At 48.0% G+C, this 135,800-nt stretch overlaps 5 protein-coding genes and 2 long non-coding RNA genes across 21 annotated transcripts; 3 read left to right on the top strand and 4 right to left on the bottom strand.

Annotated features, from left to right (window-relative positions):
• Positions 1 to 1,181: 1,181 nt before the first annotated feature.
• XG (Xg glycoprotein (Xg blood group)) lies at positions 1,182 to 31,186 on the top strand. Of its 6 annotated transcripts, XM_032475302.1 has the most exons (13): positions 1,182 to 1,319; positions 1,820 to 1,967; positions 11,421 to 11,462; positions 13,224 to 13,247; positions 14,444 to 14,509; positions 16,485 to 16,547; positions 19,256 to 19,318; positions 20,210 to 20,266; positions 20,399 to 20,467; positions 22,773 to 22,814; positions 23,728 to 23,763; positions 26,060 to 26,176; positions 29,631 to 31,186. In XM_032475302.1, the coding sequence occupies exons 2-13, from the start codon at positions 1,907 to 1,909 to the stop codon at positions 29,645 to 29,647; spliced, it is 657 nt and encodes a 218-aa protein (XP_032331193.1). In that variant the 5' UTR covers positions 1,182 to 1,319; positions 1,820 to 1,906; the 3' UTR covers positions 29,648 to 31,186. The 6 variants fall into 6 exon arrangements, with proteins under 6 accessions (XP_032331193.1, XP_014417663.2, XP_032331195.1 ...); XM_032475301.1 differs by lacking the exon at positions 1,182 to 1,319 and having other exon boundaries at positions 1,480 to 1,967; XM_014562177.2 differs by lacking the exons at positions 1,182 to 1,319; positions 26,060 to 26,176 and having other exon boundaries at positions 1,473 to 1,967.
• Positions 6,718 to 8,927, bottom strand: LOC116662063. The gene is made up of 2 exons (XR_004318043.1): positions 8,448 to 8,927; positions 6,718 to 6,985 (listed from the first exon to the last, which is right to left on the bottom strand). It is a non-coding gene; the product is annotated as an uncharacterized LOC116662063 (long non-coding RNA).
• A 10,859-nt stretch (positions 31,187 to 42,045) lies between the features above and the next one.
• On the top strand, positions 42,046 to 88,618 carry GYG2 (glycogenin 2). Of its 7 annotated transcripts, none has more exons than XM_032475527.1 (12): positions 42,046 to 42,387; positions 42,548 to 42,681; positions 47,282 to 47,423; positions 52,289 to 52,463; positions 53,477 to 53,639; positions 55,084 to 55,210; positions 56,531 to 56,753; positions 58,545 to 58,751; positions 65,033 to 65,140; positions 65,922 to 66,029; positions 68,624 to 68,789; positions 88,488 to 88,618. In XM_032475527.1, exons 2-11 carry the CDS (start codon positions 42,675 to 42,677, stop codon positions 68,783 to 68,785), a joined length of 1,422 nt encoding a protein of 473 aa, XP_032331418.1. In that variant the 5' UTR covers positions 42,046 to 42,387; positions 42,548 to 42,674; the 3' UTR covers positions 68,786 to 68,789; positions 88,488 to 88,618. The 7 variants fall into 7 exon arrangements, with proteins under 7 accessions (XP_032331418.1, XP_032331419.1, XP_032331417.1 ...); XM_032475528.1 differs by lacking the exon at positions 88,488 to 88,618 and adding an exon at positions 82,852 to 82,986; XM_032475526.1 differs by lacking the exon at positions 88,488 to 88,618 and adding an exon at positions 69,683 to 70,525.
• ARSD (arylsulfatase D) lies at positions 79,409 to 96,203 on the bottom strand. Of its 3 annotated transcripts, none has more exons than XM_032475523.1 (10): positions 95,467 to 96,198; positions 93,924 to 94,073; positions 90,880 to 91,001; positions 88,557 to 88,679; positions 86,370 to 86,793; positions 85,994 to 86,130; positions 84,888 to 85,022; positions 82,932 to 83,094; positions 81,419 to 81,540; positions 79,409 to 79,953 (listed from the first exon to the last, which is right to left on the bottom strand). In XM_032475523.1, exons 1-10 carry the CDS (start codon positions 95,508 to 95,510, stop codon positions 79,607 to 79,609), a joined length of 1,767 nt encoding a protein of 588 aa, XP_032331414.1. In that variant the 5' UTR covers positions 95,511 to 96,198; the 3' UTR covers positions 79,409 to 79,606. The 3 variants fall into 3 exon arrangements, with proteins under 3 accessions (XP_032331414.1, XP_014420653.2, XP_032331415.1); XM_032475524.1 differs by lacking the exon at positions 79,409 to 79,953 and adding an exon at positions 79,963 to 80,541 and having other exon boundaries at positions 95,467 to 96,203; XM_014565167.2 differs by lacking the exons at positions 90,880 to 91,001; positions 95,467 to 96,198.
• A 1,346-nt stretch (positions 96,204 to 97,549) lies between these two features.
• On the bottom strand, positions 97,550 to 119,375 carry ARSL (arylsulfatase L). The gene is made up of 13 exons (XM_032475522.1): positions 119,146 to 119,375; positions 115,270 to 115,356; positions 115,047 to 115,172; positions 114,441 to 114,483; positions 113,728 to 113,877; positions 113,008 to 113,129; positions 111,013 to 111,135; positions 108,711 to 109,143; positions 107,147 to 107,283; positions 104,202 to 104,336; positions 102,512 to 102,674; positions 100,283 to 100,404; positions 97,550 to 97,991 (listed from the first exon to the last, which is right to left on the bottom strand). The coding sequence occupies exons 4-13, from the start codon at positions 114,461 to 114,463 to the stop codon at positions 97,633 to 97,635; spliced, it is 1,767 nt and encodes a 588-aa protein (XP_032331413.1). The 5' UTR covers positions 114,464 to 114,483; positions 115,047 to 115,172; positions 115,270 to 115,356; positions 119,146 to 119,375; the 3' UTR covers positions 97,550 to 97,632.
• On the bottom strand, positions 105,559 to 107,098 carry LOC116662155. Its single transcript, XR_004318137.1, has 2 exons — positions 106,978 to 107,098; positions 105,559 to 106,164 (listed from the first exon to the last, which is right to left on the bottom strand). It is a non-coding gene; the product is annotated as an uncharacterized LOC116662155 (long non-coding RNA).
• A 6,137-nt stretch (positions 119,376 to 125,512) lies between the features above and the next one.
• Positions 125,513 to 134,402, top strand: LOC102515633 (arylsulfatase F). Of its 2 annotated transcripts, XM_032474766.1 has the most exons (7): positions 125,513 to 125,663; positions 126,559 to 126,643; positions 126,889 to 126,939; positions 128,555 to 128,704; positions 130,340 to 130,461; positions 130,742 to 130,864; positions 133,975 to 134,402. In XM_032474766.1, exons 2-7 carry the CDS (start codon positions 126,630 to 126,632, stop codon positions 134,400 to 134,402), a joined length of 888 nt encoding a protein of 295 aa, XP_032330657.1. In that variant the 5' UTR covers positions 125,513 to 125,663; positions 126,559 to 126,629. The 2 variants fall into 2 exon arrangements, with proteins under 2 accessions (XP_032330657.1, XP_032330658.1); XM_032474767.1 differs by lacking the exon at positions 126,889 to 126,939.
• The last annotated feature ends 1,398 nt before the right edge of the window (positions 134,403 to 135,800 follow it).

Below are 135,800 nucleotides of genomic sequence, written 5' to 3'. Positions count from 1 at the left end.
CCTGCAGAACAGAGCTGTCTGTGGAGCACAGAGAAGGGCCAAAATCAAGCCCCTACTGTCATTTAATCCTCACAGGACGCAGCCCAAAGCGTGACTCAGGAGCTGAGACATGCCCGCCCAGAGGGCCCTCCTCCCCTCCCCTTCCCTCCAGCAAATCTGCACCTCCCCCTTCAAGGCCTGACTCACACGCGATGTGGGGCCCCCGAAGCACGGCCACTGACTTGAGTTATCGCCCTTTTATGACACTTTCAGGTGTTTTCTGCTTGTCACAGTTCTGTCTTCGTTTTGATGGGAACCTTGAGTCTTGTGGCCACAGCTGGTGTCCCTTCTGGACACCCTGGCTCACGGCCGCCAGGCATCAGAGACAGTGACCCCACAGATAGGAGGTGGTTTGTATACGGCCCTCTCTGTGCCTCAGTTGCGGGCGGCATTAGTCTGATGGCTCCTAGAATACATAATGCAGACGGGGCGGCTTCAACAGCAGGCATTGCCTCTCCTTTTCCTGGAGGCTGTAATCTGAGGTCAGGGTGTGAGCAGGGCTGGTGTCTCCTGAGCCCTCTCCCCTTGGTGTGTGGACGGCCGTCTCCTCCCTGTGTCTTCATGTGGTGTAGGAGGTCTCTAGGGTCTCTTGTTATAAGGACGCCAATCCCATCATGGTGTCCCCACCCTCATGGCCTCCCCTGACCCTACTCACCTGCCAAAGTCGTTCCCTCCAGACACCATCCCATTGCAGGTCAGGGCTTCCACGTATGAATTGTGGATGGCGGGGCAGTAACACGCAGTCCACACCAATTGTCAGTGTGCACAGCACTCCCGACAGTTGACCCCGCCATGGCCCTGGGTTCCTCCTCCCTTCCCGGTGTCTTTGCCCTCCTGTCCTCCCTCAGTCGCCACTGCTCATCGTCTTCTCCTGTTTCTTTCCCACACAGCCTTTAAAACTAGCTTTGGGGCTCCACCGTCTCCAGACACCTTTACAGTAAGGGCTGGGTGTCCCCCTCCCCCGCCTCTGTATGCGTTGTCTACACATGACAATGACCTGATTCCAATGCCCAGCGTCCCCTCCTCTTTGTAAACAACTTTTCCTTCCGTGTGGCCGCACAGCTGGCGTCTGGCCTGCACCTGGCTCAGAACACGATGCATCGGGTGTTTGTTGAGTGAATGCACAAACTCCTCCGACATCCCACACTCGGTGGGAGGCGGAGACCCTGGCATTCACGAGTCGGGTGCGTCCAAGGGCCTGCTTCTGACGCGGCTCAGGTGGGAGGGCCACGTGACACGCCCTTCCCCGCCGTGGACTCACGGTTCCACCACCTACAAAGGTAAGTGGGGTCCAGGGATGACTGGGTGAAAGATACAGGGTCGAAGGCGGAGCTGAAACGCGGGTCTCCGCGCCGATGCCTGCGTTGGCGCAGCGCTGGGCCCGGCGCCGCCCCGCGGGAGGGGGCCCGGGAAGCCCGAACCCGGGCCGCGCCTCCTCTGGCCTCGGGGCGCCGCCCACGCCCGCGGGGACCGGAGCTGCCGGGCGAGCGGGCCGGCTTCCCGCAGCCGGGACGCCGCAAGGCGCGCGGTGGGGGGGGGGTGGGGGGCGCGCTGGCCCCGTCACCTGGGTGCTCACTGGCCGGCCGGCCCCCCGGCTTGCTGCGCAGCGAGCAGGCACTCGCCCCACGGGGCGCCGGCTGCGGGCTTGGGCCCCGAGCGCCCGGCCCACTGGATGCCGGCCAAGCGAGGGACTGCACGTTGAGTCACACTTCCCGCCCGGGACGGCAGGACTCAGCACATCCCTCAGTGCGTCCTTCCTTCTGTCTTTCCGTCTGTCCAGGGCGCGGTGGCCGGGCCTCGCTGCCCACTGGACGGCGGGATCCCCCCCACCCCCTCAGCCCCAGGTTCGTGTGTCCGGGAACCAAGGATGGAGAGCTGGCGGGGCCTCTTCTGTCTCGCGTGCCTGTGTTTGCTGACGCCCGCGCGAGGTAAGGGACGCTTTGCTCCGGGACGGTGCGAGTTTGCACCGGGTCACTTGGGAAAACGGCCGTAGCTGGTGGCACCTGTAGCGAAAGGAGACGGAGGAGGCTGGCTGGGAGGGGCTGAGAAGGCACAGGGGTCTGTTCCGGGCCTGGGAATTGAACCCAGATGCGGAGGATGTGGGCTCAGAGCGCTTGGAAGCCAGCGGCTCTCTGGTTTGGCTCCCGGGATGCGCCACGCACGGAAAAAGTGACCCGTGTTCCTGGCGCGCTGGGGTGTTTAATAAAAAGCCATGTTTCCTATTTAAAAGATCGGTTCTGATGACAACGCAGGTGGCCGTGGACTTGGTTGGGTGGGACGGTTCACCCAAGATTGGGTTTGCTGGCAAGGCAGCCCCCGCCCGTGCAGACGGTTAAACGTTTCTCATGAATGTCACCCTCGGGGGTGGCTAATTAAAAAAGCATCTGAACTGTTTACGCCCAAACTTCCATGCAGCCTCTTTCCCCGGATGTCAGGACTCTGGTTTGCTGGGGAAGCAGGGGAAGGAGGAGGAGGCTGGGGAGGGACCTTGTCGAGAAACTGTGATTAACCCGTGAAGTGTAAGATTTAACTGCAATCGGAGAAGCAACCTTGATGCTTTTAGTTTTTTTTGTTTTTTTTTCAATTGACTTGGGTGATTTTAATATTCAAATTCCAAGGGATGGGAGACCGGGTGGGGTTTAAGAGCGAGATGTGCTGGAGATTAGGGTATGAGAAGATTTTGTTTGGATGTCAGTCTTGTAGTATTTCCTGTTTGTCCAGATTATGGATAAGGAGCTGGTTCTTCAGGGGCAGATGTGGGTTTGTTTTTTTGTTTTAAAGGATATCTTTCATTAATTTTCTTTTGGGGGGGGTGAGGTAATTAGGTTTATGTATTCATTTTTAATGGTAGGACTAGGCATTGAACCCAGGACCTCGTGTATGCTAAGCACATGCCCTACCACTAAAAAAATTGGAGTACAGTCCATTTACAATGTGTTCATTCCTGGTGCACAGCACAGGGGCGGATGTGGTTTTGTGACAGGTCCTGGGCTCTGGGGGTCTTCCCTGACACCCTTCTGTTCACCCTCATCCTCTGTGCGTCTTACCGGATGCGGGTCACGCAGAAACGCACCCAGGAGCTCCCTGTGAGTCCCTGAACTCACCCCAGGGCTGAAGGAAGAGGGCAGAGCTCTGTTCTTATACCCACGTGCCCAGCTGCCAAACTGGCAAAACACGTCTGAGTAATGACCGTGGGCTCACCTCCTGCCTCCGGCAGCCCAGCCCCCTACGATGCACGGTCCAGTTGATCCTTTGGGAATGATCGGATGTCCTTCAGCAAGATATGTGGTTCATCGCACGTCCGTGGGAAACGCCACAGTGGATTTTTTTTTTTAAATTGAAGTACAGTCAATGACAATGTGTCCATTTCTGGTGTACAGGACAGTGTTGTGGATTTAAGTGACGTTTTTCTCACGAGAGAAGAAGATGGAGGAACCGGCATTGGCTGAACCTGGCCAAGTCCTTTGCAGGATGTTTGGGGTTTTGATGGACGTGCCTTAACGGCAGCGTCACTTCTGCTCGGCGGGTACGATCTGGGTTGATTCTCACACAGCCCTGGCATGGGGGTGCCGTAGCTGAGGGTCAGTCATTTCCTTGAGGTCATAATGATGGTGAAACAAGAGGGCGGGGTAGGTCTGAAGAGGAACAAGAAAGTATGCGAGGTCTGGGTCAGGGTGATTCGGCGTACATCAGTTGTGCAGGGAACAGCCGGGTGGGCCTTGAGTCCCGGGTAATTGGTTAAACGCACAGACAGCTCCCTCCCCACAAGGCCCCGCCCCCCCTTATCTGTAGGACTGAGCAGACCCACGAGGTCCCAGACACACTCCATGAGGCTGTCGAGATGCTTGTTACCAAGGCTTCAGAAAAACAGACTCCCGTCACGTAACTTGTCTGCCTAACGATCAAATTGTGCGTAGAACATAAAATAACAACAGTGAGCTTAGATTCCTGATGCACGGGCTTTGACAATCGGGCGGTTTCAACTTCCCACAGTGTGGCGGTGGCGGTGGTCTGTTCTGTGGGTCCCCACCCAAGTGATGCTCCTCACCCAGCAGGTCCAGAAGAAGTGACACCCCCTGGGTAGAGATGCTGCAGCCAGCCTGGCTCCACGTGGGGACCAGTTTGTCCCCCAGGGGACACTTGGCCGTGTCTGGAGTCACTGGGAGGTGGGGGGCGGTCGGGGGTTGCTTTTGTCAAATGGTTGGAGACCAGGGGAAGCGCTCAAAGTTCTGTGATGCACGGGAGGCCCTATGCAGCAAAGAGTCACCCAACCCCAAATGCTAATTCTGCTGAGGTCGGAAATCCTGCCTTAGCATGAGGGACTATCTGTATCTGTATATCTGTCTGTGTGTCTTTGTAGGTATGTGTGTAATTATTATCTGTCCTCTACTTATGTATCTATATATCTACCTATCTATCTATTCATTCTATCTATCTATCTATCTATCTATCTATCTATCTATCTATCTATCTATCCATCTATCTATCTATCCATCTATCCATCCATCCATCCATCCATCCATCCCATGGGCTTATAAACGCAGGCAGGATTTAACCTGTGGTCTTGAGCCAGAATCCGTCCTTCTCCGGGAAACCTCCGTCTTTGCTTTAAAGGCCTTCAACAGATCAGACCAGGCCCACCCATGTTATCCGGGACAATCTGCTTTATCGGCAGTCCACAGATTGTGGATGTTAATCCCATCAATGAACTACCATCACAGTGACCTCTAGACTTGTGTTTGACTGAACTGGACCTTGTGGCCCCATAGAGGGGGCACATAAAATTCACCATCCGGTACGATTTCATGTTTCCACTTCGATTGCCTGAGAGACAATTCTAAGGAGGGGTCCAGGCGCACGCCTGTGTGTCCTCAGAAGTATGTCCACGCTTGCTGCGGTCGTGGGACCGGGTGGCAGAGCCAGCACTATTAAATGTTTCTGCTGCCCCAGGTCCCCTAGTACCGCAAGTTGCCCCCTGGAAGGGGTTGCCTTTGCGGTCTTCCTTGGAGCAAATCATTCTCAAGATAAAAAAAAAAAAAAAAAGATATCACCCAAAGCACACTCTCCTAGAATTAGATGAACGCCTTATGAGTTTTCTATAAATGGTTTCCTCCAACTGTTCTTTGTTTGTCATCCTTGGCACGGCAATAACACACGACATAGAGGAAATGTGGCAACACCAGGGAGGTGGCTGGGAACGTTGGATGGGCGTCAGGATTACCGGGTGGAGGGGGCACAAATGCAGAGTCCCAAGCCCCTGTGTCTTCTAGGGCTCCAGGTGAAGACTAACAGCAAAGTCGCCATCTTCAGGGGTCTCTCGGGAAGCAGCTCCCTCCTGCGGCCATCCGCGTCCCACCTGAGAGGGGGGTTTCCTTCCAAAAGAGAGCAGAGCTGTCCCCATCCTAAGGCCAGCGCACAGGGGGCTGTTGAAGGAGCTGGCGGGGCTGGGACATTCCATAGACAGAGAGGAATTACCTTCTCTTGAGGCTTGCGGGGTGGATCGGAAGCCAGCCCAACTGGAATTGAGTTGGAATATCTGGGGACTTCATCCACAGACGTCAATTGTCACATCCAGCCTCTCTCCTGCCTGTGGGAAGCAGCCTGGGGGTCTTCGTAACCAAAGCTATGGTTCTCTAGGGGGGTGAGGACCTCCTGGACCCTTGGGGGTGGGAGGGCTGGGTCAACCGGAGGGTGCAAGAAGGAAGGCTCCCCACCCCCCAGGAGTAAGGATGTTTTTCTGTTCCCACCATGAACATCTAAAGTGGGGCCCCCAGCCCAGCAGCATGGACATACCCCTGGGGCCGGAGAGAAATGCCGTCTAGCCCCACGCAGACCTGCAGACCTGATCTCTGCAGGTGGCCAGATTCCGGGCTGCTCTGAATGCCCTTGAGGGTCTGAAAGGCACTGAGGCAGGGGTTCTGAGGCTGGAGGGGAAGGCGTGCTGTGGACCCAAAACGCTGGGAGTGGCCTGTCTTTAAGCAACCCTGCCCTAAGGTGGTCCTTCCCACCCGCGCCTCCCAGGTGACTGTCTCTGCTCCTCTCCGCTCCACCCGGCTGTCTGGCGGTGCCTCCAAGATGGCTGAGCATCTCCTAAGGGACTGCTGGACACACGTCGCTCTGGGAAGGCTGTTTAGGACACACCATGCAGCAACGCCTCATCAGAAGGTCTGCAGCATTTTTCTCAAGTCTTGCATTTTCTGGAAGATGATCAGTCCTTACTCCTTTGTGGCCAAATACGTCTCCTCTTGGGGACTTTGCTGGTGCAGAGGGCTTCCACGTGCGACGCACTCAAAGGGCCCTTGAGAGGCCAGGACCCAGGACAACTGGTTGACCTTCCGGGGCACAGCTCCTAGGCTGCCAGGGGCTGAGGTCAAGGAGGAGTCGTGGAGAGTGTCCGTGGTCAGTCAAGTGCCTGGATATTTCCGTCAAGCTGTGCAGCCCGAGAACCCAGCTCTCCGTGAGAACATTTGTCGTCCTGGAGCAAAGCAGCAGGAGGACTGGAGGCTGGGATGGGTTTCATCACAGAGGTTCCAGGAGGAGGAGGTCGGACCCCGCCGGCAAGACACCAGGACCCACCGGGAACACATCCCCGACTCGGGCAGACCCCTCCTTTTCTGCTTCGTCAACCCGGACTGCTGGCCCAGACTCTCACCGTCCTGGGCGAGAGCCATTATAATATGCTTTCCAAGCAGATTTACTTTTTTTTAAACAGCGAAGGCACAGTGTCCAAGGTGGGGGGGGAACCTTACGATTTGCCTGAAGGAAGCTCGGGGTTGCTCCCTGGGCGTCCCTGCTCCAGCCGTGTGAAATCCGCCTGTGGAACCCCTCAAGGGCCAGACGGTTCTATTGATGCGGGAGAAACGGATGTGGGGCGTGAGGACGGCCGTGGCTCGGGTCTCGGTCGTGCCTCTGGGACGTTCCCCACCAAGTGTGGGTCCTTGGCTTCCTGCAGGAAAGAATTCAAGAGCGAGCCACTGTTGAGTAAAAGGTAGATTTATCTAGAGAGATGCACACTGCATGGAGTGTTAGGCAAGAGAAAGGCCACAAGAAGTCAGAGTTGGGGGCTCAGGTTAAACAAAAGTAGGTGCACCCTCCATAGACAGAGTGCGGCCGTCTCCGAAGACGGGGGAGCGAGACAGGCAGCCAGGCGTGGTGCTGTCAGTTTTTATGAGCTCGGTAGCTTCACACGCCTACAGATGGGACCATTCCCACTGCCCTGGGGTTCCCAGGAACTGGGCCACCGTCCACCCCACTCCGACCTTCTGTGCTTAGCCCTGGGGCTGTCATGGCGCCTGCGGGCACGCGATTGACCACACTGCTACAATGAGCGTGCCACGAAGCTCCAGATCTCGTAGACGTCAACCCTCCTGCCATCTCCATCCTCAAGGCCAACGGGAGTTGAACCTTTGACCATTTTGGTGTTAAACTGCTGTCATTCGTTGAATGGCTGTGCTCTGGCCGCCTTCCCTCCGGTCTCACTCCCACCTGTTGGTGGCTCGCAAAGTGGCTTCATCTATGACAGGGGACCCCGGAAGGGCTGGTTTAAATTAGCCCACACGTCAGGGGACGCCCGCAAAATCCGACGGAAAGAAGTGAGGAACGCTCGTCTCCAAGGGTCCCTTCAGGAGGTACAAGGACAACAGTTGGAATAATAAACTCTTAAGACCCTGTCTGCCTTGCGTATCCCCCGGTGGACCCGCTCCCCGGTAATTAGCTGCAGCGGCTGTAAATTCTGGCAGCAGCTGTAATTGGACCCAGGGCTTCCGACAGCCAGCAGGGTTTTCTTCCTCCCTCTCCACCTCCTCTCAGGGCTTGCCTGGGGCGGATTTCCTCCTTAGATGGAGGTAGATAATTCAGTGGGGGCTTGGGGTACATCCTGATTCGGGGAGGCTGTTGACCTGGCACCACAGCCCCGCTGTTTGCTTTGCAGAAACGCCGTTTGTCCCACTGACTTGGGGGGTTTCGGAAGTTCAGGGACGCAAACCAAAATCCGAAACATCTTAGCGTCTTGCAGGGGTAGCGCTGGACTAGGGAGGGGTCTGGTTACTAGACACAATAGAAGCGTTCCGCCAAGTGCCACTCAGGTGGTTTCCTCTTAAAATCCCCGCCCCCACCAAATGTCGCTTGTTTTTGGAGGGTAGGGGGTCTTGGGTACCGTGCCAAGACCTCGCTCCCACCAGCACGAGTCATTTCCAGCCCCCGCCTCTGGGATCTCAGCCATGGGGGACCATCATTGCGATCTGGAACACACACACACACACACACACACACACACACACACACACACACACACACACACACACACGAGGCTGCTTTCTCCGCGGTGTTTATCCGTAAGTAAACCCCAGAACATGCGGGTTTGGTTAAGAGCCGCTGAGCCAGCGAAACAAAGCAGATCAGAAACAGACCTTGTGTTCCCAGCCCCGTCTCGGGCCCTGGGTGGAAAATGAAGCTGATGGACGTGATTGCCCCGGGCGCACCCTTCCCGTGTCTCCCCCACATGGAGCCCGCTGAGTCTGCATCTCCCTCCGAGGGATGTCCCCCGCGGCGCGGCTACAACTTGAGGGGTGTTACCGGTGGGGCTGCGGCGTAAGCCACACCGGGCGGGACCTTGGCTGCAGCCCGTCCCGGAGAGCAGAGGGTGCCTGATGCAGTCCTGCCGGGCCTGCGGGACTGAGTCCTTTCTGTGCCCTGGGCCGCCCGCCCGCCTGCCCGACTGCTGGCTGGGTGCTGAGTGAGTCACAGGCACGAGGCTCCCTGGTGCCACACCCACAGCCAGCAGGGGCGGCTGCCTCCACCGGCCTCCTCGTGCACCAGCCGCGTCCTCTCTAGAGGGAACGAGGCGGCTGGAAACAGGCTGGTGGTTGGTTTTGGGGGGCTTGGCTATTTCCAAGGCCAGGGGTGGGGGCGCCCGGGGTCCCCGCTGCCTGGCAGGCTGGTGTCAGGGCTCCTGCATCCCCAGAGGCGGCCCCCAGCCCTTTGGGAGAAGGCCCGGGTGCCGCCCAGCTGTTGTGCAACAGGTCGGGCGGGGACAGAGCCCAGGGGCCTTGCTCAGCGCCGGGCAGCCCGGCTTACAGGTCGGGGGAGACGCCTACGTGCTGGTTTATGGACGGGGAAGCGCCCTGCTGTCGAGAGTTACTTGTACGCTGTCAAGGGCGGATGGAATGCAGATTCCGGAGCTGCCTGTGTAGCCGAGGGTCCGGGGGAAGCTGGGTGTGTGCCGGAGGGAGGGTCAGACACACCCTCGCCGGCTGCCCTGGAAGGAATGTGTTTTATGAATCCCGTAAGGCTTCTTGTCTCCCCCTCGCCCCTGGACCATGACCCGGAGCAGAAAGGGGCCAGATTGTTCCCGAAAGAGGAACCGGCAGGGGCTGGAGGGACGCAGACGCTGGCAGAGACCGAGGGCTCTGAGGGAGGTGGGAGCTCCCCGTGTTAGAAAAGGCTCTCTGGGATTTAGTCTGGGGATGCACTGAGCCCTGGCCTCCAGTCCAGACCGTGCGGCTGCCCATGGGGGCACGCTGGCCTCAGATCCCCCCTCTCCAGTGTGTGGGGTTGGGGGGCGGGTACTGGCTTCTGGGGATGGACAGGCTCCCAGCCCAACTTACCTTGGCAACCAGCCCCAGATGCTGCCTACATGATTTCTCAGCAGGGGACGTGCCTGGGGCTTCCCTGACCCCGCGCTGGATGGGTCAAAACTATGTCCAGGGCAGGTGCAACCCAGGTGAACACCTGGAGGAGACGCAGGGTCTAGGGACTGCCATGTGTGGCCACTTTTGGTAATGTTGATTCTTCCAAACCGAGACCTCAAGGTATCTTTCCATTTCTTTGTGTCATCTTCAATTTCCTTCCTCAATGTTTTAGTTTTCAGAGCATAGGTGACCTCCTTGGTTAAGTTTATTTCTAGGTATTTTGTTGTTTTTGATGCAATGGAAATGTTTATGCCAGTTATAAAATTCTGGTGTTTGAAGTGGTTAAAAAAAAAAAAACTGAATGAAGGGCCACAAATGGCTAAATATCCTTCTTTCTTGACGGACCTCAGGGGTTTTCAGATCTGGTTTGAGAGGCAGGGAAGGTGGGGTGGGGGCCAGGGCAGGGGGACGGGGGTGCATGTGGGGAAAACGCACTTAAATATGCAGGAGAGGAAGTGACTGCAGCCCTCCCACCCTTGGCTCCTTAAAAAGACTTTTTTTTTTTTTTGGAGATAAAATTCTCGTGCAAGAGTCACCATGTTAATCCTTTGAAAGAAAGTGAACAGTTCAGAGATTTTTTTTTTTTTAGCACATTCACCCTGTTGTGCAATCATCACCACTCTTGAATTCCAGAACAGTGTCATTACCCCCAAAAGCCCTTCAGCACTGGGGGGAGGGAGGTGGGGCTGTTCTGCAATGTTTGTGAAAGGCTTGCTTGAGGGGGCATGTCGCAGCCAGTGAGGGGCAGCGTGCAGCTGGGCCTCAGTTCAACTTTTATCGAGTAAGGAAAATATCCCCATTTCGAGCCGTGCGACTGTGAGCTTACCACATTCCCTGAGGTCATTCACTAAGCTGAAAATGAGGGTCAGGTTGTGTCCCGGCAAGTAAACTGAGTAAATCTGTATCTTCAAAAATGCTCACATGCTGCCGCCTCCAGGCAGACCTCCAGGTCTGCTCCCACAGGAAGTGGAACGGCCCACTGCCTTGTGGTCTCGGCTGCACCCTGTGCCCACCTGCAGGGATAGCCACACGTCTTTCTCCCCTAAAGGTCCAGGGGGCAGGGCTCACGACGGTCACGGTCACACCCCCAGCACCCAACAGTGTGCCTGTTACGGAGTCGTAATTCATAACGTTTGCACAGCAAGTACCATGTGATATCACTTCTAGGTGGAATCTGAAAATAAATTAGGAGTTTGGGATTAGCAGAGACACACTACGGTATATAAAATACATAAACAGCAAGGTTCTCCTGTGCAGCACAGGGAACTCTATTCAATATCCTGTAAGAACCTATAATGGAAAAGAATCTGGAAAAGAAAATGCACATGTATGTATTCAGTCAAAACTGAATCACTTTGCTGTACACCTGACGCTACCACAACGTTGTAAATTAACTCTACTTCAATCAAAAAAAAAAAAAATAAAAAAGAAAGACAAGGGTGCCACGGTGTTCCTTCAGATGCGTCTTTGGTGAGGCGGCACCAGCCTACCGGGAAAGCCACGGCGTGGGTTTGACAAAGCCACGGGGAGGTGGAGGGGGGTGGACTTTGACCTTCCGTGGAGCTCAGGGCGGTGGGATTGACCTTTGCCCTGAGGGGGGATGTCTGCACAGACCAGCCAAAGAGGAGGCGGGCACCCGGCGCCCTGCCCGTCCCATCTCGGTGTGACCCATGCCTTGTGTCTTCCCCACAGGTCAAGGCGACTTTGATTTGGCTGACGCCCTCGATGACCCTGGTGAGTGCCAGTATTTCGAGGGAAAACGCTATGTTTTTTGCAGCCTGAGTCAGCTGTGCGGTTTACAAGGTAGGGGTTGGGGTGGGGCCAGGATTGAGAATTCTAGGCATTAAAAATTTTGTTTTCACACATCACAGGCACAGAGAGGCGAATGTTTTTTCCACCCGAAAGGCTCTTTAGGACGCCTTGAGCGTGGGGCCGGTCTAACGTCCTGGCAGGTTTGAGCTCCCCGAGCCCGTGGGCAGGGTGCACTTGGGTGCACGCTGAGTTCCCTCCATGGGGCTCTTAGCTGGCTCCGTCCTCCGCCACGCCCGGCGGTGATCACCCGAGCAAGCCCTCCTGCAGGGCGGGCCGCACCCTCCGGTCACCTTCACTCATGGGGCACTGGTGCCTTGAATGGACAACGTGACCCCTCTTTCCACCTGTGTGTGGCCACCACCCTCGGGGTCGGCTTGACCTCCTCGCAGCCAGAAAGCCGAATACACGTCTGCTGGACCCAGGAGGACGGTCCAGATTCAGGCGCACAGGGGAGCTGGGAGGCAGAGGTGTTGGGGCCTGGGGGTTCCAAGGGCAGGGGAGCAGAGTCAGGGGGAGGCAGGAGGCAATGGGCGTGTCAGGTGGGCACAGGGGGACTGGGGCTTCTTTTGGAAAGAAAGATTGCTGCCTGTGTCTTCAGAGACAGATCAGTGGCTTCTGGTGTCCAGTCCAAGCCCTGGTCATTGGCGCAGATCAACCCCTCCATCAGCCTCGCCCCTCCTAGGAAGATGCTTGGGGGAATTAAAAGGATGAATTCAAACATATATGTGTTTATAGGGGTGTTATTCACAGTTGCCAGAAGGTAGAAGCCACCCAAATGATAAAAAGAATGCGGTCCATCCATACAGGGGAATATTACTTAGCCAGGAAAAGGGAGTGATGCTCTGACACAGGCGACAGTCTGGATGGACCTCGAAAATGTGATGCTCTAGAGGACAGGGCTTTCTGCAGAGAGGTGGGATCCCGTCCACTGTGCCCACGGGCAGTTCTAACCTCCATCACCTTTGCCAAGCTCTGCCGCTCTGAGCATCTTCCAAAAATCTCTCTGTCTTGCTGCCCCGTCTCTGCCCACCCACACCTGACACCCAGATTGTGCACCTGACTCCCCGTCCACGAGTGCTGACCTCGTGGTATGGGAGTCACCCGGGAGGCTGCGAATGTCCCCATATACACACTGCCCGGCACCAACAGGCTCTCCGCAAACGTGTGTCGAATGCATAAGCACGTGCGTGAAAGACACCGGGAGAAGCATGGCTCTGGAGGCGGGAGGCCTCCCTTCCCGTTTTCCTCCACGTGTCCTACGTCTGCCGTGCGGGCTCGCAGCCGCCCTGCAGGTGCGTGTGGTACCAGGTGTGCGCCCACCTGCCCTGGACGCTCTGGGCGAAGACCGCCTTCCCGCAGGGGTCCGAAATCTCGCTCCTTCGTCTCCTGCGAGATTTTGCGGAAACTCACTTCCTAATGAGCTGGGAGGACCCCCGTCATGGAAGCTTTGCTCCCCACCCGCCCCTCTGACCCCCAGCCTCTGCACGGATGCAGGGAAGACCGATAGGCATGCGTGTGAAGTGAGCTTTATTCCCCCCACCATGAATACAGAGTGGAGTTTGTGTTCGTATCACCGTTCGTGGTTTCCATTTTTTTTTTTTATGAGGGTGTTTATAATTCTTTCTTTGAGCTGCACATAAATCCTCGACGTTTCTTGACTGTCTGATCTCTCTTTGCCCACAGAGCCCACCAAGAAGCCAAGCTCAGGTGAGTGACTACCTACCTGCCTGCACAGAAGTCAGGCTGCACCTTGGAGCTGGTGTATTTTTGGGTTTTATTTGGGGGGGAGGACTAATTAAGTTTATTTATTTTTAAATGGAGGGACTGGGGATGGAACCCAGGACCTGCTGCGTGCTAAGCACACACTCACTGAGCTAGGCCCTCCCCCCAGGGAGCTGGTGTATTTGAAGGCACGCCTGAGGGTGTTTTATAGGCTCATGGACTGTGGGAGGAGGGGGTGAAGTTTCAAGCAAACAGGAGTCACTGGGGGAATGCAAATCAAAATCGCAGTGAGACAGCATTCCTCCTCCTCGGATGGCTAGCATCAAAATACAAAGGGCCACAAATACGTAAGGTAACCTTTGTCGGCAAAGGTGCGTGGGGACACCGGAACCCTGGGGGGGGGGTTGCCGGCGGGCGTGGAAAATGGTGCGGCCTCTGCAGAAACCCATCTGACAGCGCCTCAGAAACTCCGTATGGAATTTCTGTAGGACTGAGTCGTTCCGCCCCCGGGTGGCGATCCCAAAGAATGGAAACCAAGGATTCCAATGGGAACACACAGATGGAGGCTGACGGTGTATAATCCCTCGCAAGTCCAGGAGAGACAAAAACAAAAGATAAAATAAACTCGATTAAATGAAAAAGCCAACCTGATTAACGAAACAGAGACCAGGAAAGAAAATTAAAAAAAAAAAAAAAAAGGGAAACGTTTAAATAGTAGGAACCGTGTACCGTTCATTCCTGTGGAAGTAAAATTATTGCACGACTCTAAGAAGACAGAGTTAGATCAAGCCATTTAAAATCAGCTTTATGCCGTTAAACAAGGTGAGAGGAAATGGGAAAAGACGCGTGAAGCGAATCTTAACCAGAGGAAGGTGGTATCACCTAGTAACGTTACAAAAAGTAGCCTTGAAGGAAAAAAAAAGAAAAAGAAAAAGAAAAAAACAGTTGTGTGTGTGTCTCTGTGTGGTTTTTTCTTTCCGTTCTAAATGCTGAGATTTTGTTTCTAACCGCCGAAGTAATTTTTTTTTAAACCTGGTCGATGGTAATCCCCAATGCCCTGAGCAACAGCGGTGAGTAAGATATAAGCTCTATAATCACCTGCTGTTCTTGTTTTACAGGCTGCTTCTGAGGGAGGGACGTTTTTCTCTTCCAAACACGCAGTCTCATTTGTACCCCGACAGGTATCTACCCAAAGCCGAAGCCCCCATACCCACCACGGCCTGCGAGTCCCGACCACCACGGGGGAGGTAAGAACGTTCACTGCTTTCAGAACGGGTTTGATGAAACGTGTCTCTCTTTTTTTCTTTCTTTCATTTTTTTTTTTTTTAACTAGTTTTCATCCAGCTGCTTTGGCTAGAAGCACCAGGTCACCCTCTAGGGAGGGTGGGGTTTGCATCAACATGACTTACTGTGATTTGTCCTTCGGAGGAGGAGGAAATATGGGCCAATAGCCCGGAAACTCCTCAGCAATTCAGGAACTGAAAAAAAAAAAAAAAAGCTAAAATGTGACCATGGAGATGGGGACCTGGAAAGCCGGAAAAGTTGAGGGCGTGGGGAAGCTCCATGGAAGGTTCTAGGCATTGGGAAGGGTGGAAACTCATCTCCTCGTGGGGAGGGAGGTGGTCAGTCAAAGTAAGAAGTCAGGTTCGATGAAGCGTTGCCTAATTGCAAAGCAACTCATGGCACTAACTGAGTTAGTTAAAGGCTGGCTAAGTGACTACCATCCTTTAAGACCATCTTTTAAATCTGCAACTCCCAATTTATCCCCTGTCCCCCCGCCCCGGTAACCATAAGTTTGTTTTCTATGTCTGTGAGTCTGTTTCTGTTTTGTAAATAAGTTCATTTGTGTCATTTTAAAAAAAGATTCCACATAGGAGTGATCTCATATGATATTTCTCGTTCTCTGTCTGACTTACTTCACTTAGTCTGAAAATCTTCAGGTCCATCCATGTTGCTGCAAATGGCATGATTTTGTTCTTTTTTATGGCTGTGTAGTATTCCATTGTGTAAATACACACCTTCTTTATCCAGTCAACTGTGGATGGACATTTAGGCTGCTTCCACGTCTTGGCTGTTGTAAATAGTGATGCCATGAACATTGGGGTGCATGTGTTTGTAGAATGATTCCTAACATGCAGATGACCTAATTCTGCCCTTTGCTTCTTAAGAAAAAGAAAAGCTCTTTTTTTCTTCCAAGTTTAACATCCCAGCTCCATCAATTTCCTTCTTATAAAAATTCCTCCCAGCCCTTTCCACAAAGCCTTGTTCGACAGAGCGTTGCTCTTCTGCAAGGTGCTGGCGGACATCGCTCATGGGACGGACTTCTTGCTACCGTCTATTTGGGAAACACCGGGTTAAATGTGCTTCCACGGGCTCCTGTAAAATGAGTCACCAGAACCAGGTTGACTCATCCATCCCGGGGCCTGTGGGGGGCAAATCTCAGGCTTGGGAGGTGTCCTCCTGTGACTCACAACTCCCGGGGCCAACACATTCTTTTCTCTTCTTTTTTTTTTTTTTTTTTTTCTTTTTAATCGAAGGACTAGGGATTGAACCCGGGACCTCGTGGAAGCTAAGCACACACTCCACCCCTGAGTTGTGCCTCCCCCCACACCCCTTCCCTGATGCATCCTGAACCAGAGGAACGTTGCTTTCCGGCGTTTGTTTTCAAGCTTTGCTAAAACCCAGCCGTGAGATGGCGGTCCTGATTATGGATTTATATTTGATACGCTTTATGCAGCTCTTGGTATCAGCATAAGCCACAAGAGGGAAAAAAAAATTCACCCAAATGAACCCCTTTTGTGCTTTAAAGGGGATGGTCAGTAGAGTGGAAATATACACACGCAGAGCGGAAAGCGGGACGCACCATCAGCAACGTGAGATGCTTTTGTCCTCATATCGGGGACGGACTTTCGCCAACCGTCTGACCTTTGCGATAACCCCACACAGGGGGACGTTCCCAGCTCAGTATCTGCCGCCTTCGTTCCAGGAACCCGTGAGCTTTTTGCTCCCAGAACCAGGGGAGGAGGTCCCGGGTGCCGAGATCAAAGCGGGTTTTTAAAGCTTGGTGCTTGGAGAGGTTAAAGACCTTTTGAGGGCTCTGCCCGGCAAATGTGAACCAGCCGGATTGTCACCTTGTATTCCGGTCTTTCTGCGTGGGTGGCCGGTTCGTCCCTGGAAGGTGCCATGGCTTTCCTAAAACCACCTTGCTGTTTTCAACAACAGGTATCTACCCACCGCCGAAGCCGCCGCCTCGCCCGCAGCCTGGCACTTACGACAACAGCGGAGGTGAGAGTCGTGAGTGTGGGGGTCGACGGTGGATGCCACCCGTGTTCCAGGTTCTCGTCCCGCCCCAGAAAGAATTCAGAGACAAGACGTAGTGGTTTAAAAAACAGAGAAAAAGTAAAGTGAGGATTTATTAAAGGACGGATGGTTCACCCTCGAGGGGAGAGCGGGCAGGCTCAGGTGAGCGGCTGCCCTGAGTTACTTTGGCAAGTTGGTTACACAGGGTGTAAAAATGAATGGGCGGTAGGTTCATTGGGGAGGGAAGGGTGTGGGGTCCTATTCCCTGATTTTCATCCCAGCCGCACCTTCCCGAAGGGAGGAAGGATTTTTGTCCTTATTTAGTCTGGATAGGACTGTGGTGAATGGGAGCTTGTAATCTGCAAGGCTAATTTTGTTGAAATGAGGGCATAATGAGCAAAAGGTTACATTCGGACACTGGAAGTTCCTGCCTTTTCTCACCTTTCTTTGTTGGTCTCCAGGCCACTCGTCACCCTAAAATGTGTGACCCCTTATGAGCCCAGAGGTTCCTGCTTTTCTCTCTCTGCCCAGGGACCCCTGCTGCTCACATGATGTGTGGTTTCCTGCGTTTGGCCGGTGCCCTTCCTGTCTGCCCAGTTCCTGCCGTGTGGCCCGCGTTCCCCTTTCTCTGCTCATGTGTAGCCATCCACCTGCTCTGACAGTGGGACACAGTCCGGAAGCCTCGGGAGGGGAGCAGCGGACCCGTCTTGGAATTCTGTCCTCGACGGTGAAGTGCTGTTTGCGTTTGAACCACACGGAGATTCTTTAAGGAAAGTGTCCACCTGCTCCCCGCCGGCAGCTGGCGGGGGTACTCTGACGGAGGACACCTTTTGTTTCCTTTTGGCTTCTTCCCCGGGTTGCAAAAATGCAACGTGCTCCAGAGACATTTCGCCTCATTGTGACAAGGTCCCCCCTCGGATCCCGCAGGGGCCCCGAGTCTCTGGCCCTCAACACCGGCTTTCAAAGGGCAGCGGGATGTTTGGGCTCTGAGCAGTAAGAATTGGGGCTCAGGCTTTGCAAATCGGGGCTGGCGGGTGACGGAGGCAGCTTTGGCCGGGTGAAGTCGGACCGTCTTCCCTCCCAGGTGCATGTTTGGGGCCATCTCTTTGGCTCTGGGGAGGACACACATAGACTTCTCGAAGCTGGCGGCCCCAGGCTCCTTCCTCTGGGAGCAACAGCCTCCCCTTTGAATTCGCTTGCACAGCCAGGTGTACGGCACCCAGACACCCCGCACCTCGGCTTGTACCCAGCAGATGGGCCCACCCCAGCCCCTAAAGGCCCTGAGGTTTATTCTGATTCTAAAATACAGACCTCCCCCCACCCCCGACGCCCTGGACCCCAGCGAGCAAGCAGCCCAGGCTGCACAGTGCCATGCCCCATCGCCAGACTCCACGTGGACACGACCCCCGAATAGGCTCTGAACATCGGGCGCTCAGAAGAGTTTTAGAAACGGTAGTGCCAAAACTCACAAGTCAACTTTGCCGACACGTTGCACATTAAATTTGATTCCAGTTTGGAAAAAAAAAAAATCTTAAGACTCTGCTCATGCAGAAAATTCTGCACGGAGGGAACCAGGAAGCATATCCAGGTTTTCCCCAAACGGGAGCTCGAGGGCGACCTCGTGGTCTGTCCCACGTGTGTGTTTTGCCAAAAGCACCCAGTGATGAATTCAGTTCTGGCGTCGTCTACCCAGAGACAGCGTCAGACCCCAGCGGTTGAGGGCTCCCCGTCCTGCGAGACTCTCCCCACTTCAGTCCCAAGTCCCAGAGTGTCACCTGTGCTCCCGACCGGCCGACCGGCTATAGACGGGACTTCCCCGTGACAGTCCTCCGGTTTGGTTACCTTGTTAGAACAGGCTCACGGGACTCAGACAAAGCCTGACGTTTACCAGTTTAGGACGTGATAAAGGGCGGAGATGAACAGACAGATGGAGAGACACCCAGGTGGGATCTGGGAGGACCCCAAGCGCAGGAACCCTGTCCGCCTGGAGTTAGAGAAGTTCTCCAATCCGGAAGCCCTGCAAACCCCACCCTTCTGCGTTTCCACGGACACTGCTTCCTTGCAACGGCCTGAGTGATGAACTCGTGGGCCGCTGGGGATTGCCCTCAACCTCCAGCCTGTCTCCCCGCCCCAGAGCACCGGGCTGAGGCTGCAAGTTGCAGCTCTCCAGTCGCCATTTGAGGGTGCCTCTTTGTAAACGTGCATGAGGCAAAGGGTGTGGAAGTCGCGGGTGGGGGGACCCAGAGAAGAGGGTCCATAGGAGACCTGCAGGAAGCACCCCACCTCTTCCCAGGATGCAGAGACAGGAGGGATTCCCGAGCTGTGCCCCACCCCCCACTCCAAGCTATCCCAGGACTCAGTGCTGCCCCTGGGGCCTGGGGTTCCGAGGGATGAAGGACTCTCTGCAGTCAGCAGCTCCTCGTAAACTTTCCGATCAGAAGGCGTCTGTCTCACCGGTGGTCCCTCCCCGGCTGATGGGTTTCCTGTACGCTCTGTCTACAAGCGAGAGTCCTGGCCACAAGGACCCCTGGCTTTGGGTCCCCAGGCCCCCAACCCCGACCCCACCGGGGTCCCGGAGAGGGTCCTGCCAGCTCTCCAGCTCTCTGGAAGCTGCCCCGGAGCCCCCATCACAGGCTCGGTTGTAAAGAAGGCTCTCCAGGGCGCCGTGTGATGGTCCTGTGCTCCGCCCCCAGGTTTCCTGAGTGACAAGGACCTCGATGACGGCCGGTACCCGCCCCGGCCCAGGCAGCCCGCAGGTGCGTGGGGGCCTCTGTGAACTGACTGGGGGGGGTGGCGGCGTGGGCCGAGGACGTGCCGCATCTCCACGTGTCTCTGTTAAAATGTAATGCTCTCTATGGCACAGCTGACGTGTAACACCGTGTGAGTGTGACGGGCTCCGTGTGCTGATCTGATACGCTTGTCTGTTGCAGTGCGGTCACCGCTGTGGCCTGAGCCAACCCCGGCCTTTGTCACAGCGTTTCCATTTCTTGCTTGCTCTCTCTCTCTTTTTTTTTTTTTTTTGTGGCAGAGACGATTAAAGATCTATTTTCCTCTATATACCTTTATATTCATGTATATGTATGTACGTGTGTATGTCTTTATATACTTACATGTCTCTATATGTGTATGTTTGTATCTCTACACATACATATAGGTACATATACAATTTCTATGTAAAATTTCCCCTGTAACTGGGCTGTGACCAGCTGCACAGCATCTGCCTTATATAAATGCATACAATCTTTCTCATATAAATGCACGGAATCCCACATGAATGCACAGAATATTTCCTATATAAATGCACAGAATATTCCCTGTATAAATGCACAGAATGTTCCCTATATAAATGCACTAGAATATTTCCTATATAAAAAAGTGCCTAGAATCTTTCCTATATAAATGCACTAAATCTCTCCTATATAAATGCACAGAATGTTTCCTGTTTAAAAAAAATGCAGAGAATCTTTGTTATATAAATGTACACTCTGTCCTTTGAGCAGTTTCCCCTGTGGTCCCCAATCTTTGCCACCCTACGGGGCTCTCTTTGGGGTGAGTCTTGGACCAGGCTTTGGTGCCATTGCCAGCGCTCCAGGCGGACGCCTGCTGGAGCCCAGACTCGGTGGCTGAACCCACGTTCTGTCCTGCAGGAGGAGGAGGCGGTGGCGGCTACTACCCACCTCACGACGGCTACGGAGACACACACGGTAAACCCAGCGCTGGGGTGGGGCTGGGGTGGCACTTTTCGGGGTTCCCACTTCTGTTCCGCATCGCATCTTCTTCGCGGGGTCTTGGGTGTTGGCAGTCTCTCTGCGGGCTCTTCTGCACCGTCTGTGCAGACAGACCTCCGCTTGGCGTCGTCCTGCTCCCCGGGAGCCCAGGTGCGGCCACCACACCCCTGTGTCCAGGTAAAGAGAAGCAGAGCAACAGCCTACGAGGCTCACAAGGGGGGCAACATCCAGCGAACGGGGCATTCTTTGTTACGCTCGCGGACGATGCCAAGAAAGAACGGAGCAGTGGGCAGGCGCCTTGTCTAGAGTCAGGTTCCCCCCGAGCGATCGGTTGATTTTTTTTTTTAACCAATTTTTTAAATTGATTTTTTTATTGAAGTATAGTTGGTTTACGGTGTTGCGTTGGTTTGATCGATGTGGCTCTTGAAGTCTTCAGACGGCCTCTGGTTCTGTAAGGGGCGATTTGGCGGCAAGACGTCACAGCTGGGAGAACGAAACGCCTTGGATGGATGTCCCTAAGTCGGATACGGCTGACGTGACGTTCCGTCTTGCGATGTTTGTCTATGTCGTGGGGTGACCCCCGCAGGAGGTGCAGCGAGCATCCATCACCACACAGTTACAACTGTTATTTTTTTTCCCCTTTTGTGAGGAGGATTTTTAAGATCTGTCCTGCTTAGCAACTTTCAAATATGCAACCTCAGTGCTGTAATCTGTACCTCCACCTGCTGTAAGTCTCGGTCTGGGCTGTTTCTTTCCTTCTCTGCCGGATTCCTAAGGCAGAAAGAACGAACTGTCCCAGCCGTGCCCCGGGGAGCCCTGAGTGTTTCTGCACGGTTTCCCGGGAAACGGGTCAGGGCTGGAATCACGCGGTGCCATTTCTTGGGGACCTGTCCCCCGTCCGAATGATCTTGTATCCTGAGAGGGTAATAACGCTTCTGCAGAACATCCTAGTATGCACAGCAGGTGACGGCCACCACCTGCCACTCGGGGTGCACAGCAGAGGGTGGGGGCGGGGGGCACGCGTACGTTCACGGCAGGCTCTGGAAGAGACCGTCAGCTCCCGCCCGCGTCCACGCCGCCGTCCGCCGGCCCCGAGCCGGGCGAGGCTGTGAGTCCGCTCTGAGCCAAGCCCCGAGGTTCTGGGACCCGCACCCAGCCTCTCCCTGCAGGTGGTGGAGCGTGTTTCCTTTCTTAAGAAAAACGCAGAAGGGCCGGCCGGGGAGGGCGTGCCCCACGTCTGTCTTCCCTCCTCGCATTGTGGGGGAACGGCTTTGCTCATCCTTTTCAGAACTGGCTTTTGATCAGCAGGTTTCTCTAATACCCACCGTGTGCGTCACCTCGGGTGCGATAGCAAACAGCACGACGGGGCGGCTTACACGTCACACTTTTATTCCTCCCGGTCCTGGAGGCTGAAATCTGAGGTCAAGGTGTTAGCAGGGCTGGGGTCCCCTTGGGGTGTGGACGGCCGTCTCCTCCCTGTGTCCTCCCATGGGCAGTCCCTCTGTGTGTGTCTGGGTCCTCATCTCCTCTCCTTATAAGGACCCCAGTCCTATGAGATCAGGACCCACCCTAGTGACCTCATTTTACCTCCATCCCCTCTTTAAAGACCCCCATCTCCAAATCAGCCCCAGTTGTGAGGTCCTGGGGGTCAGGACTCCAACCTATGAATTTTGGGGGGTGGACACAATCCAGCCCCTAACACCAGCCCTAGTCCACTCGGAAGAGGCCGCTTATTAAAGGACCCCTTAATAGTGAAACAGCACCCACATCCACTCTTCCACCACAGAACGAACCACATTAACACCAAGGATTTTGTCTGCATCTTAATTCTGTCTTTAAAAATTCCTCTCTGACTGTATGTAGAATAGATAAACAGCAAGGTCCTACTGTACAGCACAGGGAACTATACTCAATATGTCGCAATAACCTATAGTGAAAACAATATATATGTACACATATATGTATAACTGAATTGCTCTGTTGCACATCTGAAATTAATACAGCATTGTCAATCAACTATACTTCAATTTAAAAAAAAAAAGGTTGCTCTCTGGAGACAAGGGAGAGTAGAGAAGCCTCCTTTAGTTTTTTATGAGCTGAGATGACTGACGCCCGTGTTTCTGACGGGGGCCGCGTCCCTGGCCTCGGGGGCCGGGTTGTCCTGGATGGCAGCGGAAAGGGACTTGAATGTATCTCCCAGGCTTCGGGTACCTGCACCCGGCCAGCCTCCGATGCATGCGTTAGCAGAACCCACTGGTTTTGCACTTCGGGCTCCGTCCCCGCCTCTGTGTGGTCAGAGGACGGACGCCCTGAGTGAGCGTGTGCCGCCCCCTGGCTTGGGGAGAAGCAGGTGGGGCGTTGGCAGGTTTTCACAGCCTCTGGCTTCCGGGATGCTGGCTTTCCTGTTGGGGCTTCCTTTGGAGACGTCCCTGAGATTTCCCGACTGTTACCTTCCGTATCCTGTGTCCTTTCTGTCCTGCAGGAGGAGGGAGATACAGACCCCGCTCCCATGGGAGTAATTATGGTAAAGGAGTTATGTCTTAAAAGCTGCATGCGGGGAAATTCTCCTCCTAAAGATCTAACAGCCCGCGTGGGCTGCTGCTGCGAAACCTGTCCTCTCGGGGTCCTGCACAGAACCTCCCCTGACCGCCTGGCTCTCTAATGTGTCCTCCCTTGGTCACTGAAGCTGGGGAAGGTGTTTTGCATGCGATGCAAATTGAAATCCTTTCAAGAAACGAAGACCTGCTTACATGTGCTATTACATGTGTGCACATGCGTGCATCCAAGCACGTGTGTGTGCCTGCGTGTAGACATGGCTGTGTGCAAACATGTGTGTGCATGTTTGTGTGTGTGACCATGCGTTCACGTGTGCACGCATGTGGCTGTGTGTGCATGCATGGCAGCGTGTGGGTTCGCACATACACGTGCCTTCTGTGTGCACGCGTGTGCATGCATGTGTCAGCAGATATGTGTGTATGTATGCACACGGCTCTTGTGTGTTCACGTGTATGCGTGTGAAGGTGCATGTGCACGTGTGTGCAGAGGTGTGTGTGCCTGTGGTCGCATGGGCATGGTGCACGAGGTGCCTGCAGGCACGTCCGCATGTCTGCGCTGTGTGCGTGTGTGTATGAGGGCATGTGCTTGTGTGTGGCACATGTGTGTGCTTACGTGCATATTCCCTGACCCCCTGAAATGACAGCCACACACCCCCTGGCCTTCATTGCCCCGTCCCACTCCTGACCCTTCGATGCAGCCTGCATGCCCCCCTCCCAGTCCTGTCCTGCCCCACTTCCCCACCGGGAGGTCAGCTCCAGGAGAGCAGACGCTTGGGTCCTCCTGTGGCCACGCCCCCGGCATCTCCACGGTGCCCTGCAGCAGACAATCACCCAATAAGCTCTTCCGAATAAATGACTGACTGTGTGTTCCTCCCCTTCCAGGTGGAGACGGCTCTTCCACATATGGGAACCCTCAAGGTAAGGGACAGGCGCGGCCCGCCCGACCTCTCCCAGGGCACCTCCTGTTTGTCTGTTTGTCAGGAGGCTCCTGGACGCACAAGTCTGCCCTTCAGGGTGGCGCTGGTTCCGTGTGGGCTCAGAGACGGGGAGGCGAGGACCGTGCTCAGCCTGGAAGATGCCTCAGGGCTTGGGGAGCAGGGCTGGGGTTCTTGAACCTGCCTCTGTGGCACCCCTGGTGCCCCTTTCATGGACCACTGCTGACAGAAGCCAAGACAGAGAGGGAAGAGGAGGTTAAGAAGCCCCCAGGGCACTGCTGGCCCCGTCACAGGTCAAACAATGGACGGTGGCGTCTGGAAGGTAGACTTTCTCCGTGTGTCACTGGGAGGATGGGGTCCAGCCTCTCGGCAATTTGGCATTTACATGGAGGATGACAGTAACTCTGCCCAGCTGACCACAAGGCTTTCAGGAGCCGTCAGTGCTGTCAGGAGGAGAAAGGGATTGTGGAGGCTTTCCAGCCCTGACAGCCGGTACCCATCCAGAGCCTCAGTATTGGTATTTTCTGCTGAACAGGTGTTGTTGGAAAGTCCAGGATGCTTCTCTGCTCTTGGGCGGAAGGTGGGGCAGCAGGGGTGCATCCAAGGCAAGAATCCAGATCTGATGCACGGTTTCCGGGGTCCTGCGGCAGGGTGGGAGGACTCTTCCTAGACTGGGGTCGGGTGGAGGTGGGTAAGGCTGTTTCTGGAGGAGATAATCTCCAAGTCATGGTCTAAAGGATGAGTGGGAGGTGGCCAGGAGAGGAGAGGGAGGGTCTATGCTAGGTCAGGTTGAGTACGCTCCCGGGAACACCAGGAATTTGTGGGGCCAGGGTGTGGAGCTGTGATGGGGAGAGGGGACAACCCTGGAGTTGGGCCAGGTGAGCCCCATGAACATATCTGTACTTTATACGTGCTCGTGGGAAAGGATTTGCTCCTATTTCTACTGTGTGAAGCATGGATCCGAGGGCTAGCTAAGGGTCTGGGAGATCAGCTTTAAGACACATTTAGTTCCCAGACTGGAGAGGATGCTGAGCTAAATCAGGGTGTTGGCACTGGAGGTAGGAAGAAGAGGTCAGCTTGGAGGACAATTTGAAGGTTTGCATTGATGAGAGGTACTGTATCTGTATGGGATGGTTGAAAGGATACAGGTGTATCAGTCCCCAGTGATGCGTAACAAAAGAGCCCAAAGTGTAGTGACTGAAAACCACCACCATTGATGATGATGATGGTGATGGTTATGAGTATGATTACATGATTCAGGAACTGGGCGAAAACCAGCCCACCTCAGTCCAAGAGGCCAGGTGAATTTTTGTTCACCAGGCAGCCAGGCAGGGTACCCAAAGAAGGAGGAGAATGATGCCTGGGGTAGGAACCAGCACAGCTCACATCTTCTGTGTTCTGTTGGCCAGAGCTCCCACTCTGAGGGTGAAGACCTGGGCCCCAGCTCCCAGTGGGGAAATGCCACCAACTCACATGGTAGAGGAGGTGGACGCGGGGCGGGGAGCCCTAGAGAGCAGGGTCCTGCAGGGGACAGGGTGAGACTGCGTGGCCAGAGGAGGGACAGATCCCTGGGGTCCATGGTAACGCTCTTCCAACCAATGTGGGAGCCGTGTTCACGGCATGGCCTTTTATCCATCATCTACAATCCGCCAGCTACTTGGTCCGATTTGATGTGCCACATGGATGCTTATTTTATTTTATTTTGTTTAATTGAATTTAATTTTTTAAGGCTCATCATCTTTTTCTTTTTTAATGGCAGGATATGGTTGGTTTCATGGATGCTTATTTTAAACGGAAGCAATGATTTGTTCTTTGGGAGAGCGTTGGTTTTTGTCACAGTTCCCCACCTTCGATCTTTGCAAAGCTTTGTGCTGGTCTTCCCTCAAGGCATTGATGTCCAGTCTGTGCTTAAGTCCAGAGCCCCAGTGTCCTTTAAGGGCAGAGCTACGGGGGCACTTTCTGGTTAAACTTTATTTTTTTGCATGAATAAACAATCTACATCCAAAAAGACACACAGTCATTTGACTCAACAAATAAATAAAAAACTATAGAAAGTGCCTTTTTCTGTGCAAAGGCATTGGATATTCTAGGTGGATAAGATGTGGTCATGAGCGCCACTGGGGTGACAGCAGAATCACTTCCTCAGGCTCTTTGTGAGAATTCAATCATTTTCCTGTGAATATAGGGCAAGGGATGTGATGGCAGAGTTATTTAAAATAAACGGTGCTCCTGCTGGCCGTATTAGTCTCAGACCATCTTGCTTTTCTTGACCCCTGCAGGTAACATGGTAGCGAAAATCGTGTCTCCTATCGTGTCCGTGGTGGTGGTCACGCTGGTGGGGGCAGCGGCCAGCTACTTCCGGCAGAACCGGGGGAGGAATTGTTTCAGGACAAATGGCAAGTTTCACTCCCGATTTTTTCTCCCCAGGCATAAAGCCTGATCAAAATACGAATACATATAACAAAACAGAAACACACAGATCTAGAGGACAGACTAGTTGGTGACCAGTGGGGAGAGGGAAGGGGGGAGGGGCAGGGGAGGGGGAGGGGCGTCAGAGAGACAAACTACTATGTATAAAAGAAATAAGCTACAAGGACAGTATTGTCCAGCACAGGGAGTAGAACCAATATTTTATAACAACCTTGAGTAGAGTTTAATCTACAAAAATGTTGAACCACTATGTTCTGCACCTGAAACTAATATGACATTATAAATCAACTATATGCCAATAAAAATTAAAAAAAAAAGTAAAAGCAGCAACAAAAACATCTTACCTCCAATAAACACATGGACACATCTTCACATGAGTCCTATCTACGAACTTTGTTCTTAAAATGAAAATTGCTTCATTTTATTGAGAATTTATTTCTTTTCAGAAAGTCCTCAAAGTAGAGCCTTTTTAAACATTATAAAGCCATTAGTGACGATTTCAGTCTTACCTAAATGATGGTTTTTAAGATCTCTTCTTGTGATAAGTTTGTTTCTATTGCAGTGGAGTTGCTGTGCGATATCATATAAGTCACAGGGGTACTATATAGTGATTCGCCATTTTTACAGATTATATTGCATTTATAGTTATTGTAAAATGTGGGCTGTATTATGTTGCAAAATTTTTTGGACAATATGCAGGTTAATTTCTTTCACTGATGATTAAAGGCTAAATATTGTTGAATACAACCTGTCAAAACGTTTATGCAAAATGCATCCTTTGATTTCGTGAGTAAAGGGTCTTTTTTGTTTGTTTTAGTTTGATAAGGCAACGGGCTTTTAAAATATTATGAATAGTTCAGAGAAGTGTGTCTGTTACGCATGATGCGTCCGTCTGAGCCGTGTTCAGGTAGCACACTCAGTAAATAAGATATTTTGAATGGAAGGGAAACACTATCTGGCGTCTTTTGCCGGCAATGTTTTATCGAGTTAAGTCCAAGATAGACAAAATGACCCTCCCATTGTAAGGGGATTTTAAGCTGGATGTTACCACTGACCCATGGGGGACTTGAGGGAAACCAGTGAATGCGTTTTAACAGAGATTTAGCCTTTCATCACTTTTAAAAGCGGTTTTCTTATCTGTAAGATTTGGTTTTACTGCTAGAGACCCTACGATAACTAACTCAGGACTAACGTGGATGTTAGTTAGTGTTTGAAGGATTCAGCTGGCGGGGCACGGCTTTGCCTGCTTCTGCTTTGTGTTCAGTGGAATTTTAATCACGAGCGAGTCGGGAAAGATATTTGGGTTGAACCTGCAATTTTTGCTCCCCTCTCCCAAAAGGGAATGACAGCAGGGCTAAATCGGAAATCTTTCTGTTGAATTTCAGGCTGTGCACAGACCCCAGGGAAATGGGAGGGTGGCTGGGGGTGCTGGCGCTTTCTGCTTCAACTTTGGGTCCAAGCTCCTGGGTATGAAGAACTAGGCACCCAGGTAGCAGAGATCCTGGGTGCTGGTTCATGACCCCCCTGAGGACATGTCTGAAGGGCGGGTGAGGACAGAGAGGGAGACTTAACTGCAGAAACAAGAGCCCAAATGTTAACTCGGGGGTCTCTGAAAATTTGGTCCTGAGACTACCCACGTCTCAATCTGTCTGGGGCTTGCCACGGACGGGTGGGGGGGTGGGGGTTCCATTCCCGTGAAGGAAGCTAGGAAACAGAAGTCTATTTCAATAGCATTTTTGGAGGATTTGGACAACTTCAGAAATCCCCAGACCTGCCCGTGGCCTCCCCCTGCTGGAGGACGGGTGGTACTGACGGGCCCCTTGGCCGGGGGCCGCCTCAGTCTCCACCCGTCACACCCCACCCGGCGTGTTCGCAGGGAAGCCAGGTGGACGAAAAGCAGCCTCAGTCTCCGGGCGACACGCCTCATCGTTGCGGAGACGCTGCACTAACCTCGCTTGCGCCTTCGGCCCGAGCCTGTAAGCGCGTGTGGACCCGGGAGCTCGGGGCAGAGAGGTCAGGACAGTGAGGCATTCCAGGCACAAATGTAAGGGGGTGGGGGTGGGGGGGCCCAGTGAGCAGAGTCATCAAGATAAGTGCTATTTTAGTGCAATATTAAAAAAATAATAATAAGTTGGCCAACTACAGCCTGCAGACCTGCTGATTGTTCATGTCAATAAAGTTTTATTGGATCCAGGGGCCGGGTTCAGGGTGCGGTGCGTGAGGCATCGTATCCAAACGCAAGCCTGGATCCTGCCTTCCTGTCACATCTTGGTATTGTGGTCCTAGTGGACTTTTTCCATCATTTATTTTGATGGGTTTTTAAAATGCTGTCTTAACACGTTATTAGGCATTTTGACTTCTAAGTTTTATGGAGCCTGCTGGAATTTTGTGCCCACTCACTTCAGCCTATTCAAATTTACAAAGGAGGTGGAGTTTTTTGTTTTTTGTTTGTTTTTAATGTGGATCGTGCGCTTCCCGTTTATCTGAGCTGGACGTCCTTTTATTGTTAAACCCGTGCCCTGAGTTGACGCTCTCCCCTGTCCTTTGCGGGACTAAATACCCCGCCTACTTTCTCAGTTCTGCTTTAGCCGTAACTCCACCAGGTCTTCCCAGGACCGAATTTGGCTGCCCTTCCTTTAAAGTGTACACACTTGGGAAGTTAGGGGTGCAGACGTGCTGGGACACCCCTGGGGCACCCGTCCCAAGGGGGGAGCAGGATGGATCCAGGGTCTGCATGGTCTGGCGGGTTGCAGTATCTGTAAACAGCATGTAAGGACTCTGAGCATGTGGCCTGAAGTGTCCTCTAAGACGGGTCCGGGACATCACCTCTTTCTTGAAGGATGATGGGCATGTGCACTGACCAGCTGTGCGGGAACACGGTGCAGTGCACATCCTGTGCAGCTGTACACAGCCCTGCCCCAGAACACGTGCACCTTGTAGAGACAGAGTGATGGGGACGGGGCCCCCAAGATGGCAACAGACATGGACTCCTTCAAGGGGACTGGGTGAACAGTTTTGCCTTTATCTTCTCAAATAATAGCGCTCACTTGGGTGGTTACAAGGGCGAATGAGATCACGTCCCCACAGAGGGGTTCCTTTAAATATCAGTTGTGACCAAAAAAGATAAAGCGACTCAATTCATTTAAAATGTTCAAAACAATGTTCCCTTAACAAATGGAAAACAGTTTAAAAAAAAAAAAAGAAAGATAATAGTGCATTAAGATCTATCCACAGAGTTTCTCCCCCAGCTATGACATCTGTTTTTTTTTAACACCTTTATGGGGGTGCGGTCCCTGTACAGTAAACTACACGCATTTCAGATGTACGATTTGATGAATTTTGATAGATCTAGACACCCACAGAAGCACCGCCACAATCAAGGTCCCGCTGTGACATCTCGCTACCGATCTTCCCTTGCAGAACCAGAGACCGTCTGAGGTCTTCGAGACCCATGGGTCGCTTTGGGGACATCCCTGTGCAGACAAGAACCCCGATCGTCGCTCCCGTGGCAAGTTCCTTTCATTCTCGGTGTTACTCGCTGCCCTCAGAGTTTTCTGTCCTGTTTGAAACAGTTGTGCTGCCTAACGAAAAAAAAAATCCCTGATTCCTTGGACATATTGATGAAGAGACGTTAGTCCACTGGACCTTGGGTCATGAAAAGGTTCCTTGCTCTGTTGGTTCCATCATGAATCCGGACAGAGAGGTGCTGACGCTGGTCTGAGCACCCAGACAATCTCATGGTGCAACCACAGGCAAGGGTGGGACCCCCTTGTCATTTTCACAAAGCTTGATGTCAACAGAATGGCCGGGGGTCTGCTCCTAAAAGATTGAGCATTCTGCTGGGATTTCCAATGAGTTCGGGTGAGAAGCTTGGCCGGTGGTAAGTTCTTCAAGTTACGTCAGAACTCCGGGTGCGTTCAGCACGGCCGGTGAGGCGGGAGCCAACGGTTTCCTGACACCAACGGCAGAATCTGAATGTCTCTTGGTGTTCCCACGTGCTCGCACAGAAAAACTGTTATTTCCTGCACAAGATGAGGCTGGGTTTTTCTGGAATTTTAAGTGCAAAATCGCTGATGTGGAAACTGTCTTGGGAAGGCGGGGCTTGGGGTACTTTTTCCTGCGAAATCATATAGTTTCAATGTATTTATTTTTTTGGAGGCCGTGGGGAGAGAGCGATGTGCAGGCGTTGACCCTTTCCTATAAGTTTTGGTCTTTGCTCCTCTGTGGGTACCGGTTGTCAAGGCGAGGGTGGTTCGTTCCTTGGCGCACACTTTCCTTTTTACTCATTTCCTCAAACATCTAAAAAGTATACCAGCTTTTTGCTTCTGTTTAAGTCACACTTTCGGGGAGAGGATAAATGCATGGTTTGGGCAGATGAGTGTCATTTGATTCAACTCAGGTTCATGCTAATAAAACTCTTAGACTTTCAGTATCAGAACCAAAAAGGAAGACGTTCCTTGGGGTCTGGAAGCCTTAAAGAGGATGCACGGAAACCCCAGGGATTGCACGCCTTGTGGGCTGCGAGCTAGGTCTCTGGAGAAAAGAGCTGGAAGCAGTAAGTACTTGAAAGAACTCCCCCCAAATCAGAAAGAACCTAAGAATAATCGTCTCAATGAGACCTCTCGGAACGGCGTGCCTCCCGTCCTGGATTCACGCAGATTGGAGGCACTTGAGGAAGGCCGGTGGTTCCCTGCTTCGAAGCGGACCTGCTACCGCGGTTCCCAACCCTTGTCAAGCCTTCTCGTGCGTGAGGCTTCCAAACTCCCCGTTTCCCGTGCGCAAGTTTCAGCGGGCGTGTAAGTTCACTCTTGCTAAAAAGTGTGTGTGTCCGTGTGTGTATGCACACCGCACACATGGAGTCACACACACGTACGCCTACACGGGATTCCAGCATCTTTAAAGGTAACTCCGTGCATTGCCTGTAACGGTCACAGACAACTTTTCGTCATTTAAAATACACGTAGGGGAAAAAAAAATCGGCTTTGGTGGCTGTGTTCTGTTTTCTATCTCCGGCACGTGAAACTGTGGGACGGGACTAACAGGGTCTTTTAAAAACCACGGTGCTACGTCGCTTGGTGTGCACCCGAGAAATCTCTTTCTAAGCGCCGTTGTGCGTCCCTTGGGTGATGTTGCCTAAGGTGGTCCAGGCCCGGTTCCAACGGACACAGAGGGTGTTTGAGAGGCAGCAGGGCATCTGTCACCAGCCAGAGGAAGAAATGTTCTCCTCTGTGCCGTGCAGAACAGGATGGGGTATGAACGTACAAAGAAAATCTAGTTAGGGGGGCAGGGTGGACGTGAGCCCGATGACCAGAGGTAAGAGCGGTTAGCGTTCAACCCAGTTGAAATACGAGTACGTGAATAATGACCCCTTCGGAAGCCTCTCTTTAAGGCGTCGCCAGGACCGCCTGGGGGGCATTCTTCCCAAGCTGCAAAAAGAGAAACCTCATCATTAGCTGCAGTCTCCCTTGCTGTCGAAAGAGAGCACTGTGGACGGTGCTTGGCACTTGCCGCCTCCTCCTGGGAGTCCTGGATGTGTCTGGGGGTCAGTGTGTGGATATCCTCATGTTCCTACAGACACTTAAAAAGAACACCCTTAACTCTCCAACACTGCTGGTGGGGATGCAAATTGGTGCAGCCACTATGGAGAATGGTGTGGCGTTGCCTTAAAAAACTGAAAATAGAGCTACTGAATGATCCAGCAATCCCACCCCTGGGCATGTATCTGGAGAAAGCAGTAATTCAAAAAGATACATGCACCCCAATGCTCATAGCAGCACTATTTACAGTAGCCAAGACATGGAAACAGCCTAAACGTCCATCCACAGATGACTGGATAAAGAAGCTGTGGTACATTTATACAATGGAATGCTACGCAGCCATGAAAAAGAATAGAATAATGCCATTTCCAGCCACATGGATGGACCTAGAGATCATCAGTCTAAGTGAAGTAATCCAGAAAGAGAAAGAAAAATGCCACATGATATCACTTATACGTGGAATCTAAAAACTGACACAAATGAATCTGTATACAAAACACAAACAGATTCACAGACACAGAAAAGAAATGTCTGGTTACCAGAGGGGAAAGGTAGTAGGGAGGAATAAATTGGGAGGTTGGGATTTTCAGATATAATCTACTATATACAAAATAGATTTTAAAAAGGGACCTACTGTGGAGCACAGGGAACTATATTCAATGCCTTGTAATAACTTGTAACAGAAAAAAGTCTGAAAAGGAATACCTATGTGTATTCTTTCAGGGTAATGGTTTAAAACCAGTAGTTCCTTCTGACAAGTACTGTGTGACCTCCCTTACATGTGGCACCTAAAACAGACAAACTCATAAAAACACAGAGGAGCTCGGTGGTGGTTACCAGGGGCTGGTGCGGAGCGGGAAACGGGGAGATATTGGTCAAAGGGTGCAAACTTCCGGCTGTAGGATGGACAAGTTCTGAGAGATCTAATTACAGCATGGTGATGGCCGTTAGCCACGCTGGACTGCAAGTGTGGAACTTGCTAAGAGAGGAGGTTTTCCGTATGCTCCCCGCGGAAACAAAGGGTAGATTATGGGTACGGGATGGAGGTGTTGGCTAACAATCTGATGATAACATGTTGCAGTGTATATACGTATCAGATCACCACAGTGTACGCCTTAAACTTACACAATGTTGCATGTCCATAATATCTCAATAAAGCTGCGAAAAATAGCTCTTTCTGGGTTTTTTTTTTTTTTTTTGCCGCAAACATTTTTTTCCCTTGGATTCTGTACATGCATAGATGATCTTTTCAGTGGCTCCTGGCAAGATATCCTTCTCCCGTTCTGTGGCAAACTCACTATAAATTTCATACTCTGTGAGAATTCATTTTGTATCCGTGTGTGTATATATATATATATTCGGGGGAGAAATGTTCCCTTAATGACCATATGTTTGTGCTGATGTCATAGAATCTGATTTTCACATTGTGTTTGCCTCTGGCTGCGCTGAATCTTGTTCATTTCAGAGCCTTCATAGGATCTGCGTGGGCATCTCGTTTTTTGGGTTTTGTTTTTTTTTTTTTTGAATCTTCTTTCATGTAATATAGTGTCGATGTGGCTTTTTCTGGCAGAGATCTTGAAGACTCGGCACATAAATGGGTTTCTTCAGAACCCCTTGTGATTCATGATTAAGACGGTCTCCGACACCGCCAGCATTTCATAGTTAAGGATCCAGCGTGCATCGTGGCATAATCTCTGCCTTCAGCAAAGATTTTCTAACATCTTCTCTGCTTGTTGAATTCACTCACTCTTTCTTTGCCCCCTTTGGCTTCTTATAAAAGGTTTTTTTTTTAAATGCACTACTCCCCCTCCAAAGATGGGAGTTTTCATCCAAACCCTCTGTGTTTTTTATTCCTGCGTTATGTGGGACAATTATTACTATTTTTTTTTAAATTGAAGTGCAGTCAGTTGCAATGGTGCACAGCACATTGTCCCAGTCATGCACATACATACATATATTCATTTTCATATCCTTTTTCATTAAAGGCTATTACAAGATACTGAACACAGTTCCCTGTGCTAGACAGAAGAAACCTTTCTTAAAAATACATTTTTATATATAGTGACTAACATTTGTAAACGTCAAACTCCCAAATGTATCCTTTCCCACCCAGATTCGTCCCTTCTCACCCCCTTTCTCCGGTAACCATAGAATTGTTCACTAAGTCTGCCAGTCTGTTTCTGTTTTGTAGATGAGTCCATAGTGTCCTTTTTTTATTTTTTAGATTCCACATATGAGTGATATTATATGGTATTTTTCTTTCTCTTTCTGGCTTTCTTCACTTAGGATAATGATCTCCAGGTCCATCCATGTTGCTGCAAATGGCATTGCTTTATTATTAATATTTTTTTTTTTTTATGAGAACCCCTTTCTATAGTAAACGATGTATTTCTTGAATCTCCATGTTTTGGAAACACAGCCCTGATGGCAATCACGCCTCCAACCCTGGCAGCGTGCACCTCGCCCCAAACGCACGTGGTGCTTTGAAAATTTCGTGAATCTCGTCAAATGGCTTTTTTAAAAAAATATTTATCGATTCGTCTATTTTTTTAACGGAGATGCTGGGGATGGAGCCCAGGACCTCGTGCATGCTAAACGCAGGCTCTGCCGCGGAGCTGTACCCGCCCTCCTCTTCGAATGGCTCTCTGAGCACTTTGCAGGTTTTATTCCCAGCGGGTGGCATTTGCGGCTACTTTGGGTCCTCCAGACACCTGTGGTGAGGAATTCCTGTGCAGGGACGGTCCTGAGTCCTGGTCTCGCTGTTCCCTGGGCACGGCCATGAGAGATCCATGTCCTCGGTGTCTTGTGTCTCAGCCCGCGACACGCCGATGACACATCTGCTCCGAGAGCTCGCGGCCTCGTTGGTTCCAAACACGGCGTGGACAGTGACCCTGCAGATGATACAGGGAGAGACTCTGCAGCTCTGGGAGGATTGGGGTCAAGGCGGTACTTGCTTTTGGTGTCCATCAAATGCTGTCATCTTGGCTCAACTAAGAGCGTTGTGTTTGACGTTTTGCCCTCCCGAAAGCCTTCAGATCTTTGTTCTGTGCAGAAGGGATGTCGTGTGGTGCATGGTTTTGTGTCTCATGCAATAACTTTTTAGTGCAAAGGAGACCTTGGGAGCATGGAGGAAAACATTACTGGATACAGAATTCCATGTGTTGTGTTTCTAACGACTTTTGTGAACATGGGAAAAAACATATGTATCTAGATTCTAAATTCTTTTTCTATTTTTTTTCCTTTTTTTTTTCCGGGGGAGGTAACTAATTAGGCTTACTTATTGATTTTTCTAATGGAGGTACTGGGAAATGAGGACCTCATGCATGCTAAGCACGCGCTCTGCCACTGACCTATCCACTCCCCCAGACTCTGTAGAAACAGAAATGTCTTTTCCTTAAGGGGAGTTAAGCTTCAGAGCTTTCATTTTTGGGGGGTACATTATTCTTAGGTCTGTAGCCTTAGAAATCGTTCAAAACAAACTGCACAACAATTTCACTACTTCAGTGAACAATAGGGGGCGTATTGGAAATTAGTTTTCTCCAAGTTGACACGAAAGTTCTGAAAATTGTGCAAAGCAGACACAGAGCTCCGATTCACGCGTTCCCCCAGGATCTTTTGGAATTAGATTTTCTGACACCACCTAGGCCCGTAATCACGTTATATTAATTAAGTTAGTTAAATCACGTTCCATTTCATTTTTAGAAATAAACACTTTCAGCTTGACACACGGAGAATGACTGATTACATCATCGGCCATTGATAACTCCATCAAGGAGCCGTGATGTCGAAAGTTCACAAAATAAATGATGTTCTGATTAGAAACACCGAGTGTGCGTGGGAGCAACAGTAATGACAGACACAGAAGTACACATACACATTCTATTTTGATAGGAAGACATGGAAAAAAATCTTAAAAAATTTATTTTTATTTATTTATTTTGGAGGGGGAGGTAATTAGGTTTATTGATTTATTTTCATGGAGGGACTGGGGATGGAACCCGGGACCTCATGCGTGCTAAGCACACGCTCTACCCCTGAGCTCTAGCCTCCTCCAAGTCAAACTTGAAAGATAAATTCAATATTGTACACATGTACTCACACAAATGGGTGTCCCTGATAAGAAATTGTTGGTAAAGGTAGAACTTAGGTCCAAGGATGACTTGAAAAGTGTAATGTACTGTAGCTCCTGGGAACTCTCCAAAGTCAAAACAATAACTACAAAATCCAGGAGATTTACAAAAGGAATGAACCTCACAACAGTAACTACAGAATTCACTAGATTTACAAAAGAAATCTCCCTCAGAGTGTGCAATTATTTTTTGAGCCGTTGCCAATTTGTGAAATGGCTTTAAAATTAGCTTTGTATTTTTTTTTTAATCATAGCAAAAAATCTGTAACCATCAGCATCTTGCAAATTGCTACAGCCCCGTGCACATCCCGTTCCGATGGGATTATGCGTCCAGAAAAGGTCACCATCTTTTAAGTGGTTTGTCACATAAAGGTTAGTCTTGGTGGGGTTATCCGTGCCTTTTCTGCCTTTTTTTTTTTTTTTTTTTTTAGCAACAGAGGGTCCTCTGACACAACTTCTGTCTGAGCCACGGAGGAGCCCAGGTTTGTTGGCGAAAGGCCGGCGAGATTTCCTGGGAAACACAGAGAAGATGCTGGGAGGGGAAAAGTGAGGAAGAGGATCAAGGCACCCAGGGTCCAGTCCCGTCTGGCCAACACCTACTTGCAGGTCAGACTCCTAAGGAATGGAATCGGCCTGTCTGATTTCACCCCCAGCACGGTTCTAGCTCATGCTGTTGAAGCCCTTGGGTGATGTGGGTTGGCCCCCACCCCGACTCCCATCTTCCTAACCGAGGCACGTGCCCTGAGGTTCCAAATATAAATGCAACGCACTCCCCGGGAGGCAGCCAGCTCCCATCACATCTGTGCTTCGCAGCTGTCTCCCTCCGCATCCGGGCCCCCCCACGCCTTCTCAGACACGTGCGTGCCCCAAACAGCTGCTCGTCTATGAATAGCTGGGGATCTGGTGTACCATCCGGGGAAGGACAGGCCGTGTCCCACGTGCCCCTCAACTGAAAATAAAACCAGCCCTTGGACCTGACAAACATGGGACATTTTGCCCCTGGGGTTGGGGGCCCAGCTAAACCGGGGCTGGCGGAGGGAGGGCTGGGAGTAAAACCCAACACTGTCACCTTTGGCTGTAGACCGAAGAGGAGCTGGGGAAGTGGGACCAGTCCAGTCCCAGCCCCGTCTCCCACCGCGGGCACTCCCTCCTTCGCCCACCTCCTCTGCTGCGTGGCTGTGTCCGGAGCTCCTGGAACAGTGGCCAGCATGCAGCAGGTGCTTAATAACTGTGTGTGCCATCAACACGTGCAGTCACGAAAAAGTGACTCCCTGTGAGGCAGCTCAAGCTGCCATCCTGGAACACCGCCAACTAGGGGAGAATGTAGCAACAGAAACACTCGTTTCTCACGGTGCTGGAGGCTGGGAGTCCGAGAACCCGGCGTGGGCAGGTTAGTTCCCGGTGGGGCTCCCTTCCTGGTTTGTAGGCAGCTGCATATTCGCTGTGTCCTCACCTGGTGCAGAGAGAGAGAGTCAGCTCTGGTGTCTCCTCCTCTTCTTCTAAGGGCACTAATGCCACCCCGGGGGGGCCCCCCCTCCTGACCTCATCTCACCCGGAGCACCTCCCAAAGCTTCCACTGGGGCGGAAGTAATACTGCTTTTCTCCTCTCTCCAAATTTTTGTTTGGGAAAATATACTTGTTTTTCTGTAAAAATATGTCATGTACATCAAATGGAATGGGTTTATATGATTACCGTTATTTTAAAACTTTTTAAATGAATAAATATAGCTGAAATTTACAGTGTTGATTTCTAGCACAGAAAATACGGATATTTATAAGTAAATATCTAAAGTTTTCAGTTTTAGTTGCTAACAGAGAACGTATGGATTATTTATAAACAAATACCTAAAACTTTCAGTTTTAACTGCTGATACAGAAAATATGGGTATTTATAACCTACATAAACCAAAGCTCATTCTTCATTAATTTTTCTGAGTGCCAAGGATTCTTAGGACCAAACTGAGAATTTCTGATGGACGAGATAAATTTGGATGCTTTTATGCTGACATAACAAAGCCCACATGAACATGGCTAAAACTATAAAGATAGTGTCTCATAAGAGGACTTACTGAGGCTGGCGGCATCTGGATTGGGGGTCATTTGAGGGTTTAATAGTGTTATCTCGTGGCCAGTTTCCCTGTGTCTTGTGACCCTGCCCTTGACAGGACATTAATCAATGTCACTCGTGGCAGAAGATGGCTGCTGTAGCTCCAGCCATTGCAGCCTCACCTTCTAATATCTGGAGGCCCAATTAAGACCAATTCCTCCCTGCTTTCCTCTTTTCAGACTGAATGCCTCCTTCCAGAAGCCACCAGCTGACCCCTCATTCCTCACTTACACTCAACCCCTCACTAAAATTGGGATGCATAAATCCTGGAGGAATAGCTCAGCTCTGTTAACAATAAGTGAGAGAAAAACAGTGGTTGAGTGATAACCAGTCATATGGGCTGTCAATGCTTTGCTTATTTCTGCATCCAGTTGTTTGCACTTGTAGTTCTTTATATCTTACTAGGTTAAATCTGTAAATATAAAATATGGATAGATAATTGCAATTGTGATGAACACATATATGTATGTATGTATTTATACTGCCGATGTTTTTTTTTTTTTCCTATTCTTTTATTTATCTTTCCAGGTAATTCATAGGGCCTTTGTCACAAAAACTTGTCAAGCAACTCCAACTGGTTGGCATCTTTTTGTAGCTTCTGGGCTTGAGATATTTCCCCCTAAGGGTTTCTGTAAGTTTCCAGCAGTATCTTGTCTGGTGTATAAATGAAAGACTGCTTTTCTCCGAGTGGCTCCCTGGGAGAATGCAGGCTCACTTTTGCAATTGGCAAAAAACGCCTTTTCTCAGGCCCCAGGAGGAGAGCTGGCCTTCTGCGGGATGCCCCCACGGGCTTCCTGGAGACTGACACACACAGGAACCCAGCAATGCCCATGGCAGGATGCCGGCTCTGGGTTTCAAGACGGACCTACGCTTTGCCCAGGGATCGGGGAGGATTGCCTGGGACTTAACTGCCTTGTGACCTGCTTTCCGAGCTCAAATGCAGAGCAGGAAGGGGTGGGCGGGAGGGGCAGGGGATGGGGTAGCACCTACGGAAGATGGTGCCCGGAGACAGAGGCGCCCTGCCTGGGCGTCCTCAACCTCCTCTTTCAACATCTCTGCAGTTTCCCCCAGCTCCTCTCTCTGGCTGCCACCTGCTCCCCGCCCTCTGTAGCCTGAGTCCAGCTGGCACTTTCCGTCCACGCCCAAGTGTCAGCAATCAGAGGCATGCCTGTGAAGCTTGAGGGTGTATCGTGGGGGTTGGTGGGGAGCTGGGGTATGGCCCCCAGATTCGGTTTTCTGATTCCGGGGGTCTAAAGAGACCTGAGGATGTGCATTTCTCAGAACTTCCCAGGAGATGCTGATGCCACGGGTCCAGAGCTGACCCAGGGCTCGCTAGGGAAGCAAAATGCGGGGACTGGGGTGGTGATGGGGGCTCGGAGCCTAACACAGCTCAGGGGGACGGGCTTGGGTTGGTGGGAGGGAGGAGATACGTGCTTCTTCCAACCCTATCAAACACCTGGTCTTATTTACCAGTCTCCTGAGAGAAGATTGAAGGAATCTGCCTTCTCAATTTCTGGGTTTCAACGTGATGTCAAAGGTGCTCATTTTCTGCCCAATCCAGCAAGGATGTTCCGTTAACACCAAACCCCCAACCAAACCTGGAACGGAGCTGCTGAACGGTCCCATCCCCTTGGGGCCGAAGAAAGCCCCTCCATCCTCAGCTGGTGTCTTAAATGGCTCTGGGCCCGTCTGTGTCAGGACGCTAAAAAGGTCTCTGGTATCTGTTCCCTGCTGAGGCTGATGGCTTCGGACAAGGCTATCTCTTTGTTTTGTTTTATTTAAAAAATTTTTTTAAACTGAAATATAGTCAGTTTATAATGTATCAGTTTCTGGTGTGTATCATAACATTTCAGTCATACATGTACATACGTATATTCCTTTTCGTATTTGTTCTCATTAAAGGTTATCACAAGGTATTGAATATACTTTCCTGTGCTCTACAGTAGGACCTTATTATTTATCTGTTTAGTATATAGTCGTGCGTATCTGTTCATCCCCAACTCCCAATTTATCCTTTCCCCTACCCATTACTTTCCCCTTTGGTAACCACAAGTTTGTTTTCTATGTGTGTGAATCTCTGTTTTGTAAATAAGTTCATTTGTCTTTTTTTTTTTTTTCAGATTCCACATATAAGTGATATCTCATGGTATTTTTCTTTCTCTTTCTGGCTTACTTCACTTAAAATGACAGTCTCCAGGTCCATCCATGTTGCTGCAAATGGCATTATTTCACCCTTTTTATGGCTGAGTAGTATTCCATTGTATATATATACACCACATTTTCATCCAGTCATCTGTCAATGGACACTTAGGGTGCTAATGGGGTTTAGTGTTGGCGATGTCCTCTTAGCCATTTAAAAATTTCTTCTGTCACTTCTCAAGCCTGAATCGGGTCAGTTCTCAAAGGGTGAGATGTGGAATCCTGGGCAGGGGTTCCCCAAGATCGAGAGGTCTGAGTGGGGCCAAAATGGTTTTCATAATGATGTGAAGAACTCGTTGGTGTTTTTTTTAAACTGTGTTGAGGTTGGCACAGGTGCACACCTGAGCTCTCTGGGACTCCTCCCCGCCGACTCCCCAGGTAGCATTTCCAGAGCAGGAAGCCCAGTTCCTGCAGAAGAGCAATGTCCTCACCTCCTGTCAGTCTATGTCCCCCGGACCCTTGATCACCCAGGAGAAGGTCCACCAGATGGGAGAGTCCCTGGTATAACTGCCTCTTTTCCCCGCCCTCTTATTCTTACATTTCCCTTTGGTCCCAGCCAGTGGTTGCCTCCTCCCTGAGGACTTCATCTGGCCGACTTCTCTCTCCCTCTACAACTCTCCATGGCTCACGTGGCTTCCACGGCAACTCGCCTACTCATGCATACATGCATCCGCACGGTCATCAATTGAATGAACCAGTCATGCAGGCGTGCGCACCTGAGCTCACTCATGCAGGCATGCCTTCTCTTGCTCAGGTATTCATTCATGCATCTCACTCGTTCCCATTCATTGCTTCCTAGGTTCCCTTCTCCCCTCCCTCAAGCCCATATTCGCATAGTCATCTCCCTGGTCACTCGTCCATCCGTGCATTTATGCCTCATTCACTCACTCACGCATGCCTTCATTCATTCATTCATTCATTCGCGCGGTCACGCATGCACGCGTCAATTCGCAGGCACCCATGCGCGTTTCATGCCCTCCTCCTTGCACGCGCGGACCCCTCCCTTGGCTCTTCTGTGGACCCGCTCACCCAGGCACCCACACACTCACGCGCGCACCCCTCCGCGCGCTCCCTTGTTGGCTGGCGCCTCTCGTCACAGCCGAGGGGCCGCACCCGAGGTTTAGCTCCAGTTCCCCCCTCCGGCCCCCGCGCCGGCCTCGCCCCCGCCTCGGCTCGCCTGCCTCCGGGGAGACCACGCTCGGCGCCGTCCCGCCCCGGCGTCTCCAGCGCGGCCTCTGTCCGGGCGGTGCGCTGCCCCGGGGTCCGGCCCGAGAGGCCGCCGCAAACATTTACTCTGGGGCCGGCGGTTAAAGGTGAACTGGCCACGCGGAGAGGCTCGGACGCCTGGATGCGGCGGGGCGGGGGCCGCGGCGCCCGGGGCGTTGCGGGGGGGTGGGGGTGGCGGTCAGGCGGCCGCGGGGACCCGCGCCCGGGGAGGCGGGGCGGCGGGGCGGGGGCGGGGCCGGGCTTCTGGACGGCGGCCAATCGCGCGCCGCGGGCCGCCGGCCTCCCGGCGCAGGCCCGGGCCAGAGGCTGCCGGCGCCCGGAGGTGCGGGGGCCGCGGAGGGGGCGCCGGCTTCCGCCGGAGGTGCCGGGGGCGCCGAGGTGCGGGGGGCCGCGGAGGGGGCGCTTTCCACCGGGCCCCGGAGAGGGGGTCGGGAAGGGGCCGCGGCTGCCGAAGCGCGGGAGCTGCGGGGGCGCAGGGCGCGGGGGGCGTGGGGGAGGCCCAGGCGGGGCCGGAGGCCGGGGGCCTGGCCGCCCGAGCCCAGACGGAGGGCGGGGCGCGGGGGTGCGGAAGGCGGGGGGCCGGGAAGCTGCCGGGGCGCAGAGAAGGTGCGGGGGGCGCAGGGCTGCGGGGGGGCGTGGAGGCCGCTTGGGGAGAGTCTGGAGCCCGGCGGCGGGCGCCCGGCGCACAGGCTGCTGGAGCGCGGAAGAAGGGCGACATGCGGGGCGCAGTGGTGGCCAAGGCGTGAAAGGAGTCACCGGGGGTGGGGGGCGCCCCTGGGCCAGAGGGGGCGGAGGCTGCCCAGGGCGCAGAGGAGGGGCCGGACGCAGCGAGGCCACAAAAGACTCCGGAGCGAGTCGGGAGTTGGGGCGGGGGGCGCTGCGGCCTCGGGGGACACTCGGGCGGCCAGGGCTGCCCCGGGGCGCGGGAACGTGTGGTGAGGGGCAACTGGGGCGCAGCGGGGTCTCAGGTGATTCCAGGTAGGGGAGCAGGTCGCGCGGGGAGCCGGGTCGGAGGACAGAGGCTGCCCGCGCGCGGGGGGAAGGAGGAGGGCCGGGGTTGAGCGCGGTGGGGGTGTAGGGCGGGGCGGGGCGCGGGCTGCAGCCGCGGGGCTCTGGAATGCCGCGCTGTCTCCCGCAGGCCTGGAACTACGCGGGTCCCCCGGACACAGCGCCTCTGCTGGGCCTGGCTCCAGGCCGGAGAGTCCTCCCGCCGCGCCCCGGCGCACTCGGCCCCTCGGTGCCTACTGAGCCTTGGGCCTCAGACCATGCCGGGTGAGTCCGTGAATACTCCTGTGTTCTGCCTCCCTGTTCCTGCTGGCACCAGGGAGGCTGGTGTGCGCTGGCGGAACCCTTGTCCGCACAAGATGGCCCCAGACCCTTCCTCTCCCAGTGTGTGTCTCCCCAGTATCCCCGCCTGGGGCAGCAGAGGCTGGTGTCCCCACGTGTGGTTGGAAATGTGGGAAATGTGGACAGCTGGGGAGGGAGCGGTATTTAGTGAGGCCAAGGGCGCTGAGGTTTGGTGATTTTCCTTCTGTGAAAAGTAGCCCTTGGCAGTCGTTGAGCTGTGTGCGTCTCACTGACACAGGGACCCACAGGAAGTTCCTGCCCCTAAAACTCTGGGAAGTCACATCCTTTCGTCCTCCAGAGGTCAGACCCCAGGTGTAATTTGTTATTCCAGTGAAGCCCCAGGGTTAATCCCCCAGCAGGGCAGTTGGCCAGGTGGCTGGGACTTCCGCAAGTCCTTGGCCCCCAAGGGCTGAAATTCAGTCCTGTCTCCCTTGCCCTTGGGTTTTGAGGATGTCAGATTTGGACAGTTGACTTCTGAGGCTAAGGGATGTGATGGTGAAATGGAGCCACCACCCATGGGAAAGGTGCTGGTCCTGTTTTTACCATTAAAAAAAAAATGGGTTACTTTTTATTAAGAGGAACCATTGGTACATCACCGAGCAGCTTCCATGCTGTTTTTCCCTGCTCTCTGCCATAGAGAGGAACATTGTTGGGCAGAGGGGGTCGATTACCTGTCGTATGCTTAAGATTCTGTTCCGAGGGGGAGCTGAAAGGTCCCTCTGTCCCAGGGAGGGGTTCGGAGCTCTCCAGAGTGGAAAACCACGTTCCCCGCAAACCCACCAGGGCTGGTATAACGGTGGCATTCAGCGAGGGACATCAGGACATGTTGCCATCAGCCCTGTGGTGCGCTGGAACAGCCCATCTGGGCTTTCAACACTCTGCAGGAAACAAACAGCACCTTTGAGTAAAAGAGGAGGGGGAGCGGAGGAAGCCACCAATGTTATTTCATTTTCTTTTATTTATTTTTGGGGTGTGGAGGTTGGAAGACTGGGTGGCACAGAGAGGACACGAGAGGAACAGAAAGGAACATTTCTTCCAGATCCGTCATAAAAATGTCTGCCACGTCAGACTTCAGGATGAACTTGGTTTTGCGAAAAAAAAAATTTTTTTTTCAACTGGGGGTTGGAGTTTCGCCGCTCCACACCCGTGCCAAATGTCCCCTCCCCGGCGCCGGTGTTGAGTGCAAACTCAGCGTTTAAAGGTGGGAGACTTGGATCATGGTGGCTGTTCTTTGATGCCAAACTGGATTGTTGAGTGTTTCTCAGCGGTAAGGTTATGTGGGATTTGAAGACCTATCCGTGAAGTTTTGGCATTAAAAATCCACTGGCCGGTCTTTGCACTGGCGAGGGAGAGGTTATGCATTGTGATGTTGCAACGTCCCGCATGGGCCCCTGGGGACCAGCCTTCGGCGGCATGAGGTTGAGTCTTGCGGTTACTGGAGACGGAGGAGACCTTGTGAGGTTAATATGACTTGTAATCCATCTGAAGCAAAAGGGAAGTCCAGTGGTTGCACAAAACCCACTGCGTAGACTCAGCCCAGTCTCTCCTCCGCAGCAATCAGAAGCTCTGGACAATTGCCTGTCCCATTGTGGTCCACCCTCCCTCCCTCCCTCCCACGCCTCAGCCATCGGAGTCCCCAAGGGACCTCCCGGAGGCTGGGCCTCAGTCCACAGGCCGTGGTGCTTCCCTCTGCCCGCCCTTAGGACCTCTGCGCTTCCCTCTGCCTTAGACGTTGCCGTTTCTCGTGCCGAAACAGCCGATGTGGCCACGGGAAATGGGCCAGAAGCACGAGATGGTTGGACATGTCATTGTTCTGGTGTCTGGTTGTGTAACTCCCCAGTGAGTGAACTCTTTCCCTAGCTCTGTTGGGAGTTCTCTTTGAGGAGATCCAGTCCAAGTGGCTTCGGTTTGACCTGTATAGACAGTTCAGTGGTGTGACTGCCAGGCATGGGGAAAGGTGGTTTCTCGGCGTGACCAGGGCTGCTCCACACAGAGCCAAGCCTCCAGGGATCTCTGGGTGATCGCCACGCCTCCTTGCCCTGAGTGAGCACGGCGGGACTGCTTCTGTCTCCCTCGTCTGCGCTCCCAGTCACTGCGTTAGCTACCAGGCTGCCCGGACAAACCTCGCAGCTGGGCGGCTTGCGCAGCACACATTCATGTCTCCTGGTCCTGGAGGCTGGGATCTGAGGTCAGGGTGTGAGCAGGGCGGGGGTCTCCTGCGCCCCCTCTCCCCTTGGTGTGTGGACGGCCGTCTCCTCCCTGGGTCCTCCCGTGGGCGTCCCTCTGCGTGTGTCTGGGTCCTGATCCTCTCCTGTAAGGACACGCATCCTGTTCAGTTAGGGTCCACCTAGTGACCTCATTTTAACTTACCTCTTTAAAGACCCCATCTCCAGACGCAGTCACATTGAGGTCCTGGGGGTTAGGCTTCAACAGATGCATTTTGGCATCTGATTAGAGCAGTTACGTTTATTTCCTTATGGAGAGCTACAAAGCCAGTGTATGCAGTTACTGGGTTTTGATGACTTTACCATTTCGACTAGATAGCACCCCGTCCCTTGCTTCGGGCCGACTCAGTGCACCCTCCTCTTCTCGGGATGGCCAGCGGTCAGTGGGTAGTCCGTCTTGGTCCTGCGTGTCTCTTGTCACTGGGAGCTCTCCAGAGGACCCCGGTCTTAGCTCCCATCCAGACCTCTTTCTTGGATATCTCCACCTGGATGTCCCCCCGCACCTCAAACTCCTTGTGACAGAACTAATTAAGTCCTTGCATTTTCTGTCAGATTATTGTGTTCTCCCAATTTGCAGCAATAATTTCCATGTCCCTGGAGACTGAACATTATGTCATTATAAGCCTGTTATTTAAAAAACATAAAAACTGGGTAGATGAGAGATGATAGTTGATTGATAGAGAGATAGGCAGATGATAGGTGGGTAAGTAGATAGATTGATAGATAGATTGATTAGATGGATGGATGGATGGATAGATTAGATGGATGGATGGATAGATTAGATGGGTAGATAAATTGATAGATTGATAGACTGGTTGGATGGATGATGAATAGATAAATGGGATAGATTAGATGGATGGATGGATAGATAAGATGGATGAATAGATAGATAAACAGATGGATAGATAGATGCATAGATAGGTAGGTAGATAGACAAACAGACAAATAGGCATCTTTTGGGCTGCAGACTTGAGTTCTGAAGGTGGCTTTGTAATACTGAACTCAAGGTTGAAATGCCAACAACTCTTCGTCCCTTCTTCACCCGAGAAGAAACCCAGCAACGTGTGGACAGGAGCCCGTTGTGGCAGGCGCACTCGGCAGCTCAGCCCAGTGGGCTGTGAAGGGTAAGACGTCAGCGCCAGGAAAGCAGGTTCCGGGAAGCTTCTGCTCCTCCTGTTCCGTTTGGCGACCGTGTCTCTTGGCCTCAGTCTGAGCACGTCTCCCGGGCAGGGCACAGTGGCCCAGAGGGGAGGACACTCTGGCCTTTGAGAACTGAGGTCTGTGTGTCCTGGCCCTGGGTGACACCCTGCGAATTTTAATTTCTTGAGACAGCACGGGAGCCAGGACCAGGCGGGATTTCTTGATCGTGTTGACTTTTACCGTGGCGACCAGCTCTTGGAGGCGCCAGAATCAAACTGTTTAAAAGTCCCTGTGAAAGTCAGTGGATGCTGGGAATTGTCACTCAACTATACTTCAAATAAAATAAAAAAAATAAATAAAGAGCATCCACTCACCACGGATAACATAGAAGCAGTTAGGTTACAAGACAAACTGTCATGACAGATAAATCCGGTGTGATCGTTTAAAAAAAATCAAAGTAGTAAAGAAAAAACTCCCGCTCTTTGGAACCAGACGTTTCTGTACACTACAGACATCCTAAAGAATGAAAAGGTTGGACACATTTCAAGGCTTTTCCCCCCCCTCTTTTTATTTATTTATGTTTTATCATCCCATTTATTTTTATTTCTTCGAGGGAGTTAATTATGTTTATTTGTTTGTTGTTAATGGCGGTGCCGGGGATGGAACCCAGGACCTCATGCAGGCTAAGCAGGAATTTTTTTTTTTTAATTGACGTTGAGTTGATTTACAGTGTCGTGTTAGTTTCAGGTGTACAGCGAAGTGGTTCCGTTACACATACACATGTCTGTATCTATATTTTTAAAATTCTTTTCTGTTATGCGTTATTCCGAGATACTGAACGTAGCTCCCGGCGTTTATCTGTTTTACACGTGGTACTGCGCACCTGCTAATCCGCACCGGGAAATTTTAACGTGCTCTGCTTTTCTTGGCTCCGGTTTCCTCTCACTTGCCCTGTGTGTGGTGTGGCTTCCTGTTTTGTTTTGAAATGAAAGGGTGTCCGTGATGCATGTCTGTAGAACACCGGACAGGTCCTCGGTGTGAGTTACGCAGCTTGACAGAGGGGACGGTCTGCCGCGCCATCCCAGAAGCCCCATCGGGAACATAGCGCCATATTCATTTATTTGTTTGTTTGTTTTTGTGTGTTTAATCCACGCCCGCAGTGTCTGACCAAGCGTTTGTCACGCTGGCCACCAATGACATGTACTGCCAGGGGGCCCTGGTGCTGGGGCAGTCCCTGCGGAACCACAGGACGACCCGGAAGCTGGTGGTGCTGATCACGCCTCAGGTATCCAGGCTGCTCAGGTGAGACGCGGGCTCGGCCCCCTGATCCTTCTCCTGGAGAAGCAGGTCCCTTGCACTGCAGGAGCTTCCAGGAATTGTCCTTGGGGTGGACCCCGGGCCGGCCAGCATGCAAAGTACCCCCTGATCATTGTGCTTACAGGAGCGGGGTGGGTCTGCCACGGTGCGTGGTCGACTTCCAGAATCCTTGCAGACAGTCAGTACGGGATGTGGTGACTGTTCCTTCCCTCAGCTACGAAAATTCAAACGTCAGTTGTTTTTTGGGGGGTGGGGAACTTTGAGAAGCAGCTGTCCTGGAAGTGAAAGATGGAAGCCTGCAGGTCATAGAACTTCACATGGGTCTCTGTGACCTCTTCCCATGGGTAGACTGGGTTTCTGTTTCCTCTGCAGTGTGTGTCCTCTGTCCCATGTGTTCCCATAAAGGTGTGAGGAGGTTATTGTGGGCGGCGGTGCATGGCTGTCCTGCTGCTCTGTGGAATGCACATCTGAGTGCACACAGACGGCTTTGTTTCTCTTGATGGCATAAAAAACAAAGGCTGGGAGGGGAGGGTATAGCTCAGTGGTAGAGAGCGTGCTTAGCATGCATGAGGTCCTGGGTTCAATCCCCAGTCCCTCCATTAAAAACAACAAAAACAAAAAATAAGAATAATTAATAAATAAACCTCATTACCCCTCCCTCCCAAAAAAGATAGGCTGGATGTAGGGAATCAGCCAGGGAGAGGAGTTCCATCACCCAGGTGAGACGAGGGGCTGACCAGGTGACAGGAGACAGATGAGCATCAAGAACAGAGGTGTCCTTGTTGGTGGGACTGTAGTATGGTGCAGCCACTATAGAGGACAGTATGGAGATTTCTTAAAAAACTAAAAAGAGACTTACTGTATGATCCAGCAATCCCACTCCTGGGTGTATACCTGGAGGAAACTAATTTGAAAAGACATGTGCACCCCAGTGTTCATAGCAGCACTACACACAATAGCCAAGACAGGGAAGCACCCTAAGTGTCCATCAGCAGATGACTGGATAAAGAAGATGTGGTGTATTTATAGAAGATGTGGTGTATTTATACAATGGAATACTACTCAGGCATGAAAAAGAATAAAATAATGCCATTTGCAGCAACATAGGTGGACCTGGAGATGATCATTCTAAGTGAAGTAAGCCAGGAAGAGAAAGACAAATATACGATGTCACTTATATGTGGAATCTAAGAAAACTAATACAAATGAATTTACTTACAAAAGAGAGACAGACTCATTGACATAGAAAAGAATCTTACCATGACCAAAGGGGAAAGTGGAGGAGAGGGGTAAATTAGGAGTTTGGGATTAGCAGATACAAACTACTGTATATAAGATAGATACACAACAAGGTCCTACTGTCGAGCACAGGGAGCCAGTCAATACCTTGTAATAACCTATAATGGAAAATTATATATATAAACTATATATATATAAACTCTCAGTTTATCCCTCCCCCCCCTTTCCCTTTTGGTCACCATAAGTTTGTTTTCTTTGTCTCTTGAGTCTGTCTCTGTAACAGTCTATAATGAAAAAGAATGCATATTTATGTGTATGGCGGAATCACTATGCTCTACACCAGAAATGAACACAACATTGTAAATCAAATCTACTTCAATTAAAACAAAAAAGAACAGAGGTATCCTGCTGACCACATTGTCTGGGTCCCGAGACCTCAGTCTCTGGGACAGGCTGATGGCAGGTACTGTGGTGGGACCCTGAGCTTCTCACACATACTCAGTGAAAGCTTGCGACCCCTCATGGATTGGGGGGGTCCTGCTGACTCCTTCCTCCCTTTCCCGAGATCCCTGGGGCAGGAGTGGCCTGGCCAGGACCCCGGCTTGCTAGAGTCCCTGTCCCTCAGCATTGCACCTACTACCCGTGGTGAGAGACTGTGAGTCCTCCTTAGGTCCGTGGGTGTGAGGGTCTGAGGAGCGAGAGGGGAGACCCTGGCGTGGAGGGACTGAAGCGCAGGCTGAGTGGGACACCCCACTGGCACTGGGTCGCTCCACACTGCAGCAAGCAAAAGCCTCATATTAGTGGCAAATAATGGTTGCAAATGTGTCTATGAAACTATGCACATTTAAAAGAATCTGTATTACCCAGTAGTATTTATTTCATAAAGGATGGACAGCGAGGTATTGGGTAACTCCCAAAGGAAAGCAAAAAGCAGAGGCCGTGTTTTCCGAGTATCAGAATTCAGGCAAAGGGTGCTAGGTCACTGTATAGTTCACATTTCGGATATACTGGTCATGACTGTGGACCAAATGATCATTAGATAAAGCATATAAACTAGACCTGTTGGATACACCTGAAGATGGAAAGAATGCTGTTGGGAAATTCTTTTTATACAGTCCTCCTACTCTGTAATTCACAGATAAAGCAAATATGCAAGTGAATTCATCTGATGAATAATGCATAAAGTAACTCTTAAATGCTACGCATTACGCAAACAATATGCTTTTCTCTCATCCACCACAGACCGCTTAAAAAATTGACTTTGCATTAATGGTACAAGGAGGGTTTTAATATGTTACCTGGAGCAAGTATTGAGTGTTAAATTCTTTGAATGTAGTATAAGTAAACCTAGATGTTAATAGTGAAATTTAACCAAAAAAAACAAAACAGAAAGAGTGTTCCATGGGACACTTTAAACCAGAAATTCTCTCCTAAATAACTTGATAAGTGAGCCAGTGAAAGCTTGGAATTATATGCTATTTTAAAAACAATTTTGCTGTGAATACTACCTGTACAAACCAAAGGGGACAGCTGGAGTGATCCGAGAGAGAATAATGAAAATCAGTGAAGAAATTATCCAGTTCAAACATTTAGAACAAAAAACAGTATATGCAAGACAAGCAGGAGGAAGAAATTCATAAAGGAAAAAACAAAAAATAATAATTAGGAACAAGAAAAAAATCCAGTTGTTGGATTACTTAAAAATAAACCTTCAATCAGAGAGAACACAAATATACAAAATTAAACTTAAAAAGTACTCATTTGGATGCAACTTAAATTTTTTAAAATATATTTTTATTGATTTATTTTTTAATTGAAGTAGAGTTGATTTACAATATTGTGTTGGTTTCAGGTGTACAGCAAATGATTTGGTTATATATAGTTTTTTTTTAAGATTCTTTTGCATTATAGGAAAAGGTTATTTCCATTAGGTTATGACAGAATTTTGAATAGAGTTCCCTGTGCTGTACTGTAGGTCCTTGTTGTTTATCTGTTTTATGTACAGTAGTGTGTATCTGCAAATCCTAAACTCCTAATTTATCCCTCCCCCTTTTCCCCTCTGGTAACCATAAATATGTTTTCTGTGTCTGAGTCTGTTTGTGTTTTGTAAATAAGTTCATTTGTGTTACTTTTTACATTCCACATTTAGGTGATATCATGTGATATTTGTCTTTCTCTGTCTGACTTACTTCACTTGGTATGATCATCTCTAGGTCCAACCATGCTGCAAATGGCATTATTTCATTCTTTTTTCATGGCTGAGTAGTATTCCATTGTATATATACACCACATCTTCTTTCTCCAGTCATTTGTTGATGAATATTTAGGTTGTTTCCATGTCTTGGCTATTCTAAATAATGCTGGTATGAACAGTGGGGTGCATGTATCTTTTCAAATTAGAGTTTTCTCCAGATATAATCCCAGGAGTGGGATTGCTGGGTCATACTCTAAGTCTCCTTTTAGTTCTTTTTTAATGGCTGAGTAATATGACTTTGACATTTCTGAAGAGTAGTTGTCAACGGTTTCATAGAGGGCCTTTTGGCTTGCGTTTTTCCAGTGTTTTCTCATGGTCAGATTAAGGTTATACATTTTTGGCTAAAAAAAAAAAATCCTCAGAAGTAAAGTACTTTTTTCAGTGCATCATATTTCAGAGTGTGTGATGTCGCTGTGTCTAGCTATTGGTCATAAAACCTTAGTCGTATCTCCCCTGTAAAATTGTTATTTTTCTCTTTGTGATTGATAAGTATCTTGGGGGAGGTACTTTTAGACCATGAAAACATGGTCTTTCTCCTCAAAACCTTTACCCATTGATTTTAGGGCCCATTAGCGAGTCTAGTGATGTTTGTCTAATGGTGATTTTTCTGTTTTGCGCATTCCTTCTATATTTATCACTTGGAATTGTTCTGTGAGGAAGAGCTGCCCCTTTCCGCCATTTACTGATTTACTCAATTGTGATATCAGTATGGATTCACAAATATTCATTTTATACTTTGAGTTTCTTATTTGTTTTCTTGCCCAAAGTGCTTCAGTGTTGGCTGCTGGGAGCTCCTCCTGATTGGCTTCCTGTATCTTTTTGACATGGCCCTATCCTTTTTTCTAGCACTTTCTTAATTTTCTATCATCACAAGATATTCCAGGCTATAATGAAGTACAATTTGAGCAAAAAAAAAAATTAAGTGGAACAGAGGCAAAGTTCATTTTGATGAAAGGTACAGGTCTCTGAAAATTTGAGTCTCAAACTCATATGCAACGAACAATGTAGGTTTTGAATCTGTAAAGCAAAAATCAATGGAGATTGTAGTGGACGTCTGTTGGTTTCTGCCTGCTCAGCATTCACTCCTCCCTGCCCATGCAGTTTGGAAAGAGGAAGTACTTTCCTAGGAGATGACCCGAATCAGTCTATCTCAGGACTGTTTCATATGTCTTGTTTTCACGTTTGCCTAAGTTTTAAGCACGATTGGAATGTGGGCACAGCTCTGAGACACCCATGGGGAAAAACCCCTGAATATGAGTGGTTTGGAACCATGTTTCATGCGAGTGCCCAGCACAGGACAGCGTGTCTTGTGTTCAGTGGTCTTCTGTTCTCCTAGGATTTGGCGTCTCTTTTCCAGGGTCATCCTCTCCAGGCTGTTTGATGAGGTCATTGAGGTGGACCTCACAGACAGTGCAGACTACATCCACCTGGCCTTCCTGAAGAGACCTGAGCTCGGAGTCACCCTCACCAAGCTTCACTGCTGGACGCTCACCCATTACAGCAAGTGTGTCTTCCTGGACGCAGACACCCTGGTGAGTCTAGGGGAGGGTGAGGACCCTCTCCATCCTTAAGTGGGCTGCTGGTGGAGCCCATCAGGTCACGTCCCTCCCTCGCACCAACATCCATGTTCAGTCCGTCAACACCAGGTAGAACCCACCTCCTTAGCCCTGCGCTCGACCCTGCCGAGGACATTTGAGACACTTGAAGGTACGTTCCTTCCCTACGATGGGTTTTATAACTACATCATTTCATCCTCACAAAATCAAATAACTAGGGAAAATAATATTCTGCCTTGATTGTGAATTCTATACTCCTGATGGGGCTGGTGCACCTGGCTTCTTAAGCTCTTGTCACTTGGGGTAGCGGTGCCTACTGGTGTGCGAGCCCAGGATGGATACTTCCAGAAACAGCTGTTGGAAAGTCGAAAAGTGCAGTGAGGTTGGAGTGTGGGTTGTCTTGGTTGCGCAGAAAGCAGCTCTGTAAGAAATAAGAATGAGAGAACCATCAGAGTCAGTTTTTTTTTCCCCCAGACAGAGCACAATTTAGCAAGCCAATAGGTGTTGCAGGCAGGCTCTGCAAGGCAATTGATTACATTATATTTCCTTGCAAACCTCCACATTGGTGGCTTTCCCAAGCCTCGTGGGTCACGTGTGCTAGACGAAAGAGAATATATGATTAAGAGAGGTCCACGGAGGGTCTTAAGAACCTTGAGATATGAAAAAGACTATGAAAACGAATGTAAGTATATATATGCAGGGCTGGGACATTGTGCCAAGCACCGGGAGCTGACACATTCTAACTGACGGCACTTCAGTTAACAAACAGACGGTGTTCCTTCTGTCCCTTGAAATCAGCTAGAGAGTGTTCTTACATGGCAAGCTCTTCTCTTTTGGGCATAACCCTAAAAATAAGAGAGCCACTTAAAAAAAAAAAAAGGCGCAAGTTTCCCATCACTGAACACGCCGTCCCGGCCTGAAGTCGCTGTCGCATTTCTCACCCGTGTCCCGGCGGCTAAGGGAAGGGCCCCCACGCCCCGCTTCCCCAGGTGCTGTCCAACGTGGACGAGCTGTTCGCCAGGACGGAGCTCTCTGCGGCCCCCGACCCCGGCTGGCCGGACTGCTTCAACAGCGGGGTGTTTGTCTTCCGACCTTCTCTGGAGACGCACGGCCTGTTGCTGCAGCACGCCGCCGACCACGGCAGCTTCGACGGTAGGTGAGGGCGGAGGGGGATGGGGCCCGTCCCCCTGCCCCGCCGTACACTCGGCGCCACCACCCCGTTATCGGCGAACGGCAGCTGGGAGTCAGTGGAAGATGAGGATCAAAGAGTAAGTTCGGGCAGGGAGATAGGAAGAAACAAAGAAGTTAGTGAGTACAAGGTAGGGGCGCTGCAGGCCGGGTCACATGGAATGGGGTAGACAGCCTTTCTCGAAAGAGCCAGAGACTTAATGTTTTCAGCATCGTGGGCCATACGATCTCGGTGGCCAACGTTCATCCCTGTGTTTGTAGAGGAAGTCAGGATGGGACTTGACAGGACTTCAGTGAATGTGGCGGTGTTTGCATAAAACTTTATGTACAAAAAATGGTGCAAGCCAGCGTTGGCCAACCCGATATAGAGTGAAGGGGAGAATTAACTGGGAGCCAGTGGGAAACCAGATAGTTGCTTTACTGGGCAGTTAGTAGATGGGAAACACGTTAGCATTTTTGTAATGTGGAAGGAGATGCTAGACTGTCGAAAAAGTGGAATGTAAATTGGTGCAGCCACCAGTGGAAAACAGTATGGAGGTTTCTCCAAAAACTAAAAATGGGACTACCGTGTGACCCAGCAGTCCCACTCCTGGGGATAGCTCTGAAAAAACCCAAACCATTAATTCATAAAGATACATGCACCGCAGTGTTCATAGCAGCAGTATTTACAATAGCCAAGACATGGAGGCGACCTAAGTGTCTATCGAGAGATGACTGGATGGAGAAGATGTGGTGTATGTACACAATGGAATATTACTCAGCCATAGAAAAGAATGAAATTTTCCCATTGGTAACAACAGGGATGCACCCGGAGGGCAGTAAGCTAAGTGACGTAAGTCAGAGAAAGACAAATACTATACGATGTCACTTATATGTGAAACCTAAAAAAATACAACAAACGAGTGAATATAACAAAGCAGAAGCAGACTCACAGACACAGAGAACAAACTAGTGGTGACCAGGGGGGGAGAAAGAAGGGGGAGAGGCAGGATGGGGGAGGGGAGTCAGAGGCACAGACTTTTAGGTATAAAGTAAGCTGCAAGGATACATTGTACAACGTGGGGAATATAACCAACGTTTTATAATAACTATAAATGGAGTGTAACCTTGACAGACTCTGAATCACTATGTGATCCACCTGTGACTTATGAAATATTGTACAGCAACTAGACTTCAATTAAACAATAAAAATAATCAATTGATAGGAAAAAAAGAAAAATGGCTTTTAGGTAAGGATGGGGAGGTAACAAAGTTGGCAAAAATGGTGGGAAAAGCTGGGATACCAGTGTGTCCGTTACACCCTTGTGTTCTCTTGGTGCTCTGCACCATTCTTTATTAACTTCTTTGGCTGTGTGTTACCACTGCACCATTCTTTATTAACTTCTTTGGCTGTGTGTTAATTCTTTAGGGGCAGACCAAGGCTTGTTGAACAGCTTCTTCAGTAGCTGGTCCACGGCTGATATCCATAAGCACCTGCCGTTCATCTATAACTTGAGTAGCAACACGGCGTACACCTACAGCCCTGCGTTCAAACAGTAAGTTTTATGCCTTCTACGCCTGCCTCCTCCGGACAGCAGTTCTCTTTCAGAATCTGTATCACCTTTTGGCTTTTTGAAGGAAAAAAATAATCAGGTCATCTCTCTGCTTGCTTTTTTTTTTTTTTAAATCATTTTACATGATAGGTAGTCAAGGCAGCTGGGCTTAAGGAGAGTGGTTCCCAAAGTGTTGCCCAGGGAACACCTTTGGGGGGTTCCTTGCCACCCTTTCAAGTCTGTGGAGTCAAAATGACTTAAAAAAATTAATTCTAAGACATTTTCCTTATTTCACTCTTGTTGTCTCATAAGTGGACAGTGGGACTTTATAGAAACACCGTAAGTGTGGAGCATGCATTTTTTTTTTTTTTTTTTACTTTTTTTATTGAACTGCAATCATTTTCAATGTGTCCATCTCTGGTGCACAGCACCATGTCTCAGTCATGCATATGCATACATATATTCGTTTTCATATTCTTTTTTAATTAAAGATTATTGCAAGATACCGAATATAGTTCCCTGTGCCATATGGAAGAAATTTGGGGTTTTTTTAAATCTATTTTTATATAAAGTGGTTAACCTTTGCAAATCTCAAACTCCCAAATTGATCCCTTCCCACCCCGTTTCCCCTGGTAACCATGAGATTGTTTACTGCATCTGGCAGTCTGTTTCTGCTTTTAACAGGGGCCATATTGCCCTCCCCCAAGGAGACAAGAGGCTGGTTCTTGGGGACTGAAAATCCTTTTTAATATTAAAAAGCACAGATTTACATATAAAATGTAGACAGACAGTGAGAAAGTGCTGTTAAAGTTGCACAAGAAAGCAATTAAGGCGGTTAAGGGGAAAAAATGCTTGGAACGTTTCAAGGTTGGTAGGAGTGGTGATAATGAACAAAAAAAAAGGTTGAGAGGGGGTAATTTACAGTCCTTTGCAAGAAACCTATTTTCTGGTTTGCAGCTTGCATTGTCCACAATAAAAAAAAATTTTTTTTTTTTTTTTGGTTCCTGTCATTTTCAGGATGTGACAATTTGGGCTGTGGTTCTCCCCGTCTTCATAAGACTCCCAATTTATTCTGCCTGTTTCGGGGAACCGCCCCATGGGTTTCTATTACGTTTCTTGGTGTAGAGAAAATAAAACACCACAAACATGGATTGAATGATGGATTAGTTCTACGGCAAGTCGAAGTGACAAGATTGTCCAGTCAACCATCGAGATGAACCTTTCCGTCCCTGCTGTCTGTGCTGAGGCCGATGGTTGTCCAAGGATTTCTGGGTGAGGTCGCTTCCGAGAGAAAAAGCAGAATGTTCTATGTTTCCTTCTCAGGTTTGGCTCTAGCGCGAAGGTGGTCCACTTCTTGGGGTCCGCGAAGCCTTGGAACTACAAGTACAACCCGCAGACCGGCTCGGTTCTAGACCAGGGCTCCGGGTCGGTCAGCCAGCACCAGACATCCTTCCTGAACCTCTGGTGGAGGGTCTACCACCGCAGCATCCTGCCGCTTTACGAGAGAATCGGGCACGAGGAAGTCCACGCGTCTCCGGGACACACAGTAAGGAGACTGTTCCCTTGAAACCCCAAGAACTGAGATGAGGGGAAACTCTCCAGGCTCCACAATTGTGTGTTTCCCTCGACTCCGCCCCTTCTGATATATATTCTGTGTCTCACCTAGAAGGATGCTCAAAGAGGCAGGTCACAGTTTTTGTGTGTGTCTGTGTGCGACAAAATCGTGAATGTGTCGTGAGCAGAACGGCTGCTTCGATTTACAGGACTGATGTGTAAATAATTACTTAAATTCGCCGACTTCCTCAGGGCAAGAGGCACTCACAGCTTAAGTGGCTGAAGCTGACTGATTACAAATTGTCTTTCAAGGGGTCGTTTCCCACGTTGAGTCCCCGAGTGAAGTAGCAATTGGAGGCAGTTTCTGAAAAGGGTCTTTAAACTTTGATTGAAAGACAAAAAATTATTGATTGGCACCCATTGGATTTTTCTGTTTTTTTTATTTTTTAATTTTTTAAATTTTTAATTTTTTTTCCCATCGGATATTTTTAAACTATAACCCTAAATGCTCTTCGTGGTGGAGTTTCTCGAGTTGATTTAATAAGGATGAAACAGCCTGGCAAATGACCTTTTATTATTTTTTTTTAATGGAAGGGTAGTTGATTTACAGTGTTGTGTTAGTTTCTGGTGTACAGCATAGTGATTCAGTTATAAATAAATAAATATACTTTCTTTTTCAGATTCTTTCCTATTATGTTATTACAAGGTGTTCAATATAGTTCCCTGTGCAGTACAGTAGGATCTTGTGTATCTATTCTGTATACAAATCCCAAACTCCTAATTTATCCCTCCCTTTCTTTCCCCTTTGGTAACCATAAGTTATTTTCTGTGTCTGTGAGTCTGTTTCTGTTTTGTAAATAAGTTCATTTGTCTCATTTTTTTTTAAGACTCCACATATAAGTGATATTTCTCTTTCTCTGTCTGACTAACCTCACTTAGTATGACTATCTCCAGGTCCATCCCTTTTGTTGCAAATGTCATTATTTCATTCTTTTTCATGGCTGAGTAGTATTCCTTTGTATAAATACACCACATCTTCTTTATCTAGTCATGTGTCGATGGATATTTAGTTTGCTTCCACAGCAAAGGACCTTCTAAAATTAGGTACCAGGAAACTATTTCATGGTCGGTTTTTTTCTAGGTATAATTTATTGCTACAGTGGAGTCCGGTGTCAGCAAATGCATGCCTTGGGCCCTTGAAAAGAATTCCTATTTGAGTGTTGGCTATGGGTTTTCTTTGGTGGAGCTGGGTGCTACTTTTCAATGAGCAGGACTAAAACTTTTTCTGATCGTTGCCCACGAGTGAACAGGAGTTTATAAGGATTCATGTCGTGGATGTCAAGTTGCCCCTCTCTTCTGCCAAGCCGCTTGCTAGGTATTGGTTGTAGAGGAAGGAAGTAAGGCTTTGAGTCAGATGGTTCTGAGAAACCGGACTTCGAGAGCAGTCTGGAGGGCCTGCGCCGTGTGGTCCTTCTCGCCAGGAGCAGCACCACCTTTATCCACTTGTGTTTTATCAAAGCTATCTTTGTCTCATCGCCAGGAGTCCCAGGGCCCCTGGGGCTCTCTCTGTCGGCCCCCAGGTGTGGGATCCCTTGTCTCTGGCCCTGAATATTTATAGATTATGTAGCATCCATTAGTTAAGCTTCTGTGTAATGCATGTGGATGTCGGGGCTGAAGACCACCGGCCCCACAGAGGGTGGGGTGGGTCCTGCGGCCCCGAGAGTGGCCGGAGTCTTGAAGAGATGCAAGGAGGACTTGCTGAGTTCATCTCCCTTTTGTGCAGACTTGCCTCACGGGCGGTGGGGTCCCGTGTGCAAATTCGGCACCCACTGCTGACGGGATGTGTGCAGATTCCACTCCTGGCGCCCGGGAGCCATGTGCAAATTCGCCGGAGGGGTCCAGGCAGCCTTGGCCTGCTGAAGACCCTTTGGAGAGGACCATGGTGGTGGAGGAGAGCTGTGCTTCACCTGGAGCACGCCATTCAGAAGATGTAAGTACCTGCACTTTGAGACGCAGAGTCAGACACTGGTTGCTTAGTGAGATGGAGCAGAGAGGATGCTCCCTGGGCCTCTGGGGAGGAGGATGGAGGGGCGGTACCTGTCCTCAGTTCGCTGTGGCATTAGGACCTCCTGCCTTTATTTAGAGAATTGCTAAGTTAGCAGGGAGGATGTAGCTCAAATGGTAGAGCACTTGCTCAGCATGCACGTGGTCCTGGGTTCAGTCCCCAGGACCTCCTCCAAAAATAAATAATAAACCCTAATTACCTACCCCCCTGCCAAAAAGAAAGACAATAATAGAGAATTGGTACATTACACATCACAGCAAACCCAATAAAAGATGTACCATGTTACCTAAAGTTTATTGCCTTAAAACTTTGTTTTGGTTAGTAGAATTACTGGTGTATTTATGTTTAAATCTTATCATCTGTTTTAAGAATCTTTTTCGAGGTGGGGTTGGGGACAGCTCAGTGGTAGAGTGCATGCCTTGCTTGCGTGCACAAGGTCCTGGGCTCAATCCCCAGTCCCTCCATTAAAAAATAAACAAGCAAACCTAATAACTTTCCCCTCAAAAAAGAAATTAAAAAATTTAAAAACCTTAAAAAAAAAGCATCATTTTCTCTCTCCTTTTTTGTCTTCCATTGGATTAACTTTTAGTTACTCTCTGTCTTACACATCCATTTTGCATTGCTTGGATTATTTTTTCAATGGTTACCTGGAGATTCCAGTTTTCACTCCTCACTTGTTATAATGTGATAAATGGAGGATTTTTTGATACTTTCTGGCAACAGAAGAACCCCAGAGAACTTTCCCTCCCTTCATCTCCTTCCCATGTTTTGTGTTGTTACCATGCATTTTAATACTGTAGCCATTCTTCCCAGGCAGAGGTATCATTTCATCTTATGTTCACCCCTTGTTTCATTTTTCTATCAGTAATTTTTTTCTTCTCATAGAACTCTCTTTATTATATATTTCAGTTCAGGGTTATTAAATTCCCTCAGTGCAGGTATCTGAAAATGCCTTCATTTTGCCTTCATTTTGGACCATATTTCACTGGGTATGGAATCCTGTTTTTTATTGACGTGTAGTTGATTTACACTACTGTGTTACTTTTGGGTGTATAACACAATGATGAAGAGATAGATACATATATATATATTTATATATATATGTATATATTCATTTTCAGATTCTTATCCATTATAGGTTATTACAGGATATTGAATATAGTTCCCTGTGCTGCACAGTAGGACCTTGTTGGTTATCTATTTTATATATAGTTCTGCATACATGTTAATGCCAAACTCCCAATTTATCCCTCCCCCACTTTCCCCTTTGGTAACCACAAGTTTGTTTTCTATGTCTGTGAGTCTATTTCTGTTTTATAAATAAGTTCATTTGTATCATTTTCTTTTAGATTCCACATATAAATGATGTCATATGACATTTGTCTTTCTCTGTCTGGCATACTTCACTTAGAATGACGATCTCCAGGTACATCCATGTTGTTGCAGATGGCATTATTTCATTCTTTTTTATGGCTGAGTACTATTCCATTGTGTATATATACCACATTTTCCTAAACCAGTCATCTACTGATGGGCACTTGGGTTGCTTCCATGTCTTGGCTATTGTAAATAGTGCTGCTATGAACATTGGGGTGCATGTATCTTTCAAACTAGAGTTTTAGGCAGATACATACCCACAAGTGGGATCATTTAATCATATAGTAACTCAATTTTTAGTTTTTTAAGGAGCCTCCATATTATTTTCCATAGTGGCTGCACCAATTTACATTCCCACCAAGGGTATAGAATGCTCACTAGGCAATTATCTTACAATGATAAGCAGGAAGATATTTCAAAATCTTCTGACTTCCTTTATTTCTCCAGGAATTCATCTTCCAGCCTCACGTGTATACGTCAGAAAGTAATGTGTCTTCTTGCTCTGGCTGCTTTTAAGATTTTTTTTCTCTTGGGCTATGGTTTTTATCGGTTTTCTCATAATGACTCTGGGTTTTTATTGTTTGTATGTAACCTACTTGGGGTTTGTAGCTCTTCTTGAATTTGTGTCCCTTCTGCCCTTTCTCTGTCTCCCCCCTCCTCCTCCTCCCCTAAACGTTTGTGATTCCAGTTACATCAACAGTAGGAATTTCATCTTGTGCCTTTATCTGGGACACACTTCTCCCATCTGTCTTCCCGTGCTTCAGTCTACGGGCCTGTTTTCCACTTAACTAATCTTCTCTTCGGCTGCGTCTAATCAGTTGTTAGATTAGACCTACATCCTGCCTGCTTTATTTCAGTTACTGTATTTTTAGTTCAAATAAACATCAAACGTTTAAGAGGGGGTTTTCAGTACTCCCTTGAATATGTTCAACTTGTCCCTTTATTTAAAGTATTTCTCATATTCAGCTGTAGTCTACAGAAATCATACATCTGCATTTCACGTGGATCTGTTTTTGTGCTTTGACTTTGTTTCCTCTTGGTTTTCAGTCATATGGTCTTGTCTTGCCACATGCTGCTTAATTTTTGATGGACTGCAAGACATCGTATATGGAAGCACTGTGGGGATAATTTGAGGCTCTGCATCGTATTATCATATCCAGAGAGCATTTCTTGTGGGGGTTTTTTGGGGGGGGGCAGGTGGCTTGCCCACACCCTATTAGAGGTCAATTTGGAGTGAAATTGAGCTTCAGTATTCGTGAGAGCTGGTCTTTTTCTGATTCTCATTTCAGTAGAATCCCCGGTGAAAGGAGTCTCTTGCGGTGTTTAGCGGGTCCCTCCTGGATACCTCATCAATTACGGACTCCTCAGCCTCATAGGACTGCCAAAACGTCTGCTCTCCCCTCAGCTATAACCTCTTAGTTGCCTGGAGGTGAAATACGATGCTAGATGTATGCATTATACACATATTATACATATATGCATTTTGGGGGCGTCCAGTCTTTTGAGTTCTTTTCGGCATGAAATTTACTGGCAAGTAAGTAGTTTTACCCATTGCTGAAAGTGGAAAAAATCCCTCTTTGGTTCTCTAGCAGATTTCTGTATTTATATTTTTAGCTTTCACCACCTCCAGCAGCAGTTAACTTTCACGAGGTTGTAGTGCATGATGCTAAGGAGTGCGTCTTCTTTTTGTTCTAACTGTCTCTGCTCAGGTTGTGTCTGTGAGCATCCTGTATCTGTCTGGGGGGTACCCATTCCCTGCGTCATCTGCCTTTACGATGTCCTCTGTTTTCATCAGTCTAGACTGAAAGTACTTTGATTCTTAAGCTACTCTGCACCCTTCAGCCCCCCCCCTCTGTCCTTTGAGCCAAGAATCCTATGAATTGTTTCCAGTCCCAGAGTCTCTCTCTTCAAGATGACCCAAGCTTCCGGCAGCTCGTTAAGGGTATGAATCGGTGAAACACTGATCATCTAAGGACAAAAATAAATGCTGTTTGTGAAAGTCGCATTGTACACAGGTGTGTTTGCAAGCCTGCCAACAACTTTCTGAAAGGCTGGCTTTGCACCGTGGTATTATTAAATCCTTGTCTCAGAATTCCCTCCTGGCTTTCTGCACACGTAAAGAAGGAAGTCCCTATTTGTTGCTAGGAAGAGTATGGGGAATATTTATTATATACTTTTCAGTTTGTATTTCAGTCATTTATGGTCATTATTTTTAAATAAACCTGTGGTCTTGTTCAGATAGATTAGCATGAGTCGACGTAACTTCTTTTCCTGCTTAAGTTAAATTTGTAAGCGTCTAACTTATCTGCAGAAGACCAACGGAAACGTCGTCTTATTTTATCATTTCTTATCAAATCGATAACCCGGAGTTAAATCACTTCCAGGGAAGGATAACATGTCACGACAGCCCACACAGAATTTATTTATCTGTTCTTTGCGGAGAGAAATTAAGGTGACAGAATTGGTGTGTTCCCTAATCCGATTTGAAACGAATCTTTCCGAGATGACTCAAACCTTCTGGCACTGTCTGTTCGCCAGGCTAATCGCTCCACTTGTCAATTACAGCAGATGGCTATGCTATGTATTATTAAAGAGTTTAGGGCTCCGAGACAGTGAGTAATGTATCCAGCGCTTTCAAAAAAAAAAAAAAAAGGCTGTCAGGTTTCAAATCTAGAACACTGATTGCCACTCTCCAACACTGACTTAATAAGGAAATTATTTGTATGGTATTTGTATTTGTATAATAGTGCAATTATCTCATCCATCATTTCCCCCCTAAAGGAACATCATTCCTTTAGGAACATTTCCCTAAAGGGGGAAATGATATGTTCTGTGGACCATAGTGTAGGATGTAGTAATGACGTGGGCTGTATCAGGCTTGGAGTGGGCTTGGTGGTCCGATAGGTGTGTGTTCAAACCCCTGTCTCTCTTACTCACTGCCTCTGGTGTGTTTAATGAGTATCTCTGTCTGCAAATTAAACTTTTCACCAGTAAGAGAAGGACTCAAACCATTCGCCTCATAGGGCTGTTGTGAAAATTAAAAGGAATAAATACCTAAGAAGCTAATGAGTACAATTTAAGAATCTGTCTTGAACACCTCGTGAAAAAGGCTTGCTATTATCCTGGTCTTTAATGTCGTGGATAACGTTACCCTTTTGCTTCCAAGAGTAATTGTTAGCACTTAACTTTAATATTTGGATTTGACATACCATCACGATTGAGAATAAAGAGCCCATATTTTAATTTCCACTTTCAAGTTTAAGAGATAGAAAAATCAGAATTAACAGAAAGCAACTTCATGAATACAGGGTTATCTTCTACATTAAATTTTTTTTTTTTTTTTTTACTGAATTTCACCAAAAATGACTTTTGGGGAGAGGTTACTTTTGTCCAGTTTTTACAGCAAACTTATTTCACTTTCTTACCTCTCCTTTACCTCTGCCTCAGGACATTAGCACATGCTGTTCTGTTTTTCTCAGCATGTTCTCTTTCTTACCCCGTCTCCTGTTCGGCTCTAAGACTTCGTTTGAGATGTTACTCCTTCAGGAGTCCTTTCCCTTCCAACAAGGTCAGTGTGACCTTGATAAACCTGCTTTTGATTCTCTGTCATTTTCCTTTACAGGATTTCTTGCAGATTGTCATTTTAGTTGTTATTTGCAGAAAGTCCATCTCTGTCCTCTGACAGTAAGCTGCACACGGCAGGGCTCATGCTGGCAGCCCACTCTTCTTCTTCGTACTCAGCTCTCTGTGAATATCCTTTGAACGCGTAAATAGGTGCCTCCATTAACACAGGGATGACCTGGACTTCCTGCAGAATGGGAAAGCTGGGATCAGAGACTCAGGGAGCTGGGTCTGTGCTTTGCCAGCCTCCATCTCAGGTCAGCTCGCTCAAAACCTCTGGGACTGTGGTTGGAGAATCTGCATTCCCAGGGTGGAGACTCACTTAGGATGCTGGTCAGGCAGAGAAGCCCACATTAGGGGTCACCTCAGCCCACCACGCAATTTCTGCTGTGTGTTTGCAGCGAGGACACACAAGTGTGTCCACATTCTCTATTCTCTGTGGCTGACACTTGTACGTTATGTTGCTGGAACCTTTAGGTTTTACTGGACTCCAGGCTGGGGGCACAGGCTTGGCCCCTGACCCTGAATTCATCAGAGTGGGCCAGCTGCTGTAACAAATAGCCCCTAAATATGCAAGAGTCTGTATCTTGTTTGTGTCCCGCTCAGCCAAGGTGGCAAAGGTGTGCTCTGCTCCACACGGTCATCCCGGGATCCAGGAGCCTTCCATCGCTCTGCTCCATCAGCTCCTAGGGAAGTCCTTGTCCTGGGTGGCTCCTTGAGAGAGAGTTAGGCTCCCGAGGAAGCCCTGAGATGGTCTGAGCTACGTACCGTCCTTGGGAGAGCCAAGAAGACAGTCGCTCAGATAGTTTTCTGTGGCGTTTCATCGTCTTGTGGAATTCCCGCTGAAACTGGAAGAGGTTGTGGGCAAGAGCTTGCTATCTACCTGACCTGTGGGGACAGAGGGTAGGAAGAGGGTGCATCACCTCACCACCCAGTCGGAGGGTGACTCTCGTCACATGTCCTCAGCATCCGGGGTGAGAATTCATCCCGTGGTCCCGCTTAGATACAAGGAGCCTGGACACGAGTTGAATGTGAGCCCATGTCCGGGAAGTGGAAACTAGTGACAGTGGGCACAGTGCCGGGCCACTAGTCCTCGGCAAGCCGTATTTGCATCGTGGAGGCAAAACACCACAAAACAACCCAGATAGGTTGTTTTCAGTTATTTGCTTGTCCTAACTGGCTTTCGCTTTTTTTTTTTTTCTTTATAACAGATGATAGGTTGGCCTGAAACTGAGACTTCCGCTGGAGTGATGTGTGACCCCTTGTCACCAGCCTCCCCTCAGTTCGCAGACCTCACAGAGACCCAGACCAGCTCGGTACACCCCGTCCTGTTTCTAAAGCACGCCCCTCTCTCTCCGTGTTGCGGGTTTCTCCGCGTGTCTGTGTCCACTCTCGCGACCGAAGGAGATGGCCCCTGCGTTCCTTCTCCATCCCATCGCTTCCCTGAATGCTTTTTCCAGTTGGGTTGTGATGAGTCAGTTATTAGAGAAGAGACCTGGTTGTCACTTCAGATTCCTTCCCTCCTCCGTCACTGGAGTCTTGTGTTGGTCACTGGGTCATTCTCTTATATCTTGCTTTAGGAAGAATCAGAAAAGAAAAAAATGAAGCATCATCTAGTATATATCTGTCCCTTGACTTTCTTTTAATTCATGGCACAACTTTGGACCCATGTTTCCAATCAGTATTCAAGGATTATGATTTTCCCTTTTTTTCCTCTAAATTGACCCTCATGAATCCAGGCTTTTGTTAACATATGTCCACAAAAGAGTGAACCCAGGTGGACTCTTTAACTCAATGAGAGACCGTCTGAGTTCAATGCTTCCGTAGACATCGGGGATAAACTAATCGAACCCCTCTCTGACAAGGTGACTTTGGTACCTTGCATAAGAACTGTTGGCTTCTCATCTCAGGCAGGAAAGGCTGGGCGGCCGGGGAGAAGGGAGGAGTGCTGGAACATACTCAGTGGGCTGCTGAGTTAGCACCAGCCATTCCTTCCACCTTGTTTTCTGCAGGGAAAAGAGTTCTCTGTCATTTTGGGTAAGACTGCCGTTCTCTGAAGCCCACTGCAGACTAACGATGGAATGGTTATCTTTCTAGCCGCCCGCGGATAAAGCAGAAGGTGGCCCACGTGAGGAACCCTTGGAAGCAAGCCCAGAACGCCCTGTGGATGCCACCAGGGACCCCAGTCCTCCGGACGCTTTGGAGGTGGTGTCCGAACCATTTGCCTCATCCAGCTCTCTTGCATGCTCTCTGATATCCCTGGGGCTGGCTGTACCGCGCACCGGCCGTTACCTCCAATTCCAGCCTCACTTGATGAGATGAGAGGCCGTCTGCCTCTCCTGCTGCCTTAGATCCACCCGTCTTCTCTCTGCTGTTTGCCTTGGGTGATTGGTCCACTTTTTTCCCCTGCTGTCCTCAGCTCTGATAATCATGGCCCCTTCTCTCTTGCAAAGCTGATCTGCAAATAGTAATTGAAGCTGAGAGGCTATGCGATGTTTTCTCGCAGCGTGAGCTTGGACGCTAGTGCACGGCGGGTCTAAAAAGAAGGCCCTAATAGCTGGGAAATTTGGTGGGCCGGGGAACGCTTTGATCCAAATCGAGCATGCAGTGATTTCTTCTTGAAGGAAAGGAGAGATGCATTCTTCTGACACTTCCTCGTAACAGATACTGCTCTTAAACTTTAGACTCTCCGATGATGTAGTTAATGAAGGCGATGGCTAATGTTTTTTCTCTCACAATGATCTAATGACACCTTTTGATCTTTCCTAGCAAAAATACCTCTAGAGCTGAGTGTGGGGGCTTATGATGAAAATTACTGTTGATTTTTTGTATTGTGTCTGTTTTTAAGTCTAATTTTTTTTTCATTGACGTGTAGTCAGTTTACAATGTTAGTTTCTGGTGTACAGCAGAGAGATTCAGTTATCTATATCCAGACAGACATAGATATTTTTTCGATTTCTTTCCCATTACGGCTCATGACAAGAAATTGAATGCTGACTTGTGTCTTAGTCAGCGTGGGTTGCTGTAACAAAAATACCATAGTCTGGATGAACAGGAGACACGTTACTTCTCATAGTTCTGGAGACTGGATGTCCGAGATCCCTTTCTCACCCATCCAGCATCTGGGTGGCACCTGTTTCAGCTTCAGTGCCCTCCTCTGTCTCTCTCTCTATATATATAATTATAAATATAATATATTACTAATTATAATTGATTGTTAATAATACACATATTATAAATTATAACTATATTATATATTAATTCTAAATATATATTATAAATTATAACTATTATATATTATTATAAATATATATTATAAATTATAATTATATTATATATTACATTATAAATATATATTATAAATAACACATATTAATTATAAGTAATGTATTAGTTATAAATGTATTATGTATTGATAATTATAACTACTATATAGTGTATATTATTATATATATAATATATACTATTAGTTATAAATAATACATCTTATATTATAAACAATATATATTACTAATTACAAATATACTATATATTATATGTTAATTACAAATATATATTATTAATTATAAATATATATAATTATTATCACCACGTGCATATTTTTTAAAGTCTTTTTCTAATTTTTGTTAAAGAATGTTTAAAGCAAATGTCTCTCTTATTTTTGTTGATCTGTTTCAGTGCCAACCAAAAGTTAGGGGTGTGTGTGTGTATGTTTACACGTTTCTATATTTATATGTTCTCTTACACGTATTCCCTAAGAGGATGGAAATCCTGCCATGGCAAGGGGAAAAAAAATATATTGAAATTGTGATTTCAAGTGGTCTTGGCAGGCAGTCCAAAACATCCTAGGCTTTATTTACGTGAGGAGAACGTTTCCTTTGTTCCACATGGTTGGCTCACCTACGGCGAGACAGCTTTTCTGGGGGGGTGGGACTGTTAAGTCAATTGTGTAAGTATGTGTGTGACGTTAAAAAAGTATGTGGCCAGACGTTAAAACACATCTCAGGGACTAGTGGCCACAGATACAACTATAATTATAAAATTTCAAAAATCTCAGGCCAGAGAAGCATCTTCTCGTCGGAAGGTTCTACTCGATTCAGCATGTGTTTGGTTCAAAAGCAAAGTTCTAACAGTTGGCATTGTCCCCCTGAGCAGTGAGGTTCATCTGTAGAACAGATTGCTGAGCCGGGTGGGTGCCCGGGCTGGCTTTCAACCTTCGATGATAATGTCTTCTTCTTCTTTTTTTTTTTTTTAATTGAGGTAGAGTCAGTTTACAGTGTAATGTCAATTTCCGGTGCACAGCATCATGTTCCAGTCACACACATACATACATACATTCCTTTTCATATTCTTTTTCATTGTAAGTTCCTACAAGATATTGATTATAGTTCCCTGTGCTATACAGAAGGACCTTGTTGTTTATCTATTTTATATATGGTAGTTAGTATCTGCAAACCTTGAATTCCCAATTTATCCCTTCCCACCTCTTTTCCCCTCTAGTAACCATAAGTCTGTATTCGGTGTCTGTGAGTCTGTTTCTGTTTTGTAAATACATTCATTTGTGGTTTTTTTTAAGATTCCACATAAAAGAAATTATATGATATTTGTCTTTCTCTGTTATGATTTACTTCACTTAGTATGATAACCTCCAGGTCTGTTCATGTTGCTGCAGATGGCAATAGTCCATTCTTTTTTATGACTGAGTAGTATTCCATTGTATAAATATACCACAACTTCTTTATCCAGTCCTCTGTGACGACAGTTTCTAAAACCATCTCCTGTGGACTTGTCTCCCCTAGGTGGACCTGGCCATCTCTGTGTCTGAGATTTCCATCGAAGAAAAAGTCAAGGTGCTTAGTCCCGAGGAGCAGCGGAGGAAGTGGGAGGAGGGACGCATCGATTACATGGGGAAGGACGCCTTTGCCCGCATTCAGGAGAAGCTGGATCGCTTTTTGCAGTGAGGTGGTATGTGGTCACACCATGTTCTGTTGTGTGGTCCTGTTCCGTAAACACCTCGAGCCCTTCCAAAGGGAAAGGCTCTCCAACAGTGTGCCTCTATTGACGATTGACCAAGTTGAGTGCCTCACCTATATAACATGGTCCATCAGAAACCCAGCTTGAAGTCCCATGGGATCCCAGCCACCTGTGTCTCCTGGCTTCCCTGGGAAGTCTCTTTTCTTTACATCTTGTCTGCAGAAGGGAGCAGAAATAAACTTCTGGTCGACTCCAGGTAAGAGTCTCTGGTCTTGCTCGAAGGAGCTCAGGGATGCTTCCTGTGACAGAGTCTACAATATGTATCCTATGGAGGGTTAGATGTCTCTGCAGAACGTATGTCCCAAAGCTCATAACACTCGTCTATGCATTTTAGCCCCCTGGGAACCGTCCAGAATGAAATGTTCTTTCCTTTAAGACTAAGTAGATGTTCAGACATCTTGAGCGTGACTCTGGTTTAGACTTTGCAACGCGTGGCGGAGAAACACCACGGCTGTGGTTTCTCTTCCACATAACCCAGCAGTGATGGACTACCCCTTTTGGACCTGCCAGAGGTGTTTGGAAGGAAGATTCTAACTGACCTGGGAGAGGTAACCTCTTCAGAACTGGTTTACCTACTGGTTTAGAAGAACCAAGGGTTGACAGTGAGTGATGTCTGGTGACCACGTGCTTGCGGTCACAGGATCTGGAGAGGCTCCTTGTCTAGAGGCAGCTGCATTCGAGGTCCAGGACTCGGGACTGCCCTTTACTGGGTCTCGCTACCTCACTTCAAGATAACAGATGGAGTGACTGCGTTCCCCCAAGCCATTTCAACTCAGTTATTTTGGGACAGTTCTCAATTTGTGACTCTGGATGCTTTATTCCAGGAGAAAGCGTCAGCTTCAGACGTATCCAAGCTCTGTGAGTTAACGCGGTATGGTGGAACCTCTCATGGGGTCTCCCCGTGCATGGCCGCCACAAGGATGATTAAAGCCAGATGTCCGTTGCTGTCCTGAAGACAAGAAATGCGGCTTGGAAACGTTTGGACGGTTTATTGATCGTACATGTCCTGTTGAAACTCATGAGTGGACACAGGTTTGGAAGAAGGGCAGAGGGCTGTGTTTAAGCTTCATTCGACGTGTCTGCTCCCACTGTTCACCCCCGAGCGGTTTACCCTCTGGGTCAGGGGATCTGGGTGAGCTTACGACGTCACTTGTGGCCTTAGCTTGTGCGAAGTGTGAGCGACCGGGGAGGCTTTGTCTCTGGGTGTGTGGGTGGTTAACGATCTACAGTCATGCTTGGTTTCGCACACAGGATGCTTCAGGGTCTAACTGGAAATAGCCATAGGGACATAGCCATTGGCAGGTTGCTGAGATGGTCACCAGCCATCAGGGTAATCCCGTACACTTGTTCTGGGGAAACAACGTTGGTGCTGTGTGCCGTGGGGTTGACTGTGAGCAACAAGCTGAGACTGACATCCACAACTGCTGGTGAGCAGCTGAGCCTGCTCTGGCTCCTCTGGAGAAGAGGGTTCATACGCATGGGTGGTGGCTCATTGGCCGAAGGTGTACACTCAACACGGACTTCTGTCTTGCATCTACGGTTCATCCCCAGATTGGGACGAGGGCTCGCACGTTGCAAGTAAATTTTAGAACAGCAGTGGGGTCTACTTCTGGTGTGTGTTTGCGTGTGGTGTTCTGAGCCATCAGAATAATATTTATGTAAATGTGGCTGCCTTTGTCCTGCAGTATATTTAAATGGCCCACTGGGTTTTTCAGAATTGATAGTAGCAGTAAAGTGAGGAGAACTATTTACTTCTTACCCTTGGAAATCTCATAAGGACTTTCTAGGGAAGCCGCCCATTTTCCTAGCATTGGCTTCTCAGCCCCCATCCATCCATCCATTCACCCACCCATCCATCCATCCACCCACCTATCCATCCACTCATCCGTCCATCCAACCATTCATCTGTCCATCCATCCATCCATCCACCTATTCATCCACCCATACTTCCATCCATCCATCTATCCATCCACCCATCCATCCACTCACCCATCCACTCATTCATCCACCCATCCATCTGTCCACCCATCCACCCACCCACCTATCCACCCACTCATCCATCATCCCTCCATCCATTCAGCCATCCATCCATTCACCCGTCCATCCACCCATCCACCCATCCTTCCATCCATCTCCCCATCCACATGGTTGTTGAGTTCTCTCTAAATGGCAGTCAGTGTGACATGTCCTCAGTCAATACATGGAAACATAGGAGAACCTTCAAGAACATTTTAAGGACTTCTAAATAGCACCCCTCAAAAAGGTATAATCCTGTGTTATTTCCTGCAGAATCCCAGTCCCAGAGCCCACGCTGTGTAATGAGTACAGAATTATCTAAGTCGAATCCCTGAGAGAGATGATTCGACCTATACTATCACTAATGTTTTGGTACATAGAAAGCATTTTTTTTTTAATTTAATTGTTCTAGAAATAGTCCCAGTTATTCTCGGCCAGGATGAGACGGCATGGGGAGAAAACGCGTTTCCGTGTGTGCTGACGCGGTCAGCTGGATTAAGATGTGTAGATTTAGATGAGCGCAATACGACATTTTTGTTCCTCCAAGTGGCTTGGTCTGAACCCGCTGACACCGCCGCCGTCTGGGGCTGGAACGCGCATGGGTTGTCCCAGTGCTAACGAGTTTTGGTTTGGAATTGCCAACTCGTTGGAGGAAAATGGAGTTTCCTGTAGCTATGACACCTGACTTGGGAAAGGTAGATGAGTTCTCCTTTCTGAGTTCCTAGCTCTCTACTCTCTAGCACACAGTGCAATTTGTTCTTAGTGCCTTATGCTTGGAAACTGGATGTTTCATACACCAAGTCTTCCCATCGTTCTGAGAAACAAAACTGGAATATTTTCTTGGCACAGACCACATCTGTTGAAAGACTTTGCTGCAGCGCCAAATTAGACCTAGGACGTGAAATATATTTTGCAGATAAAACACATCCTCTTTTTCTTTCTTTAAACTGAAGTACAGTCAGTTACAGTGTGTCAATTTTTGGTGCACAGTGTCCCAGTCATGCATATACATACATATATTTGTTTTCATCTTCTTTTTCATTAAAAGTTATTATAACATACTGAATATAGTTCCCTGTGCTGTGCAGAAGAACTTTGTTTTTAATCTATTTTTATATAGAGTGGCTAACATTTGCAAATCTCTACTCCCAAATTTATCCCTTCCCACCCCCTTTCCACCAGTAAACATGGTTGTTCACCACGTCTGCGCGTCTGTTTCTGTTTTGTAGATGAGTTTATAATGCCCCATTTTTTAAGATTCCACATATAAGTGATATTATGTGATATTTGTCTTTCTGTGTCTGACTGACTTCACTTAGTATGACGATCTCTGGGTCCATCCATGTTGCTGCCAGTGGCATAATTTCACTCTTTTTTACGGCTGAGTAGTATTCCATTGTATAAATATAACAGAATGTCTTTATCCAGTCATCTGTGGATGGACATTTAGGTTGTTTCACCGTCTTGGCTATTGTAAATAGTGCTGCTGTGAATATTGGGGTGTTTGTAGCAGAAACACATCTTCTTTTAAGTTCAGGAGCCAAAAAATATACCAGTGGTATCTTGAAGACAGCACGGATTGTTAACCAAGATGATGAACAGAAAGAATCAGTATGTTTAATATAATCAGATCATCTGGGAATACACTATAGACCCCTCTGAAATATTTGAGGCTCCCCTGGCATTTCTGGGTTACACAAAATTTACTTCCCCACAGAAGTTCAGTACCATCTCATCAGCAAGAGCCTCTTTGCCCGGCGGGATATACACCATCATCTCTTTCTTGGATTCCTCTCTTCCTTACTGGCTCCTGGCCTGACGCAGCCCTCATGACTGGGTTTCCCTGGCCTCCATCCAAGGAGAACACAGACGTTGAATTTGTTTTTGCATTCGAGTGGGTTTCTTCTGCGGTTGCGGTCGGAGTGAAGGAACAAAGGCTTCCCAGAATTTAGAGCAGAGAGTCTGCAGAGCGTCTGGAAAGAGCCAGGCTTGTTTGTGGGTGTTCTTTTCGCATGGGGGGCAGGGAGCTGGTTATGGGTGGCTGGTAAAGAAGCCCGCTGGGGCATCGCGTCCTTGATTAGACCTCACAGGGTATCACAGACACCAGGTCTCCTGCTTAGGGAGTCTCTGGTGGCTTTGTGAGTCTGGCAGGGGGGCGGTCCTGCAAGCGGTCTCGGAGGGCTGGCTGCTACCTGTGGTCCCCTGTCAGCACCGCACCTGCGTCTCCATCCTTGCTTTCCTTTCCCATGGCTGACACCTTCACCCCCAAGCTGATGTCTGCTTGGTGTCTCTCCTTGGCCCCCTACAGGGAGGCGGCCCCTGCTTCCCTACCTAGCATCTGACCGTTTATGTCGGGCAGGCTGACCTCTGACACGGGCTGATTGGAACACTGGATATTCTCAGTGCGGTGAGGAAGCGTTTGGGGTTTCCTTGCCGATGGCACGGGGTCCTGTCTCCCAGTCGGGCGTCTGTGTTTCGGCCACCAGAACTCGCCCAGATGGCGTCAGCAGGATGAAGAATGTGTGGTGAGCCCACGTCGGCGGCCATCCAGAGATAAAGGGGCAGCTGAGGAGCTGATGTGGGGAAGAGGCAAGACCTGGAGCCGCGTGTGGGAGCCACAGGGTGGTTTTCTCTGCCCCACCCAATCTGGACCAGGTCCCCTTTGGTGCCCTTCGGCTCCAGAAGGCAGAATATCTTTTTTTTTCTCTATTAAAGTATAGTCAGTTACAGTGTGTCAATTTCTGGTGCACAACATCATATCCCAGTCATGCATATACATGCATATATATTCCTTTTTGTATTCTTTTTCATTGTAGGTTACTGCAAGATACTGAATAGAGTTGCCAGTGCTGCACAGTATGAATTTTTTCTTTATCTGTTTTCCACGTCGTAGTTAGTGGCTGCAAATCTCGAGCTCCCAATTTATCCCTTCCCACCCCGTTTCACCCTGGTTACCATACATTTGTTTTCTGTCTGTGAGTCTGTTTCTGTTTTGTAAATAAGTTCATCTGAGTATTTTTTTTAAATAATTAGTTTAATTTTTTATTGAAGTACAGTCAGTTTACAGCGTTGTATCCATTTCTGGTGCACAGCATCATGGTTCAGTCATACATGTACATGTGTATATTTGTTTTCCTATTCTTTTTCATTACAGGTTATTACAAGGTATTGAATATAGTTCCCTGTGCTCTACAGTAGGACCTTGTTGTTTATTTTTTTATATACAAACTTCTCTTTTTAATCACCCTCAGAACAAAAAAAAAGGACGAGTGTTCTGATTTCTCCACATTCTCACCAGAACTTGTCCTAGTGTATTTTGATTTTTGTTCTCGCCATCGTGTGGGTGTGGAGCAATCTCCCACTGTGGTTTCCGGTTGCATTTCTCTGATCGCTAGTGATGCTGAGCATCTTTGCATGTACGGAATACCCATTCCTGTCACCTTTAGTAAAGTGGCCATTTACCTCTTCAGCCCATTTATTAGATCATTTGCCTTATTACGGAGTTGCATGCATTTGCAAATATTCTCTCCCAGTCGGCAACTGCTCTTTTCATTTTCTTAATGGTCTCTTTGAAATGTGATAAATGCTCATGTATCTTTTTTTTTTTTTTTAAATAGGCATTCCGTGTCTTATCTAGAAAATCTCTTCCTAGCTCCAGAGGGCAAAGATTTTCTCCTAAGTTTCCTTCAGAAAGTTTTGTGCAGGTCTCTGGTGGATTTTGAGTTCATTTTCGTGTTGTGGTGTGAGCTGAGGGTCTAAATTTGTCTTTTTGCACGTGGCTATCCAATCGTGTCAGCACCGTCTACTGAGCCCTCCACTGGATTTTTTTAACAGCATGATAAATTTTATTTTATTTTATTTTATTTTATTTTATTTTATTTTATTTTATTTTATTTTATTTTAATGGAAGTAGAGTTGATTTACAGTGTTGTGTTACTTTCTGGGGTAACAGCATAGTGACTCAGGTATACATATAAAAATACTCTTTTTCAGATTCTTTCCCATTATAGGTTAGTACAGGATGTTGAATAGAGTTCCCTCTGCTGCACAGTAGGACCTTGTTATTTATCTATTTTATACATAGGAGTGTGTATCTGCAAATCTCAAACTCGGAATTTGTCCCTCCCCCACCCTTTCTACTTTGGTAACCATCAGTTTGTTTTGTGTGTCTTTGAGTCTGTTTCTGTTTTGTAAATAAGTTCATTGTATCATTTTTTTTTTTAGATTCCACATGTGAGATTATATGATATTTGGTCCTTCTCTGTCTGACTTACTTCACTTAGAATAACGATCTCTAGGTCCATCTGTGTTGCTGCAAATGGCATGATTTTATTGTTTTTCATGGCTGAGTAGTATTCCACTGTATAAATATACCACAGATTCTTCATCCAGTCATCGGTCGATGGACATTTAGGTTGTTTCCATGTCTTGGCTGTTGTAAATAGTGCTGCTATGAACATGGGATGCATGTGTCTTTTTGAGTTAAGTTTCCCTCCAGATACATGCCCAGGAGTGGGATTGCTGGATCATAGGATAAGTCTATTTTCAGTCCTTTGAGGAACCTCCATACTGTTTTCCACAGTGGCCACACCAAACTGCATTCCCACCAGCAGTGTAGGAGGGTTCCCTTTTCTCCACAGCCTCTGCAGCATTTGTCATTTGAGGACTTTTCAGTGATGGCCATTCTGACTGCTGTGAGGTGATACGCCATGGCAGCTTTGATTTGCTTTTCTCTGATATTTAGCAATGTTGAGCATCTTTCCATGTGCCTGTTGTCCACCTGTTTGCCTCCTTTGCAAAAAATGTCTGGTTCGGTCTTCTGCCCATTGGGTTTGTTTCCTTTCTTGTTATTGCGTGGGACGGGCTGTTTGTATGTTGTGGAAGTTAAGCCCTGCCCTTGGATGTTTAATAGGCTGGTATGTGGGGCCAGGCCAAGAGGACTGTGTTTTCCTCTCTGCGAAATTTGCCTTGTTCGGGTAGCTGAGTGGATTCCCTGGACCCACAGAGCATACTTACCCTTTCACAGAGCTTTTATTCAGAGGCAGAGGAGCCGAGGCAGGAAGACAAAGGAGCAGGCAGGCCAGCACCGTGGGGGAGGTGGACAGAAACAGCCCAAGCAAAGTCCTCCACTGCTCCACCGCTCTGTCCCCGGGGCTGTCGGGGAGGGGAACTGGGTTTCCAGGTGACTCAGGCATACATGAGAGGGCAGGGGTCAGTCATGCCTCTGTGGCCACCTAGTTAGGGCAGCGGGCCTAACTGGTTAGGCCAGTCGTAAACAGGCAAATTCTAAGAAACAGAGCCTGCGGTAGAGAGGGAGACTCGTGAACCTTCACCAGAACATCGTAAACCTCCCTGCGCTTATCTTGGCCAAGAGTCCAAGACCAGACTTGCAGGCTTCCCGGAGACACAGAGTTTGCTTCCAACAAGTCGTACAGCAACTCTGTCCCCCGACTCCTGGGGGCCCCCAGCTGACCGGCTGGCCACAGTCCTGGCTCTCTGGCAGTCTGCAGGGAGCACCCTGTCTCCTGGGTTTTTTATTTTTTTTTTCCCTACTTCCCCTCCAACTCAGCCACCTGCTGAGAAAAATGCCTATTTTCCTCAGATTCAGTTTTGCAACATGTTACCAGGGAACTGCCCCAAAATAAAAGCCGTATGATTTGAACACTGAGCCCGTTCCGTGAGAAGAAAGAGGTTTGACTTATGATGAGCAGAACTCACAAGGGGGCATCTAGGAGCTTTGTAAAGGATGCAAAAAAAAAAGTGACCAAGATTTCCTGCAGAGATTTAAAAAGATCAGGGGAGCCAGCTCGAACTCTAAATTGGAAGCAAAGCTGTTTGCATTGTTGGTTTTTTATAGGTGGGACGAAACTTGGGGTTTTTAAACAAGGAAACAGAAGAAGGGTGTTCAAGTCTGTTTATTTATACTATAGGGTTTTGTTTTTTCTTTTGTGCGTGTTCTCTGGGTGGGGAACGTGGGGATGTCTGAAAACAGAGAGAAACATATTTCATTCTTGTCTGCGGTGGCCCCTGGTTCCCGGGGACGTATGATAGATTTAAAAGGCTAGCAAACACGGGACTGTCCCCTAATAGACGTGTGGGGTGCTGCGGGGTGTCAAGTCAGGGCTGAGGGGCTCCGGCTGGGGACGGACCTTAACGTGAAGCCTGTCACGTGTCACCCTCCCTACTGTCACCTTCTCTGATGGGCTTCTGTCCGTCCCAAGACGTGTAAACCATCCACGCAGGGAGGGTGCGTTCCTCAGGGACCGGGCTTTCCCATACTCACGGCTGCAGAGCAGAGCGTCAAAGCAAGCGGAGAATCTTCACCCCAAGAGCAGGTACGGAGTCAGTCTCCCAGCCTCGCTGTCCCCACGGCGCAAACCGGGGACCCAGGGCAGATGCCTTCAGGATGTGTGTAAGGAGGGTCCTCCTACTGACGTAACAAATCCCCATGACTTAGTGGACCCCGAACAGCACAGGATTATTATCTCAGCGGTTCTAGATGTCAGACGTCTGACTTGGGTCTCACTGGGCTAAAATCAAGGTGTCACCACGCCTCCTTCATTGCCTGTGTCAGATGGACAAGCCACAGGGGTGGGGCTGTGCACGACGCGGGCTGGAACTGATTTACAGAAGGTGCTGGTCAGGTTGCAGGTATTCAGAGAATGTAAGCTGCCAGCCCTCTAAGTGCTGGAAGGCTGCTACACCTGGCCCTGTGCCCGCGGTTAAAATGTTCCCTCCAGACACTGCCTGCTCATTGGACCATCGTTTGCTAAGTAAGTCTCTTACTTGAGCCATAAAAGGCGGCATCACAAAGCTTGCTCAGGTCCATAAAGGTTCTCTCACCTTTGTGTTGAAGGGCCTAAGCCTGGTTTTGTTCAGGGCAGCCCACCTGAAAGGGTGCCTTTCTCGATTTCCAGTTGTTTCTATGGATGACTCTTGAGGGTAGGAGTTGTGGCTTCAGGCATCTGGATCATCCCCTTCAGAGGCTGACTCAACTGAGAGCAATGCCCTTTCTGCTCCCATTCCTTCCTCCTCTCTGCTGCCTGGATTGCCTGTGTGTTGCCTGGTGCAGCGGCAACCATGTTGCGACCACGAGGCAAAGGACGGTAGCCTTCCAGGGAGTTGGAAAGGGGCTGCCAGCCCTGGATTGATTCCCTCAGATTAGCTGGGAGATAACACACCCCTCTCTGGTTGACACCATTTTTATTCCTGGTGTCTGTTACTAGCGGCTCAAAGAAGTGAAGCCACTACGGGCAGTGGTCCTAATGTGTGGGGTTGAGACCACCGTTTGAGATCAGACGTACAGGAGCAGACACAGAACTCTTTTATCTTTTCTCTGTTACCTTCAAAGAGTAGGTGTGAAAACTTCTATGTGCCATTTTGTAGGGCTGTTCACGGAGGCACTGAAATTCCAAGCAGGCTTTAAGATTGATGGGTAGAGAAATTGGACACTGGCACTAGGGTACCCCCTGAGCTTCGGAGGAGGACTAGAAACAGCATTGTTTGGGTGTCCACTGTGATCCTCTTGGTCCATAGATGAGAAATCTTAACAGCCGCTCCCTGGCCACATCATGCCTCTCAAGAAAGGGCAACTTAAGCGAGGACCAAGGTTGTAGACTTTTTTTTTTCAGGCCAGTTACTGTCTCCGGGGTCCTCTCACAATCCTGGCTGTCACGGGAGCTGTCCCTGTCTTTTTTAAACATTGATTTCCCAGATTTGTTGAGGTAGACTTGATACATAAAATTGTATATATTTAAGGTACAAGGTGATGGTTTGATACATGTGTACGCTGTGAAATGATCACATCAAGTTCACGCACACAGCCATCACCTCATACAGTTGCCGTTTTTGTGTGTCTGGTGAGAACGCTTCAGATCTCCTGTCTGAGCAAATTTCAACTACATAATACGTTTTTATTAACTGTGGTCACTGTGCTGTATCTTCAATGCCAAGAATGTGTTCATCTTATGGCTGGAAGTGTGTCCACTTGGACGGTGTCCCCAGCTCCCTCACCTCCCCATCTGTGGCAACCACCAGTCAACACTCTGCATCTATGACTTCGTTTTTTGTTTTTGTTTTTTAAGATTCCACATATAAGTGAGATCATACAATATTTGTCTTTCTCTGGCTGACTTATTTCACTTAGCATAACACCCTCAAGGTCCACCTATGCTGTTACAAATGGTAAGACTTCCTTTTCATGGCTGAATAATATTCCATTGTGTGTATATACATCTACCTACCTATCTATCCATCTACCCATCCATCATATCATTTCTATTTATCCATCTATCCATCCATCCATCTAATCAATCTATATTCATCCATCTATCCATTGTATCATATCTATCTACCCATTTGTCTGTCTGTCTATCTATACATATTTATCCATTTTCTTTATCCGTTTATCCACTGATATGACTCTTAGGTTGTTTCCATGTCTTGGCTATTGTAAATAACGCTACAACAAACACAGGGGTGCAGATATGTCTTCAATATCCTGTTTTCATCTCCTTCAGATAAATACCCAGATGTGGAATCGTTGGACCACACGAGAGTTCCATTTTTATTTTTGATCCCCTCCCCATGGTTTCCCACAGTGGCTGCACCAGTCTACATTCCCAACAAGAGTGCTCAAGTTCCATCTTCTCCACGTCCCGCTCCACGGCTCTCATCTCCTGTCCTTTTGCTGAGAGCCCTGCGGACGGGGCAGATCACATCGCCCTGGGGTCTCACTCCTGGCTGCAGGAGCACAAGGGGAAGGTTCCACAGCATGGCTGCAGCCACGGCTTCCACACGATGTTCCCCAGAGAGAACTGAGGGGGCACGGGGCTCAGGGTCTCCCTGTGCGCCTCCACCGCCTGGCCCACCCCGGCCACCACCGCATGGTACAGGGGCTCAGAGCTGGGGGACAGAGGCCGTGCCTCCGAGGGGTCTCTGGAGAGGTCGAAGAGCAGAGGGGGGTCATGGTGGGTCACCCCCTCCCCAGAGCAGGGGCACACGCTTTGCCCGTAGCAGGCCCCCGCTCCCTGGGGGTGGAACCGTGGTGTGATGTAATGGACTTTCCAGAGTCTTCCACCTGAATGCAGACACGGGGTCGGTCAGGGCAGGAGAAACCTGCTAACTGAACACCCAACCAGGTGCCTGCACTGGGGAGTCCAACGTCCCATGTCCAGCAAAAAGAGGACAGAGAGGAGGACACGGCAGATTGTGTAAGTCTGACCTCACTGCTGTCAAATCAGTGTGTATGTATGTGTGTGTGTCTATGTGTGTCTGCGCATGTGTGTGTGTGTGTGTGTGTATGCTGTTCTCCAGGGACGGACAGGCAAAGGGACTCATTCCAAGGTGCTCAGGGGGCTCTGTGTGGGGGTTAGACCTACAGATGCCCTTAGAACGTCCTTACCCTGCCTCCCTATTTTTAACTGCTTGGTGCCCCCGTATTACTTTTATAAACAGAAGCAGGAAGGCCATCTCAGCAGTCTGCCTGGCAAGGTCTTGCTGTGTGCTGAAGGGGCTCATGGGGATTCATGTCAGATAATAAACCCAGTGAGAGGGCGCCACAGACTGGAGCCCGCAAGTCCCTTCCTTCACGATGGGGTCAGCACCAGCCAGCATCCTTCTTGACATACCAAGCAACTCTCTTCGTCTTGTAAGAAAGGGATTGGCTCTGTGAGGATGAATGTCGTGTGTCAACAGGGCCAGTCTCAGGTGGCCAGATACATGGTCAGATACTAGTCTACATAGCACCTCGAAGGTGTTTTTTAAGATGAGAGTAACATGGAAATCTGTAGATGGGGAGTTAAGCAGATTGCCCACCAAGGTGGGGGTGGGCCTTGGCCAATCAGTTGAAGGTTTCCCAAGGAAGAAGGAATTCTGCCTCCAGACTCCAGCAGAGAAATTCTGCCTGAGTCTCCAGGCTTTGGAGTCAAAAAGCCAACATCAACTCCTGCCAGGCTGCCATGAAGATTACAGACTTGCCACACACACCCCCCCCCAGCCCAGCCATGTAAGTCAATATCTTAAAATCTACCTATCTGTCATCTATCTATCTATCACTTTTCTATCTAAACTATTATCTATTCATCTATTATCTATCTTCATCTGTATCTATTCACCTATCATGTCATCTTTTTCATCCATCCATCCATCCATCCATCCACCTACGAGTCCATCCATTCATCCATCCATCTATTCATCCATCTACCTACCAATCCATCCATCTACCCATCCATCCATCATCCATCCATCTATCCATGCAACAATCTATCCATCCATCCATCTATCCATCCATCCATCCATCATCCAACCATCTATCCATCCCACAATCTATCCATCCATCCATCCATCCATCCACCATCCACCCATCTCTCCACCCATCTATCCATCCATCCATCCATCCATCATCCATTCAACCATCTATCCATCCATCCGTCATTCATCCATCATCCATCCACCCACCCATCCTCTCAGTTCCATTTCTCTGGAGAACCCTGACTAATACAAACCTCCCCCCTCCCCCAATCATAGGTTAGGTATCTACTCACTCTCCTTCTCATGCCAGCGTGCAGCGTGGAGATATTTCCCGCAGTAATGAAACAGGAACTCATGTGCCGAGTGCTCAACGTCTCCTTGTAGCAAGGGCATCAGGCTGTGGCCATCCATCACCCTGATTCAGTGAAGAGACCACAGGAGGGAATCAGGCTGAGGCCACTCAGACTGCATTTTCAGCCTGGGACCTTTAGAAGGCTAAGGCTGCCAGGACTCCAGATGACATTGAGTAGAGGCTTGCTGGCAGCCCTGGGCAGACCACACAGGCGCGCACGCCCAAACACACACAGACACACCGACACACAACATTCTGATGTCAGATACTAGCATAGAATCTTCTTAAATTCCAGCTGGACTGCCCATGCCCTTAGACTGAACTCTAGGGCTGCAGAAATCTTTTTAAAACATTACAGATGCCAAGATACGTGGTCACCTGTGTGAAGTGTCTGGACAGGGGAACCCAGTGATGCCCCCATGACCTGATGGTCCTTCCTCACAACTCATCCTTTTTCAAAGTCCATAATCTGGATTTAATGTAGAAATGTGGTAGCTTTCCCTGCAACCGAAACCCACTTTTCACCTTCTGCTTTATTTTAAACTGTACCTAAATGGGATGGTTTGACTTGAAGTCTGAGTGTCGCTGTGAAGGTGTTTTGTAGGTCTAGTTAACATTTACAATCAGTTGACTCTGAGTACGGCCGATCACCCAGGATAACAAGGGTGAGCCTCAACCGATCAGTTGAAGGCTGTCAAGAGCCCAGACCGAGGCTTCCGGGAGAAGACAGAATTCTGCCTCCAGACCGTAACATAAAAATCTTGCCTGAGTTTGCACCCCATTGGCCTCCTAACATCGGGATTTCCCTTTGCCAGCCCCTACCACTGCATGAACCAATTCCTTAAACTAAATGTCTTATTTCACACAGATGCGCATACACACACACACACACAATCGGTCCTTTCTCTGGAGAACCCTGATGATACGCTACTAAACTAATAAAATAAATGAGATGCTTCTTTTGACCATAAAAAATGAGGATAGGATACATCATAATTATGCTTCACACAGGAATATTTACTGGTTATCTTAAAGTAAAATCAAATCTTTATAAAAATATTTACTTCTGTTTTTCCCTCTTGTATTAGAGGGACTTTGGGGCCCTGGTAAATCATTTTAAAATTATTGTGTCATAGCTTCATCAACAGGTAGCCGAGACTGTATTTCAGGAGATTATCGGAAGATGTGGCAGCGAGATGCCTGAATCTCCCCACTGTGACGCCGACATGGCATAACCTCGGCAACACTGCAAATCGTGTAGCTTGTCCCAGCTGTTCACTTAATCTTACATTTTTACCGAGTATGGTTATTTTATGTTACGCCGTCCCCTATATTTCAGGACATGAGAAGTTTTCAAATGTTCTCCTGTTGTAGGTTTCTCCCCCCTCCAACGTGGAAGAGGAAGGGGAGCCGTCTCAGGAATTAGGGAGGAGGTGGTCTCATCCCCCACGTACCTGTCCTGGGGCACCTGGCCGCCCCCCAGCTGGACCACGGTGGGGAAGACGTCCATCAGGCTGGTGGGCTCGTGGACCACTCGGCCGGCCGGCAGCACCCCGGGCCACCGGAAGATCCCCGGGACGCGGATCCCGCCTTCCCAGCCGCCCATGCCTTTGCCACCTGGAAGTCAGCGACATCATGAGGGTTCCCCAGGAGATGGCCCCGTCTACAAACACACCTGGGTGCACCTGGGTGCACGCGTCTATACACAGACACCCACATCTACAGACGCACAGGGTGGCAGCCTGGAGGTCCCCAGAATGGCTGCAACCAGACTTGTCCCTTCCCCACCAGTAGGGGGTGCCCGTTTCTCCTCGTGAAATTTGGTGGGTCTTTGTAGCCACTTCAATAAGTGGGAGGTGGCAGGTGTGACTTCAGAGGCAGAAGTGGTGCTGGGACTTCATACCCATGGACTAGGAGGCTGCCCTCACCCCGAGACTTCCTCTTTGGGAGTGGAGGGACTGGGAGCTGGGTCTGGGAACCTTCCGTCTCTCCTAGCTCATCGCACCTCCCGCCTGTTTCTGAACCGACCCCTTCTTCATTTCTAAGGTGACCCTCCCAGGGACCCCTGGTAATGGGTTGGGACCCAGACTCGCTCTTAAAGAAATCCAAGTCATTAGGCATAAGGCAATGTGTTCATACCGCCTAGGACCTCTGGGTGAAGCAATCAGGAATTCCAGCAGGAGAGTTTTAAACAGGGAGAGACGTGTTCACAGTGTCACTCGGGCGCCGCTGCTTTCCTGGGGTGCACATGGTAACCCTGTTGCATATTCGCCTTCTGCGGCTGCATAGGAAGTCACTGCAAGGTCCACAGCTTACACCACCACCCAGTTGTGCGGTGTCAGCTGTGCAGGGGGGATGTCTGCCGTGGCGTGGCTGTGTGGTCTCCTCTGGGGTCACGCAGTCTGGAGTCAAGGTGTCGTTGGCAGACTATAATGCTGTAGGGTACAACTGCCGGGAACGATCCAATTCAGCTACACGTGAGCCTGTTACATCTTGGGGATGTAACTGGCAGATGGGAGAAGGGACTCACATCCAAGTTCGTTCGGCTGTAGGAAAAATCCAGCTCCCTGTGGCTGTAGGACTGAGGTCCCCATTACATCCTCGGGCTGTATGTGGCCAGATGGGAGGAAGGATTCACATCCAAGTTCGTTCAGTTGTTGGAAAAATCCAGCTCATTGTGGTTGTAGGACTCAGATCCCCGTTTCCTTGCTGAAGAGGGCACCGTCAGCTTCCCCGGGCTGCCTGCATTTCTTCTCAGGGACGTGGTCCCTCCATCTTGAAAGCATCAACAGTTTGTTGAGCTCTTCTCATGATTCACCTCTGTCTGACTTTTCCTTTTCCATTAGCCAGAGAAAGCTCTCTGGCTTTAAGGGTACATAGCGTTAGGCCAGACCCACCAGGACATTCCTCCTACCAGCCTAGAGGACAGCTGTGCTGTGTTACACAGTGCCATCATGGGAGTGCTATCTCGTCACAGTCACAGAGGCCAGGGGGCGGGGAGGAACATTTTTATCTTCATTATTCATTTGTACATCTCCCTCTTCTACTGAAATGCAAACCTTTTAAAGAAGGGCATGCCTTTTTACCCCTCTTGGCACCGAGAATGTGAATGCATAGCAGGTGCTCAAGAGTTCCCTTGGACTAAGGCTCAAGGATACATTGTACAACACAGCGAACGTCACCAATATTTCATAGTAACTTTAAATGGTGTATGAGCTATTGAAAGTATTGAACCACGATGGTGTACACCTGAGACTAATATAATGTTGTAAATCGACTATACTTAAAAAAAATTCCCTTCGATAGAGCATCTTCTTTTTCACTTCTACTTGGTCACCAACATTCCCTGCTGGAAGTCATTTCCTCCATCACACAATCTGTCCTTGAGCCCCAACGCCCATCGCTCTTACCTCTGTATATGCCATTCCATCCGCCCAGCTGGCTGTGTTCATCTCTTGCCTCCAAATGTCCTCCGTGATCAGAGGTAAAGTACGTGAGCGTCTTGTTTTTCAAACCGTGTTCTTCGACGGCATTGAGAATTTCCCCTTTGCAAAAAATGGAACATTCCAGAGCAACGTAAATAAAACCACATTGGTGAATTCCACATAACCCCCCGTTCCCTTTCTGAATAAGTCACTTCTTGCCAGTCAAGAAAAAGGAATCACGGTCATGCAAGTGCTCCGTGTGAAGGCGTATCTCATTTTTCTTCCGATACCATAGGATTTAGAATCCTGCTGGCAAAAACATCACTGATCCAGAAGCACATAGGTCACCAACAGAAGGCTGTCCTGGCACTCTGTGTGCGTGTGTACACACGTCCACGACAAGCATGTGTGGGTGGGAACGTGGTGAGAAACTGTGATGCGGGAGGAAGCCAGAGCTGGGAGTATCTACGCGTGTTGGCCTCTGGGGTCAAGACTCAGCACATGCAGACGACCATGTGTAAATCAAGCGATCGCGTTATCCGTGGGGATCCCACGGGCGTGAAAAACACAGAAGGACTTTTAACCCCAAGGGAAGGTGCAGTGCTGAAAACGCAGGGTTTTGGAAACATGATGTCATCTGCCCTCCTGTTTGGGGGCTGTCTGCCTCTTCACGTGGCCCTGTGTACATACCACCATGCTTGTGTGAGCGCACGCTGTGATAAACTCCAAGGGTTTCCACGCCCACCTTCTTTTAAGAGTGTACAGTGGGTCCTCTGCAGGCTTTCTTGAAGCCACAAAAGGAGGGTGATTTGGGACCAGTGTCCCGAAAGGCAGCAAGACTGCCCCACTTTTTGTAATGTCGCGTGACGGTTTGGCATCACCGACCTTCTCGAAGGGCGGTCTGGCGCCAAAGCAGAGCGAGAAATCGGAAAGGCAGAGGAACGCGTGCGTGATATGGGAGAGGCTTCCTCCCACTGTTTGCCTTTTCTGTTCTTTGCTGCACCCCAGTTCTTCGTGAGATGGCTCAACCTGTCACCACGCTCTCGTGGGGAGGCCAAGACTGAAGGAAGTTGAGCCGTGCGGGGACTTACCCACGAGCCAGTCCATCTCCTCTACGTTGTCGCCGTACAAGCCATGCTGACTCTTCCCAAGAAACTCCTTTGTCGTCACGAGGGGAACATGCACATGGAGCAGGGACACCACGAGCAGGAATGGCCCGTGCTTGTTTCTGAAAGAAGAAGAAGAAAAAAACACACTTCAGGTAGAAGACCATCTCTTTCAACGCTCGCTGACCCACGACTTCAGAGTACAGACTCGAAACTCAAGCTCTGGAAGCCAATCCCCATGCAAATGTTGAATTCCTCAAACCCACTGGCTCACAGGGCTGGTGGATGGGATCCCAGGGATGATCAAGAGACTCAGATGCTCAGAGAACTCACCGCCCTTAGGATGGGATGCTGTCCTTACCTTTCAATGTAGGAAACGGCTTCATTTAGCAGAAGGCTTGCAGCTCTTTCCAAAACCATGGGCTGCTCTGTGACCTCGTGGTTTCTCATCAGGATGCAATTCCAGCGGCGGGCAAACCCAAAGCTGGCGTACCAGGAGACAAAGAACAGGAAGAGCAGGCTGGCCGCCCCCAAGACTGCTTTCCAGGAAATGAAGAAGAGCCCACAGGCCTTGCCAGCCGCGAGGGTGAGGACCCCCAAGGCCATCATCTGGGTGTAATGCCGCAGCCTTGCCCTCGTGGCCGCGTCCAGTTCCGGGGATCTGCCCGGGAGACAGTCGTTGACGAGGGTGAAGGGCATGCCGAAGAAGTAGTCAAACCCGTGGTTTAGCGGGTGGTGGCAGTGGTCGGTGCGCGATTCGCAGTTTACACCCTGGTGCCATTTGCCTGAAGATAAAAGCCAAAACTTAAAAAAAAAAAAAATACACTTCAGGGACTCTGATACAAATCACCTTCTGAGAATAATTTGGATGTTCCGACAGAAAGAAGAAAAATGGTAAAATTTGAAAGAAGAAAGGAACACAATAGAAATTCGAAATAGAAAGGCACACTGTGGATTTACGGTATTGGTCTTTAAATGCACACATTACGCTTCATAAATACGAATGAACGCATCCACGGAATATGGATATCAAGTGACTGAAGGTTTAAGCCCTTTCCTGCAGCATTTGAGATTAAGAGCTTGCAACCCTCGACCATTCTGCTACACTAAGTAACTTAGAAAATACAGTTTACAGATTTTTCTATTTTTACTTAAAAAAACTTGAAAAGGGGAATTGACACAAATAATCTCAGGACAGAGAAGTTAACAGGCTCCTTCCACTAGCTAGTAATCACAGGTAATTTTTTTCCCAATGGCAGTAATTTTTACAACAATTGAGGTAGGACGCCCGCATCTCAAATTCCAGGAGAATGTCCAAGAATTGTGTTGTCTATGGGCACTTTGTGTTTATTTCATGTACCACAGACTCCTAACCAGCTTACATTTAGCTACAAAACCGGCTAGAACAAGCTCCCACCTGCAATTTGCCCAAAATTCCAAGTGGAGAAGTTAAACCAGGTCCCTGCCCCTTCTCCTTCCTACCACTTATAAACTATCTTCAGAGTCTGTAGGAATCTGTCCTAGAACCTAACCCAGGGATCTACCTTTTTTATCCTTAAGGAAAGAAAAATACTGGGGCGGGGTGAGGATTGTGGACAGAAAGTGAAACAGAAGCACCTCCCAACAGCAAAGCTTTCCGCCATTTGGTTTTGTAACCCTAAGGGTTTTGAGGTGGGAGGTGGCCATTTAGGGAAAGAAAATCTGTAGAGATTTCTGACATATCCCAAGAGGAGAAGATGGATTTGTCCAAGGAAGGAAGGAGGCTAACTGAGCAAGATTTTGAATTAAAATGACTCTTCAAAATACATGCACCCCCAGTGTTCACAGCAGCAGTATTTACCATAGCCAAGACATGGAAGCAACGTAAGTGTCCACCGACAGATGCCTGGATAAAGAAGCTGTGGTCTATTTACACTATGGAATACAACTCAGCCATGAAAAAGAATGAAGTAGTGCCATTTGCAGCAACATGGATGGACCTAGAGATGATCATACTAAGTGAAGTAAGTCAGACAGAGAAAGACAAACATCATGTGATATCACTGATATGTGGAATCTAAAATATGATACAAGTGAACTTCTTTACAAAACAGAAACAGACTCACAGACATAGAAAACAAATTTACAGTTACCAAAGGAGAAAGGCGAGGAGGGAGGGATAAATTGGGAGTTTGGGATGAGCAGATGCACACTACTGTATATAAACTAGATAAACAACAAGGACCTACTATAAAGCACAGGGAACTATACTCAATATCTTGTAATAACCTATAATGGAAAAGAATCTGAAAAAGAATATATGTATAACTGAAACACTTTGCTGTCCACCTGAAACATCGTAAATCAACTATACCTCAACTAAAAAAAAATTTTAATGACTCCACAATGAGAAAAATTCCAACACAGTGAACAATTCAAGAGTGATCAGATGGATCAGGCACTCGATTTGAGTTCTGATATAATTTTTTTTCCCTCGTAGGAACACAGGTTCCTCTGATTTCTGATGGTCCCACCCCCTGAAAAACCCGAGCAGCGCTCATCACCGCACCGATGAGGCCCGTGGCGTAACCTTGCTGCTGGAGGACTCTGGCAAACGTGGTCTCGTTCTCGGGAAGTCCGCCTGAGCCTGCGTTCCACTGAAGGGCCCGGTACCCGTTGCTGGCTTCCATGCCTGTGGGGTGGAGCAGAGCAGAGCGGATGTGTTCATTTCCCGTGGGCTACGGTTGAGGTTCTCAATGGCAGATTGAGGTTCTCAAGGGGGGATAATTCTGCACCCCCACCAGTGGACACTCTGCAGGGCCTGGAGTGGTTTGGTTGTCACAATGAGGGGAGGGGGGATAACAGCATCCAGCAGGTAGAAACACCCTACAGTGCACAGGACTCCCCACCCCAGAGAATCAATCAGTCCCAAATGGCAGCAGTGCCGAGGAAGAGAAACCCTGGACCTTCACATGAGAGACAGTCTGCAGAGGGATCAATTAATCAGTTGATTGATTAGTGTATCTATCGATTGATTTATCTATCATCTATCTATGTATCTATGTATCTATCTATCCATTTATCTATCCATCCATCCATCTAATCTATCCATCTAATCTATCTATCCATCTATCCATCCATCCAATCATCCATCCAATCTTTCTACCTATCTATCCATCCATATAATCTTATCTATCTATCCATCCATACATCTAATCTATCTACCTATTTATCCATCCATCCATCTAATCTATCCAACCGTCTAATCTATCTATCCATCTATCCATCCATTTAATCCATCCCTCCATCTATCCATCCATCCATCTAATCTTATCTATCTATCTATCTATGAATGAATGACGGTGCCTCTTAACCAAAGACGACTTTGCCCTCCAGGGGACACCTGATAATACCTGGAGGCATTTTTGGTTACCACAACTTGTAGTAGAGATAAGAACAGTGGCAAGTAGTGCATAGTTGGCGGAAACTTACTCCCCAGGACCTCAAAATGTGACTGCATTCACGGATGGGGGTCTTTAAGGAGGTAATTAAGGTAAAGTGAGGTCAGTAGGGTGGTTCCTGATCCCATAGGACTGGGGTCCTTGTAAGAAGAGATGAGGACCCAGACACACACAGAGGGATGACCACGTGAGGACACAGAGAGGAGACGGCCGTCTGCACAGCAAGGAGAGAGGGCTCAGGAGACACCAGCCCTGCTGACACCTGGGCACACTGAGGGATTGCTGGGTCGGGGGGTACACACACATTCACCTGGTGCAGACGCTGACAAACCAGTGTCCACAGTGGTCCTACCTGGGTACAGCTGCACCCATGGTGTTCAAGGATCTCCTCTCGCTCTGTGTCCTTGCCAACACTTGAGACTGTCTATTGTTTTTGTGCAGCCACTCTGCTGCATCTATGTTCATATAAAATTTTTTTAAATTATATTTTGAACGGTTTCTTCCTGTTCCCCGTCACTCCCTTTGTACGTACTTTGGACCCTCTGGAATGTACCCGTTGTCCTCACGTCAAACGTTTTGACATGGCTCTCTGTACTAATTTTCTGATGACTGCTGTAAGCAATCACCACAATTTTGGTGCCAGAAAATGAGGCAGATTTGTTTTCTTGGGTTTCTGGAGGACAGAGGTCTAAAATCAAGGTGTTGGCAGAGCTGTATTCACCTTAGAGGTTGCCTGCAGAGCTGTATTCCTGGGGGAGGGTCAGGCTTAGGGTGAGGGACATAAATTTGGTGCCAGAAAGCAACAAGGATTTATTTCCTTGTGTTTCTAGAGGCTGGAAGTCTAAAATCAAGCTGTCGGCGGGACTGAATTCCTCTAAGAGGATGCCTGCCTTCCTATGCCTCCTTCTGCATCTTCCACACACGCTGCTCCTCCTACCAGGATTTTTGGGATGACACTGGACCCACGTGGATAATCCAGGGTCATCTCCACGTGTTAAGATGCGTCCCTTAATCACATCTTCAAAACTCCCTTTGCCATATTAAAAAAGAGCAATATTCATGGATTCTGGGCGCAAGGATGTTGTGGGACAACAATCTCCCAGAACCCACCTGAAATCATGACTTCACGTCAAGATTGACTCAAGTATTTTAAGCAAATAACGTCACATGTAATCAGCTCTGTCTGGAGAGTTTCAGCCCTTCAGCATTCCAAATAATCATACCGTTTTTAGAAAAAAACATTTGTTTTCCTTTTGGCAGGACTACGTACCCCGTACTGGGTATGCCATCCCAGGACAACGGAACGGCAGCTTCTGTTTTCACCGTCCCCCCCGAATCTCAACCATCACCACCCGATGACTGGGGACAGTGAACGGGGGTGGGGTGGGGACGCGCCCTGTCCCTGGCCGGCCCCCCCCCCCCCGCACCCACCTGATCTGAGCGCGTGTCGGCCCGTGAGGAAAGACGCTCTGCTCGGGGTGCAGAGCGGGGCGGCCGCCAGGTGCTGCGTGAGCCGCACGCCTTCCTGCGCGAGTCGGTCGACATTGGGCGTCCTGAGCAAACCACACAGAGGCCGCCGTCAGGACGCGGTCGTGCAAGGGGACAGGGGAGCTCATGCCCGCGGGGAAAGCACCCAGATGGTAGGGGCGCCCCTGGGCTTCAGAACGAGCTGTGTTAAGTGTCCTGCAGAGGCAGCTGGACCCCCACTTCCAGAAGTTTGGAGCAGAGACGGAAGCCGACACTGTCACATGCACACACCCCGAAAGGGTCTGAGGAGGCTTTCTGGAGGCGACCGCGGCGGGCTCCCTCGCGGGCCTGAAAGGCCTGCTGGCTTGCGGCTGTCGCTGCGACGCGGGTGCGGGCCCAGGATGAGCTGGCGTGGTCCGCGTTTCCCGCCAGCCCGGAGGAGGGGGCGCTGGGCTTCCTCGTGGGCTAGTCCAGAGGCCGGGCACCGGCGCGAGAGGGCGCAGGAAGGTCGGAAAGCCGTCAGCAGGCAGGCAGCAGCGAAGACGGGGACTCCTCGTTACAAGCGGGACCCCGGAGTCCCTGCGCTCAGCCCCTCCACCCCACAAGAAATCCCCCCATGGCATCCCCGACAACGGCCACCTGGTCTCTGGTCACTGGGAAACAGGGCAGCCCGTTCCGTTTTTGAACAGTGTGTTAGAAACTTGTTTTGTTCTATAGGGTGGATGGGAAGGTCTTAAAACCTTAGCGATTTTTCTTCACATCTTTGGGGCTGACAACTTTAGACCAGTGGCTCTCCAGGGGGACAACTTTGCTTTAGCGAAATCTAGGGGGCATTTTGGGCTGTCACAACTCAGCGAGACGGTGCTCGTGGCATCGGTGGGTACAGACCAGGGACACTGCTCAAAATCCTATGGTGTACATGGTGCCCCTGTCACGCAGAAGTCTCTAACCTCAAAGATCAATAGGGCTGACCTTGAGGAACTCTGCTTTAGCATAAGGGCCTATCTATCTATATATCTAATTTTCATCCATCTATCCATCCTTCCGTCCAACCAACCGTCCATCCAACCATCCATCCATCCAAATATCCATCCATCCATCTGTCCAACTATCCATCCATCCATACGTCCGCCCAACCATCTGTCTGTCCAACCATCTGTCCAACCATCCATCCATCCAACCATCCATCCAACCATCCATCCATTCATCCATCCATCCATCCATCTGTCCACACATCTGTCCATCAATCATCTGTCTATCTATGCATCTACCAAACATTTGTCTCTTACAATGTCTTCGTGATCATCTACACTGGGGAATGGGACGAAAAACACCATAGGTCTGAACCTCAGTAGAGCACCTTCCTCCTGCAGAATCCTTTCCCTCCACTTGTTAAAAGATTATCTTAAAAAAGGGGAAAAAAAAAACATGCTACTTCTTTAATACATTTAAATGTGATGTAAAGCTTTTGTGCTTCTCAGTCAACTGAAGATCATTCCTTTTTTCCCTTATCAAGTTGCTTCCCAAACATGGTCCTAAAACATTACTCTAGAGTGCCTCTCATTCCTGTATGCATTCTTTTCCTTTTCAATAGCACTCTGGCCTGTGGAATCAGTTACTTTTATTTTTAAAAAAAGCATCTGAAAATCACATAAATATGCTGAGAGATCTCTTGCTGCCTCTAGGGAAAAAGATGGGGTAGCAGCGTATGAGTGAGATTTGCTGGGAGAGGAGACAGCTTCCCTCCCTGTTACAGCAATGCAATGAACAGGTATCATGGTTATTCACAGAACTACCCGCTCAGTCTGTAACCCGTCTCTGGGGTAGCGTTGCTTTCAGAGCATCAGGGGGTCACTTTAATATTTTGCATCACGGAACTGGAAGGGTCCATCCAATGACCTCCTAACCCCGGAGGAAACATGCAGGCTCAGAGGAGCTCAGGGTCTGGGACCCCTGGCAGAGCCATGCAGGAGCAGGGTCAGCACCACCGGGCTGCTCCTGGGACTCCCTCTTCTGTCCTGACCCCCGGTCCCCTGACCAGCCTCAGGCTACATGTTCAAATTAACTCCCTAAGGAGGGAGAGCCGGTGTTACCAACACAAACCCTAGCCGAGTTCCAGTTCCGAGGCTCTTCAAGCCTGTCCCCGCCTGCAGATGAAAGCGGGAAAGTTTTAACCCAAGGGGATAACTCTGGATCCGTCTCTCCATGGAACCTTTCAGCTCTGCTCCCTCCGTGAGAGCCTCCTGAACATTTAATGATTTAGGACAAAGATTGGCAATCTCTGGCCGAACGTCACCGTGGGTCTATTTCGGGAAGTCCCTCTGGAGCTCAGGGCGGTTCTGAAGTTTTTCAAGAGTTGGGAAAAATAAACAGAAGAAAAAAGAAGGGTAGGACCTTATGTGACCCATGCAGGCTCTCACAGTCCCATGTGGCCCCTTACAGAAGAGGATGGCTTATATTAACCCCTAATCTGGAATAAAAAATTCTTCCAGCGTGTCACCCTAGGTGATCTGGGTTGCATCTTAAATCCAATGAGTGTGCTTCCAAGAGACAGAAGACGAGAGACAGAGACACAGGGGAGAAGCCATGTGGAGACAGAGGCAGAGACATGAGGGGGGGGGCCACCAGCCCAGGGATGGACGCCTGGAGCCCCCAGAAGCTGGAAGAGGCAGGAGGACCCTCCCTTGGAGCCTCAGGAGGGAGCGCGGCCCTGGGACACCTTGACCTCGGATGTCTGGTCTCCAGAACTGGAGGAGGAGAAATTCGTCTTCTTTTAAGGGCCCCAATTTGTGGTCATTTGGTACGGCTACCCCAGAAAATTAATGCACCCCTCCACCACTGTTCATGTTGTTTGAAACGTTTAGGACTGTCTGCCTGTCGAAAAATAATTGTTTTGGTGCTGAGATTCAAGGCATTAAAGAATTTCCTAACTTCTACAGGCAGATTTTAAATGCATCTCTCTCACACACACACACACACACCCCACCTGCACCCCCAGCCCGTGGTACCTCAGTGTGTCGTTCCCATAGCAACCAAGGTCCCCAATGCCAAGATCATCTGCCATTATCAGTAGGATATTTGGTTTAAACTCATTTGCTGCTTTTAATTCGCACGTCCTCAGAAGGCAGCTCACAGTGACTAAAACCGCCAGAAACTCCCTGCAGAAAAAAACACACCAAAAAGGGCAGAAATAAACGTCTGTCGGCTGGAACGAAATGTTGGCATTTCAAACCAGGTTGCTGGGACGGTATCCGCATTCCAGCCACGTTAGGATCTAACAAAGGACAGCCTCCAACTTTCGACTCCTTTTGTCCCAACTGCTTGCATAATAAACCGTCCTGAGCCGCAGAAACCTTGACCGCGCTAGGTTTTTGTTTGTTGGTTTGTTTTGGAAAGTCGTGGTCGGCCAAAGTTCAGTTTCTTGCACTGAATTCACCCAGGCTCCTCGTCCCCACCACTTTGTAACTACGCCAGTGGCGTTAAAGTCACTAGAGGCCGGCCTCTGAGATGGGGCGCCCGCCTTGCCGGATGCGCAGGGCGGCCCGGCCGCGCGGCCCACCAAGGGTCCCCGGCACGCCCACGAGGGAGGCGGGCCCGGTCGGGGCAGAGGGGATCTCCCATTTTTAAAGGATGCATATGGGACTACAAGCAGCCCAGACATGACAGGGAGAAAGCACAGCCGTCTCCACCAGTCAGCTCACGGACTGGAAAGGCACGTCTCTGGAGAGGTCAGGAGCGCACCGGCGCCCTGAGTAACCGCGGGCCGGAGCGTCCCGGGGGTGGATCCCCGCGCGCCCGGTTTCCGGGCTCCGGGCTGCACGTTCCAGAGGGTCCCGGGGTGCGCAGCACGGCCCCCGGTGCCGTCCGCGTCCCCCGAGGGCGCCCCGGCGCGCCCCGGGGATGGGGACCTGGCCTGGGGCGCCGACGGCTCTTGGCCGGAGAGTTGGGGGCCGCACGGCCGCGCTGCGGTGGGGATGGCAGCGAGGGGAGGGCCAGGGCGCGGACCGGGCATGTCCTAGAGGGTCGGGCTTCGGGGACGCGGTCACGGGACGGGGTGTCACAGCGCAGGCCCGGGCGGGCCCCCGCTTCCGGGCTGGGAGGCCGCGGCGCGGCGGGGCGGGGCGGAGGGCGGCGGGAAGGGAGGCGCCGCGGCGGCGGCGGCGGCGGCCGCCCCGGGGGCCCGGACGGGGCGTGCCTCAGAGAGGGCGGGCGGGGCCCTGGGGGCCGGACAGGACGCGCCCTGGGGGGACGCCGCGTGCCCGGTCCCCTCCCTCTGCGCAGCCTTCCCTCCGCCTCCTCCCGCGTCCGGTTCCTTTCGTCTGGTCTGTGGATCTCCCCCACCCTCCGTCTCGTGGGAGAACCGCTGCCCCCTCCCCAGCCCTTTAGTCCCCCGTGTGTCCGGGGCACAGAGCTGGCCGCCAGCTGCATGCCGGGGACTCCGAGGCGCACGCATGGGGGCCCACGCTCGCCTGGACGCCCCTCCCCTCTCCTCCCGCGCCCCCCAGCCCGCCCCGGGATGGAGTGGGGACCTCGTCCCAGGACCCTGCGCACCTGGCCGGGAGCTTGGCGCGTCCGCTCTGCGACGTGGGTCCCATGGCCGAGCGCGGCCCGGACGGAGCGCAGGACCTTGCCCCCAGAGCCGTGTCCCGGACCCGCCCACGGAGTTGCGCGGTCCGTTGCGCCCCCTCCCTCCCTAATCCTCTTAAAACTCCCGTGGCCTCCAGGGAACTGAGCTTGCAAACAGGTTTTCCTGGGAGGCTTCCTGGGGGCGGCGCTCCCAGAGACTGGGGCCAGGGAGCAGCTGATTGACGCCGGCTGGGCCGCGGTAGGAGGGCAGGGTGTTGCTAAGTGGTGGTGGGTCCCGTGCTTAGCAGGCAGGAGGTCCTGGGTTCAACCCCCAGTACCTACCTTTTAAAAGAAAAAAAAAGGGGGGGGGGAGGAAAGGGGATGGGAGGGGAAGGGACTCTGTTACCCATCACAGGGAGCAATCGTTTTAGGAGTTCGAATGGGACAAGGCGTGCCAGTGTCCCCGGCTGTAAGGAAAACCCGTAAAGGCATCTACTAGGCCTGCCGCAGACAGTCTCTGCGGGACACACACGAGAGGGGTGCCTGTGTGCGCCCCAGGGGTCGCTTCTGAGGGCTTTTATGGGGGTGGGGAGGAGTTGGTGAACAAAATGGGCTGGGGGCTGTGTGATCAGCTTGCACACAAGTGTTCTGATTGGTTGTGGGTGAGGTAAGGAGTTCAGGGTCTGTGGAGCTGTGGACTGGAACAAACCAGCTGAGCTGCTGTGAGATTAGGCATTACCTGGGGCTGTTAGTTTGTTAGGGCAAACACGCCCAGGAAAGAATGTACTTGAGCTTTTGAGGGCTCTCAGGCAGACGTCTGACAACCCAGGAATGAAAATTAGGCTTTGAAGGACGTCAGGTGGCCCCGCAGACTTGGCTCCTGTAATCAGGCACCCAGGATGTGAATCTGAATTCAAGAGGGTGCCAGATTTATGCCGAATGGCCAAGGTAAGGGCTGCTCGTGGGGCACCAAGGCTTGGACAGGTGTTTCTTGCATCTGGAGACTGAAAGAACTGTTGGGAAGCCAGCCCCCACCTCCCAGCAGGGCATGAATTACGGGCCAAATTGGGTCTCCATGCAAATTCATATGTTGAAGCTCTGTCCCCACCCCCACCATGTGCTTGTATTTGGGGGTCTTCAAAGAGGGGATGAAGGTAAAATGAGGTCACTAGGTGGGTCCTGATCCCAGAGAACTGGGGTCCTTCTAAGAAGAGGAGATGAGGACCCAGACACACACAGAGGGACGCCCACGGGAGGACACAGGGAGGAGACGGCCGTCCACACACCAAGGGGAGAGGGCTCAGGAGATACCAGCCCTGCTCACACCCTGACCTCAGATTCCAGCCTCCAGGACCGGGAGAAATAAATGTGTGATGTTTAAACCCCACCCCTTGTTTGCAGAACTCTGTTATGTTGACCAGAGCTGGGAGTGTGTGTATGTGTGTGTGAATGTTGAGAGAGGTGATTGGGTAGGCGGTGTCTGGAATAAATGAATAAATTTCCCACCTCATTCTCCCTCCTGCTGCTGTCCCATCCTGGGCTGGTCCATTGCAAAGCCAGGGGGCGAGGGAGTCCCATCAGACAGTGACCTCGCACCATAGAGAGGGGAGGACACTGAAGACCCAGCACGGCTCCCAGATTCTGACTTTCCCCGGATCACCGGGGCACTGTTTCACCAAGCGTCATGGCTTGAAAATAGTTCTGGTTTGAAACACAGTCTGTCCTTGTCAATGCTGAAAATGATATATCCACCTTCTCGAAACTGGTCTCACCCGCACCTCATCAGAGTCAGTTCTGACCCTCGGCGCCCGCCTGCTGTTTCTCTGCACATCTTTATGATGTAAAAACACCTTCGCTTGGGATCTGAGCTCTTTCTGGGGACAGAGCAGCCTCCCCCAGGTGGCAGGGAGAACTGCAGTGTTTCTGCAGGGTTTATTCTCCTGTTTGGTGGTCCAGGCAGCAGCCCCTCAAGGGTGCATTTTATTTCGTGGTGATTGTGTGTTACCACTTCTTCCCCGTCCCTTCCCCTTTACAACTGGGGGAACTACTCAGCCCCCCCACAAGCGGGTGACTTGACCTGACGGTGATGTTTTATTGTAACGCCAGTGAAGAGCTCCAGGGGCCGGGGACCCAGCTTTACCCGGGCGGGCGTTACCCTGGGTCTGCCTCCCGATCGCACCAGCAGAAGGGGAACGGGCCACAGCAGGGCTGGAGCCACGGCTTCCAGGTGTTGTCCGGCGTGTCCAGCTGCAGCAGAACTGGGCTGAGTGTCCGGCGATGGTCCTCCACAGCCCGGGCGACTCGCTCCATCACCTGATGGAACAAAGGCTCCGTGTCCGGCGTGAGGGCGTGGGCCTCGGAAGGGTCTCTCGAGAGGTCAAAGAGCAAAGGTGGGTCATGATGGGCTACTTTCTCCCCGGAACACGGGCAGACCCCTCTCCCGTAGCAGGCGCCGGCTCCATCCGGGTGGAATACGGGGGTCACGTAGTGGACTTTCCACACTGCTCCTCCTGGAGGAAGGACAAGCATTGAAGGGGGAGAGACAGGACACATTACTGGAGAGCACGGTGATTCACAACAAGCAGAAGCTGGAAGCAGCTCAAGTGTCCATCCAAGGATGGACGGAGAAACAGAACGGGGTCCGTGCGCACGGGGGAATACTACTCATCCAGGAAAAAGGGTGAAGCTCCGACACAGGCTACAGCATGGATGTACCTTGAACACAGGATGCTCTGTGAGAGGATGCAGACACAGAAGGACACACAGGGCATGATTCCATTTATAGGAAACGCCCAGAACAGGCAAATCCACAGGCACAGAAAGAAATTCAGGGCTAGTCAGGGGCTGCAGGAAGCAGAATGTAGAATGATTTTTTTTTTAATGGGATCGAGGCTTCCTTTTTGGGTGATGAAAATGTTTTGAAACTAGAAAGGGTGATGGTTGCAAAACACTGTGAATGTGCTAAACGTTGCTCAATTTTACACTTGAAAAGTGTGCATTTTAGGATATGGGAATAGTACAGATGGAATGCGTGTGTCCCCCTCCCCCAGTTTTATATGTGGAAGCCCTGACCTCCAATGTGATGGGTTTAGGAAGTAGAGACTTTGGTAGATAATTAGAATTAATGAGATCACCAGAGTGAAAAAAACTTAAAGGGAGAAATCTATAATATGTAACTTTAAAAAAGCAAAGATGTAGCAATAAAAAATCATCCCTAAGCGTCAATGCTTCTAGATTGAGCTGTGCAATTGAAAGTCTTAAGAAAAAGTCTTTAAAGGGGGAGGGGGAGGATATAGGGCAGTGGTTAAGGTTCAATCCCCAGTACCTCCATTAAAATAAATAAATACTTAATTACTCTCCCACAAATTTTTTGAAAAGTCATAAAAGGAGAAACCTATAATATTTAATTTAAAAAATGTAGCAAGAAAAAAATCATCCCAGATTATAACACTATGGAAAAGGATGGACAGGAAAGAGATGGAGATTAAAAAAAAAAAATCTATGGTAACTTTCTGAAATAAAAGGGATTCCAAGACTAAGTCTTTCAGTCTTGATCCAGAAAACTGGAGACATCCAGAGACTGCTTTTGAGGAAGGAAGAAAAAAGAGTAACGATAAAAAAAATGAGGAAACAAAGGGATGGAAACCTTCCCAAACCCTGGAAGAAAGGTATGTGAGGCAAATTCAGAAAAGGGATAAACTGTCACGCCAAGGCAGAGTAACAGGGAGGGAAACAGAAATGAAGAGAAAAGACTCAAAAAGGGGAAACTTTAATCCGAAGACCAAGGAGAAGTAGAAATCAAGTATTTATAAAATTTAAAATTACAAGGAGAGGGTATAGCTCAGTGGCAGGAAGCATGTTTACCATGCATGAGGTCCTGGGTTCAATCCCCAGTACCTCCACTGAAAAAAGAATGTAATTACTCCCCCTCAAAGTTAAAAATACAATTATGTAAATCCAAGAGCTGCATTTTAGAAAATGATTCATAGAAACAGAAAACCTCTGGTACCTCCACTTGGGCGGTGATGGGGAATCCAGGCATAAATGTGGAGGCAATTAAAATACAGAGAAATTACCCATAAGAGAATAAAACACTTCATGAAATGAATACTTTTTAACTAAGAAGTGGAGAGACATAACACATTGCAGTTGGGGAAAACTCAAGATTGTAAAGATATCACTTCCCCACCCCTACCACACTCATTTATACACTGAAGGTGATGACAATTGGTGTTCCTCTGGAATTAAGAATGACTTTACAGTTCTTTGGAAAAAGACTCTTGGGGCAAAATATGCCTGGAAAAGTTTGAGATGTGAAAGTTATGCAGCAAGCAGATTGTTGCTTATATTACAAAGCTGTTATTACAACAAATATGAGCTGGTGGCATTCAGTTAAGGTGGTGAAGACACGTGCAAACCAAATCTAGGTGAAGAGAACAGACTGCAAAGCTTAGAGCCAGGTGGGAAGCCCCGTGTTTGTGCAAGAGAGTCTGTGTGTGTATGTGTGTGTGTGCGCATGCACGTGGGATGATAAAAGTTGCACGTGATAAAAGTGGTCCTTCCCATCACAGGGGGGAGGCAGGAAAGTCATAGACAATCCCATAAATAATGCAAAAACCATAGGTAAGAATTCCCTTCCCGTAAGGATAGGATGAGTGACAGCCAGAAGGATGTTGCTGGCGTGAGAAGAAAAGTCTCACCAAGAAGGAAGTAAAGGAGCTCGTGCGGAAAGGAAAGGCGTCAAGAAGCAGGAGACGGAGAAGGGAAGCCACACTGTGACTCCCTCCCGCAGCCTACTCACTGTCCCGTTGGTGCCACCGGGCTGCGTGCAGAGACTGTTCGCAGTAATGCATCAGGAACTCCTGCTCCGAGTGCTGGACCGTCCCCAGGAGCAAGGGCAGCAGGTCCCGGCCGTCGATCACCCTGCGGGCGGGAGCGCAGGGGCTCAGGGAGGGGCAGATGCACGCCTTAGCAAGGAGCAGCCACCCTACCACGCGCCTGCAAACTTCACCCTTGGCTAAAAGGTCACTGAGGGTCCAGCTTGCTCGGCTGAAGGGATGGCCCACCCAGCCTACTTAGGATTGCACAGACAAGAGGGTGGGGGGCAGAGCTCGGTGCTGGAGCACATGCTTGGCGTGCACGAGCCCGGGGACGCAGTCCCCAGTGCCTCCGTTAAGGAAAAAAAGAAAAAAAGAGCTAGGAATGCAGAAATGGGCTAACATCCAGGGAAACGTGTTGGCTTTATATCGACTTGAGCTTTGAGTCATTATAGAATGTGTTGTAGTCTTCAACAAGACTTGGAATCATTTCATAAACATATATGATAAAAGAAAATTTATCTGTATATATAGTATGTACATTCAATATATGTACACACAATGTATGTCGTTACTTACAAATATATATATACAATATATACACAATATATGTGCTCTGCATATTCAATATATGCACTATATATACACAATGTATACACTTTATATTCAATATATGTACACGCTCTGCATATTCTATATACCATATATGCACAATGTATACACTGTATATACAATATATATACAACATATGCTCTTTGTATATTCAATACGTATATTATATATACACATATAAACACACTATATACATATACATTAGATATACCATATAAATGCATACCAGATATACATACCATATACCATATATCGTATGTCTACATGCATCAGATGGTCTATATGCACACCATATAGATACATGATATATAGCATATATATACACCATGTGTAGACAGAATATATATATAATTTCACTTGCAAATATGTGTATTCTTATGCACATACAGACATATGTATATGTTTACATATGTCTGTGTTTATGAGCATGTATATATCTATATACACACATATATATAAATAAAACCAAGCTACAGTATAAGGCTGAATTTATCTTACCTTCCAGTAAAACACATTTGCAGTGTACATGACAGAGAGATTTTTACTTTTAAAACAAATGAGCTGTTATAAATTAATTTTAAGAACTAGCAGGCAATTAGGACAAAGAAATCAACCAGAGGCATGGTATTCAACCTAAGCGAAGAGGACACAGGAAAATGTGAGCTAAAGAAAGGTGTGGAATAGTCAGCTTCTCCGGGGATATAGCGATGGAAACTACAACACGCACATGTATGTGTATGTGTAGACGCACATCTGTGTCATGTATCTACATAATAAATAAATCACATGTGTAACTTAAATTGATTTTACTTCCATTATTTTTATGGTAATCTCACAGATGGCCAGGAGCAACTCCTAGGGAACCGCTTGACAAAATGTACCAAGAGAGTTACCTGTCAAATGGCCACACATTTTGACGCAGGAATTTAATTTCTCTGGATTTTTACTAAGAAGATAATTATGACAAGCAGTCAACGGACAAAGCAGGAATTTTAAATAAAAAAGAACAAGGCTTAAGTCTACCTTACGAAGATGGTTGAAAGGGTACTGTGAAACCATTAAAAATTTTTGTCCACGTGCAAAGATTTCTAAACAGAAGTCGGTATGTACATCGATAGCTGTATACTTAGATATATTTATATAAATAAACATAAAATATTTCTAAATACATATAATAGATAGCTCTCATATAACTTAACTGTACCCTTGTGTATGATATCAAGATTATGAAATAACTTTGGTTTCTTTCAATTTCCCTGCATTTTCTATAATTTTTAGAGCAAGAGAAATTGGAATCATAAAAAAGTCCCTGCCATGCTCCATCCAAAGGAATTTCTTGTGGTGGATGAACGGGGAGTAAATTCATGGCTGGAATTTCAGTGACAATTGTCCCTATGCCCCAATGGCTCCACTTAACAATCAGGTTAAGGGAAGGACATTTTGTGCATAAAATGAAGCCGACGCTTCATTCCAGGTGGTATCGATGGGGCGCTTTTTCCAGAGACCGATCTCATGGATGCCTTATGCCAAGCGAGAGGGACAGAGACACTCCACATACGTGCTGTTGCCTCTATGCAAAACTGAGCTGCCTTCTTCTGTACCTGTCCTGGGGCACCTGGCCGCCCCCCAGCTGGACCACGGTGGGGAAGACGTCCATCAGGCTGGTGGGCTCGTGGACCACTCGGCCGGCCGGCAGCACCCCGGGCCACCGGAAGATCCCCGGGACGCGGATCCCGCCTTCCCAGCCGCCCATGCCTTTGCCACCTGGGTTGGGACACGAACAGAAAACAAGGTGACTGAAGATCACAAGTGTTGCTTTCCTGGGTCATTTAAACTTTCTGCTTGTTTTCAATCTGTCTTTCTCTCCCTATCTCTTCCTTTTAATTGCATGCTGACATTTAGTTCCTTCTTGGCACTGGTTAGACTTTATTTTCCTTATTAATCTGGGTGGTGGTGGTCTACCACATGGGCATCAGGATGTGGATGTCTTTGGGGACATTCTTCTTCTTCTTTTTTAAAGTCATTTAATGCATTTATTTTTAGATTTTTCAGGGTGAATTTTTTCCTGAAATTTTTGCTTGAGAATTGTTTAAATGGACCCACATTCCAAAAAGCATAGTAAAAGAAAACAAATTGATATTTTAAATAAAGAAATTTGCTTTTCTATTCATGCAGCTACTTAGACTATGGAAGAATAACGTGACGAAGCAAATATTTAATTTGCATAGTTATATATTCGCTTTTATGTATGTAACAGGCTGCTGGATGTTAAATATGTATATGAGCATCAGTGTAAATAAATTTTTCACACTGAATAAAAAATTATTGGGAGTTTGAGATTTGCAAATGTTAATCACTATATATAAAAACAGAAAAAAATACAAAATTTGTTTTGTATAGCACAGGGAACTATGTTCAGTATCTTGTAATAACCTTAATGAAAAAAATATGAAATGAATATATGTATATATATGCATGAGTGGGACACTGTGCTGTACACCAGAAATTGATACACTGTAATAGACTATACTTCAATAAAAAAAAAATTAAGTTCTGTAGGTGAAAAGAAGAAGTATGCCAGGTTTGGCTTTTTTTTTTTTGGCAGCATGTTTTAGAATATTTGTGGTATATCAAATAATGATGTTCTTATAATCAGTAGAATCGTAGTTTGGAGATAATGTGGCCACCCTGGGTGTCCATCCTCCTTGAATGCATTGCCTGAATGTAAAAATTCAAACCTGAGTCCATCACTTGATGAATGGGTAAACAGAAAACGGTCCAGCCACATGGGGGAATATTACTCAGTCAGGAAAAGGAGTAAAGCTCTGACACATGCTACACATGGATGGACCTTGAACACAGGATGCTCCATGACAGAAGCAGACACAGAAGGACACACAGGGTTATGTGTTATATTTACAGGAAATGTTTAGAATAAGGAAGTAGAGAGAGATAAAAGTAAGTTAGCAGCTGGGCACAGGAGGAAATAAGAAATGATTGCAGATAGGTTCTGGATTTCTTTTAGAGGTGATGAAAATGTGTGGTTAGATTGTGGTGCTGGTTGCACAATTCTGAGAAGGCCAAAAATCACTGAACTATGCAAAAGAAAAAAAAAATCAAATCTGATCATGACAAATTATAATTTCTGTCCTGAATAGAAAAGCAAAGTTCCTGGGTAGCAGTATTTTCTGTTTATCTTCAGGTGGACGGCCCCATTCCAGAGGAAGGGTTGGGAATTATCGGGATGAGATAAAGACCACAGATAAGGATCTGGGCATGGCTCATCCTTACCTTTATATATCCCATTCCAGCCGCCATATTGGTGGTTTTCAAACTGAGCCTCTAAGGACCCCCCATGATCCGATGTAAAGTAAACAAGGGTGCTGTTGGCCAGTCCTTCTGCGTCCAAAGTATCAAGTATCTGCCCTGCAAAGAATAGATGCATTTGAGCCAGACAAAATAGAAAACGCTCTTAAACTACATCATTCAGCATGTGCTTTAGCATTCTGGGGTGCTTCAAGAGAACGACTCTTTAGTATTACAGCATCATGGCAGCGAGCACTTATATAATTGTGGAATTCTAAGCATCCTCGATTTAAGATTGAAATACATCTTTATACATGTCCTGCCCTGTTTCCAAAAAGCTTTAGAAAAGCTGGAAAGGTATGTGCTCCATAGGACAAAATAATAACAATGTAAAAGTTTGGCAAAAGAAGCTTACAGAGAAAAAAGGATAGGCGGGTCTAGGAAGGAGGCTGATAATGGCATTGGAAATGTATGTACAGCAGTGAAGCATGGTCTTCAATGGTGATTCCGTTTCTTAGAGTTAAAAACACATGCACCCCCATGTTCACAGCAGCACTGTTTATAATTGTCAAGACATGGAAGCAACCTAAATGTCCATCAACAGATGACTGGATAAAGAAGATGTGGTGTATTTACACAATGGAATACTACTCACCCATAAAAAAGAATGAAATATTGCCATTTGCAGCAACATGGATGGACCTGGAGGTTGTCATACTAAACGAAGTAAGTCAGAGAGAGACAAATATCGTCAACCACTCCCCCAGCTTCTTTTTGGTAACTATTTTCATGGAATATCAACCCAAGTGTCTATTGATGGATGACTGGATAAATATATTCAACAAAATATGACTCAGCCTAGAGGAAGAAGGACATCCTGTCATTGGCAGCGACATGGATAGCCCTTGAGGGCATTATGCTTAGTGCAACAAGTCAGATGGAGAAAAGTAAACACTGCGTGATCTCACTTACAGGTGGAATCTAAAAAAAAATAAATTGACACAAGTAAACTTATTTACAAAACAGAAACAGACTTAACACAGAAAGCAAACTTAGTTACCAAAGGGGAGAGTGGGAAGGGATACATTAGGAGTTTAGGATTAGCAGATACACACTACTGTATATAAACTAGATAAAGAACAAGGACCTACTGTACAGCACAGGGAACTGTATTCAATATCCTGTAATAAACCCTAATGGAAAAGAATATGAAATCATATATATATGAGTTAGTTTGCTGTACACCTGAAACGAATACAAAATTGTAAAACAACTATACTTCAATTTTTGAAAAGTTACAAACTTAAAAGAAACAAATTATTTCCTTGGGGTTAGGCCTTGCTTTTTTTTTTTTTTTTTTTTTTAATACAGTCTGACCATGTCTGAATTTTAGTTGGTGTGTTAGAGCACTTACGTTCAACACAGTTATCCATATGGTTAGCTTTAAATCAACTGTATTGCCCTTGGTTTTTGCTTGTGTGTGTGTGTGTGTGTGTGTGTGTTTCAATGTGTTCCATCTGTTCTTTGGCCATTTCTTCCTCTTAAGTTGCTTTTTTTCAGACAAGGATTTTTAAATTTGTACCGCTATTGATTTTTCTATCCCTTCATGAGTAGATTTTATTTTTTTGAACAGTGTTGGGTTTACAGATAACCATTGGAGAGCCAATACGGATGCACTGTTATCAACTAAAGTCTTCAGTTTGCATTAGGATTCAGTCTTTGGGTTGTACATTCTGTGGCTTTTCATAAAGACACGCAAAACGTCTCGTATCTGCCATTGTTGTCACATGGAAGAGTTTCACTGCCTTAATGAATTCCTGAACTCCACCCACCTACATTATTAAGTGATTTTAATTTAAAAAGTATCATATGAGGGGAGGGTATAGCTTAGTGGTAGAGTGTGTGCTTAGCGTGCCCGAGGTCCTGGCTTCAATCCCCAGTACCGCCACTGAAATAAATAAAATAAATAAACCTAATTACTTGCCTAATAATAATAATAATAATAATAATAATAATAATAATAATAATAATGTATCACACAAAAACTAAAAAAAAAGTATTATACAGTTGCTTGAGTTTTAAGTTGGGACGTAGAAAAAAGGAAGACATTGGAAAGAGTCATTAAATGTCTCTCATAAAAAGCTCCTTATCCGGATGAACTTCCAGGTTCTTTTTGTACCGTAAAATTTCATTCTTTATCATTCAGCAAGTATTTGATCACATACATTTGCACATTTATTCCTTTAAGATTTTTTTTTCTCAAATTATGGCACTGTGAATCTCACTTTAAGCCCTCAGACTGTGACATCACATAAAACAGCCTACATTTCCCATGGATTCTTCATCTTCTCCACCCAAGGACCCTTAGAAGCAAAGGTGAGTGGATTTGTCTTAGAGGGAGAGTGGCCATGCCCTCTGGGGATGTGAGGTGACTTGAATCATTGCACAAGCATGTTCCAAGTTCTCACATCCCGCGTTTTAGTCCATGACGACGCCGTGAAAATATTTTTAAGGTATGTTTCCCCCTCTGTGATGACAATCTCTGCAGCCCATCACCACACAAACCACGGGTGCCAAGCCCTCATCCGAGAAGCAGGGAAGTACCATCTTGTGTGACCACTGACTCACTCAAGAAACGTTCACTTTTTGTTACACCCGGCACCGTTCTAAACCCAGGGAACGCAGCTGGAGAAGACAGCGAGGCGGTCCCAACCCACAGGGGTTTTACCCTCTCCTGGGGGGAAACAGAAAATCAACCCACCTGAAAAAGAGAAATAGAACAACACGGAGCAAAGAGGACCTTTGACGTTCAAGGAGATGCCTCGCCTATCGGTCATCTTATTAGTCCCCTCTGCTCAGTCTTTATCTCCCTTCCTCCTGCTGTTTCTGGAGCAGGAACCATCGTGGTCGCACCTGGAACTGGTACGTACCCACCATCCAGTCCATCTCTTCCACGTTGTCTCCGTACAGCCCGTGGCGGCTCCTCCCTCGGAAGTTCTCGGTGGTGATCAGAGGCGTGTGAACGTGCAGGAAGGACACGAAGAGGAGGAAAGGTCCTTGCTTGTTTCTGAAAACAGATGCAACGTATTGGAGTTGTCTTGGAGGGGAAGCCAGAGACTGCGGTCCTGGACACGGTTAATACAAAGCTCCATCTCCACACCCTTCGTTACATACGTGTCTTTGCTGCTGTTCCCACCAGAAACAGATGCGTAAAACCCCTGTTCAGCGGGAGAATGTTCCTGTGTTTGAGAAGCTTCAGACTCATGACTTCTGTCTTCTAAAGTCTATTAAAGATTCCAGACTGATTTGATACATTTTTTTTTCCCTCCCTGGATTATCATTTTCAAACTACGTACTTCGGACAACTGAAAGTAAGACAGCATACTGGGATGCTGTCTGGTCTGGCTTTTTTTTTCATTCTGTTGTTTCAGTATACTTCTCCACCGCCATCTTAGCGTCAATAACACAGATTTGAACATTCAGTTTTCTTTACCACTGCTCTTAAACAGTGGAGTTTAGGGCATGAAATAGTTATGAAAAAACCATATTTTTTTTTCATAAATGATTATGAATTTCATTTGGACCCTCCCTCGTCTTGGCGATGCCCCATCTCCCTCGCTCTCTGCCAGATCTTCAAGGTCTAAACCTTATCCTCAACGTACAGAAGCACAGCTGAATTTTCTTACGCTGAGTTAAGAGGCATCAGACTCACCTGTCTTAGTCTGAAAGGTGATTATCCGCTTCATAGTTGAGCCATATTAGGCAATTCCGTCCAGAACGCTCTCAGAACGTTCCAGGACATGATCACAGCCTCATCCCCACCAGGTAAGTTGGGGTTTGACTGTGTCACCCCCTCCAGTGGGACACCCCTGGGGAGCGTGGGACTGGCTCTGTTCGCTGTTAGCTTTTCATCGTGTCTCTCTTGGCCTGACCTGCTAAGTCCCCTCATCACTGCCACTCAGATTTACACCTAGGCTGGCATGAGCAAGACGACAGCTTAGTCCTGATGGCAGAGCTTCAGAAATGCTCAGAACTGCGGGGAGGGTGTAGCTCAGTGGTAGAGTTCATGCCTAGTGGGCACAGGGTCCTGGGTTCAACCCCCACTACCTCCACTAAAAAATTTAAACCAATAAATAAAACGAATTACCTCCCCTGATCAAAAGAACTTTTTTAAAAGAGACAAAAAACATTTAGAATTTACTGCAACGCGTCTTCCGGTGACTCAGCTGTCTACGTAAAGCTTGTGGTGATCAGGGGGTGCTCATAGAACCAGACTGGCTCTGAAATAGGAGGGGACAGCAATACATTTCAAACGGCCCATCACTGGTCTCAGTGGATCGAGCTGGGTGAACGTCAACCCTGCCCCCTTTTACCAAAACACGTCTCTCCGAGCCAGGAGCGTTTCACGCCTCCAATACCCATCACAGCGGAGTCTTCCAGCACATCGTCCCCACGCAGCGAAGCGCTGGGACGCAGCCGGCCTCGGACACTCACCTGCGGACGAAGGCCGAGACCTCCCGCAGCATCAGCGCCGCCGTCCGCTGGAAGCGCATCGGCTGCTGCGCGACGCTGCGGTTGCGCATGAGGAGGCAGTCCGCGTGCACAATCAGGGCGCCCAGGCAGCGCGACGCGGCGCCGAGCCCGGCGGCCGCGGCGGCGGCGGCCCAGGCGGCCGGGGCCCAGGAGCGCGCGGTCAGGCCGCCCAGCCTCCCGGCCGCGAGCGCGAGCGCGGCGGCGGCGGCGGCGAAGGCGCGGGCGCCCAGGCGCAGCGGGCGCTCCAGGGCCGCGCGCTTCTCCGACAGCTCCCAGCGCGCGCAGTCGCCCATCAGGGACAACGGCGTTCCGTAGAAATGGTCAAAGCCGTGCTTGAGCGGGTGGTGGCAGTGGTCGCTGGGGGACTCGCAGTTGAGCCCCAGATGCCACTTTCCTGAAAGGCAGAAAGGAGGCAGGCGTGACCGCCGGCGGCCGGACGGCACTGGGTGAGCGGGTGTGGCGTGCTGGCGATGCCCCGGAATGTTCCAGGCACCCTGCTGGGTGCTGGGCTGGGGTGGGGGCCGTGTTCGCTGTTATTTGCACCGCACCCTGGCCTCATTGTTTCAGGGGAATGAGGCCCTGTGTGGTAGCTCTATTTCCTGTGCTGTTGTAGCCGATTTCCATAACTGGGTTGCTCCGAGCTACAGAAATGCATCCTCTCCCCGTCCTGGAGACCCGATGTCTCCGATCAAGGTGTGAGCAACCCAGTGCTCCCTCCAGAGACTCCAGGGGAGGGTCCTCCCTGCCTCTTCCAGCTTCTGGGGGCTCCAGGCGTCCCTGGGTTTTCAGCCACATCAGTGCATCCTCTGCCTGCATGATCACCTACCTCTTCTTTGCAGTCAAATCGCTCACTGTCTCCCTCTTGAAAGGACCCTTGTCCTGGCACATCAGGAAACCTGGGTAACCCATCCCTCCCTCTCAAGATCTTCCACTTAACCACGTCTGCCAAAATCCCCCCCCCCCTTTTTTCCCCCATAGAAGCTCATATTTGCAGTTTTCCAGTGTTTAGGACTATTCAGTCCACGACAGCTGTTTTTGCAAAGGGCTATGGGAGAGCCAGAATCAAGGCGGAGAGGGAGTGGCCAGATCACCCTAGAGAAGTCCATCTGACGTAACCAGCATGACCAGGGGGCTTCCTGACTTTAGAATTGTGCCTCCCTTTGCTAATTCAGTCTCGTCCTAGTCAGGGTCGGGGTGGGTGATGGGGTTTACGGAGCCCGGTTTTCAAGGTCAGTCAGGGGGACATGCTTAGACTGCCTGCTGTGGATAAAGAAACTCTCCATGTGTCTTCTCAGCTGCCCGATGGTGACCGTCAACCAGAAAACCTCCTGTGGTTTCCCGAGGAATATCTGGGAATCTACTGGTTTCTCTATTCGAAGAGCTGCAGAGCTAGCCATGGTCTCTGTCATCAATTCACGATATGGTTAACAGAATTATCGCCACACCACGATGATGATAGTGACAACTTGGTCCCCTGTCAAGAAAGCGTCACCCCGAAATTGATTCCATTCTCTACGCAACATGGTTTGTTGAGGTTCAGAAGCATAAGCGTGCTATTTGTAGAAGCAGAGAGGGAGGCTCTGATCTATGCAGTCACATTTCTACACAGGGAATATGGGGGAAAAAACAGCATTATGGAACTTTTTTTTGGTAATTTGGTAAAATTAGACAACATTTTCTTTTTTAAAAAAAATCGTGATGCCTCACCAAATTATATGAAATGTCAAATATTTCATTAAACTGAAATTTCCTGGGTTGTTTTTTTTTGGTGGGGGGGAGGTAATTCAGATTATTTATTTATTATTTATTTGATGGAGGGAGTAGGGATGGAACCCGGGACCTCGTGCATGCGAAGCATGCACTCCACCATTGAGCTAGACCCTCCCCTCCTTGAACTGATACTTCCTGAGCATCTATTTTGCAACCTGGGTAGCAATGTCATTCCGGCGTGCATAGGGCTTTCTGTCTGGTGGGAAATCCCACTGTGTCCCAACTATTCATTTCCAAGCTTTTTGGTTGGACATAACCTTTAGTTGAATATAAAAGTAACGTGCTTAATACTTACTAAACAGCAAGTGTATACTGTATAGCACAGGGAAGTCTATTCAATGTCTTGTAGGAACTTACGGTGAAAAAGAATATGAAAACAAATATATGTATGTTCATGTGTGACTGGAGCACTGTGCTGTGCACCAGAAATTGACACAGCATTGTAAACTGACTCTACTTCAATAAAAAATATATATATAACAAATGTACGTACCTATGAGTCCAGTGGCATAGCCTTTATCTTTCAATATTTTTGCAAAAGTCGTCTCATTTGCAGGAAGGCCCCCAGAGACTCCCGTCCACTGAAGAACACGGTAACCGTTGCTGGAAACCATACCTTTGATCAATTAATTTCAAAGAAATGTTACAATCAAGCATCAATTGGTATCATCATCTTTATCTTTTTGTTTTTGATGTTTTGCTTTTTTTACGCTGACTTCTATTCCAGTCTCCACATAGCTAGACATCACATAAACAGCCAATATCCCATATGGTTTTTTTCCTGTGACATTTTGTATTAAGCATTTTTCATAATGTTAATCTTCAAAACCATCATTTCAATAAGTGAATTTTTCTCATGTATCGATTAATCCGATGCTTGACATTCAAACTTGTCTGCACATTGGAATCATGAGGGAAGCTTCAAAATATATTGACATCTGGTTATCACCCCAGAGATTGTGATTTTGGTTGGTCTGGGGTGGAATTTGGGATTTGGGACAGTTGAAAGACTCCCCCCAGATGACTGTAGTGTGCTGAAAAACTTTACCCTGAGCTTGATCTATCCAGGACCTCGTCCCCAAGCATTTCAAAATGTGGATTCAGTATTTTTATAGAGCTCTGCCGTGTACCATTGAGAACCAAGAACTTAGAAGACGCTCTTTGCCTCCTGGACCTTTCTGATGAATGCAACTCAGTCTGATTTGAGAGGCCCCATCTGGCTCAGAGAGTGACTACACGGTGTGGGAACTTGGAGAGCTCAGAGACGTCCCAAAACTTCGAGAATGCATCTGGTGCCAGAAAGCCAGGTGAACGCTAAATAGGTCTTCCCTGAGAGGGTGTCAGAGAACCATGTATACAAGGGTCAGTGAAGGTCAGTAGGTTGTCCAGCTTGACCAGGCTACAGTCTCCAGTTATTCCAACACGAGTCCACCAGTCTAGGTGGTGCTGTGAAAGCCTTCTGTAGGTGTAGTTAGCACCTACAATCAACCGGCTGGAACTAAAGAAGGTGACCCCTGTTAAGGTGGGTGGGCCTTGTCTAATCAGGTGGCGACCTTAAGCCTTTTGTAGGTGTAGTTAGCACCTACAATCAACCGGCTGGAACTAAAGAAGGTGACCCCTCTTAAGGTGGGTGGGCCTCGTCTAATCAGGTGGCGACCTTAGGCACAAACACTGATGTTTCCAGACACCGAAGAAATTCTGCAACATCACATCCTGCCTGAGCCTCCAGTCTACTTCCTGCCCTAAGGATTCTGGACCAGCCAAGACCCCACCATCACAGGAGCCGATTCCTTAAAATAAATCTCTTTGCAGGGAAAGAGAGAGACGGTAGATCACCAATAAATAAACTCATTCAGAGGGTTCAGAAGGTTTGTGGTGGTTGTTGTCAGTGGAAGTACTGAAGATTGAACCTGGGACCTCTGCCAAACTAGGTCACTCTTTGAACTCATTCAGAGGGCTCAGTTCTGTCACTTGGGGCCACAGAGAGCAAAGGAAATTCCTTTTCCACGGGGTGGGCAGAGATTTGCATACAACCTTTGGAGATCCCCCGGTTTCCTCTCCATCAGATTAGACATATTTGGTTACTTAAACTTTTGCACAACCAGGCTCCAAATACTGCTCATTATGTCTTAACATCTCTTATACATCCCTAGGCGTTGACAAGCTTGCCCCCGTGGGGCACATCCTGCTGGCCACCTGTTTTCACACCCTCTCTGAGTGAAGAATGGTTTTGTACTTTTTTTTTTAACAGTGGCAAAAAAAATTAAAAGTCGTATATTTCATAGCATATGGAATTATATGCCATTTACATTATTAGTGCCCATCATGACTTCAAGCTGACGGTAAACGTACGGGGGACTTGGACCTGTCTCCTCCTTGGACCTAAGCACACTTTCTTAGTTAAAGAGAACTTCGCACACTAACTTAGCTAACGTTCAAAAGAGCGTGCTCGTGCCCGGCGTGTGGCTGGACAGAAGAGAGGACCGACCTGAGCGCAGAGGGTACCTCCCCGTCAGGAACGCAGCCCTGCTCGGGGTGCACACGGAAGCGGCAGCGAGGTGCTGCCTGAGCACCACTCCGTCCTCGGCCAGGCGGTCAATGTTTGGAGTCCTGCGAAGGGAAGGGGTGAACAGTAACCATTTCATTCCTCGGCAAATGCACGCGCGGGTTTACCCCACAAGCAAGATGACAGCACGCTGTAGGCGGTGCCTGAGGGTGGGGGTCAGACCCAGCCTCGTGTCTGGGTCTTAAGGACCACAATCACTTGTGATGGGGTGAGTTTATCCTACGATAGATGAACTAGGAACGGCAGACGGGCACGTCCTGGCTTGGGCTGGGCAGGCCACGGACCGGTCTGTAGCACAGGGAGCCCTGAAATCGTGCGTGAGTGGGCGGATGTGTCTTGATGGATGGAGGTTGGAGAGCGAGGTAAACTTGATGTTATTCGTCTTTGGCTTACAGGCAATAGTGATGATTTAAAAAAAAAAAAACATCGTCTACTGTAGACTGTGCTGATGGAGGTCATATTTAAAAGTGCGGTGATGAGTTGTATGTAGGATTCATTTGGGCTGGGGTTGGTGCAGGTGTGGGGGAGAAAGGTGCTCAAAGACGTGACGTGTGTGCAGGATTCTACAAAGTCTGCATTGCATAAACCAAGGGCTGGACGCATTATCAGTGGCCTCTGCACCGGGGGCCCTCTGTCCCTTGCCTTATGGTGGTGTTCCCGTAGCAGCCGACGTCTCCAATGCCGAGATCGTCCGCCATCAGAAGAAGGATGCTCGGACGGGAGCCAAACAAATCTCTGCCAGCCGAGGGCTTCGCAGCGAGAAGCACTCCGATGGCCACGGCCAGCCAGCTCCTGAAACACAAGGTGTCACAGAGGGCTTCACGCTGCCGTCCGTTTCGTTGACACTACTTCTGTAAGCCGGGGGTTACTATCTGAGGGGGACTCGGATATTATCAGCCCATTTCAGAAGAGTCTGAATACATCTCTTCGACATTTTTTTGTCTTTAATTAAAACAACTCATACTTTTATGGACGCCATCGCGAGCACGCACACGGACAACAGCACAGTGGTGTTCCGATCCCCCGGGTCATGAAATAAAGATGGAATCTGAGTCCGCAAAGCAATTCTGCATTGTGGGCTTCCAGGAAAACCAGACGCCCGGCCCATGGGAGGGCTTGATGCACGGCTGGACTGGGAAGCGTGGAATGGAATTCCTCCTGAAGCTGCCTGGGGTGCCTCCCAGGTCGGGGCGCACGGAACACATACATTAAGCGTGAGCCCCACGCCTGATCAGCAAGAGACATGATCAACCACTCACTGAGAAACAGCCGTTTGTTATCAATGCATCTGAGAAAGGGACGGGAAGAAACAGGCAAGCATAGAGGATTCGGCATCGCACATAATCCGATCTTACCAGGACTGTTCTGGTTGCAGCATGTCCTCTCTCCTTCAGTTCCCTGTAAGAAAGAAAGAGGCTGATGCCAACGTAGGTAGCAGAAATTCAAGTAATTCGGTAAGTCAGTGTGTAAGTCTGCAATGAAAAAGGGCCCCCAAATCGTCACAAAACCGGTAGGCAAGGCTCATAAAGGAGCGTGCGTCCCGACTGGAAAGGCTTTAAAAACGCTCAACCCTGCCTTAAGAATGTAGAACACGGACTTTGTTAGCTGGAACGTGGGTTGGAGGATGATCGGTTTTCTGCCAACGGGGGGAAGATACCTCCCTCCTGAAGGGAATGTTCCTCAAGGCTTGAAAGGCCCTGACGCATTCCAGATCCAGGCGTGGCTGCTGGAAGCCATGTGTGACCCTGACGGATCCTGAATCTCGTAACAGCCAGCCAGTAAGCAGAGCCACGTTCCAGCTGAAGGTTCTGGAATTCGTGGACCTCCCGGAGGTCACGGTGCGTGCAGCTCTTACTTGCACAAGCTCTGGATGAATTCGAGATGTGTTCCACCTGGAGGAAGCTGTGAACGCCCTCAAGACGGCCCTTGGATGGAAGGAAGCCAGTCTGCAAACAACGTACCTGGGACCAGGATGTAGAAGGTAGCCTGTGGCCAGAGCTGGAGTGAGTCTCTCCTGGTTGGATGTCTGCTCCAGCTCGATGAGGAAAAACCGGCTGGTCTTAGGTCTCTGCTTTAACTGCTCAGTCCTAATGAAAAAAAAAAAAAAAAAGAATATAGAACATGTCTTTATCCAGAGCCAGATGATAAGCATTTGGGGTTTTCTGCTATGACTGTGGCTCTTACCGCTATGACCTCACTCTGGCCTGTGGTGTGGACGTGACCCTGGAGCGCACACCGGTGACGTCGACCCTGGCTGTCCTCCAGTAAAACCTGATTTCCAAAAACAGGCGAGAGTTTATTGAACGGACCAGAGATTCTACTTCCCTGATACAGAAGGTAAATGTCTAAAAGAAGATGTAAAATTAAGTAATAAAATATTGATATGAAATATCTCCAAAACATATTTAAAAAAAAATTTTTAATGATGGTCAATACACCTAATGAAATTGACCATCTTAACCTTTTTTCGATGTACAGATCATTGTTATCACGTCCACTCACACTGTCACGCGCCCATCCCCACCGTCCATCCCCATTTCTTTTTTTTTTTTTAAATTTTGTTTTGAGGGAGGTAATTAGGTTGGTTTATTTATTTACTTGATGGAGGGACTGGGGATTGAACCCAGGACCTCGTGCATGCTAAGCATGTGCTCTAGCAATTGAGCTACACCCTCCCCCAAACCCACACTTCTGCTTTCTGTCTCTATGAATTTCTGATGACACCAGGGACCTCATACAAGTAGAATCATGCAGTCTTTCTCCTTCTGTGTCTGTCTTATTTCACTTAGTGAAGTGTCCTCAAGTCTCATCCATGTTGTAGCCTGTGTCAGAACTCCCTTCCTTTTTCATGGCTAAATAATATTCCACGATATGGATGGACCTAATTCTGTGTATATCCAATACATATATTTTTTATCCTCATGTATTTTATTTATTTATTATTTTTTAAAATATATTTTTTAATTCATGTCTAGTCAGTTAACACAATGTTGTGACAATTTCTGGCATACAGCACAATGCTTCAGTCACACAGGAACATACATATATTTGTTTTAATATGCTTTTTCACCATCAGTTACTACAAGATATTGAATATGGCTCCCTGTGCTCTACAGTATAAACTTCTTGTTTGTTTATTTTATGGCTAGTAGTTAGTATCTGCAAATCTCAAGCTCCCAATTTACCCCTTCCCACCATGGTAACTATAAGTTTATCCCATATATTTTAAATGGAAAAAAAAAAAAAGAGGCAGGAGACAGTGCGTGCTGCGCTCCTATGTGTGCAAAACAGTAAGAGGAGGTGGAGAAAGGACATGTCTGTTTGCTTGTCTACAGAATGACCTGGTGACAACAGCTGCTTCCTGCACAACAGGGACAGCCTTTTCCCCTGTGGTAAGAGGCTCAGACCTCTGGTTCACGTTCTAACTCTGTGTCCCCTGGAGACTCAGCAAAGGTAGTGTGTCCCTGGGCACCTGGACAATTAGCCCTCCTGAGTCTCACCGTGTCCCGTCAGAGCTGCTCCCTGGGAAAGCACAGGCTGGCTCCCCGCTGCCTGGCTGCACACCCAAGGGCACGGACCGCTGTGTGGAGGCCCTGTCCTCGTCCCGCTGAGCCAGCCTGGTGTTTGTGGGTCCTTCTCTGCACGTCAGCCCTTGGCCACAAGGCAGAGGACAGGTTCTTTCCAGGCTCCCTGGCCAGCTCAGGGTATGTGCCATGCCACCGCCAGCTGTATGCTCCTCAGCGCAAGGGCAGGGCGATGCACCTGTGGTGGCCAGGTAGCCATGTGTGCGGTTGGGATGGGGCTTGGGCAGCAAAAAAACCCCATGGGACAGGTTCATTCGATCCCCTATATGCGGTCAATGCCTCCGTAGGAGGGACATTTTCACTTGGGACCAAGGCCGAGGGTCTCCCTCACTCGTGGTGAGACCTGCCGTGACAGAGCAAGGTCTGGAACCAAGGTCCAGGCTGTTCCGTTACTTTATACACTTTGAGGAGGCATCTTAGCAAGGTGTGAGCTGCCCAGGTCGGTGCCTGCTCTTTGCTTCTGGTGGGCTGTGGACGGGGGGTGACGGTGATTGTGGCCGTTCACTCTTTGTATCACCCGAAGCCCCGAGTTTGCATGAAGGCTCAATCTGGATGTTGAACATCCCACAAATGGACAAGGTGTAATGACATGACATGTACCTCTCGTGAGAGTGTCATCCAGGGCCCCCAAAATCTTCCATGCATCACCTGTTCATTCCTCCCCAGCCCGAGCCCCCGACAGCCACTGGTCCTTTCACTGTCTCCATAGCTTTTTTTTCCAGATTGTCGCGGTTGGAATCCCACAGGACGCATACTGTCGGCGAAACCACTCACTGATGGCGGGACGGAACACTGGGCAGGGGGAGAGGGGGGCAGGCTTTGCACACCTGACCTGCTGTAACAGCGAGCCACGGAGGCAGGCTGCAAATGCTTGCTTTTCATGCAGTTGTCAAGCACCTGCCCTTAGTTTGGTCCATGGTGCAATTTTTGGCTACAAGTTACCACCTCCTGGGAGGTCTATAGGAGCATTTTTTTGAAAGATATATTTAGATATGAAATGGTACACATTTATAATACTATAATATACATTTATAATATAATAATATACATTTGTAATATAATATTCATTTATAATATAATAATATACATTAATATAATTACATTTATAATATATTTATAGTATACTTATAAATATACATTGATAATATTAATAATGTACATTTATAATATGTATACATAAAAATATATAACCCACAGTATACATGTATTATATAAAAATGTATAATTTGGTGTAAAATAGATACAATTTTTTGCTTTGTATCTATTTTAATCTTTTTTTTTTTTCTTCCAGAAAAAGCAGATTACGGGCTTCTTCTGACTCTTCTGGGGAATGTGACTCCTTGTATTTGTCCCACCTGAGTGAGCAGATTCTTTATATAAGCCATGCAGTCAAGGTCGCATGATCAGATGAGGTTTAGTTTTATCCCGTCTCTGCCTTCCCTCTTAAGTGATGTGCTCTGTAAATTTAGCTACACCCAAGGCGCGTCTTTTTCTGTTGCAATGAAAGGCAGCATCTTATCCCTTCAAACACTGCCTGATTTTCTTCCTATTGGCTCCTTGCTGCCAGAGAAAACTTGTGGTAAGAAAGATACCAAGCAAGCGTAGCGGGTTGGGGGGTGGTTCCCAGGGGGGTGGAAGGGTGGGGCAATGGGAAGATGTGTAAGGGTGCAAACTTGCCACCCGGAGATGAAGACGTTCTGCAGAGCTAACGCACAACACGGGTGATTACTGCTGTGACATGAGTGTCAAAGCTGCTAAGAGACGAGATCTTAGCTGTTCGCAACACACACACACACACACACACACACACACAAAACACAATGGCAATTATGTGACATGCGACTGGTGTTAGGTCACCCTAGTGTAGCAATCATGCTGCAACATAGAAATGCATCAAACCGACACTCTGTACACCTCAAACTTTCACAAGGTTACCTGCTAATTATTATCCCAAGTTTTAAAAAGATACAGAAAAAGAGGAAGAAAGAGTTTCGAGGGAGAATGGCACCTAAGTGAGCCTTTGATTCTCTTCCAGGGGAGAGAGATCTGCCCCCCCCCCCCCCCCGCGGACCCCGTCTCCAGCTCCTGGCTGCCCTCCAGAGCGCGGGCAGTAGGCCCGATTCGTCCACGACTCTCGGGCTCTGTTCCCAGACCCAGTTCACTGTTTGATCTCTGCATCTCTTGAACTTCCTGTCCGCACACTGCAAAATCTCTTAGCATCTAGAGTAACTCTATTTCCCCCTCTTTCTCTAGTTCGTTTAAATTCTGCATTTCTTTTAGAAATCACCTGAGGCAAAATCTGTCAAGGATATCTTTGCTTTCCTTTTTTTTTTTTTTTTTTTTTTTAAAGAAAATTGCCTCTAAACCGTGTCCAGATGCCACAGCGTGCCAGGCAGCGTGCGTGCCCAGGACGGCCGCCCAGGGTCACCGGCCAGCCTGCAGCTGACGCCCCAGCAGCTCAAGAGAAGCGGGTTACCTGAGTGGTGCGCTCGGGCCAGGCCGGCGGCGGGTCGGCGAGTGGCTGCTCGCACAGGGGCCGGCCCTCTCGGTCCTCGGCCCGGGAGCCACGGCCCTTGCTCTGAGCAGCAGCCCTCAGTCCGGTCCACGCATGTGCAGGCTGATTCACTCCTCAGAGCGACAGGAGTTGTGCAGAACCCAAGTTAGGCTGCTCGGAGCAGGGGAGGGAAGTGCCCGGCGTCTGCTGTCCGCCCTTTTCGGGTTTCTACAGAGGACCTTCTGTTCTCACTTACAAAACGTATCACTTGCTGGGGGCGGGGGAGGAGGGGGACCCGACAGCTCTTACTACAAACAGTGACTCCTTCATTCTCAAGTGGGCTGACACCCGCCTTGTCTTTGATCCCTCGCTGGGAGCATTTGCTTGTTCTCTCCCAAAGCAGGGAAGCCGCTGCCTTGAAAATCCCTCTTGCACTGTCCTTAAATGTCGTGCTTCCTCCTACTGCCTGCTGCCCCCAACTCTGGCATCCGTCTCCGAAATAAAAAGACAAAATAGCTCCGATAGCCTGCAATTTCTTCTCTGTGCAACTAACACTTAACTACCCGAGGACTGTTCTATGTTGTGCAAACTCCTTTTCGGTTTTATGCCAATTTTTTTTTTCCTTTTGTATTTGCTGGGGAACCCATTTTCCCAGATGGTAGCAGCAATCTATATTTCAACTGACATCCTATGTAAGAACGATTATTCTCTTTTTCTTTTAAATGCATTTTTTTTTATTGAGTTATAGTCCGTTGACAATGTTGTGTCAATTTCTGGCGCACAGCACGGTGCTTCAGTCATACGGGAACACGCACATAATCGTTTACCGTGGTTTTTTTTTTACCATAAGTTACGGCAAGATATTGAATACAGTTCCCCGTGCTGTACAGTAGAAACTTGCTGTTAAGAATGATTCTTTCGAGACGCGTCTAGGTGTCGAATAATATAAAAATGTTCATCCAACATCACTTGTATGTGGGATGTATTTTTTAAAAAAAGACGCAAATGAACTTTTTTACAAAACAGAAGCAGACTCAGACATAGAGAATAAACTTTTGGTTACCAGGGGCAAAGACAGTGGGAAAAGATAAGCTGGGAATTCAAGATTTACAGATACACACTAATATATATGTATATATATATATAAAGTAATATATATAATATGTATGTATATAAAATAAACAACAAGGTCTTACTGTAGAGCACAGGGAACTACATTCAACAACTCGTAATAACCGATCATAGAAAAAAATGAGTGTATCAAACCCTTGAATTGTCTGCTTCACAACGGTTACAATGATAAATTTTGTGTTGTGTGGATTGTACTACAATGAAAGAAATGCAAAACAGAAACTGGGGATTAAAAAAAAAAATGTGTGTTTTAGAACAGAAAAAATCAGTCTGTCACCTGCCTTCAATTCCACTTCGGGTAAATTCTCTGATCCGTCGCGGTGGTTGACGCGAGCTCGTCCACTTGACCGCTCTCAGCCACCCAGTGGGGACGGGGGTTGGATGTGACCCTTTCCCTGCATGAGCCAGTCAGGGCACCTTTCCCCCCGAGGGTCTTGGAATGCCGTGGGTCTCCTTCGCCCCTGGGCACCGTGATCCCTCCCCAGACCACAGACCCAGCTGTCCATCTGGACACAGCCTGCAAATTGGCGATCAGAGCTTCACTGAGCTGCAAGGGAAGATGCCATCAAATGATAAAAACAGACGGATCTTTCCACAGAAGCCGTCTATTTTGAATCTGTGAATGATGTCAATCTGGCAGCGGGGTCACTGCTAGGGTGCTCCTGGTGGTAATCATTTTGTTTTGCTTCACTCTTGCAAGCACGGCGGTCCTGGAGGTGGGCCACGAACAGCAGGACTTGGAAACAGTGCCGAGCCATGGTGCTTTCCAGCTTTGTGACTTTAAGGCGGTTGCATAACCTCTCTGGTTCCCGGCTTCCTCACTGGCAGGATGGGACATGTGTGGCCACTGGGGGATCATGTGGGGATTACAGACAAAACAGAACAGGGTGGGGTTGACATGCAGGAACACCGAAGGGCCGCTGGATATTCTTTGTAGTTGAGAAATCACAGGGAAAAAAAAAAAAATCTCTTCTTTCTTTCATGGTGAAATGTCCGGATTTAGCGCCTCCCCGGTGACAAATTTTTCGGCTGCACTGAACATGGATCTCTGTGTGTTTTGGTCTGGAGTCATTTGGGGGCTCTAAGATGATAGGTAGGTGTGTGCATTTATAACTCGCATCATTATTCCCCCCCAGGGTAAGCACTGACTTATCTGTGGGTGTGACGAGGAAGATGCCATCCTGTCCACGGCGTGCTGAGCAGAGAGGGACCGCTGGGTGGCGGCCGATCACACACGGTGACCACAGAGGTCTCGGCTGACTCACTCATTCATCGGGGATGGAACTTCCTGCCCTCCACCACTTTTCTTGGAAACCCTTAGACTTTGGGTCTTCTATCAAGTCATGCCCAGGAGCTCAGTGAAACAAAAGTGGATCCATACACCCGTACACCTGGAGTGGAGCACTCTGTTTTACCACGGCTGTTATATAATTGTGTCCTTGTTCGATGAAAAAGACAGACCGAGGAGAAGATGGGGAGACGTAGCATGTCCAATGTCAGTGGTTTTACAAGTTGACTTTACAAACTTCCACTTGTGTTGGGGAGGGTGCAGCTCAGGGGTAGAGTGTGTGCTTGGCGTGTACGAGGTCCTGGGTTCCATCCCCAGTCCCTCCATTAAATAAGTAAGTGAATGAATCAATGAATGAATAAACAAACCTAATTATCTCCCCCTCCAAACAAAAAAGAAAGAAAGAAAGAAAGAAAGAAAGAAAGAAAGAAAGAAAGTTCCACTTGTATGTGCTAAACCCACTTTTTAAAACAAAATTATAATTAGACGAATTTGGCCAGTTTCTTATTTCTCACAATGGAGAAGATGAACATTTTTTAAATCAAAGGAGACGATAAACAAAAATAAAGCTACAATTCCACATATGTGGAATCTAAAAAACAAAAACAAAAACAAACAAACAAAAAGAAAGCGTAAATACAGGACAGAAATAGACTCACAGACAGAGAATACAGACTTGTGGTTGCCAGGGGGGTGGAGGGTGGGAAGGGATAGACTGGGATTTCAAAATTGTAGAATAGATAAACAAGATTACACTGTATCGCACAGAGAAACATACACAAAATGTTATGATAACTCACAGAGAAAAAAATGTGACAATGAGTGTGTATATGTCCATGAGTGACTGAAAAATTGTGCTGAACACTGGAATTTGACACAACATTGTAAAATGATTATAAATCAATAAAAAATGTTTAAAAAAATAAAGCTACAAGAGAGTGGGTATGTGTTTTCTTAAACATGCCACAAAAATGTATATATGACAGTACTCACCTCCACTGCCACAGGAGGAAAATGATTTCCGTCATATTTAAGCAACTGCCTGAGATCGTGCAGATGTTCCTCGGAGAGCGAGGCCTGAAGTTCCATCTCTTTTCAAGGCAGCTTAACCGCACTGGGCGTGTGATGGTGTCAGATTGCCAAGCATTGTCTGTTTCTCTTTGCTTTACTTCATCCCCTCGTGGGAGAATGGCAGAAGCTCTTGGCCTTCCTGGCACATTGTGAATACTGAAGTTTACAGATAAAACTGTCACGCCTGGCGTTTTAAATACCGTCAGTTGCATGTAATTGCTAGCATTTTGAAACCTAATCTCATCAACGTAGAAAAGAAATCTGAAAAAATATCTCTTCTTTAACAGTCAGAAATTTTAAACAGCTTTTTTCCCCCCTCTGTGAATTTTGTTTCTCTTTGGCAGATTATCACCTCTGCAGAATTTTCTCCAAATATTTTTAGCTTGAAATTCATCCAGAAGTCCCTTTAGCATACTTTGCCACAGCTGAAAAATATTTTAAAATTATTCTTTATTGCTTCTTATGGTTATAAATGTTAAAACAATGTTTCTGGCTAAGAGGGTTATCAATACAATTATTAAAGGTATACAATTTATCAAAATGCACATAAACTATTACCACTGGAGAAAGCAGTTGGAGGAGGGGTATGATGGGGTGGAGAATTAAGATGTACAAACTACTATGTATAAAATAAATAAGCTACAAGGATACATTGTCTGGCACAGGGAATACGGCCAATATTTTATAATAACTATAAATGGAGTATAATCTATAAAAGTATTGAATCACGATGGTTTACACCTAAAACTAACATAATATTGTAAATCAACTATAATTCAGTTAGATATATATATATATATGTCTGTATCAGTTTTGCTAATTAGTATAAGCAAAACCTCTTTTACTGTCTTGAATGCTGCTTGTCTGAACAATGAGTCATCTGTTATCTCATGAGTGCTCCCTTCACCTCTAGGGAGGGTGCGCCAGTCTGGTGCTGTTGTCACTCTGGATGGTTGGCAGAGCCCTCCGCATCTGATCATTGTGAAAAATGAGGACACTACACCCTTTTAAGGGGAGGGAGCACCTGAATTTTTCATGGAATGTGGTCAGGGAGAGTCCCTGAGAGTATCATCTTTACAGCACCCATAAAGTTTCTGAACATGGAGAGGTTAAGGTTAGGACAACACCCGCTCATGGAAAGTAACCCACTGGTTACAATCAAACACTGTGTCCTATTAGAAAGTAACACCTTATTTCAGAATCAGCACGTTCAAGGAAATGCAAACTTTCGTAAGGCAGGCACCCGATCAGTTTCCTTGAGAAATCTTCATCTTCACTGGGTCCACCCTACTCAGCGCGACAGCACATGTTTGCATGTACTCTATGTTCTGTTGAAAAAAAATCAGAAAGCCACACCGCAGGTGTATATTTATCACACCTCTGTCTCCTTCAGGGGTAGTAGCCAAATGCCACATCTGACTCATCTAGGTAAAAGTCAGATGTCACAAAACATTGCGTGCCCACAACCGCTGGCTTGGAAGACAGGGCATTTCCAATCATGATTGCCGACAGGCTTGTATCTGATTGATGCAACTCAAGAAACATCGCTCCAGCGAATGGCCAAGGTCTTGGTCCTTTTCATTGCATCTTGTCTTCCGATAGGTTATTCTCTGGGTTTTAAGACGGTGTTAATTGCAGTATCATGAGGTTACAGTGTTCAGTCAACATGATTCATGAGATAGCATTAATCAAAACCTGAAAAAAGAGCCACAATTGCTTGCATTTGTAACGTAAAATGGCAGCCGGCAAGGGCAGGACATATTAAGATCGGCAAACCCTGTTGAAACAAACTACTTAGAGTTGGATGCTACAAGGCCTCGTCATGAGCACGGGAGTGAAAAAGCTTTCTGGGATGTACATGAGGACCCTGAGTGAGACTCACCCCACCAAGGAACGTGGGAATTGCACAGAGTCCTGGCAGCTGGAAGGAGAGAAAGTCAGGGAACATGCTGACAAGGTTTCACACCTGCTTCTTACGGAGCTGCCATGGGGCTCTGTATTTAAGACACTTTTATCTTTTCTGTTGTATTGTTCAGCAAGAAAACTCATACACCCTTTGTAGTTCTCATTCTGGAGAACAGCTTAAAACCTTTTTTGACACATCCTTTTGGCGTTTCTATACAATCCAGGTGCAGTGTGTCCCTCCAAGGAGGTTGACCTGGGGACACCTGTGTCTTTGGCCTCATGGTCCAGGACTTGGCATCTAGAACTCACACAACCACCCAGAGACACCTTTCATAGAACGTCCCATCTTAAGAAGCAATGTTCTGGTGAAAAAGGTCTCCGTACTGAGAATATATACAGATCATCTACAGAGCCAACTGGTTGCCTTCTTAAGATGAGTGCTCATGAATTTCCCTTGTGTGTAGAATCATAAAGCCTTGGGGTCTTTTATGCCCACATCTTAATTCCTAATGCCAGGTTATGGCTTGTCTTGCGTCACTTCACTTGCTCTGTAACAGCAATCCACGTGGGGTGTGGCATTGACAAAGTGGACACCCACCACCTCCCAAATTATTCCCCATGATCTGTCTTGCTGGATGTAATTCAGAAACAATCCCGGGGTCGGGGAGGAGATACTGTATTTCATCTCCTCTATTTAGGGGCACAGATCACCCCAAGGCAGTACTGAAGGCCACACAATCAGCAAACTCCAATGTCAGATTCAAAGAAACGACCCATTCTTGGGAAAGCCAGCCTTCCTTTGAACCCGATGAATCATTTTGGTAGGACTTACAGCTAAGAACACTCAGTCCTCACCAGGAAGGTGGAAGGTATTTTCCTGAATGCAATTATAATTTTTTTTCTTTCCTGGACTTGCAGAAAAGATCCTAATTAGGGATGCAAATTGCTCTATTTGCACATCGTTAAACAGGAACTGTCTGTGGGAGCAGAGCACGACAGCACATACCGCTTCTCAGTGTACAGAAAGGTGGTCCAGCGAGGCTAACCCGGGTGCCTGTGTGAAGACCCAAAATCCTACGCCTTGGGGAGACACCACCGCAGCGGGGTGAGTTAAGGATGGCTACGGATACACACATTCTGAGCTCTTTTTTTTTTTTTTTTTTCTTTTCTCTGTTGCCATGGGCTGAATTCATGAGCGTGGAATTTTGAAGGCTTTTTGGTTGACTATTTTTTTTTTCTCTTCTAAGAATTCAGTGAATCAGGTTACACGTGGAGAAACTGATTCCAAATCAACTATTGAGTCAGTTTCTCTCCTTTCTCCTTCCTTCCCTTCCCTTCATTCGTTCATTTCTTTCTTCCTTTCTCTTTTGTAGCCAATAACTATTTTTTGGGGGGGGCTAGTTTCTGCTTTTATGCAAAACCGATTTATGGAGGAGGAGATTTATATGACATTCTTAGTATCATTTTGAAGTTCAAATATGGGTAACCCTTTGCAAAAGGAAGATGGGTCTTTCTTTCTTCCTTTCTTCCTTCCTTCCTTTCTTTCTTCTTTCTTTTTCTTTCCTTCCTTCATTCTCTTTCTTCCTTCCTTCCTTCCTTTCTCTCTTTCTTTCTTTCTCTCTCTCTCTCTCTTTCTTTCTTTCTTCCTTCCTTCCTTTCTTTCTTCCTTCCTTCCCTCCCTCCTTTCTTTCTTTCTTTCCTTCCTTCCTTTCTTTCTTTTTCTTTTCTTCCTTCCTTCCTTCTTTCCTTCTTTTCTTTCTTTCCTTCATTCTCTTTCTTCCTTCGTTCGTTCATTCGTTCGTTCGTTCCTTCCTTCCTTTCATTCTTGTTCATTGCAATGAAGTTTGCTGTTGTATGATTCTGTCATCATACCTCCCCCACCCCCCCATTCCCAATTATATACAATGATCCACTACCCTGGTATCCCCATGCAGTGGTCTAGATTTGGGCTGATGCAAAATCAAAAAAGTGGACATCTTCAAGTCATTGTCTCTTTTCAGGAGATCCAAATTCATCCCATCTAGGATCTTAGATCTCTGGCCATAAAGACCATGAAGCTACTCAGACAGACATGATGAAACTCAGGTAAGAAAATCAGACTTTTATATGGTGAACGCATTGACTATGATGGACAGTTCTGAGACACAAGATGCCTCAACTGGTGCTCTGCAGTCAACGGTCCTGTAATAAAGAAAGGTAGCAGACATTTTCGCCATGGATACGAATATGAATGGCACATTTCTTTTTTTTTAAAAGAAATTTATTTATTTATTGTTTGTGTTTGTTTTGTGGGGAGATAATTAGGTTTATTTATTTATTTTTTAATGCAGGGACCGGGTACTGAACCCAGGACCTCGTGCACGCCAAGCATGCACTCTAGGGTGAGCTACACCCTCCCCCCATAAACGGCACATTTCAAACACAGCTTTTTTATGTTAAAATTGCGTCAAAACACCGATTCCACTGACTCTGGGCAGATGGAAATCCTTTCTGTAATTATTGGTTTGGCAACAGGAGACGTCCTGGGGAAAAATGACTGGGTGGATCAAAGGGGTGCCATCTTGCCTGGGTAGCGTTGTTTTGGGGGAAGGAGAAAGGCTGGCGGGGGAAATATTTGAGGTACGCGTTTGAAATAGGAATAAAGGGGAGATGGAGGTTAAACCCCAGCAGACTGGTGTCTGCTGCCTCCGCAGTGTCCGGTATTGCCTCGGGGAGAAATGCATACTTAATTAGAGAGACAAGATGTGTTATCTCCCCTGCAACGGAACCCCCCCGGGATTGTTTCTGAATTACGTCCAACAAGACAGATCGTGGGGAATAATTTGGGAGGGGGTGGGTGTCCAGTTTGTCAACGCCACGCCCCACGTGGATTGCTGTTACAGAGCAAGTGAAGTGACACAAGACAAGCCATAACCTGGCATTAGGAATTAAGATGTGGGCATAAAAGACCCCAAGGCATTATGATTCTACACACAAGGGAAATTCATGAACACTCATCTGAAGAAGCCAACCAGTTGGCTCGGCAGATGATCTGCATACGTGCTCACAACAGACAAGTTTCACCAGAACATTGCTTTTTGAGGTGGGACGTCCTATGAAAAGTGTGTCTGTGTGGTCCCGTGAGTGCCAGATACTGAGTCCTGGACCATCAGACCTAAGATACAGGTGTCTCCAGGTCAGCCTCCTTGGAGGGAAACTCTGCACCTGGATTGTGTAGAAACACCAAAAGGAGGTGTCAAAAGACGTTTGAATCTGTTCTCCGGGATGAGAACCACAAAGGGTGTATGAGTTTCCATCCTGAATAAGACAATAGAAAAGGAGAAGTGTCTTAAATACAGGGTCCCGTGGCAGCTCCATTAGAAGCTGGTCTGAAATCTCATCAGTTCAAGTGCCTGGCATTTATTATCTGATCGTGGAGTAGGGATCCACTGATAAGAGAATGATCCATGATTTGATTGACAATGTGGGACTTGAGACAGAGCAAAATTATCAAGTACACTCAGCTGGTCTCTTAATTCTCTCCTTTCTTCTGTGGCATCTTTCTCTTGGCTTTGCGTGTGTGGTTTTTCTTCTGTGCAAGCAAATGTTCCTTCAGCAATGCTGCTATACGCACGGGTCTAAATTCCAATGTGAAAGAAAATCCATCAGGAAAAGTTACCAGGAAAAGCAAGACCCTTCTTCGCTGCATTTCAACTCAAGGGTCTTGGTATCTCTTGCCCAAAGAAGGCTTTGTTTCTGGGTAAACGTTTTCCAACTTCACCTCTTGGAAGAACATTGTAGTCTGTGTGTGAGCTGAGCGTCCAGGAACGCCTCCGTTTGAGCGCGGCTGGCTGTTACTATTCAACCGCGATGGCCAACACTTGGAAGAGGAATTTCTGAGCCCCGCCTGTGCCTGGGGAGAAGGTCTGCTAGGAGCCCTGTGCGTTCACAGGAAGCCTGGAATTGAACGTAGCTCATGAGACCATCCTTCTAAAAAAGTCCTCCTTTGCTTTGCAGAAGCCTCTTCACCTCCCTGCCTTGGCTGTGCGTACTCTTAAACACGTGCCCGTCACAAGGGGTAACCGGCAAGAAGCCTAATGTCGTCCTGATCATGGTGGATGACCTTGGGATTGGCGATCTCGGTTGCTATGGGAATGACACAATGAGGTAGGGTCATCTCCTGAATCCTATTTATCTATCGTTCGGGCTTGGAAGATTGATACACTTTACAACTGTGTCTACCTGCAAAACCCAATTGATTTTTTTTTTTAAACAAGCAAATTATATTAAATTCAGGGCTGTTTGGATTGGATTCTTGGCTCTGCATTTACTAGCCATCAAATCTTAGACAAGTGTCTTGACCTCTGTGTGCCTTGTTTTTCTTGTTGGCTGAGTGCAGAAGTGAGCAGTATTACCTGTGATTTCATACATGCAAAGTGTTGAGAATTGCTACCTGGCACACACTGCGTCCTCTTTGATACAGACTATTAAGATGAGCAGTAATTTTAATGCCCTGGTTTTACTTGGCGGAATTAATCACTGTATGCTTCCTTATTTTGGAAGCCAAACAGAACTTGGAAGGTGATATCTTATTTTGACAATGAGCCATCTGAAAGAAGAAAACCATGAAACAGAAACTCAGAGGTTTCTGCTGGATGATTAAAACCATCTGCATGAGCCCTGCCTATATAAAGATTTGCACTGTATCATTATAAGACATATGAACTGCACACATTAGGAATTCTTTCATTGTGTCACTGATAGGTGTCACAGCTTCTCATCTCTGCTTGGGATTAAAAAAAATTAGGAGTCATGAAAAAGTAAATGTCAAAATTAATCATTACTTCTACTGAAAGGAGCAAAAGCTCAAAAAAATGTGCATAAGGAAATGAATGGTAGACGTTTGTAGATATGGTGGAGTTGTGGGGTGTAAATATTTTGCTGAAAACACTAGCTCCTTGAGAAGTAAGATTATAACATAACATCTAAAAGTGTCATGTATGCCCCAGGAATGCAGGCTATATATGCTAGCATATATATACATATACTTATATATACAGACGTATCGATACACACCCCTACATATTTGCAAATTGAACCACGCTTAAAAGACGGTGGATGAATTTCACATTTAAATGCAGAGAAATGCTTTAGCAAAGCTGGAAATTCTGGAAGTAGCAAGTTGCCATTCACCGTCTGTCTCATGAGTAAATCTAGGACTGATTATATTTTATTTTTACCCGACTAGGAGATGGCTCCTCTTCTGTGGAAGTCTGCCTTGGAGTCCCTCCTTGGAATCACATAGCCTTGTGTTTAATCACAGGGCAGTTTTTTGACCTACGTGTAGAGTAGGGACATTCATCAATGGAGTTGTGGGTGGAAATAATCCTTAGGTCTTAAGTAGCTGGATGTAACTAAAGTCTGTAAGTAATTAGCCATAATTAACCAAAGACACTGAAATAGTTTGTGTGTATATATATATATACACAAAAATATGTACATGCATTTTTTAAAATAGATACCAAGCTGCAGAACCAATCCTGCAATTAACAATAGTTGCATAAAAGCAAGTATTTTCACCCTGAAGTGGACAAAGAAAAGGAAAAGAAAAGAAAAGAAAACTGAGCAAGTGACCCTCTGCTCCCTCCTGAGTTCCCGGAATTGCAGTGAACAGGGATGTTGGCTACCTTCAGATCTCTCTTCTCAATCCCTCTCTCTTGCTGTGTCTCTCTGCTCTCTCTCTCTCATTTCCACGCCCCGTTCTCCGTCTCTCTCCAATTATCCTCCTGCCTCTCTTCTCAGGACTCCTCACATCGACCGCTTAGCCAGGGAAGGTGTGCGGCTGACGCAGCACATCTCGGCAGCCTCGATGTGTACTCCCAGCCGATCTGCTTTCCTGACGGGAAGATACCCCATCCGGTCAGGTGTGTCAGCCCCGAAGCCTGCTGTCCCGCTAGGATGGTGTGTCTGTGTGTGTCTGAGAGAGTCGTGCGTGCTCGTGCAAGAACGGAAAAGGGGCATTGCGTGTGGCGGGGTGTGAGCCCCGTTTGCAGAGCACCATCTCCTTCCTCACGGGATGTCTTCTCTTCCGTGCACAGACCACCTCTCCTCCTTCCAGAAAGCTCCCAAACTCTCTCACGCTTCAACCGATGATCGCCTGCCCACTGTAGGTGCATTTTATTTTATGTTTCATGTTCCATTTAGGAATGGTTTCTAACAAAATTTCCCGTGTCATCCGGTCCCTTGGAGCCTCTGCTGGACTCCCTCCAAATGAAACGACGTTCGCCGCCTTACTCAAGAAGCAAGGATACAGCACAGGACTCATCGGTGAGACGTGATTGTTAGTTTGACCCATTTCCCTTAAAGTAAGGATATACGTTTCTCTGGCCTCGACTTACTGTTTTCTTGAAATCCGTTTATTTAAAAATTTGTTTGGATGGGTGCCCAGGAGTGGGATTGCTGGATCAGCTGAACTCATCTACAAAACAGAAAGAGATCACAGACGTAGTAAACAGTCATGATTACCGGGGGAGAGTAGGAGGGAAGGGATAAATTTGGGGATATGAGATCTGCAGATGATAACCACTGTGTGTTAAAATAGATTTAAAGAAAAACAAATTTCTGTACAGCACAGGAAACGATATTCAATATCTTATAATAACCTTTAATGAAAATGAATATATGTATGTATATGTATTATATATGGTTGGGGCAACAGCCAAGCCAGCATAGCTGTTTTAAGAAAACACACACACACACACACACACACACACACACACCCCTCCCTAAATGGTACCTACTCATCCATTTCTAACATAATTCAGGCACCACTGAAAAACCCTTTCGCACCCGACCCCTCAGTCTTCACCAGATGTTCATCCTACGTGGTTTCGTACCACCCTGTGCACCTCATCTTTGCAAACACCCCCCTGTGCTATGATGATCTTTGTGCATGATTCTCTGCAGACTCTGAAATCCTTCATCTCAGCCACCATGTCTAATTTAACAAACGTAATTGATCCACCCAAGAACACACAAATATCTCTCTGCACTGCTAACTTTTTACATGGTGTCAACATTGGACTCTGGCTACACCCTTTATCCATTATCCAAACAGAAAAAAAAAAAAGAGTTTACAGTGAATGTTTATTTTTCAAAGTTCACACCCTCTATCTGTCACCCAAACAGAAAAAAAGAGACTTTCAAATAAATGTCTCTTGGGAAATGTCCATGTTCTCAATCTTTCACCTAAACAAACAAACAAAAAAGACATTCAAATAAATGTCTCTTGAACACTGTCCACACCCTATATCTGTTAACCCAAACCAAGATAAGGAGCATTTACATCCCATTAGAAATTCCTTTCTGCCCCATCCCAGTCCTTCCCTCTAATCTGACTCATTTTTGCCTCCACTCCTATTCTGTTTGTTTGTTTGTGTGGGGAGTTAAGGAGGAAGAGAAATAATGAGACTTACTTATTTGTTTTAGTGGAGGTACTGAGGACTGAACCCAGGACCTCGTGCACGCTAAGCCTGTGCTCTACCCCTGAGCTACACCCTCCTCCCTCCAGTCTTCTTCTTGACGATCAATTCAGAAGAGAAAAGCGTGGTGCTCCTTTTGGCAACAGTCATGGTCTCTGGTTAACTGTATTGCAATGACACGGCCTTGCCCATGGATGAAATCATTAACAATTACAGATGGGAGGGGATTTCTGAGAAAAAAACCCGTCTCCTTAATTTCAGAGACAAGGAAATGGATTCTTCTCAAGGCGGAAGAACGTAGGAGGTGTTTTAAAGGGACAGTTGCACAACAAGGAAGATCGATTTCTCAGGCTCCCTGCCCCTTTCACACTGTCCCACTGTTTGGTCTTCTGCCTAACTCATTATTTCATTCAGCCTGGACCATATGGATGTCCCTCTCCTCACTATCTGAAATACTTGTGATTTTGGTAATAAATTTGACATGGACCAGCGAAGACCATCTCGCTGAAATGGCAGAACACAAAACTGACAGCCGTAGCATGACCTCTCATCCACCTGCCCCTTCAGGCCCTCAGAGATGTGTACGTGCATCCTCTATGTGGCCACAGCTGCATGCAAGAAAATATTAATGTTTTAGAAGGCACACATGATCACAGTCCCCTGGGGTCCACACATTAGCAGGGCTCATGTGGATCTTCCATTTACTGTTGGGGGTGTGGCAAGTTTTACTGCCTAAATCCCTTACTTCAGTGAACTTCAGTGGGAGACCCTAGGATTTCCATCCAGCCAAACAGCCCAGCACCCATTCATCCATACTCAGTCCATCCTCCATCATTTATCTGTATCTATCATCTGTCTGTCTGTCTGTCTATTTATCTATTATCTATCTATCTATCTACCATCTATTTATTTATCCATCTAATCTATCTATCTATCTATCTATCTATCTATCTATCTATCTATCTATCTATCTATCTATCATCTATCTATATAACCTACCTACCTATCCATCCATCCATCCATACATCCACCTTATCTATCTATCTATCCATCCTATCTAGCTATCTATTATCTATCTACTATCTATCTACTGTCTATCTATCTACCTATCTATCTACCTATTTATCCATCTATCTATCTATCTATCTATCTATCTATCTATCTATCTATCTATCTATCTATCTGTCTATCTACCTGCCTATCTATCTACCTATCTATCTTTCCATCCACCCAACCATCCATCTATCCATTCTATCTACCTACCTACCATCCCACTAATATCTAATCACACATCTATCTATTCATCTATCCATCCATCTACCCATAAATACAGATAAGCATGCCCCATCCATCTTCCATCATTTATTTGTATATATCATACCTACCTATCCATTCATCCAACCATCAATAATCTCTCTGTTCATCATGTATCCTCTATCTTGTCTCTATCATTTAACTATATTTGTGGCTATAATTTATCTATGTATCTCTCTATCTAGCCATCCACCTATTCATCCATCTATCTTCTAGTCTATCTCACTGCCTAATATCTATCTACCTACCTACTTGTCCATCATCTACAATCTGCTTTATCTCTGTCGTGGATCTATCTTTGTGCCTATGACTTTGTCCTCTCTGTGAATGAGAAACTGCCTACTTCAGATCTTTGCTACAAATCCACAATGATGTTTCTCTCGGTTTTCTTTTCGTCCTGTCTGGTCACTCACAACCAGATCTCAACACAAACTTCTACAAGATAGAGAAAGAAAGAAACAAACAAACAAACAAGCAAACAAACAAACGTGAGTCTATGCTCAACTCAGATGTTTTAGCCGACGGGAAGTATCTGCTCATCCATTTTTGTGCATTGGGCGATTGTTTCAAATGAAGAAAGTCTCGTGGTCTTTGGCATGTGCTGACGTATAGTGCTTTGCTCACCTGTGTGTTTAATTTCAGGCAAGTGGCATCAGGGCTTAAACTGCCAATCCCGAAGTGACCATTGCCACCACCCATATAATTATGGGTTTGATTACTTCTACGGGATGCCATCCACACTGGAGGACTCCTGCTGGCCAGATCCTTCCCGCAACATGGAATTAGCCATCTCAAGCAGACTCTGGCTCTGTGTGCAGCTGGTCGCCTTGGCGGCTCTCACTGTCACGTTGGGGAAACTGAGTCGCTGGATCGCTGTCTCCTGGTCCCTCATCCTCTCCATGATTCTTTTTGTTTTTCTCCTGGGCTACTTCTTGTTCTCCAGCTATACATCCCAACTGTACTGGGATTGCCTCCTCCTTCGAGAGCACGAGATCACCGAACAGCCCATGAAGGCAGAACGAGCTGGGTCCATCATGGTGAGGGAGGCGGTTTCATTTTTAGAAAGGTAAAGCTAATTTTTAAAAGAATCCATGTGCTAATGATGAAAGAATGAGTTGTTTTTTTTTTTTTTAAAAAGGAGATGACAACTTGAACCATATTGAGTCAAGACAAGGAATTTACTAAGCATTGCCATACTTACGGCTTCACAATCATACGACGTGTTTTAGAGGCCAGCTGGACTTTTCCAGCAGTACCTCATACTGGGTCAGGCCAAGGTCAGATCACCCTAGATTCAAGCCCATTGATTGGGCTTATTAATTCACAGCGTGTATTGTCAGTGTGTTAATTTACAATCGGAAAAATATTTGCCAGGGAACTGGACGGTAGAATAGGTTGACCATTTTATTATTTCACTGCTAGGGAAAAAAAAAATCTACTTGGGAAATTTAAATCAGAAGGGCTGCCTTGGAGCACAGTGACGTCTAAGGGATATTATTTGGAAGAGGTCAACGTTAATCATTATAAAGCCGTGATGCCTCCACAGCACAGCAGCTTTTTTTCACCACTGTTCTCTACTTGTTGGATTAAACCTTTCTCTTAGGAAAAGGCTGTGGACAGGTTTTCTGCGGACCCTTCCAATGTTGACTGAGGTTTTATCTTTCCTGATCGCCATTCTGGGGTCTGGGCTTCCAGGAATAGTTCATATTTAGTGATGGCAACAGGCACCCAGTAAGAAATAGGCTCGTGGGCATATGTGTAGGGTGTGCTATTGGTCCTTACAGTAGAGACCTGGCAAGAGTACCCTTGAGACGATGATATCTTATGTGACTCTTCAAAGGTGAGTCATAGGGAGTGGAAAGGAAGGAGTGGGCTGCAATGACTGGCAGCAATACAAGTCGAAGGAAGATGGCGTGTTGGCAAGAATCCGTGAGCAGTTTGGTCTCAGCATGGAGTATTCCAAGGCAGGAAGGGTCAGGAGGAAAGTCGGGATGTTTGGTTGTCAGCTCAACGGAGAGTTGACTGAGGGTGTAAAGGTTCTTCTGTAACCTGGTGACTAATTTTGCCCCAACCCCATAGCCCAGGTAAAGATAAAGAAGACTAAGTGTGCTGGGGGGAGGTTGAGCCATCTTTGCATTGTAGATACAACGGAATGGCTGGTTTCCTTTAGGGCCAATGAACGTACAGAGTTCTGGGAAGTTAGACAAAGGGCACACTGGCAAGTGGCAAGGTGGCATCTGGCCCTTCCAGACCTCAAGAGGAGCAAACCCGTTCCATTGGGTCAGCCAGTTCGAGTCTCCAAACAGCCCCACAATTGTCACTTACTGTTCCCCACGAGTACTTCAAGAATACATGCTGGTGTGGACCTGGTTTCTTCACCAAAACCTCGGTGGAGTTTCAAAAGTTCTAGACGCTCTCCAACGACACACTCTTGAGAGGGAAGAGCCACAAATGGTGAGCAGAGACTC

The sequence above is a fragment of the Camelus ferus genome, chromosome X (genome assembly GCF_009834535.1).
Source record: "Camelus ferus isolate YT-003-E chromosome X, BCGSAC_Cfer_1.0, whole genome shotgun sequence".
Lineage (NCBI taxonomy): Eukaryota > Metazoa > Chordata > Mammalia > Artiodactyla > Camelidae > Camelus > Camelus ferus.
The sequence above is the reverse complement of the archived record's forward strand: the minus strand, read 5'-3'. Positions and strand labels throughout refer to the sequence as shown.

Bases quoted from the DNA above. Each gene is read 5' to 3' on its own strand.
- XG (XM_032475302.1), top strand. From the start codon at position 1,907: ATGGAGAGCTGGCGGGGCCTCTTCTGTCTCGCGTGCCTGTGTTTGCTG. The intron at 11,463-13,223 runs GTGAGTGCCAGT...CTTTGCCCACAG, and splicing joins TGACGCCCTCGATGACCCTG to AGCCCACCAAGAAGCCAAGC. The intron at 13,248-14,443 runs GTGAGTGACTAC...GTACCCCGACAG, and splicing joins CACCAAGAAGCCAAGCTCAG to GTATCTACCCAAAGCCGAAG.
- ARSL (XM_032475522.1), bottom strand. From the start codon at position 114,463: ATGCTGCAACCAGAACAGTCCTG. The intron at 104,337-107,146 runs GTACGTACCAGT...TATTCTTTGCAG, and splicing joins AGAGATGGACTGGATGGTGG to GGCAGATACTTGATACTTTG. The intron at 102,675-104,201 runs GTAAGGATGAGC...GTCCCAACCCAG, and splicing joins CTGGAATGGGATATATAAAG to GTGGCAAAGGCATGGGCGGC.
- GYG2 (XM_032475527.1), top strand. The intron at 55,211-56,530 runs GTAAGTTTTATG...TTTCCTTCTCAG, and splicing joins TACAGCCCTGCGTTCAAACA to GTTTGGCTCTAGCGCGAAGG. The intron at 66,030-68,623 runs GTGGTGTCCGAA...TGTCTCCCCTAG, and splicing joins GTCCTCCGGACGCTTTGGAG to GTGGACCTGGCCATCTCTGT.
- ARSD (XM_032475523.1), bottom strand. From the start codon at position 95,510: ATGGGACCCACGTCGCAGAGCGGACGCGCCAAGCTCCCGGCCAG. The intron at 88,680-90,879 runs GTGGGTGCGGGG...TCCACCCCACAG, and splicing joins CCGACACGCGCTCAGATCAG to GCATGGAAGCCAGCAACGGG. The intron at 83,095-84,887 runs GTAAGAGCGATG...GCTGACTTCCAG, and splicing joins ATGGAATGGCATATACAGAG to GTGGCAAAGGCATGGGCGGC.
- LOC102515633 (XM_032474766.1), top strand. The intron at 128,705-130,339 runs GTAGGGTCATCT...CTCTCTTCTCAG, and splicing joins TATGGGAATGACACAATGAG to GACTCCTCACATCGACCGCT. The intron at 130,865-133,974 runs GTGAGACGTGAT...GTTTAATTTCAG, and splicing joins ATACAGCACAGGACTCATCG to GCAAGTGGCATCAGGGCTTA.